This window comes from Pleuronectes platessa, chromosome 5 (genome assembly GCF_947347685.1).
Source record: "Pleuronectes platessa chromosome 5, fPlePla1.1, whole genome shotgun sequence".
In the NCBI taxonomy this organism is placed as follows: domain Eukaryota; kingdom Metazoa; phylum Chordata; class Actinopteri; order Pleuronectiformes; family Pleuronectidae; genus Pleuronectes; species Pleuronectes platessa.
The window spans coordinates 29,420,825-29,543,985 of record NC_070630.1 but is presented as its reverse complement, the minus strand read 5'-3'; the positions used below and the strand labels follow the sequence as shown (position 1 = coordinate 29,543,985).

General features: G+C 41.0%; 1 protein-coding gene and 1 long non-coding RNA gene across 7 annotated transcripts in view; both read right to left on the bottom strand.

The window, feature by feature from the left end:
* The window catches only part of LOC128440294 (uncharacterized), a 21,359-nt gene extending 7,596 nt beyond the window's left edge, over positions 1-13,763 (bottom strand). The window contains exon 1 of the long non-coding RNA XR_008338503.1: positions 13,460-13,763. This is a non-coding gene — a long non-coding RNA (uncharacterized LOC128440294). The remainder of the gene's footprint in view (positions 1-13,459) is intronic.
* A 49,928-nt stretch (positions 13,764-63,691) lies between these two features.
* nlrx1 (NLR family member X1) lies at positions 63,692-122,535 on the bottom strand. Of its 6 annotated transcripts, none has more exons than XM_053423628.1 (16): positions 122,313-122,528; positions 111,299-111,348; positions 101,405-101,517; positions 91,494-91,884; positions 88,451-88,682; positions 84,965-86,132; positions 83,478-83,499; positions 82,322-82,417; positions 78,481-78,567; positions 74,881-75,132; positions 73,587-73,794; positions 64,757-69,958; positions 64,487-64,536; positions 64,311-64,401; positions 64,074-64,197; positions 63,692-63,987 (listed from the first exon to the last, which is right to left on the bottom strand). In XM_053423628.1, the coding sequence occupies exons 2-12, from the start codon at positions 111,313-111,315 to the stop codon at positions 69,809-69,811; spliced, it is 2,736 nt and encodes a 911-aa protein (XP_053279603.1). In that variant the 5' UTR covers positions 111,316-111,348; positions 122,313-122,528; the 3' UTR covers positions 63,692-63,987; positions 64,074-64,197; positions 64,311-64,401; positions 64,487-64,536; positions 64,757-69,808. The 6 variants fall into 6 exon arrangements, with proteins under 6 accessions (XP_053279603.1, XP_053279599.1, XP_053279601.1 ...); XM_053423624.1 differs by lacking the exon at positions 83,478-83,499 and adding an exon at positions 84,297-84,480 and having other exon boundaries at positions 64,307-64,401; positions 122,313-122,523; XM_053423626.1 differs by lacking the exon at positions 83,478-83,499 and adding an exon at positions 84,297-84,480 and having other exon boundaries at positions 64,080-64,197; positions 64,307-64,401; positions 122,313-122,523.
* Positions 122,536-123,161: the final 626 nt, after the last annotated feature.

The window sequence follows — 123,161 nt, the reverse complement described above, 5'->3', positions numbered from 1 at the left end:
ACCCAGTGATTAAATAATTACAAAACAAGGATTTGGATAATTCTTTAGAATTTTGCCAAGCTCTAATACGTTAGTCACTTATCTTTTAAGAGTTTGCATGAGGGCACGCAGGCCTGGGCTGTGTCATGGTTGGGGTCAATGTACGAAGATGAATCTAATCAAAGTGTAAGATATGCAAAAAAAAGGCATTTCCTTATGCCACCAGGGGATGCTGTAATTTTAAGTAATGTATACTGTGTAGATGTCATCGGGCCAGGACTCTTGTCTAACATTTCCAGTATGGAGCTGATTGGACCATGTATGTCCAAGACACAACAACATTGTTTTTGGATGGCGAGTAATCAGAATTTGGCGCCATGCCACCTTCACAGCTTTTAACAACCACTGATTTTGCTGATCTGATGAAAGCTCTACGAGGAGTACGATGGTGTAGCCCGTGTGAACATTTACATTTTTTAACCAAAATGTCTGACTTCCTGTTGGGTGTGGCTAAGAGTGTCAGGAGGATTTTATTTGCTTCCTGGCATGACACACTGTGTGCCAATTTTCTTTACTCTATATGAAAGTAAAGGATTAGGATGACCCTCGTTGAAAAATTGTAGGGGGCGCTATCGAAACATTTCTGGACGAATGTTCCTGACCACATTAAAGTATATACATTTTCACCAGACCAGATGTTTATGCAAATGAAAATAAACTCCTCAGGGCGGGTTCCTTATCACAAATATACCGTTTGACATTAATTGGAGCAAAAACATGGAAGTTACAGCTACTTGAAAGTTCTTGGTGACACATCAAGATTCGCCACAATGCGCCTGATGAAAACTCACAAGTTTTGATGGCATCATCAACTCCTTCAGGCTCTCCTGACAACAATTTCACATGAATCGGGTGAAAGGGATGGCTGCAGGACACTTAAAAGTAAAACATGATATTTGATAATAGGGCCCTATTATCAAATATATCATATGGAGCTGTTCAGTGCGGGACCTTTGATGTACATAAATGTTGTATCTTTCTTTAAGCAAAAAGTCCATGATATTAGAAACAACATTGCACTAGCGACCACCATCGAATACCGCAGAGTACCATGCCCATTCTACTAGAGCTGCAACGAATAGTAGACAAAATCGACGACGTAGATTGTGAAAAATTGTCGACATGGATTTGTATTGTCGACACGTCATATATTATAAAAAGATTCAGCGCTACCGGTAATTTTCATTCGGCACTGCAATGCACTACAGGAAGTGCTGGGAGCAGTATCGCTTCCATAGTCTATATGCACCAAGGCATAGAAGAAGAACGTTTTGGATCATGGCGGAACAGAGAATGGGAGTTTAAACAAGCTAGACAGCAAACAAAATAAAAAAGTACAATGCAGCATCTGCAAAACGGAATTAGCATTTCATAGCAGCACCACAGCAATGCATGAACATTTGAGACGGAGGCATCCTGGAGCCAACACGTCTTCTCCTGATGGGTAAGTTTAAGTTAACTTCTTAAGTAACTTTAGCCTTGTTAACTTATCATAAGGTTTACGCTTACATGTTGGAAAACAGAACGTCTCATGGAGGATGCTTTCTAACGCTATTTCAGTTATGTTAAGTGCAATGTAGTAAATCAGAGAATTATCAGAGTAGCCTGTCTTTTCGTTCGTTCTGAATATCCTGGAATATTCAAAGTCAGATTCATGAACAGCTGGAAATGTGTTCTTAAACCACCAAAGTGTTCTTAGCTGTGCACTGATTCTTAAATTGAACGCATTTTCTCGTACTCCTGAATTTGCATATATAAACGCCCTGCCAGCTTCTTATAAGGGCTTGCAACTATAAAGACATTAGCAGAATACACAGAATCCACAGGCAACGCGAAAGCAACTTCAGACTGATCAAAATCATGTCAAAGCGTAAAGCGTACACCATGTAGTGCATTTTAAAATACTACTCTCACACGGCAGGCGTGGGTTTTGCTCGAACTTTACATGAGCGACTTTCAACATGTAACCATCACGTCTACAGCCCGTATGTCTAGTGCATTATGGGTAATGCAGTTCACTTAATCTGCACATAACACACGGTCCAGTAAACGCGGACCTAACTTCACCAGTGCAGAGGTGGAGGTTCTGTTGCAGAATGTAGATGTGTGCATTCTATTCCACTATGGCTATATCCACTCGATTGAGTTTAGTCCTTATTTATTTATTCACTGCCATTTGCAATGTTCGTGTAGTGCTTTGATTTATTTTAGGATCAATCAATTTTTTCTCACGATTTTCAAAATTGCCGAGCTTAACTTCCCATGGAAAGTTTCTGGAAATTTACCGGAAATTGTACGCCCCTGTGCAACCCTAGTTCTGAATAGTTAACCTCCTCCACTTAGCATTCTTCAAACAAAAGATTGTGGAAACAAATAATTTCATATCACCACAATTATGAGAGATCTGCTCTAGCATAACACAAAACTATGATACTATAACCTACAACGTGATATTAAAGCTTTGTGTTTTTCCCTTTCTCTTTTATTACTAAGCAAAGGCGTGTGGACAAGTGTGTCCTGAAGAGAGGCTCATGCACCCCTCAGATGGCAGGAGTCTTGACAGAGAGCATCCTCAACATGCTTATCAATTAGGGATGGGCGTTCGATTAAATTGTCTTCGTCGATCGTCGGAAGAGTTAATGACGAATTTTCGATTAATCATTAATTTTTTCAAGTTAAAAATTCACTATTTATAAGCTACATTAAAATGCAGAAATACAAAAAAAGCGTGTTTCCTCATTGAGATATTTATTACAAGATGAACAAAATATGCGCTGCCGTAATCTTAAGCAGCGGAGCCGACAGCTAGAAGCCGGTGCTACTAAACACAACTGACCCTCGTTTTTTTTCTCTCCAAAATAAAATAATAATAATTAAAAAAACAATGTTAAACAACAACTACAAATATATAATAATTAGGTCTGACAGGTTTTGCCAAATGTAACTCAAAACTATCAAACAAGTTACCGAGTCGAGAAAGCTTCATAAAAATAACCAGTAACTCACATACAACTTCAGCATCAGCCCACGGATTTGTGTTGAGAAAGATGAGCATGATAACATGCTCTGGGGTCAGACGCGAACGCAGACTGGTGACCGTCAGTCCAGCCGCAGAAAAACCCGCTCTGAGGGGACTGACGTCACCCTGATACACAGGTAGCTCCGTGCTAACTTGGCTAGCCTGGCCGCGGCTCCGGTGTTTGCGCTCCCCTCGTCCGTGTCAGACAACGCAGGCTCCTCGTCTCCCCCAGCCTCTGGGATAGCTTTGCAGTGTTGGCAGTGAATCAAGTCATTTTTTAACTCAAAATGGTCCCATGCAACACTTCGCCGTGCCCTCTTCATGTTTACTTTGGAAATGGAACTACACGGTAACTCGCAGCCAGTCGCAGGTAACTGAGTAGGACTGTGGCGTTTTTTTCAAACACTGCCCCCCGTGGTCAAATGTGTAATTAGCGAATTTCTCGATGAAAAAATTATTTCATCAACGAAATTCTTAATGATCAATTAATCGATCGTCGATTAATTATGCCCATCCCTATTGTCAATGACATGAGACTTCTATCAATGGTTGAGGATGATGGCTTTAAGATGATGGTCAACACATTCCATCCAGGCTACACCTTACCTTCCAGAACTCATTTTACAAAGCTCATGGAGCAAGAGTATGAAGCTACCCTTGTCAGGGTTAAAGATGCTCTGAAAGCAACTGAGAACAGGATTGCCCTCACAACTGATGCTTGGACCAGTGTAGCAACAGAGGAATATCTTGGCATCACATGTCACTTTATAAGTAATGACAGGGAGCTCACTAGCTTCTGCCTCACAACCATGCCACTTGAAGAGAGACACACTGGAGCAAACATTGCTGCATGGATTGAGCAGGCTGTGGCAAGATTTGAGATCCCTACAAGCAGAATCGTGGCAGTTGTTCATGACAATGGTTTGAACGTTGTGCTGGCTGCAAACATCTTGAAAGAAGAACATGGGTGGGTGTCTGTCCGCTGCGCAGGCCACACTTTGCAGTTACTTATAAATCATGCGCTGAAAAACCCTCAGGTCAGCAAAGCACTTGGAGCTGCAAGGTGTCTCGTTGAGCACTTTAAAAGAAGTGAACTGGCTGCAAGCAAGATGAAAATTAAGCAGAAACAAATGGGGACTCCTGAACACAATGTTGTACAAGATGTCAGTACCAAGTGGAACAGCACCTATCGTATGATTAGTCGCCTACTGGAACAAAGGGTTGCACCCTTTCTGACCCAGCAGTAACACAGATAGGGAAAGGGCTTCTGAAGTCCCCCCACACTGTTTATGATACAACTCCTGTGCAGGCCTTCCAGGCAGCTGCTTCAGATGAAACCACTGAACGGTGGTCAGGAGAGGTCACTTTCACAGAAGATATCCAAAGCAAACAGATCATTGCAGCTGCACTTGACACACGATTTTGAAAACTAAAATTCCTGACACCAGAGGAGAGGTTCAGTGTTCAGAATAAAGTACAAGCTCTGGCACTTAAGCCCATGGATTGGAGTACTGTGAACCAGCTCACCAGTGGGAACCAAGATGCCACAGCATCAGCTGAAAAGGGAACTCCAAATAGGAGGACTGTTTCAGTACTGGATTCACTGCTTGGATCAGACTCAGTGGACAGTGACAATGACAACAATGAAGAGGACGCGCACAAACAAATGATCAGTAATGAAGAGCTGATGTACTTTGGAGAGCAGCCTCTCTCAAAAACAGAAAGTCCCCTGTCTTGGTGGAAGTTGAATGAGGCAAGGTTTCCAGCTCTTGCATCACTAGCCAAATCATTGGCTAGTGATGCAACGATTAATTTTTGTCAGCGATTAGTCGATGTCGTCGACAAAAATCGCTGACAAAAATTGTTGCCGACGAATTTACTCGTCGATGATTCGTTGGTCACGTGTTCATACCCCGTGTTTTTCGTCCTGTGCAGCTGAACTAAACGTTGTTTTACCGGAGGTGCTGATGGAAGTAGCTGTAGAGTGAGCCATCTCGCTTGCTTCCTATCTCTGAAAGTCGTGCATGTGCAATAGCGACAAAACATGGACCAATGGCGGTGTCTGTTGCTACAGCATCGCGTCCCAGGAAGTCAAAAGTTCGGGAGAACTTCACCCTTACCATAGCCCGAAAAACGGCAATATCTGGACGGCGGACCGGCTCTACATGGAAGCAGGACACGCACATTTGAGGATGAGGCACGTTTGACATCGTAACAATTACGATGCGGACTCGCCTCGGTAAGATGTTAAACTAAACTATAAACTGGTGCTGTCATTTAAACGCGTTATTAACGACTTTAACGCAAACCCGTTTTAACGACGTCAATTTTTTTCTCGCAAGATTAATGCAGAGCTGACAACTCTCACGCTTTTGCCGTGTGACACACGCATTTGCATGCTTTCACACGCACCCACGCCACACATCCAATTTATCACGCCAAAAAAAAAAAAAGATCTTTGAATATGAAAACTATGACTAAATCTATTTTAACTTTCGTTGACGAGACGAGACGAAAATGAGTGGGCGAGTGTGTGTGCTCCCAGATAGCGCCAGGTCCGGGGGCTCCAGTGATTCACAGAGACAGAGACACAGTGAGATCAGAGCTTGTTAACGTGAAGCAGCCGCTCAGAGACTGACTGCTTTTTAACTATGGAAACGGTGAGTTTCTCTGGTCTCAGCTGCTCAGAGATCAGCGCCTCAGCTTCTTGATCAGAGCAGGAGCTGCAGTTGGTTTGTGCCGAGCTTCAGTATCTGTGTTCTCCTCCAGTCTGACCCTCGCTTTTTGTTTTAATATTTCGCCAACTAAAAATATATTTTTAAGCTATTAGGCTGCAGCTATATGTTTTTATTTATTTCAAAATAGGTTACTTCTTATTTCATACATTTTCCACAAATTTAGGGAGGACTCAAATAGCCCTACAAAGTTCTGTGTTTAATTTATTTTAAAGTAGGCCGACACTTGCCTGTGTATTTTGTTTGTTTGTTATTTTGTTGCTTGTCTGTTTGAGTAGCTGGCTGAAAGCAAAGAGGTAGTAGGCTTACCTTTTATTGGTAACCTAACTTTTACGGTTCATTGTTTCTGAAATAAGAGGCCTGACTGCTATGTTCACAGCAAACTTGAAAAAAAGAAAATATTAAGCCATGGTTTAACTGCACTATAGGCTGAGTCCTTGTTTACCTGAAATGTGCACTTTATAATTTTATTTTGTACCGCCCTGTTTGGCAATGTTGTTTTTCAATCAAATAAAGCATTTGCATAAAACAAGCCAATCCACTTTTCCATGTTGATAAGAGCATTAAAATGTAAAACAAATCTGGAAAAAAAATAAAGGAAGGGACATTTAGAATAGATAAAAATGTGTGATTAATTGTGATTAATTTTGAGTTAACTATGACATAAATGCGATTAATAGAGATTAAATATATTAATCGTTTAAAAGCACTAATATAAACATATATATCTGTGTGCAGGATTCTAGAATCCATTACAAAAATATGGTTTAAACTTTTTTTTAACGAGTTTAAAAGCGTAATGTTATCCTATTGCCTGACCAACGTCTTTTTTAAATCACAATTTGTTGATACTTTCCCTGTCCTTTTTGTTAACAGGAAAAATGGATACTTGATTTTATTTATTTTTAGTATCAGCACTTGGCCTGTTCTTGGTTCACAGGAAAAAGGGAAACTTGAATTTAAATTAATTTTTTGTTATTAGCACTTTGCCTTTCCTTGGTTTTAAATGGACAAAAACTTGATTTTTCTTTGCTTTTGTGTCAACAGTATGCTTATATGCAGCAAAGTTTATTAAAAGACATGCTACATTTGAATGAAGTTTCGATCTTTATTGTCTTCATTTTCAGTCATCACATGCCTCAAACAACCTCAAGCTAAATTTAAAAGCTGTTGGCTAGATAAGAGCAATTGAGAATTTGTATCATTCATAATCCGATTAGTCGATTAATTTTTTCAACAATCGATGATTAATCAACTATAAGAATAGTTGTTAGTTGCAGCCCTATTCCCGGTGCTTAGGGGAGAGCGGGGTAATGTACATTTACATTTGCTCCCCTCTAGGCAAGCTAAAATGATATATCAGTAAAATTTACTTATTTCCCATTAATTCAGGATGTTTTCTATAAATGGAAATGATCAGAATGTCTTCAGGACAAAGGGCAGTGAAAATATGACTGTTTTAAAAAAAGTGGTCTTGTGTCCCACTTTACCCCAGCTACGGGGTAAAGTGGTCCACTTTAAAACTAACATAACAACACATGTTGTAATAGTTAAAATCCCGACAGCTAGATTGACAACCACTAATATCAGACTAGTTACAGAATCATGGGGATTGGTCAATTAAGCACATTAATGATTATTATGATTCATGTGATCTCTTGCACACCCTAGCTTACCGGCACATTGTTTCTCTGTCCAATTGGCAGGGACAGGGATATTGTTTTTCTCTGTGTATTAAAATGCCAGTTCACAGCACTTAACTGGAGCAAGGCCATGGAACTGGTCCGCTAGTTGTTTCAAGTGTTTGGCAAGCTCCTCCTCCATCTTATCTGTGAATATTCTGTTTACCTGAGCTAGTGCACCCCAGGCTACTGATTTTACTTTCCCTTTCTCTTTTTTCTTTATGAATCTTTTGAGGGATGTCTCATCAATATGTCTATCCTTTCCAGCTTTTCTTAAGGACTTCTTTCCTTGCATGACCTCAGCGGCTGCACTCTCCATCTCTGCGAGGGGTGTTTGGCCCCAGGTTGTCTTCCTGATGTATAGTTTCTTGGCATTATGGCTTTTCTACAATGTTTATGACATTAAAAATAAAACATATATAATGTAATATAACACTAGAATATGTTTAATACTAAACTTAACTTGTGCTTCATGGTGGGGTAAAGTGAGACACTGTCTCACTTTACCCCACAGCATTTGTCCCACTTTACCCCACAGCCACCGTTTTGAAAAAACAACATCTCTTAGCAATTCAGGCTAATCTTCAGCTAGCATCGATCACATGGTTTTATATGTTGGAAGTTCACCATCATGTATGATATAAGTTTTTCTACCTGATTCAATTTGTTTTGACATATCAGTTGATTAAGTTCAAAGCAAGAAAATTAACTTTTACATGCAGAAAACACATTTTTGTGAAAAAAAAACTACTTTCCACTAGCCTGACGTTGTCATATGCACAATTCTAGTCAGAATGTGAGTCTGATACCACTCCATTGGGCTGTGATTATGGGGCGTGTTTCAACCGAACCAGGAAATAAAATTCCTCTTCGCTCAATTGGATAGACCTACAACCAATCTGAGCAACGTAGTATGTGATGTATGTAAAGCGGCGCATAGTTGTTGTCAACAGAACCCAACTGCACGCACGCCGGAAGAAGTAGAAGAAGATCAGTCAAAACGATTTTTGCCGGGGTTGTAAAAATAATTGAAGGATACACGGAGAGCTTACCAACACGATCACCATTTTTGAGATAAACAGTTAATGTAAAAGCCCCCCCCCCGAACATGACGCAGAGTTTCTCTCCTGATGGCACACGGCTCTTTATTGTTCACTTCATTGTAGCCGTAAATACACCGTAAAACTGGAATGACATTAAGTATACGATATTTTAATCCATAAAACCAAACACAAACGTTAAAATACAATAAACAAGCAAATCACCACGAGACAAGTCTGATGCGTTAACGTGACAGCGACTCCCGTTCCGCGCTACCTGCAGCAAAGTAAATGGGACCAGCTTCCTTACCTCGTTCCGCTGGCGAGGGGTGTTAAACTCTAGTTTTTGAGAAATGCCGCACAGCCGGCGTCCGGCCGTTGTTCCTGCTCCTATCCTTGTGCCGGCGCTGTACGGCAGGTGTCTTATTGCACTGGTCCGCAAGCGACGGATCTGGTGTGTCTATTAAAATGGTCCGCTCCTTAAACTGCAGGTATTTATGCGAGGGAAGTCGCTACGTGTAAAACAAAATAAGTCCAACACAAAATAACAGAATAAAACAGTATGCATAAAGTGGCAGGTGTAGCAGTGAGTTACAGTAAAGGTGAATGCACGTACGAACAAGCTCTCCGTTTAGGATTACAGCTCCACAACACATCAAACAAATCGAATCGCATTTGTCGGTCCTGTAAGAACTTAATCACACGGTTGGAACGCGACATTCCCGTGTCCCATCTTCTTCGCGACCATCGGGGCCAGCTGATAGATTCAACTTTTTCCGAATCCTGTAGGAAGGACGGCAAAAACCTATTTTCGATCTACAAATGCCTTGATCGCGGTTCTCTTTTCCTCTTTCAAAATGAATGCGCTGTCAATGTCTCCTAAAACAGACTCAATGGCAGCATCTGCACATCTCAGCTCTCCAGCGGCAGGCATGTTTGCGGAAAACAAAGTCAACCCAAGTGCTCCTTGATGAAGTAGTTGATTACGTTACCGTTGATCATCTGTCCATCATCGTATAAAGCCCGCCCTGACATTCTGATTGGTCCGGTCGATTTCGAACCGGGCATAATTTCTCCCCAACGGAGCGACCCCAGACCGAACTTCCCGACCTCATGTTGTGGGCGGGGCTAAGTTCGTCTGGCATCCAGGCTAACTTTCCACAGCACCAGCACCAACTTCTCCTTCATGGCACGGGGGGAATGGGAGGGGCTTGTAAACATAATGGTCAAATGACCACAAATGTGTTCCGTTGCCTAGATACAGGGGGTATCTCAAATCACCCGATGTCCCACATTACCCTGCTCTTTTCTACAGCCCTGGCACACACACCTTGTGTATACAGTCATTTCGCCCATTTCATGAAATCTGTCACTGAAAACCAGGTTTCTGAAATTCTGTCAGGGGGGGGGTGGGGTGAAAGCCAGACATCGCAACGATCAGCATGAATATTTTTCTCGATCCTAGCCATCACTGTTTCCTTCCTAGTAAAACAAGTCATATTTTCAATCCACAGGATGAGGCCCTGGGACCTCACACCATTGAATTGATTAATTTGTAACCCCCAGCAGGAGCTCCTCTAACCCTGTGTGGGTTCTAAGTTTTAATCTGTGCTGTAACACCAGGCAGGGGGTTACATTTGCTTTCCTGCAGGGTCATTTCGACCCAACGCTGATTCCTATTGTATTCTCAGGGGGTTAATAAGAACCCCAGAGAATACGTAGTGTTTCTCCGTGTGCTTTTCTCCCTGACCATGACACAATGTCACCAGAGAACAGGTTCTCGAACAGCTATTCTCCCAGCAACAATCCTCTGATACCGATGTGGACTCGCAAGAGCAGGACCCAGAAACGAACGGAGAAGCAGACCCAGAGAAGGAAGGAGAAGCAGACCAACAAACGGACAGAGAAGCAGACCGAGAAGACAGAGACGACCACTAAGACGACAACGACAATGAAGACTACGACCAGTGTTGCCACAGTTACTTTGAAAAAGTAACTTAGTTACTTTACGGATTACTTGATTTTAAAAGTAACTAAGTTAGATTACAAGTTACTTTATTAGTAACATTCAGTATCTGCTGACAATTTTTAAGGCACTTGACAAAGATAACGTCATTGAAAAGATGGTAGAGTGCAGTGAGTTACTGTGCCCCCTACTGGTTTACTAGTGCAAAAGAGACTGGACAGAGAGAGTGTGCAAGCAGCGAGGGCTGTACACTAAGGAGATGGAGAGCAGGGGTCGGGGGCCAGGCAACAGTAAGAAGAGGCAATGCCAAAGTGAGGTTGTTCTCTGAACTGTCATGTAATTCTCAGGAAACAATGCTATTGAATTTGACAAAATGAGTAAACCACAATTCAAATGTGTGTAAATGCTGTTTAGTAGATAGACTGGAGAATGTGAGATGGGATGGGGTCAAGGGGGCAGGTGGTGGGACGGGCGGAGGTTACCAAGGTAAGAACTTGATTAGGAGATTGGGGGGTGAAAAAGGAAAGTGCAGGGGATGAAAATGAAGTTGATGGAAATGTAGTTAGAGAATGAGGATTAGAAAATGAGGAGCGTATGCAGCGTTGGAAAAACACGAGGGCAAAGGGCAAATCTCCCCCTAGGAAATATAATTTTGCCCCTGACATCCCTAGGAGAGGGGCAAAAAATGCCCCCATAATTTCTGTAGCAGATCCCCCGAAAGATGGACAAGACTTAACTGATGTTCTGGTGGTTTATTTGAGCCGTCCTTATACAAAACTGTACAAAACCTTAAACACCTTAAAACACTTTAAAACAACCGTAAGAACTTGTGCCTCTTCGGAGGGTCGCTAAAAACATCAGACGTTTGTCTGTAGCGAAGCCAGCGTCATAACAGGAAGTCCGTATCTCTACCAGAACCATTTCAAAATAAAAGCATGTAACATTTCACAAAAAAATTACAGAGAGACACTTCTGGCGATATTAACAATAACATATGTTGGGTTATTTACAATTTCCTCTAATAATAATGATAATTTACTGAACTTGTCAGAAAACATTGTAGCCTATATGACCTAGTCCAGTTGCCATGGAATATTTTTGATTTTTGCCTTGACTGATGCTGCGTTTGCATGAAAAACCCAACGTTCTAAAAAATATTTAAAAAATGGAGCGTTTCTTAATAAAACCTGTGACTGCTGCAGGTGTGAGGAGAAATGATGAGGATCAGCAAACACAGTCTCCATCATCATATTATTTTTCTCCAATGTACATATAACTTAATATGTACTTTTGAATTTTCTGAAATTACATTTTGCCCTCACCTCTGCTGAGCTTTTCGTTTGTAAATTTAATTTAATGAATGTATGTTGAGCCTTTTTATTGTGTGTTGTTTTTGTTCTTTGTTTTGTCTGTCCTTCCGTAGTTCCTGTACTAGGTAGGTACAACATGATTAAAGGTATCAAAAAAATCTATAAATTTAATAAGTTATAATTATAAAAAAAGAAAGAAAAAAATTATAACTGTTAATAATTGTTTAAAAAATGCAATAATACCAATAAATAACCACAAAGAAATAAGAATACAATTTAATATGATAGTCTGATATATGTTTTCTGTTTGTTTTTTGTTCAAAAAAGAAAACACTTTGAATCTGTAGACTACTGCTTAATAGTCTTATTATTGCCATTTGATGGCAATTTCTCATATACCATATGCCTAAATAAGTATATTTCATATTTTGAACAAAGGTTAAATGTTATTTCACAAGTTTCAAAAAGCGCCCCCAAGTTTTTTCAAATACCCATGGATTTCAGTCAGTGGGGGCAAAATCTTGCCCACTAAAAAATATGAAAATGTCCTACCCTACATCTATCTTTTTTGTAAAGTAGGTGACAAAGTGGCTTAGTAGAAGGGAGGAAGGAGGAGGGGGACTGGGGGGTCAAGGAGGTTGGAGAAGATGGAGAAGATTTTTTGGGGTTAGAAAATGAGGATTGAATTGTAGTTTGGTAAAAAGGGCTTTTGGCTGTGGAAATAGAGGCAGAGAAAGAGGAGAGAGGATAAGTTCAGTAACATTGCTGCTATAAGCTGATTGAATCAAGGACATTGTGTATCTTCAAAGATATTAATTCCTCTGTCGAGATCACGTTTTTGTTTACAGCACATCAACACTGGCATCAGTTCTTATTACCCAAAATACTTTTGAGTCTTTTGAATATAAGTACATGCACTTTTTCATACAGATATATTTGTTTTATTCTTATTTATTTTTTCATTTTTAGGTCTTATGTATTTTCAGACATGACCTGATGGTAAGGTCTGGACCCAATTCTCCAGACAGACATTTGGAGGTCATGACTGTGAAGAGCTTTGCGATGATATGGTAACCATTGCTCTATGGCCTAAATTAAGGGGGATATGACCCGTCAAATGGTAAAACTATCATTTGACTTTCAGTATTCCAAACTGAATATGCAGTGAAAACTTGTACAGCCAAAATAGTAAAGGTTATGATTGATATGCTACAGCAATTGCAAATCCACAACCAGCAATATCTTTTCAGAAATGTCAAACACAATGTCAAATAACATGTAGACAACTTGAAATGAGGATTAGTTTAAGTGTCCCCAGATAAACATTATAAATATTTTGTGATCCTACAGAGTGAGAAACCAATAGCAGCTCAGCTACCAGCAGCAACACGACACAATCTGAACACATTTAGTCAGCAGGATCCTTCGTGTTTAAAAAAAAAAGATGACTAATAGCAGCTGAAATCTATATAGCCACTCGCCTAGTCTCGTCAACAACAGCTTCAAGTGAGCTCTAACTTTACCCCCCCCCCCCCCCCCCCTTCCCCCCCAACCCCCCACACACACACACGAACACACACACACACGGTAGTGACTTTACCAGCCGCAGTTACAGATTCAGTACACAGTAATTCTGAGCTGCAACTTCTCCTCAAGCCTTACACTAACCTGCTCAGGATGTCTGTGAACATTAAGCTGCCGATTCCAGTGGCTCTTCGTGATAGATAGAATAAGTTTGTGAAGATGAGCTGCAGCAAAGACAAAGCACTGCTGACGGTTCAATAAGTGAGAACGGTATGGAAAGTTCTCTTACAGTTGAAGTCAGAGGGACACGGAGTTAGTTTGGACCAACTGGTCTCCCACAAAGGTCCTATCAAATCAAGGCTCAAGTTACTTTAGAAACCCGCTCGTCCTTCATAGTTCTACGTGGCAGGGGACGAGCTGCTGGAAAACCAATGACAAGTATACTATGACGTCACGAAACAAATACTTCCGACAGTCCCCTTCAAAATAAAACCAACCATAACGTCTCTGCAGCCCAACTCTGAGCCATATCGACATCAACAACAATAATGATAATAATTAAGCTGTAAGATGTAGTTTAGGACAAGCTGTAGGGAATGGCTAATTAATGATTTATATTGTATGGCTTAGTTATAAGCCATTCGTGAGAACAACTTTGAAATTTATGAATGTTGTATTAATTAAGCCCAAAATCAGACTATTTGTGCCTATGTGACATCACTGTTAACATTTTCTGATGTATAGCAGATATAAAATGACCATGAAAACACCCATTTTCTCAAGAACTCAAGGTAAAACATGGAAGCCTTCTGAAATGTACCACAGGCCCATGCATAATTCCCCCCAGTCATATAAATTTCCACGTTGCCAGAGAATTCGGGCGAGGAGGTGGAGTTGCTGCTATTTTTAACAGTCTATCAATTAATCCTAAACCTAAACTCAGCAATAACTTTACATTACATGTCATTTGGCTGACGCTTTTGTCCAAAGCGACTTACAATTAGTACACTCAACATTTATGAGGGGCCATTTAGGGGTTCAGTATCTTGCCAAGGACACTTCGGCATGCAGATGGGGAAGAGTGGGGATTGAACCGGCAACCTCTTGTTAGAGAACGACCACTTTACCCCCTAGGCCACACCCCCGTAGTCTTCCACGGCAATCCAGGAAACACCAACAGCCAATCATATTTGCTGTAGTTTACCGTGCTCCGGGGGCTTATACCGAATTTTTTACGGAATTCCCTTAGTTTTTATCAAACCTAGTCCTAAATACCAATAAAATGATTATTGTTGGTGACTTTAATATTCATGTTGACAATAATAAAGACAGCCTTAGTATAGCATTTATTTCGATACTAGATTCAATTGGTTTCAGTCAGTGTGTACACCAATCTACTCATTGTTGTAACTACACACTTGACCTTGTATTCTCGTACGGTGTCGGAATTGAACATTTAACAGTACTTCCGCGACATCCAGTTCTATCAGACCATAATTTAATAACCTTTGATTTTTCAATAACTGAATATATGCCACTAATAAAAAACAAATTTTCTAGATGTCTACCTGAAAGTGATGTAGCTAAATCTAAGGAAATATTTCGAATTACATTCAACCCATATTATCCGTCGATATAAACAACAAATTCTTTAAGAACCCGAGCCTCGTCGATAGCTCTGCAGACTCAATACGATTAACATTAGACTCAATAGCGCCTCTAAAAAAGAAAAATGTCAAACATAGTAAATTAGCTCCGTGGTATAATTTCCAGACAAACGAGTAAAAACAATTATCAAGAAAACTAGAAAGGAAGTGGCGCTCCAGCAACCGTGTTGAAAATCTCATAGACTGGAAGAATAGTGTTAAAGAATATAAAAAAGGCTCTTCACAAAGCAAGAGCTGCCTACTATTCAAAACTAATAGAAGAAAACAAAAACAACCCCAGGTTTCTCTTCAGCACTATAGCCAGGCTGACAGAGAGGCACACCTCCACCGTACACAGTATTCCGCGATCCCTAAATAGCAATATCTTTATGACCTTTTTCAATGATAAAATTCTAACTATTATAAATAAAATCAACCATCTCCTGCCCTCATTTGGCACTAATACCCTACCAACAACAGAAATCTCAGAAACGGCTGAGAATCCTATCCATTATTTAGACAGTTTCTCTCTGATCACCCGTGATCAGTTTACCAAAATAATCTCAGGTTCTAAACCAACAACCTGTATCTTAGATCCGATTCCGACAAAATTACTTCTGCCCCTAATTGATAGTTTGTTACTTAATACAATCAATCTGTCATTATCATCAGGTTATGTACCACAGTCTTTTAAAATAGCTGTAATCAAACCCCTTCTCAAAAAACCCACCCTAGACCCAGAGGTTTTAGCCAATTACAAAACAATATCCAATCTCCCCTTCATGTCTAAAATGTTGCAGCCCATCAGCTGTGTGAGTTTCTCCAGGAAAATAATATATATGAAGACTTTCAGTCTGGGTTCATAGCTGGTGGTCTTAGACCTGCTCTTAGATATGCTGCTATAGGTCTAGAAGTTTGATAGCATCCACTGGCGCTATGCATTAATTAGTGCGGCAGAACTTAACTTGTCTTATGTTATAAAATAGGAGGCGTTTAGTTTACAAAGCATAGAGGTATTGATGTCTGATCTACTGAGTGGGCCACATCGTTTTCATCTAATATCATACAAGACATGACACACAGAGCTTCTCTTTCCTCTTCTCCATCGTTATCACATCAAAGTAATTCATATCGCATCAATCAGGTTTCTGACTTGACCCCTTCCCCAGAGTCCCTGTGCCTTATCGCCTGCAGATCCAGGGCCACAGCTGTGGCCACATCATCATGGATTGTGATTTGTGGATCGCGTGTCGGAGGTCGCGGTGGTGGTTCCAGTGTGTTGGATTCTATGTCGTGCTGGCTGATTGTAGTGGGAATGACGGATCCTTTGTCATGTTGGAGTGAGATAGGGGAGAGGCGGTGGACTAGTGGCAGAAACTTGGACTATGGGCAGAAAAGGTCTCTGGTTCGTCTCTGGTTCGACTCCACGGAGAAACTACAAAAAGACGAACCTGGATTGATCTGTCCAAAAATCCAAGAGGACATGGTCGCTCACTGCTCTGTGTCTCCTGCACCAGATAGGTCAAATGCAGAGGTTAAATTTCCCTACCTGCATGAGTGTGCCTGTGCATGTCTGTGCATGTGTTTTATGGAGGACCATACATGACTTAAGTATAAATAAATAAATGTATAAATAAATAAATAAATAAAAAAGGAAATTAATTAATTAATACAGAAATAAATAAATACCTTAATAACAACAGAAATGTCAAAATAAATTTTGCGCATTATTTGCACATTTATTTATTCCCTGATACATTTCCTTTTCATTTGCAGTGTCGTTATGCTAATGAGAAAGGCGGGCCTAACCGCAGTCTCATGCAGGATTGGTCACAGGAGTGTAATGATCCAGCCCTACTACTTCTGCCTCTCAATGCTGACTGGTGTCCAGTAGCTGTTTGCAGCCTTTAGCCAGTTCACACTTAAAATGAACTAGTTCAAGTTCAGAGGGTTAGTTAAGGTTATTTTTTATTGGGATGATTTAGGTGTCAGTAGTCCTGACTGTGAGCGTCACGTGTTCTACTGAGCACAAGGAGCGAGCCGAGAGGAGGAGGAGGAAACAGAAACTCCAGCTCGGTACAAACCCCCTGCAGCTTCTGCTCTGATCATGAAGCAGCTGATCTCTGATCAGATGTGACCAGAGAAACTCTGTGTTTTCACTGTTTCCACTGTTCTACAAAGTCACTAACCGGCTGTTTCACGGTGAAGAGCTCAAGTCTCAGTCACTGCCCGTGTCTCTGAGCGAGTGTGTGGCGGAGCCCTGGGGCCTGTGTGTGTGTGTGTGTGTACTGAAAATGAAAAGGAAATATATCAAGGAATAAATAAAAGTTGGAATAAATGTGGAAATAAATAAATAAATGTGGAAATAAGTTTAAGACATTGATTCATTTAATCCTGCATTTATTTCCACATTTATTTATTTATTTCCACATTTATTCCAACTTTTATTTTTCGATTTCAGTGTCCTTATGCTAATGAGAAAGGCGGGCCTAACCTCAGTCTCGAGCAAGATTGGTCAACTGAGCTACACACACACACAGGCCCCGGGGCTCCGCTCCCCACACCACCACACACTTGCTCAGAGACACGGGCAGTGACTGAGACTTGAACTTTTCACCGTGAAACAGCCGGTCAGTGACTTTGTAGAACAGTGGAAACGAAGAGTTTCTCTGGTCACATCTGATCAGAGATCAGCGGCTTCATGATCAGAGCAGAAGCTACAGGTAGTTTGTACCGAGCTGGAGTTTCTGTTTCCTCCTTCTCCTCTCGGCTTGCTCCTTGTGCTCAGTAGAACACGTGACGCCTACAGTCAGGACTACTGACACCTAAATCATCCCAAAAAAAATAACCTTAACTAACCCTCTGAACTTGAACTATTTCATTTTAAGTGTGAACTGGCTCAACGCTGCAAACAGCTACTGGACACCAGTCAGCATTGAGAGGCAGAAGTAGGGCTGGATCACTACAATCCTGTGACCGATCCTGCATGAGACTGCGGTTAGGCCCGCCTTTCTCATTAGCATAAGGACACTGCAAATGAAAAGGAAATGTATCAGGGAATAAATAAATGTGTAAATATATTTATTTATTTTGACATTTCTGTTGTTATTAACGTATTTATTTCTGTATTAATTTATTTATTTCCTTTTTTATTTATTTATTTATTTATACATTTATTTATTTTTACTTAAGTCATGTATGGTCCTCCATAGTGTTTGGAACAAATAAATGCATCTTAATCTAAATCTTATTCTTAATCTTAATGGTGGTGGACCATGACCGAGGTGGCAGCTGATGATGGATCCTATGGACAATGACTGTGGACTATAGTGGATCCGATCTTGATGATGGATCATGATCTTGCTGGCTGCTGACCATAGACTATGATTGCAGCAGGACTGCTTGATATATAGTATTGAAGTTATCCTTCAAAATGTTTACCCTCATCAATGCTGCTAAAAACTTTAATCTTGATGATGTTTACCTACACTTGACATCTATTGCAGGTCTGTCTGTCCTGGGACCTCTCCCAGTGATCCCTAACATGTGGCTCTCTCTGAGGTTCTACATATTTTTACCCTGTTAAAAGGGTTTTTAGTAGTTTTTCCTTACTCTTGCTGAGGGTTAAGGACGGAGGATGTCTCATGTTAAAGCCCTATGAGACAAATTGTGATTTGTGAATATGGGCTATACAAATAAAATTTGAGTGATTGATTGATTGATTGATATCAACAGGTGATGATTTACCTGAGTTGGAGGACTCTAACAACGAAAGTATGCTGGTTCTGGATGATCAGGCATCCTACATGAAAGTCAAAACACCCAAGGAGGATGCTTTCAATGTTTTGTGTTAGTGGAGGGAGCATGCTAAAATCAAACAGAATGTACTCGCCATCCCGACATTTAGTGCAGCCATCAAAAGACAATTTTCCTTGGCTGGATTTGTGATTTAAGAACGCAGAACACAGCTTCAACCAGGGAGTGTTGATGATTTTCTGTTTTAACATTGGTATTTTATTCTGCCAAAGAGTCTAATATAGTTTTGCATTACATGCTCCATTGGCACAGGTAAACAAACAGACTATTCAACTTTGCACAGCAACCTTAGTTTCAAGAGCAGCGACATGTCAGCATGAGAGCAATGAATGCAAAAAATTTTACACATTTAACACATTTGAAATCGTTGTATTTCTGTATCTTTAAATTTCACAAGTAAAAAAAAAGGTCTTGAAGAGAGTAACAGTCTTTCTTATCACGAGTGAGTTACGAGTCCGGAATTGACTTGGAGATAACTTCACGTAACAGGTCGGCTCTGGTACTGAACTCTGCAGGTGCGGGGTATGCAAAACTGGACCCATGCAGGACTCTGGACAGGCAGCACGATGAAATGTTAATGCAATATTTAATGGATGACTACTGGTTAGCAAAAAATAGTTGTTTTCCTTGTTAACCGCTGTGGGTGCTGGCTAGATAGCACCCCTGCCACCTGAAAAGCCTCTGTAGGCGCAGGTTGAGAGAGGAATCTAAACACAGACGACTGATTTACATATGTTTCTTTTGGAGATAAGAAGCCATACATTCAGTTCTTTCGAGAGTAAATAAAATAATTTTTGTTGCATGTGAAATTGAATTGAATAATATTATCAATTTAAAATCAAGCAATGGGAACTTAGATACGGACAGACTAGTAAATTAACCAAAAAATCCAGAGATACCAGCCATTACGACCATATTTGACTGTAGCTGTGCATTCACACCACGTTAGCTGGGGTCAGTTCACTGAGTTTAATTCTCAGCAATGATTGTAACACATATAATATCACTTCCACGACAAATATACAACTCCATAGTGTTTCTGTTACTGATGGATTGCTTTTGTAAGTTTGGTGACTGGGTATGATCTCCTGTGAAGAAATGTGAGACAGACAGACAGACAGACAGAGTGAGTCACTTACCAGCGGTTAGAGAGGCAGCACGATCAGCGCGCCGTCAGCGTAAAGCTGGACGGAACAAACCGGACACAACTTCCTGTTTGTTTAAATAGTTTCTGGTTGAGTTTTTCTAAAGATGTTTAATAAGGGTTGTACGGGTTATGGTTGATACCATTTGGTTTATCAAAGTCATGTGATTTGTTTAAAGATGATTTATCTGATGACATGTGTCGTGGCAATTTCTACAATCCCACCTTTAGCAAGGAGGAAACGAGACACAATTCTCTTACAGTATTGTCACACATTTAATGCTCGAGCATGGTACATACAACAGAGTTGAGTTTGTCATATGCACCCAGACAGAAGACAGTGGTTGGTATTTATACATTTGGCTAACCCCACCCATTCGGGAGGGGGTTGTTAAACAGTTAATGACACAGGAGAAGCAGCACTTCAAACATCTTCAAGCTCCTCCTAGAGAGGAACAAACTTATTGATCAGCCTCTTTGATATAAAGGAAATAGGTGACGGGTATCCTGTCCCCTGCTCTCAGACCCCTGGAGTGTAACATCTGTCTCCAAGATCCCTTCTTAGTGTCTACAACCACCACAAATCCCCCGTGCTGTAAGGTCTTTGTTAGGTGAGTTTGTGTAAGGAACATCAAAGTAGTTCCTTACATCAATCATAATGCCTGAATAGCTAATTACTATCACACTGTGTCCGGACTAATTAGATTACTGTGACTGGAGTAATCAGGCCAACACTCACTCAGTTCTACAGGAAACAGCAACATCAAAGTTAAATTTGTTAGAGATTCAATGATGATCAATCCAAGTATACATAAACATGATTATATTATGGTCACATGTTACATTTCCCTTACACATGTAAGGAGGTCATGAAAACTCTTAATTTTTGTTCTAAGCACTGGTTTTATAGATAAATGTGTCTGAATTGGTAATTAAGCCCGGGGGAGGGGTTTAAGATTTAAAAGGGCAGCTCAAAGCCCTTGAGGGGGAGTCTGAACCCAGTTACAGAGGAGGTAACATCAGAGCTCAGGAGAGCATGGGACATGAGTTTTTTTCCTGTCGATTTGATTTAAAAGTATTTTGTTTGTGAGTATTTTTTTGTAAATGTCCACGAGAGCACCTTGGAGAGCCGACTGAAATAAATTGGAAACAACATTTTCGACTACGCCTGTGTTTTCACACTCTTTGAGGAGTTGTTAAGAGAGACCCCGTCACAAATATATAATATCACCTAATATTTAACCACTGGTTGTTGGTTAGTCCTTGCATGAGTAACATATTTTGTATTTTTAAGGTGCTGATTGATAAAAAGTTGTCACTACTTACCTCAAAAGACATGGTCACTATACACAATAGGTTTTATTCTTAGATGAAAGAAAAATCTCAGTCTACTTGGTTGTTTAGTTTTTGGTGTCTAAAAACACGCGGATTTCCTAAACATACTTAAATCTGCAACAAAAAACAACAACAATGTGAGATCGGTCGGTTTTCTTGTCTCACTGATGCGTTCTGATTGAGCTGCTCTTTACTGGAGCTATGCGCTCATGATTGGCTCCTGCCCATGTTCATGCCACAGCAGCTGTCAAAGCCCTGAACCTACAACAACAACTGCAGCAGCATTTAGACATCGAGCCTGACAGGCCATTCGGCTATGGAGTGTTTGGGGTGGCCTGGTAAGTGCACTGCTCTGCTTTTCCCATGTAAAGCAGAGTTGATCGTGTTCGTTTGGCTACAAATCAAAAAGATGTCTGCTATATTGTCTTAGCTTTGGACAGTAAAACAATGTTTAATGGTAATCCAGGCAATACTCTTAAAACTGCTGCTTGGCTTAGTGATAATGTCTACAGATTATTAATTATTCATATTGATATATCATTATTATTATTAATTTAGCCTGATTGACAACAGTCAACAGTAATTTACTGGTGATGCTTACAGTTGACTGTTGTGATTGTTGAGTGGCCCAGGTTAAACCCTTTGAATGTGATATAAACTTAACTTCAGCATACTAAAGACAATATGTAGGCCACATGTTGCAATAGCTTTTTAGGATTGCTCTCAATGTCAAGGCTAATGTCAGTTTTTTTTACAAAGATGAGCATTTGTGCTCTCTGTCCTCTAAGCCTGTTTCTCATTGATGGATGAAATGTACATTCATAAGAAAACAGAGTTCGGTGGAGACAACATTTATGGCTATGTTGACATCAGTGCTGATGAGATGGAACATGTTGTGACAACACAAAAATTGGTTCTTATGGTTGTTGCAATCAATGAGTCCTGGAAGATTCCCATTGCTTACTTCCTTATCAACAACATGACAGGAGCAGAGAGAGCAAACGTCATCCGAGAGAGACTTTTGACTCCATGAAATAGGAGTTAGGGTTGTGTCCTTGACATGTGATGGTCTCTCTCAAAACTTCACAATGATCAGGGAGCTTGGTGACAACCTAGACATCATTTACATGAGATCTTACTTTATCCATCTTCAGGATCACATTCAAGAAATCTTTCTGCTGTTGGATCCATGTCACATGCTCAAACTTCTTCGAAATGTTTCGTCAAGAGTTGAGGTTATGGTTAGGGAAGATGTTGCAGAAGTGTCATGGACATCTACGAAGACCTGGTAGAGCAGCTAGCTGCCCCATGCTGATACATTCTGACCACAAACTCAATCATGACCACTTGGAGCTGCTCTTCTCTTCTATCAGAGCACGTGGAAGTTACAACAACAACCCCAAAGTAAGACAGTTCCAAGGGGCATTTAAGCGCCTTCTTGTGAGGCACCAGGTGAAAAGGGGCACAGTTAATTTCCCCTTCTTGACAATACCACCATCCTTGAGTCAACACCTGCAACTGTTAATATTGCACGCAGGGTGGATGTGGAGCCTGTGGAAGTGCTTGCACCTGAGAATGATGTGATCTCTCACCTTCCAGATGTTGACAATCTGTCTGAGTACAAGGAGGCCGCCATCGCTTACATCACAGTTTTCATCATGAAAAAGATGAAACAGAGGGTCACCTGTATGCCTCACTCAGAAGCACTCACCTCAGAGGATTCAGTGCATCAATTTGTGACTATGAAGAACAGAGGTGGCTTAAAGAAACCTTCACCAGGCGTAACTGCAGTTTGTCAAGCTAGGGAAAGTTCTCTTTCAACATTCGTTTCGGTGTCTCACTATGGGACACGCCCTGCGCACTGTCCCCCAGAAGCAATTTTACACTCTGCCAGTCCTTACAGGTAGACGTGACGTCTGTCCAAAGAGGAGGGACTTCCTCTCTCTATATAAGACCGGATGTCAAGTAATCGCCTTCAGTCTACAACCTCTTGTCGCTCCTAGAAGCATTATCTCACACAGAGCGCGTGTCCCATAGCGAGATACCTCACTCATGTTTCAGAGAACCGGGGTTAATTACTTAACCCAGGGGTGCCCAATACGTCGATCGCGATCTACCGGTCAATCGCAAAGGTAGTGTGGGTAGATTGCATCATGCATGTGTAGCATGTATTAAAAGTATTATTTAATACCGCCAGAAATCCTTCTGTTTTTGTTAATTAATGATTTTGTACTGTGTGTTTCACATGTGTTTGGCGCCCTCTGTTGGTCGCGAGTGGCTATTGTATTTATCCTCCCGGTTTTCACCAGAATGTTCTAGATCTGGCTGAGACCGGTACGTATCGTTTACAGCGCGACACTAATGTGTAAAGTTTGTAATTTAAGTAATCTGTAAGTTATTTAAAATGTGTCCTGTGTTTCATACGATCATAGTAGTCGAGTTGCTTAATTCTTTTATGGTTTATTTTCATTTTTGAGGTAGTTCAGAGTGTTACAGCAAGCTAGCAAACATGTATTAAGTTTGCTAGCTTGCTTGTGTAAGTGCGTAGGTGTCCGTAATTTTGTGTCCTGAAGAATGCCTTCTGAACTGTGTATTTTTTTTGTTAGGCATGTGACCAAATGATGAATGTTTTCTGTTCTTTTGCTGAACCTCTGAACAGGTATGTTTTGTTGCATAAGACTCATGTTGATTTTGTAAATAGAAGATTTGATTATTTTAATGATGTGTTTGATTGAATGTGAGACATTCAAAGGTAATTGTAAATTCCAGTTTTGTTATTTATTTTTATGAATTCTTTGAGTATTTTGGAACTTTTTTTTTTTTTCCACATTATTATGCAAATTGGATTTAAGGGTCATAAACATTCATTTTTTAGTTTTTGAATTAAACTCATGGATGGTATTGTGTCTCAGGGCTATTTGGATGATTGAAATCAATCTCAGACACCTGTGATAATTAGTTTTCCAGGTGAGCCCAATCAAAGGAAAACTGCTTAAGAAGGATGTTCCACATTATTAAGCAAGCTACATGTTTCAGGCAAAATGGGGAAGAAAAAGGATCTCTCTGCTGCTGAAAAGCAGCAAATAGTGCACTACCTTGGTCAAGGTATCACAACATTGGATATTTCCAAAATAATTGCGCGTGATCATCGGACGGTGAAGAAATTTGTCACTGATTCACAGCACAAGCGGGTTCGTTCAGACAAAGGCAAAATAAGGAAGATTTCTGCCAAACAAATGCGTAGGGTTAAGAGAGCAGCCACTAAAATGCCATTGAATAGCAGCAAACAGGTGTTTGAAGCCGCTGGTGCCTCTGGAGTCTCGCGAACTTCAAGATGTAGGATGCTCAAGAGGTTTGCAAGTGTCCTTAAACCTGTTATTCGGCCACCCCTAAACCAAGCTCACAAGCAAAAAAGGTTGCAGTGGGCTCAGGACTACATGAAGACTAACTTCCAAACTGTTTTGTTTACGGATGAGTGCCGTGCAACCCTTGATGGTCCTGATGGATGGAGTAGAGGATGGTTGGTGAATGGCCACCATGTCCCAACAAGGCTGAGACGTCAACAAGGAGGTGGCGGAGTCATGTTTTGGGCCGGAATCATGGGGAGAGAGCTGGTAGGCCCCTTCAGGGTCCCTGACGGTGTGAAAATGACCTCGGCAAAGTACGTAGAGTTTCTGACTGACCACTTTCTTCCGTGGTACAAAAAGAAGAACCGTGCCTTCCCAAGCAAAATCATATTCATGCATGACAATGCACCATGTCATGCTGCAAAGAATACCTCTGGTGCATTGGCTGCTATGGGCATAAAAGGAAAGAAACTCATGGTGTGGCCCCCATCTTCCCCTGACCTTAACCCTATTGAGAACTTTTGGAGCATTATCAAGCAAAATATCTATGTGGGTGGAAGGCAGTTCACATCCAAGCAGGTGCTCTGGGAGGCTATTATGGCATCCTGCAAAGACATTAAAGCAGAAACTATCAAAGAACTCACAAGTTCAATGGATGCAAGAATTGTGAAGGTGATATCAAAGAAGGGGTCCTATGTTAACATGTAACTTGACCTGTTAAGATGTTTTTGATTAAAACTTTTTTTGATTTCAGTCAATATGACCTCTTAATGCTGCAAATTCAACAAATGACAATTTTTAGTTCTTTACAACCTATAAAATATCTTGAAACTTTGAAACTCAGAAACTCTGTATAATAATTTGGAACACTGCATTTTGAGTTTTTTATTTTTGAAAAAAATACTGTTATCATTGGGAGGTTTGTTCAATAAAATTTGAATTATACTCGGACAGTTGATGACTTGAAAGTTATACTGACTGGCTGTGCATTACTATTTAGGAAAATCTGAGCAAAGTGTAATTTGCATAATAATGTGGAACACGGTGTAGGTCTTTTTGTTTTTATTAGACATTAGAATGTTCTAGATCTGGCTGAGACCGGCATGTGACCAAATGATTGTTTCTGTTCCTTTGCTGAACCTCTGAACAGAAATAAAAGTCCTGTGTCAAGAAAAGAACAAGTCCTGGTCATCCATTTTTAGACACAACGCAGAGAAAATCACCACCAGAGAGAGATCGGTTACACATGCACAATTCAAAAAGAGGCAGTCACGTGGACTCTCCGGCGCTCTCAGAGCTAATTTACGAACGCGCCCATTGACGTACTCACCCTTAAAACCACACTTACAAGTGCTGTCTACAGTCCCGTACCCCTGCAGACATTCAAACTCCAGCAAGGTACCCCCTCGTTTTTCTTACCGCCGCCACGCCCCCCGCCCTGGACGGCACTAATTGCCAGAAATTAGGCTAGTTCCTAGAGGTTTCCAGAGGTTTCCATGGCGGAAATTCGGCTTTTCGTCTAGTGGCTGTTGTGCTGGCTTTGATCATGCTGGACACAATTGCAGCGGAAAAATTAAAGACTGTGCCTATGTCAAATGACTCTGTGTGCCGCAGAGCAGATAAATGGGAACAGACATTGTCCAGCAATGTAGTGGCCGTTTCACTTCGTTCCACATTACAAAGGCCACTTATATTATGTCTGCGGAGTGTTTATTGAGTCTGACTCGTGTCCAACATATAGATCTTGCCTTGTTGTGAAAACCCAATGTCGACACAATTCCAGGAGGCAGGTAAAACTTGAAAAAAGGTTTATTTTCCGTTCCAGCACAATTTAGAGACACACCTTTTATCAATCCTTTAACGAACTGGCGATGCCGTCTTGTCACAAGGTCACGCTGTCACACTATGAGGCTATCACGGTCAAAAACGTATTTCGTTCCACTCCTCAGACTCCGCACTCACCACGATGTTCATGCGCTCAATAACAACAACGCATGAACTACGTTACGGAATCCTCAACTGTCACAAACAACAAACCGCAAGCAGCGCCCAAAAGAGAATAAAACTAAATACGGCAGATACGCTATATAAAATATATTTTAACTGTATAAAACTAAAACTATAAACCTGGATAATTTAAAAACATATAAAACCAACATTAATATGTATCTACACACACGGAGGCTGCATGGTGGCTCTTACAAGCAAGTTTGGGGAAAACTTAGCGACTCTTTTTCACTCTAGCTGGATGAATTCGCAGATATCAGTGGAAATGCCTAACTTGTAATGACTGGCAGCACGAGAGAACTCATAGCGCTCATTCAAAAAGAAAAACCCCTACGTGAGGTTGACTCACTGTGTCATAAACAGAGAAGCACCGTCCAAGAAAATGAGCCCTGTGTGACATGACGTTTCGAACGACAGCATCAAAGTGATCATCTTCATAAAGTCAAGGCCACATAATGCACGCCTGTTTCGCTGGCTTGCAAATCTGTGCTATCTGGCAGATATATTCAGCAAACTGAACAAACTGAATATGTCTCTGCAGGGCAAGGACACCAGCATTTTAAACCTGTATGACAAGGTGGGTGGCTTCCTGAAGAAAGCAGAGCTGTGGAGAAGGGCCTCTGCACAGAGGGATTTCACCTGCTTTCCTCAGGTGGATGATTTTCTTTCTAATGACGATTTGGACAGAGCTCCAGTCAAGTCGGTCATAGTGGGGTCTATGACTGACTTGATTCAAGATTTTCCTTCCTACTTTCATCTGCACAGCTGGATTGGGTGAGAAACGCATTTCTATTGTCCGAAGCAAACAGAAGCAGGTTACCTGTCACTTATCAGGAAAAACTCATGGAAGTGTCATCTGAATGTGGCCTCCAGATGAAGTTTACCACATCCACAATCACACAGTTTTGGTTGTGTGTGATTGAGGAGCACCCTGACCTGGGACATAAAGCTTTGGAGCAGCTACTACCCTTTGCCTCCACATATTTATGTGAGGCCTCCCTCTCTGCAATGACTGTGATCAAAACAAAGCAGAGAAACAGACTGTGCCTGGAGAAGAGCTTGATCACAGAAGTTGCCTCTCTGCCACAGTGACTAACAAAGATCCTCAGTGAAGCACAAACAAGTTTCTCACTAAAATTTTAATGCAAAACCACTCAGTTCAATGCAATAATGCATCTTCAGTGTTGACAGTTTGTAAATTTAAGACGAGTCTTCTTTTTTATCCTTGAAGATATGTTATGTCTGAATTTTTTATTTTTGAGTAAATCTTTTATTTAAAATTAAGTTAATGATTTCTTTATTGTGAAGATGTTTTTACTTATCTATAATTAAGTTCATGAGTTCAGTTTGAGAATATGCCTTTATTATGATCCCAAAAGAGGGAGTTTGAGGTTGATAATCTTTAACAAATATTTGTCTTGCACCAATTGGTGAGCTGTGATGTTGCCCAAATAGACTGAGAAAAGGAACACTCAAAACCATCTCCAAAAACAGTCTCTATTACTTGTATTACCACCTGCCAGTATGGCTGAATGGCTGGGCAGCTCCAAAATATATGGAAATGATCTGCCGCATTTCTTCCAACAAAGACTTGTTCCTGCCTAACCTGTTTGTGCATATTTTAATTTGGCGGTTTTGAAATATCTAAACAGTAATCCCTCCAAAGTCCCGAGCTGGTACAGATTATTTCTCCCATTTTAATCTGACCTTATCTGTTGAGTGTTTTCTACTTGATTGCATACTTGAGTATAATTTTGAAACAGGTTTCCTGTTGTCCATATTTTTATACATCTCAATAAATATGTAAATTAAGTTGGCACCACATTTCTCCTTGGATTTAATCTCATTATTAAAGTAGGACCTGGTTTGTAAATAAGAAAAAAAATCCAGTTTTTCTAAACTATACATCTCTGACATTTTCTGAAAACTATCCAGTTCTCCCTTTGATGAAATTGAACAGTAAGAAATGATGCCAAAGTTATAAAGATCACCTTTTAATAATAATAATATATGTGAAGAGATCACGTCAATGTTAATTACTCACAATAATTATTAACAATGATTTCCACAACAATGATGGTAGGAAACAGATATATTAAAACATGCAACATTTATTTCTGTTAATCTTTTTCAACTTTGCTTAAATTCAACTTAATTTAAGTACTTTTGGTGACATTTGTCACTACATTCCTCCATCATTCTGTACTTTTTCAAAAATAGAGAAAAAAATTATTAAATTATAATCACCTTGTTACAACGATGATAAAGCTCAACCAAAAATAAAACATGCATGTGACTGGGTTGTAATGTTTCTAAGTGTCTTATTAATTGTTGGGTCTCATACTGTCAGCTGCCAGAGTTTCAGACGTAAAATACAAACTGGTCTCTCCTCATGTCCTCCTTCATTCACTGTGAACCCAAGAGCTAGAAGGGCCTCATCGTATTTTCTTTTCAACTTGGTTTTTGAACACTGTGTCTTGTTGGTCCCTGACCGGCTACTTCACGGGAACGAGCTCTGATCTCATGTGTGTGTCTCTGAGCGAGTGAGTGGGGGCGGAGCCCCGGGGCCTGTGTGTGTGTGTGCTGACTGGAGACACACTCACACACAGTTTCCGCTCCTGGTATTTCATGCTGGCCTGATACGATGATGATTTAACAAATAAACTTTTTTTTTTATTTAAAAAAAAAAAGAAAAAAAAAGCAGGCCATATGTTTGACACCCTTGGTCTAGAACGTCTTTCAAATAGTGGTGATCTACATTCCTTAAACCAGATTCTAAGAGGAACTTTAGTCCATTGATTTAAACTTTTAACATGCTGCTCATACAAGATTTTTGTAACGGTATATCTAGCTGTGAAGTTTCCAAATCTTTCCATTTTGCTATAACACTGGGCTACAGCAGCATACTAGTGGTCCTAATTGCGCCGCCTTGTAATAATCTGTTAAACATGTTAATGATCTACTCCCTTTTTCTTTAGAAAGTTGCAGTGTTTTGAATTGAATTCTTGGTCTTCTACCCCCCCATATGAATCTTGATATCCACTTATCACATTCATTAAATTGTTGCAGTTGTACTACAGCCGGCAAGGATTGAAAGAGATACAAGAGTCGTGGGAGTACATTCATTTTTATCGTTTCTATTCTATTATGCATATCTAAGGGAAGTTGGGACCACCTGTTGATATCTGCCTTGATGTTTTTACTTATGGGGACATAATTGCTATCATATATTTTGAAATGTCTTTATGCATTTGAATTCCCAGATACTTAATGTCTGATGAGGTCCATTTGAAACCAAATCTATTTAGCTAGTCTTTCTGAGGGGTGTAGTTATAACTTAGAATTTGCGTTTTTTGAACATTTAATTTATATCCAGAGTAAGTTCCAAAATCTCTTAGCGAGGACATTAGTCTCGGAATGCGGACATCTGGTGTCGTAATAAAGAGCAAAAAATCTCCTGCATATAGACAAATCTTATAAATCTGTCCATTAATCTTTATTCTGGCATTTGGTGAGCGGTATAGAGTTCTGATACAGTTAATAAAATAATCTTTAAAGCCAAATCTTCTCAACACCAAGTACAGATATTTCCAGCGAACCGAATCGAACGCCTTTTCCGCATCTAAGCTAATAACTGTGGCTCCAATATTCCGCTTATTCACATGATCGATAATGTGTAGCACCCGCTAATATTATCTTGTGTCTGTCTTTCATGCACAAAGCCAGTTTGGTCTTGATCCACTAGTTCTACTATTATATGCTCCAACCTTTTTACTAATATTGACGCATACAACTAGTTGTCTATATTGAGTACAGAAATTGGTCTATATGTGCTACATTCTTTTCTGTCTTTTCCCTCCTTAGGAATAACCAAAAGGATTGCCTCCCTCCATGTACCTGGTTGTTCACCTTTTTTAAGTGTATAGTTAAAGCAATCAAAAAGCATAGGCACTATTTGATCTTTAAAGGCCTTGTACCACTCGGCTGGGAAGCCGTCCGTACCCGACGCTTTATTCGCTTTTAATCTAGAGATTGCTTTCCCTTTTTCCTCCTCTGACATCAGGGCTTTATTCTGTTCTTCACCTACACCTCATCCAATGACTCCAGAAATGAATTTATTTCCTGAGGGCTAGTTGTATTTGTTTCCTTATATAAGTCTCTATAGTAATTTTCAAAAATATGTTCAATATCCTCTAACTTATGACATACTTTTTTAGTTTCAGGGTCCCTGATTTCATATATGGAGCTGTCTGCTTGTTGTTTCCTTAACCTCCATCACAGAAGCTTCAGGGCCCTTGGTCCATTCTCATAATATCTCTGCTTTGCAAATTTGGGTTTTTTCTTTAATTCTTCCTCACATAGTTTGTTTATTTCTTTTCTGACATTTCTTATTTGATCTAGAATATAAGGTTCTTTACTTTCAATGTGTTCCCTCTCTAAAACTTTAAGATTCTCTTCTAAATCAGACAGATTTTTATCAGATATCTTTTTATCTTTCCTTTTTTCTGTGTGAGGTCAATGCTATAAGCCTTCCTCTGATCACTGCTTTTGCAGCGTCCCACAAAACACTTGGCGATACTTTTTCCATTATTATTATTGTCCATATAATCTAAGTTCCTTCTGCACATATTCCTTGCATGTCCTGTCATTCAAGATGCTTGTATTAAGTCGCCAAAGCATGTTTTTCTTTTTATTATCCAGATGCAGAGTTAAATAAACAGCAGAGTGGTCAGATATGTCTCTGACCCCTATTCTACAATCTTTAAGTCTGTGTCTGTCTGAGTTGTAAGTAAAAAAATGTAAATTCTATAATTCCGGCGCTAGCTCATCGCTGCCTACAAGAACCACGAGACAGAGACCACCAGGTGATCCTGACCAACCTTCCCCCACACGAAGTGAAAGCCCAGGTATGGCCACTGAAAGAATGAAAGCGGATATCTTATCTTCCTTAAAGGGAGAGATTTCCAAAATTATAAGAGAGGATATTTAAAGTGCGCTAGCGGAACATTTCCATGCCCGGAAGTCCGAGTTACAAGAGTTGCGGTCCGAAAATGCGAATAACATGACCGCCATGCAGGCAGAAGTTGACCACATGAAAACCGAAATAAAAGACATTAAGGGCGGCTTATCAACATGGTCCGACGAGGTGGCGACACAACAAGCTATGGTAACCAGCCTCCAAAGACAGGTGACAACTCTATCAGACCGATGCGAGGACATGGGAGGGGAGAATGAGACGGTTTAACATCCGTATAGCCGGCATTCAAGAACAACCGGACTCCAGCTCCCCCATAACAGTTGCTAAAGTTATCAGAGAAGTCTTGCAGATGGACCGGGATATAAAGATTGACCGATCGCACCGCACATTCTCCACCAGGAAACCAGGAGACCGGGAGAAGCCACGAGTTATCATTGCTAAACTACACAATGACGGAGATGCTGTAGAGATCCTGAGGAGAGCCCGAGACAGAGCACCGCTGGTGTACAACGGGAACCGGATGGCTATCTTCCCAGACTACACACCGAGCGTCGCCAAAGCCAGAGCCACATTCACAGACATACGGAAGGCCCTACGAGGATGAAAGGGAGTCCGCTACGGTCTACTGTATCCAGCCAGGCTCTGGATTTCACACAAAAAGGAAGACGAGGAGTTTCTGGATTCCAGCAAAGCCATGGAGTATGTACAGAAGAAAGTTATTCCATCTGCTGAGGCTGCTGACTAAATGTATCCTTACCAAAACTGTTATCACAGTAAGGACTGCCCAGTGAGTTTTGCACTCTCACATGTCCCACCAGACTGTTGTTGATGTTAGTTAACAGCAGTCACAACTGTTGTGCTCCCCTTGTTCTGATCCCACTGTTCCCATGGGATCCTATGTTGGATATAAGTACAACAAGGTCATTATTATTTTTCTTAAATATCCTTGTTTAACCCACCCCTTTTGGTTTCATTATGTAGTCCAAATCCTCACTCTCCACATAATAAGATCCATGGCCCATGTGCTCACTGCTTACTTCCGCTTCACATTCCCTGCACGAACTCCCAAAATATGCAAATTACATATAATACGTTATGTACCCGCTAACTGATAAGTTATAATGTCAAAAGGTCTCCATAGCCCTGTTAAGAGAAAGAAAATTCTGCATCAGATGAAACAAAACAACTGTCACATTGCATTCCTACAGGAAACCCACTTATATGATGCGGAACAACAAAAGTTGAAAAGATCCTGGGCAGATAAAGAATATTAGTCGTCACACCCGGTCAGGGAGAAAAAAGGGAGTATCCATACTTATACACAGACAAATTAACTTCACACAAACACTGGTACATAAAGATACAGAGGGGAGACATATTATAGTTAATGGTTTAATTGATGGCATAGAAGTGTCCCTCATAAATGTATATGCACCAAATGAAGACGAGCCCGGCTTTATCAGTTCAATAAGTATTTACAATATAGTTCAGGGCTGCTACTGATGGGAGGAGACCTGAATTGCGTAATGTCACAAGTAATCAACCGACAACCTGCGTCTAAAGCTCCACTCTCTAGAATGAGCAGAATGCTCAAATACCAATCCCTGGAAGCAGGCCTAGTAGATATATGGAGAAGCAACTTTCCGAGAAGCAGGGATTTCAACTTCTATTCAAGCAGACATGCATCCTACTCAAGGATTAATTATTTCTTTATCACCAAAGCAGAGCTACATAGGATAGTGCAGTGATTTTCAACCAGTGTGCTGCGGCACACTAGTGTGCCGTGAGAGATCGCCAGGTGTGCCGTGGGAAATTATCTAATATCTAGTGTTGCACCGATGTATCGGCCGAACATCGGTAGCGGCCGATATTCACCTTGTTTACCGATGTTCATTGGTATTTGTGGTTAAACCGCTGGGCACGTGCCGCGGCTGGGGGAGCAGTCGCCCCGTCTCCCTCCTCTCCACGCCGCCAGAGGCTTGATGTGCGGCTCGCCTCGAAGTTTGTTTTTTTTTTGGGGGGGGGGGGGGGGGGTCCTCGCTGGTGCGGGGCCTTTCTTTCTCTTGGGCCGCGGGGCGGTGTCCGTCGCCGGTGTGGAAGGCAGGGACCGGTTGGAGGGGAACTGGTACGGCGGTGTTGTGCAATAGTAGTAGTAGATTTGACGTTGGCTAATTATTAATAATCATGAGAAATGATTATTAAAATAGAAATTATTTATTAAAAAAAATTATAAAGCTATTAATTAAGAATAGTAAAATAATTAATTAGAAATGATACGGTTATCCATTAATAATGGTTAAATAATCAATGAAAACAATAAAATTATCAATTAAGAATAATACAATCTGTAATCATTACTTATCGTAGCGGGGCACCACCCTGGTTACAGGGACCAACAAGTCAATCTTTAAATATCAGTCTCAAGTGATATAAGTTAAATTAAATCTGTTATTTCAATGATTCTTCATTTAACAAACTCCAATATTTCAAAGATGGCAACAGCAGCAGCAGCACTTATCACAATGGTCACACATGTAATACTGAGTATCTACTGGTGTGTGTGTGTGGTCGTGTGTGTCTGCCTGTCTGTGTCTCTATGTGTGTGTGTGGGTGTGTGTGTCTAAAGAGAAAGGGGAGTGGCTATGGCGTAATGACGAGATCACGTGGTGACGTAGTCTGGCCAGGATCAAGATGTTACGTTCACGTACTTTCAGAATGGAGGTTTATGACCCCGGTGACGACATGAGGTCGAAGACAAGATGGCTGTCGGTCGCCTGTTACACAAAGGAACTTTAGACAAAGAGATTTCTTATCTCCTGGTTCTGGCGCCGAATGGCGTCGAGATGTATTAAGGCTCTTTAAATCTAGAATTTTCTATGCTACATGAAATATGTAAGTGTAGGTCGGGACGTGTGTAAAAACAGGTTTAGGAGAAAAGAGAGAGAGAGGGAGAGATAGAGAGAGATCAGGAAAGCTCTCAAAACATCGTCAGAGACAAACTTCCGGCGAAGCGGGCAGTTCAGTTACGTGAGATTTATCTTTTAACAGATGTAAATCTCCGCACGATATCTCTGACGGTAACACGTAAAAAAGGAAGTGCCGGCTTGTTACGCGCGCTTCTCAGAACATAGTAAACAAAGGAACCGGATGTGACGTCTCCAGTTCCCCGCGCGTTACACGGCTAAAAACAGATCAGCGATCTACAAACAAACACACTCAAATAACATGACACGCTAAGTATTTAAATTATTCTCTGCCCAGACAATAAAGCCTCTTACTGTGACCTTCCCGGTGTTGCTTGCGCGTGGCACGCGGATTTTCCGGAAGTCCAGTGAATCTCGTTGTTAAACCTCAGGATGCGTGCACGAACGGCGAGTTCCTGGAAAACAGATGAGTGAAGTCCTGGCCTCTTAAGCGGGCTCCGGTGGGTCTCGTGTTTCCAACGGAGGTTAGCGCTGGGCCGAATAGGGCAGCTTCTCTTGCTCTTGCAACGGAATTCGGCCTCGTCTCTTCTGCAGGGATGATCAGCTGTGGCGCAGTTGTGGGGATCGTGAAAAAGAACGTCTGTGATCTCGGCCTGCGAGTGGACTTCCTGTGGCGATCTCTTTCAAGTTAAAATAACAAAAAGTCCTATCAAAGTAAGACGTCGACTGATTAAAGAAATAAAGCAAAATGATAATAAAACAAACGTTTGTAATTGCTCCCTCAAAATACCTCCGGATCAACTAACTGGAAAGGTCAGCTCTATCTTCAGGGAATTGGGAATGGGCAGCGATTATTGATGAGCAGCCCCTCTTATTAACCTGTGGAGGCCCAGCCTCCTTGAGGTGTGGTCATGGGATGATGCTGGCTTTTAGCCAATTGAGTGTCAGAGGTCAGATCAGAGTGGGAACGGCCAGGAGCAGAGCAGGGGTTTCTGGGGGAACCCCAGGGATTAAGTTACCACCAGAAGAGATACTATCTCCATGCTTGATCTTGGATGGAAACTTTAGAGCTGGTTTCATCTTGGCTCACAGGCCTTACTTTTACGACTCATTGTGTGGATCCCACCACATGGTCAGTTCAGCAGGGACTCTTGCCCAACAGCGGTAAGCGGCAGCGACTCTGGACGCGTGTCACGCCCTTTTCGCGGATCACCTCAGCTACGGCCCCGCTGGGGGAACCCACCGTTCGCGCGGGGGCCCCCCTCCGGCGGTGCGCCTCGGCTGGCGCCTAGCAGCTGACTTAGAACTGGTGTGGACCAGGGGAATCCGACTATTTAATTAAAACAAAGCATCGCGAAGGCCCACGGTGGGTGTTGACGCGATGTGATTTCTGCCCAGTGCTCTGAATGTCAAAGTGAAGAAATTCAATGAAGCGCGGGTATACGGCGGGAGTAACTATTGGCACTCAAAACAGGTCACTCTGAGGAGGGCTGTTTTTGACAGTGTAAAAAGGTCCTTGTGGTATTTTAACCAAAATATTTTACAGACATTTCATTAAGATCCCATGGAACCATATCAACTGTAATAAAATGGGCATAATGTTAAGATCCTTCTTTTAAGCGGACCCAAAAAGAGTGCAGACCAGGAACACGGCAGATTGAAGGCAGAAAAAAGGTTTATTTGGGAAGTCCAAAAAGTTAGGCAGGCAGGAATGCAGGAAAACAGGCAGGCAGGCAGGCGTAACTCAGTAGTAGGAGACAAACCAGGAAGGTGTGCAGCATAATCACACTGGTGAACGGACGATCTGGCAAAGACAGGGTGAATGAGCTGAGGTTTTATGGAGTGGAGGTGGAATTGATGAGATGAGTCTCAGCTGTGAAGGTCTCCCCCAGGAGGCCCCTCCCAGCTCCAGGTTGAGCCATCTGTGGGAGGAGCACAGTGGGAGAAGGGAAGACAAGAGGTGGAGAGCCTGGTCCTGACAGTACCCCCCCCTTAACGGACGCCTCCAGGCGACCCCCCGGTTTGTCAGGATGGGCACGATGGAAGGCCCTGATCATTGGGGGGTCCAGAATGAATGACCGGGGCACCCAGGAGCGTTCTTCGGGAGCATGACCCTCCCAGTCGACCAGATATTGCAGTCCTCTGCCACGCCGACGGACGTCCAGAAGGCGGCGCACGGAGAAAGCTGGGTGATCGTCAATTACCCGGGCGGGTGGAGGGGGTTTGGCTGGAGGGCAGAGAGGACTAGAAGAAACTAGTTTTAACTGTGAAACGTGAAAAGTGGGATGTACTCTCAAGGTATTGGGCAGCTTCAATCTGACCGCAGAGGGATTGATTACCCTTTCAATTACAAAAGGTCCTAAGAAACGAGGGGCTAACTTCTTTGATACTGACTTTAATGGAATGTTTCTGGAAGAAAGCCACACGGACTGACCTGGTTTATAAGCTGGAGCAGGAATCCTGTGTTTGTCAGCGATGCGTTTGTTGGTCTCCACAGAGCGAAGGAGCGCTGAGCGAGTGTCGTTCCAGACCTTCCTACAGCGACGAAGGTGATGCTGAACGGAGGGGACTGCCAAATCGCTCTCCTGGGAGGGAAACAGAGGTGGTTGATAGCCAAGAGAAGCCTCAAAAGGGGACATACCTGTGGCCGCGTTGGTTAATGAGATATGGGCATATTCGATCCAGGTCAGATGAGAGCTCCAGGTTGAATGATTGAGTTCAGAGATGCAGCGCAGGGCAGAGCCCAGGTCCTGATTAGCCCTTTCTGCTTGTCCATTGGTCTGTGGGTGGAATCCAGACGATAGGCTGACCTTGGCGCCAAGTGCTTGGCAAAAAGCCTTCCACACATGAGAGGTGAACTGGGGGCCCCTGTCAGAAACGATGTCAACTGGTATGCCGTGTAGCCGGAAAACATGGTCAGTTAATAGTTTCGCAGTCTCCTGAGCAGATGGTAACTTGGGTAGGGCAAGAAAATGAACAGTCTTTGAAAATCTATCCACAATGGTGAGAATAACTGTGTTACCTTGTGAGGGCGGCAACCCAGTAACGAAGTCCAAGGCAATGTGTGACCAGGGACGGTTAGGAACAGAAAGTGGATGCAGAAGGCCGGCTGGAGGACGATGGGACGCCTTGCTCCTCGCACACACAGAACAGGCATCAACATAAGAGCGTGTATCAGCATCCATTGTGGACCACCAGAAGTGTCTCTTCAGGAGAGAGAGAGTGCGGCTAATTCCAGGGTGGCATGCAAACCTCAAGGTGTGAGCCCACTGTAGGACCTGGGAACGAACAGAATCTGGAACGAAAAGACGGTTAGGTGGGCCTGTACCTGGATCAGGATGGTTCTGTTGTGCCCGTCTTATCTCCTCTTCAATCTCCCATGTGACTGCTGCCACAACGCAGGAGGGAGGCAAGATGGTTTCAGAACTTGTATCGGACATCTCACCCATATGCTGACGGGAGAGGGCATCCGGCTTGATGTTACACTTACCTGGGCGGTAAGTTAATACAAAATTGAAACGACAGAAAAACAAATCCCACCGTGCTTGTCTGGAATTAAGCCTTTTAGCTGACTGAATGTATTGTAAGTTCTTGTGATCAGTCCAGACTACGAAAGGTTGCTCCGCCCCCTCCAACCAATGTCTCCACTCTTCTAAAGCTAACTTGACCGCTAATAACTCCCTGTTCCCAACATCGTAATTCCTCTCAGCAGGTGACAAGCGACGTGAATAATAAGCACATGGGTGAAGCTTGTGATCTGGACCAGAACGTTGAGATAGGACTGCTCCTACACCAGTATCCGAGGCATCCACCTCTACTACAAACTGCAGAGAGGGATCTGGTTGAATTAACACCGGAGCTGAGATGAAGAGATTCTTGAGCTTGCAAAAGGCTGCCTCTGCCTCCGGTGTCCAGAAAAACTGAATAGAGGAAGAGGTCAGTTTACAGAGAGGGGCTGCCACTTGACTGAAGCCTTTGATGAATTTGCGATAGAAGTTAGCAAAACCAAGAAAACTCTGCAATCTCTTGCGAGTAGTGGGTGTGGGCCATTCCGATACAGCTTTAATCTTTTCAGGGTCCGTCTTCACCTGCCCACCCTCGATGATGTACCCCAGGAAACTGACAGAGCTGGTGTGAAACTCGCACTTCTCCGCTTTGACAAAAAGCTTATTCTCTAGTAGTCTCTGGAGAACTAGCCGGACATGGGACACATGTTCACTGAGGTCCTTGGAAAAAATCAGGATGTCATCTAAGTAAACAAAAACAAAACGGTTAAGGAAGTCACGAAGGACATCATTCACCAGTCCCTGAAAAACTGCTGGAGCGTTGGTCAACCCAAAAGGCATAACGAGATATTCAAAATGACCTAGGGGTGTGTTAAAAGCCGTCTTCCATTCATCCCCATCCCGAATCCGCACAAGATGGTAGGCATTGCGGAGGTCCAGTTTGGAGAACACAGAGGCTCCCTGAAGAGGTTCAAAAGCAGAGCTGATTAGCGGAAGGGGGTATCTGTTCTTGATAGTGATGTTATTTAGACCACGGTAGTCAATACAGGGTCGGAGAGTCTTATCCTTCTTCCCAACAAAGAAAAACCCAGCACCAAGAGGGGAAGAGGATGGGCGGATTATCCCAGCAGCTAAGGATTCTTTAATATAATTCTCCATGGACTCTCGTTCAGGGCGGGAGATATTATATAACCGGCTTGCAGGCATTGTTGAACCAAGGAGCAGGTCAATAGCACAATCATAGGGTCTATGGGGGGGTAGTGAAAGTGCTCGTTCCTTGCTAAAAACCTCTCCTAAATCATGGTACTCCTGAGGAATGGCTGACAAGTCTGGTGGTTTAGGCTGAGGGCCACCTGATGCGTCGGCTCCATCTGCTGGGGACAAAGCTGACTGCAGGCATGTAGAGTGACAAAAACTGCTCCAACCTACGATTCTCCCCCCTGCCCAATCTATGTGGGGGTTGTGTCCACTCAACCAAGGGTGACCAAGAACCAGAGGTGAATTTGGAGATGACATTATTTTGAGGCAAATGGTCTCACGGTGGTTCCCAGAGAGGACGAGGATGAGGGGAGTAGTCTGATGGGTGATCTTGGCTAAAAACCTCCCATCCAGAGCGTTAGCATTCAAGGGAGTCTTTAAAGGCTCGAGGACTAAAGCTAGCTGTTTAGCTACATTGTAGTCAAGGAAATTATCCTCTGCACCCGAGTCGAAAAGAGCTAGGAGGGGCAGAGACAACTGATTGGAGCAAATCGTAGCTGAAACTTGTAACTGGGATCTAGGTGTTGTGTCTGCTGGGTCCATGTTGGCCAGATCGTTCTGTTAAGATCCTTCTTTTAAGCAGACCCAAAAAGAGTGCAGACCAGGAACACGGCAGATTGAAGGCAGAAAAAAGGTTTATTTGGGAAGTCCAAAAAGTTAGGCAGGCAGGAAGGCAGGAAAACAGGCAGGCAGACAGGCAGGCAGGCAGGCAGGCAGGCAGGCAGGCAGGCAGGCAGAACTCAGTGGTAGGAGACAAACCAGGAAGGTGTGCAGCATAATCACACTGGTGAACGGACGATCTGGCAAAGACAGGGTGAATGAGCTGAGGTTTTATGGAGTGGAGGTGGAATTGATGAGATGAGTCTCAGCTGTGGAGGTCTCCCACAGGAGGCCCCTCCCAGCTCCAGGTTGAGCCATCTGTGGGAGGAGCACAGTGGGGGAAGGGAAGACAAGAGGTGGAGAGCCTGGTCCTGACACATAATATGTCTCCGTTAAATAAAGTTTTTGTTAAATCAAAGATTGTTTCATAAAACTGATTCAATTTGTGTTCATTAATAGATAAGAGTAATAAAGGGCTGAAATAATTTAAAATAGTGCTTTTTAATACATTTAGAAACTATATTACTAACTATATGTATTATATGTACTGTGTTATGCCATAGAGTGTCATTTTGGTTGGTGGTGTGCCCCAGGATTTAGTAAATGTAAAAAATGTGCCGCGGCTCAAAAAAGGTTGAAAATCACTGGGATAGTGGACATTGAGATTCTGCTTATAACTATATCTGATCACGCACCTGTGGCATTAAAATGGGACATATGCCAAAGACCAACATCTAAACACTGGCGACTTAATGCATCTCTCCTTAATGATAAAGAATTGACCTCCTTTGTCACAGCAGAACTCAAGGAATACTTGGATAATAATACCTCGGCTGAAACGACTCCTTTTATATTGTGGGACTGTGCCAAAGCATACATCAGAGGCCATATTATCTCATTAAGATGTGCTAGGAGAAGAGGTAAGGAGGCTAGGAGAGAACTCAACAGCCTACTATCAGATAAAATTGAGCGAAGTTTAAGACTCACAAACCAAAGATACTATGAACACGGTAACAATGCAGGCAGATTATTAGCATTCAGATTAAGAAAACAGCAATCATCTAATACAGTACAGAAAATAGAATCAAAAGAAAGGTTTGTTACAAAACCAGATAAAATAGCAGAATCCTTTGCTGAGCTTTATGAAACTTTACACAAAAATACAGATACCTGCTCTGATGATGCAACACTTACAGAGTTCCTAAACCCTATAAAATTAACTGAACTGACAGAACCAGCAGCTAAGGAATTAGATGAGCCTATTGAGGAATGGGAGATCAAGCAAGTGATCTCAACGCTAAAAAATAATGAAGCCCAGGACCAGACAGATATATTAATGAATTTTATAAAACCTTTAAGGATATGTTATCACCACTGTTGCAGTGTTAATTTCGTTGACGAAAACTATGACGAAAAATATTCGTTAACGATCTTTTTACCATGTGTTATGTCCAGCCCTGATTATTAAGTTAAGTTGGCTGGATATTTATAAGTTATTCTTATGTTATGTGTTGTTATTGTTTACTCACCTCTCCTCTCGTTTCAGACTCCTCACTCCCTCCCTCGTGTGTGTGTTCCACCTGGGTGATTGTCAGCTCCTCCCTGATTGTTTACACCTGGTCCTCATCACCCGGTGTATTTAGTCTGTGTGTTCCTGTGTTGCGTTGCCAGTTCGTCTTTGTTTCTCCATGTTCTTAGCGTTCCAGCATTTACTCCTGATAGCTTTCCTGTTACCGATCACTGCCTGCTTAACGAGTTACGTCTCTGCCTTTTCCCTGCCGGATACTCTGCTTTGTGATCGACTGCCTGCCCGTGTACCGACCTTGGACCGAAACTATTACGAACTCTGCCGGTGTCTGCTCCTTGCTGGATTAACGGATTACAAACTCTGCCGCTGCCTGCCTCCTGTTGGATTCTTGTACCCATGTTTGGACTGCCTTAACGTGTACCGCCATTCAACAGTAAAGTTGGTTAACTGCACCTTCTTGTGTCTCTGAGTTGTGCTATTGGATCCACACACCTGTCTGCACTCCTTACACCATGACTAAGACGAGACAAAGACGTAACGAAAAAGGAACTCATCTCACAGTATGGATACTACTCAGGACACAAGGTAAATGTGGAAAAAACAGAGGCTATAGATGTCAATAGTAACATCTCAAGAACTTTAAAACTCAAAAGTGGATTTAAGTGGACAAAAGATGGTATATAATACCTTGGCATATACTCCCCCCAGCCTTACAGAATTTGTACGAGGCCAATTATAGTAAAATAATTTGATGCATTAAATAGTGACCTGGAACGATGGTCTACGCTCCCTCTATTCCTGCTCGGTCGTGTTGAAAGTATTCGCATGAATGTTCTGCCAAGAATTCTCTACTTATTTCAGAAGCTACCTATAGAAATTCCAAAATCCGTTTTTGATAACCTGGATAAAATCATTTCCAAATTTATCTGGCAAAAAAAGCATCCTAGAATTAGACTTAAAACCTTCTAACTATCTAAGGTAAACGGAGGCCTCAAACTTCCAAACTTAAAAATATTACTTCTGGGCAGCACAAATGAAACCTTTGATAGCGTGGCTTCAGAATTGGACATACAATCGCTGGCTTAATATTGAGAAAAACCTATACCCAGAGCTCTTACAAAACTTGCCAGTTTTAGATGCACCCATAAAAGAACTGGCAGAGTGGACTAAGATCACTCTTAAAATCTGGAACAAAATACAGACAGCTTTTGGGTTTCCAAAGTTAATTTCATCACTAACAAGTATTGGATCTATGAAGACCTTCACATCTAACAATCTAGACACAGGCTTTAGAAAGTGGTCAGATACGGGATTGGTTTACCTGCATTAGCTATTTAAGTAGGACAACCTCAAGACATTTGAGCAGCTGAAAAGGTATTTTGATCTCCCCAAAACAGATTTCCTCAGATATCTGCAATTGAGAACTTTTCTAACAACACACAGTGGGGAAAGTTTTTAAAACGTATCCCTTTAGAGGAGTTCTTAATAGAAATACAGAATGGGAATAAAGATAAGAAAACAATAAGTAAACTCTATAGCATATTTCTATCTATGAATCTGCATTATTCCCTACAGATAAAGCAGAGATGGGAGGCAGAAATGAACACGGTCATACCACAGAATACCTGGGAGGGGATGTGCACAGAGGCACACCTAGCTACAAATTCAAACACCTGGAGGGAATTTAAATGGAAAATAATTAGCAGATTCTTCAGAACACCAGAAATATTAGCCAAGATGGGCCCGACGCATTCCAACTTGTGTTGGCGGAACTGTGGAACAAGTGAAATATTCCATTTACATAAGTATTCATACCCTTTGTTATGACACTTGCAACTGAGCTCAGGTGCAATCCTGCTTCTATCAATGGTCCTTGAGATGCTTCTACAGCTTGATTGGAGTCCCCCTGTGCCTAATTGAATTCCTTTGACACATTTTAAGCCGAGTCTGAAACATAACAAAACGTGGAAAACTTGAAAGGGTCTGAAAACTTTCCGGATGCACTGAAACTACTTTTTGTGATGGAGTTCTGCTGGCAGAGGCACAATTAGATAATATGGGTTATGTGAAGTTAAATCATTGCTTTGTTTAATGTTCCTCTACTCTCCTGACTACTTTTATTCTCATCCATTAGACACTAACAAAGCAAAAAAAAAAGGCTTTTTTGCAGTGTTCCATTACATTTTAAAATACATTTGGCTGATTTGTTTGATAAAGAAAAAATAAATAATAAGACAGAAATAATGGCTTTTGTGTAGCTCAATTTTTGAAAAGTTGCAGTGTGACACATACTGTCCCTGTATCAGGTCCTCATCACTACTCTATCTGTACATAATTGGACCAATATGTCAGTTTTGATACTATATATCTATTTAGCTAAAATATAATTTGAGATAGAATACTACATATATATGAAATATATATTGAGCACTTTATTATTACTAGTCTTTGTGTGTGTGGTCTCCAGTTAAAGAGGATTTCAGGAAATGATGCCCTGACTCACCCATACCTGGATGAGGGTCGACTGCGCTACCGCATGTGCAAGTGCTGCTACACCACATCCTCTGGTTGTGTTTACACCAGTGACTTTGAGTCACTAATTTCAAGTATGACGATGGCTTTGAGAAGAATCTGAGCTCTGTGAGACAGGTGTTACCTTTCTGGCACAGTATCTCGGCTCCTTCAACCATGGTTGGGAGCTCACTGTTCTTCTAGCTCGTTGTCTTGCCGGTAACCAGCCGTCCGATCAGTTTATCAAGGAGGAGGAGACGTTTTGGGAGTTCAACACAGCCCTTTCTTTATTTCGCTGGAGTCACACACACTTAACAAGCTCGGTGCTCCATCACTTCTCGTTTTCCATACAACCTGTAGCGCCCTACCCACAATCCTCAGGTGCACTACGTCACACACACAACAACATCTCTTAAAGGGGCAGGCCATACCTGCAACACTGGTCAAAGGTATGTGTCACTGTTGATGAACTTTCGTTATCTGATTGCAAGACATTTGAACATTGACAAAGGTTAAAGTCGTTGACCCTTATGATTCTCACAGTCATACAAATGGCACAGCTAACTTTGAAGAGATAAAAGAAAACACTTACGAACCGAGTCTTGGATTTGATCAACAGTACTGATTGATCCTAACTCAAGGCTTAAAGTATTCCGGCACTGTGCAGGATCTCCGGCATAAGGCTGTGAGGGAAAGAGTTAAAAATGTGAAGTCAATACACTAAGCGCACACACGGGCCTCGGGGCTCCGCCCCGCCCCCACGCTCAGAGACACACACATGAGATCAGAGCTAGTTCACGTGAAGCAGCCAGTCAGGGACAAACAAGAGACAGTGTTCAAAAACGAAGTTGAAAAGAAAGTAGGATGAGGCCTATCTTGCTCTTGGGTTCACAGTCAATGTGGTAGGACATGAGGAGAGACCAGTGTGTATTTTTTGTCTGAAACTCCATGAGACCCAACAAATTAAGAAGAAACTTAGAAACATTACACCCCAGTCACATGCATGTGTTCTTTGTGTTTGAGCTTTATCATCTTAGTAACAAAGTGATTATAATTGAATTTATTTTTCTCAATTATTGAAAAAGTACAGACTGATGGAGGAATGTAGTGATAAATGTCACCTAAATTACTTCAATTAAGTTAAATTTATGCAAAGTTATGGCACTATTTTTTGGAAAAGTGACAAATGTCATGAGTTAATGTTAATGTGTATGTTATGTAAATACACATGTTAAACTTGGCCCATTTTGTCATAATTTTGTTGGGGAAGGGGAACGGGTAGGGCATACAAAATGTTCAAGCTCCAAAGTGGGGCATGAGTGAAAAAGTTTTGCTGCTGGCAAAGGCAGGAAGGGAAGTATTAAATCTGCTACCAAGAGCACATGATTATGTTTACAGCACCCTAGTAGTCCAGAGGTAACAATAGCATGTAGTAGTTTCTCAGCATCCTTATGAGACGAAATTAGTTTATCAGGTTCCTTATCTTGAGCAGGTGGAAGCAAGCTGTCCTAGAGACTTGTTTTATCTGCGGTTCAAATGACATGTCCTGGGGTCTCATTCATAACCGTGCGTACGCCACTTCTCACGCAAACGATTTATAAAAACAAACTTGACGGGATCATTTTCGTATTTCCACGCAAACTATGACCCATGCGTACGAATGTTTTGGAGATGGGAAAGTGGCGATACAGACGTGAAGTGGTGAACTGAAGCAGATTATTGATCAACTTCCTCATTTACATTAAAACCAACAGCTTTAGTTGTGCTTGCGCGACTTATCTGTTTCACACAAACCTTTTCATTGAAATATATATAAAACAACTTACAGTAAATAACGTTCCAATTCCATTAAACAGTTTAGTTACAGAGCCGAGTCATTAATAGGTTTTAATAATATCTTCTAATACTGTGCAAGTATTAAATTGCTGCAGTGAAAGTGACTGTGCCATCAGGCGCACAGAGCGCACTGGAGATCACTTACAAGAAATGAAGAAACTTTCCAAATTTATGTTTGAAAGTGAGTTTTTGGAGGGCGGACTTGAAGGCAGATCCAGGTACGAATGTTTCCAACGTGAACATTGTGTTCCGGTGTGCGTGCGCACGGTTTTATAATATTGGAATTTTCTTTTGCGTACATCATTTCAGGCTTTTGTGCGCACGTACACTTTCAGTATGAATCCCATGCACTGTTTTATAAATGAGACCCCTAGTCAAACATAACTCCAAAGTTCCTCTCAGTGGAGCTAGGGGCTAAACTAATACCCTCCAAGGTGATTATCTGGTAAGACAGTGTTTCTTTGAGATGTTTAGGGCCAATTACAATGATTTGATTGTTATACACAAGTGGTTGGTTTAGAGGAAGAAACTAGTGAGGTCAATTTAGAAAGATCTATTAAGGGAAAGTGGTCCAAAAGTAAATGTGGTGCTACAGATGGTTCTATGGTTTCTGCACTAGACAATGTATCTGTGCTATTCAGGGGGAGGTGGTTCTGCAGACATTTAAAGACCTGAGCCTCCTTAGAAAAAGTATTTGTGTTTCTAGACCCCTTATCCCTTGATCGTGACTGGGTTCAAAGTAGTACTTTGCTTCCTAAAGTCCAACACTTACTCCTTAGTCTTTGCAACATTGAGTTGCAGGGGTTTAGCCCACAATGGCAGTGAAGTCGGAGGTGTAGAGAGAGAACAAGAAGGGAGACAGAACTGTCCCCTGACTTGCCCCCGTGCTGCTCACTATGGTGTCCAACCTGATGTTCTGTACCCTCACACACTGGCTGGTCAGTGAGGTATCTGGTAATCTTGGCCACTGTTGAAGCTTTCACTTTCACATCAACTTGGTTGTTGCTTGGAAAGGCAGGCCAGATGGTGTCAAAAGCACTGGAAAGTCCAAATACATGACCTTCACAGTGCTGCCTGCCTTCTCCAGGTGAGTATAAGCTATGTGCAGCAGAAAGATGATGGTGTCCTCCACTCAAATATGGTTCTGGTAGGTGAACTGCAGAGAGTCCCGTGATGGCTTGACTACTCAGGGAAAATGCTTCAGGACCAGCCGCCAGAGTCTTCATAACTTGAGAGGTTGGAGAAGCTAGTCTGTAGTCACTATGCATGCTGGAGGGTTTTCTCTTGGGCACAATAACCAGAAAATAGGTTTTCCACAGGGCAGGGACAACCCTCACGCTCAGGTTGAATTTGTGCTGAAATATCACACACAGTTGAAAAGCGCATCCATTGCGCAGTCTGGGGCTGAGGCCATCAGGACCTGGAGCCTTGCCCGGGCATCGACGACCGAACTCTCTTCTCACCTCCTCTGCTGTGATTACCATTGGAGAGATCTAAGAGCTGTTCGGGAGCCCTGATGGGGGCTGGCAGTGGGCTGTGATGGTGCTGGGGGAGGGGGCTCTGAACCTGTTACATCTGCCCCTGGGACCATGCCCTCTACCTCTAGTTCTGGGTACCCCTAACCTGCTGCCACTTCCTGAGTGGTTCTCCGTGTGTGTGTGTGTGTGTGTGTGTGTGTTTGTGTGCGTGTGCGTGTGCGTGCGTGCGATTGCCAGCAGCTGCACCTCATCTATCATCAAGCCTCTATATATTCTCAGCCTGACCACATCCACGCTGCCGCTACCACTCCTTCTGCTCTGGCTCACCTGGATACTAACCTGCTGTCCTGGAACCCAGCATTACCCACCTCACCTTGGATAACCTCTTGACCTGTCACCTTTACCCCCATCACTCCTGCCTTAGACTAAAGCTCCCGGCTTCCCATTACCAGCTCCAGCTCTCCCTAAACTGCAGCCTGACAATAAATAAGCCTTCATCTACTCCTGTCTCCATGTCTGTGTTTGCACCTGGGTTCACCTGTCCAACTAACCCACTTAACAATACCTCCTTCATGTTGTTTTCTAAAGTTTACTGTCCAGCTTTCTCATGTAGCATTCCTTGATTTGTGCAATATTTCCCCTCTGTTAAATCTGAACAGCAGAGATGTCATTAATAAAGAAAATACACTGATACACTGCTGCTACTGATGATAGTACAGTGGTTGAGAGTGAGGAGGACAAAAAGAGCTGACTCTGATATAAATAAAAAATGTACCTCCACTCTGGGATATTATTTGGAAATAAAAGTTTCGAATAGTTTTTACTTAACTTTTTGTGACACTCATCCTTGATTATACACACAGTATTCGAAAAAGGCCGGGTTGTCTTGAAACGGGCGGGTCTTTAACCAATATGTTATTTTAAGCATGCAATTGATATGGGTTGATCAGAAATTGTTATATTTATTGCTGATTAGAAAAGTATTAAAGGACAGCATCAGCATTGAGTTTCAGATCAATGATTTTGATCACAATAGCAAACGAACTATTTACAGAACAAAAAAAAGAGAGAGAGAGAGAGAGAGAGAGAGAGAGAGAGAGAGAGAGAGAGAGAGAGAACTCAATGCGTGAAGTAAAAAAAACAAAGAGAACGCTCTTATTGTCGCACTTACGGTAGCACTATTGCCTGTTTGTTAGAGGTGTTACGGTTTCTGTTTTGTATCACGTGTGTTGTCAGCTGGTCCCCTTGTTACCTGTGCATTTAACGGATGAACAGAGCCGGTGTACAGAGAATAAAGTATTTTTGAAACAGACGCTCTGCTCATACTTTTTACGCCAAGTGAGTAAGGATAACTTAACAAACTGTTTAAAAAAAAAAAAAAAAAAAAAAATCTCCGACAGGCAGAGATGCAACGCGAGTCGCTTTCTACCAGCACCACGTCTGGACGAACCCACGTTCAGCAGAACTCTACTGGTTAATAAGTAAGTACAAACTGAAATAAAAACAAACTTCAAGCTGAAGAAACCCTAAACGTTAACGGAAAAGACCTGCGAACCTGAGTGACTGAGAGACAGAGAGCTGTTCTGTGAGTGAGTGAGCAGAGCGGTGTGTGAAGGGGAGGAGCGCTGTGACGCTGTGTGAGGATTTTCATTCAGTCCGAGCACAGATATTGACTCGTATTACTCGTATAATACTCGTGCTCGGCAAAAGTGCTTCATCCGTACCGGATACTCGTTTCAGCCGAGTATCCGGCTCATCTCTAATAGTTAATATCCCCAGAGATAGCTATGAAGGCACTAGGGTGCAGGGTCTGGTGTCTCGCGGCTACTGAGTTGATGTCAGAGGCCCACAACATGTCAGTCACCTATATGAGGGATGTAAACAACAATAATGATGGCCTTGGAAAGTTCTCGGCAATTAATATTGATGGAGACTCACCACTATCAGTTAAATGTCTGGGCTGCATTCACGTTCTTTCACTGGGATATGTCCAGGGCTGCACCACCCTAAACACAGCTCCCCCGCCTTATTTTTTCCGCTCTGCCTGCAACTCCTGTCCGCAAGCACTATCCACTGACCAAGGAATAGCTGGACAGTATTGGGCCCTGAGATGATCCACACTTACTGGATAAAAACATTTACTTCATTCCATGAATGCCTGGCAGCCAAATGAACGAGCTGGGACAAGGCATAATAAAGGACCCCAAAAAGGAATCAGTCTCATCCAAGTAGGCTAATAAATTGGCTAAAATGAGTTTGAACATGACTCAATACATGAGCGGGGCCCAGAAAGGAATTGGTAGTAACACCAAAGTAACCAAGAAACAAACAACAACAACAACCAAAAAAAAGGCTACAACTCAATGAACATGGATACTGGAATACTTGGAACTGTGCAACATCAAAATGACACTAAAAGCTAACTGCTCAAGTTACCAAGTGCAGAATATACCATGGAGATGATCTGTCCCCACTGAGTATGAGTGTGTGTGTATATATATATATATATATATATATATACATACACTCACACACGGTATACTCGGTCCACAGGGCAGACAGAATAAGTTGGAAGAGCAGAGGAGGAGGGGTATCTGTTTATGTGAACAACTGGTGCACAGCTTTTTTAGTGCACAGCTTGTTTACAAACAATGCTTTCCAGACAATGAGCCCTGCACTGTAAGGTGCAAGACCATTCTTTTTTCCAAAGGATATCATAATAATAACAATGATATGGCAGTATACATTCCCCCACAAGCTCAGGCTCGGGAAGAGCTTGAAAAGTTTCATGACATCATTATATTATATATATATTATTATACAAATGTCTATTCAAACATTCCAAGAGTATTCAAAGCAGCACCAAATTCACACCTTGGACAATATAATATAAAGACCATATTTACTTAGCTCTAATCAACCACAGATCTCAGGACAAAACCAACTATTAGGACAGTACAAGCGGGGGCTTAGGAAGCCACCTTAATGCTGCAAGGACAGCGCCTACAGACAAAATAAACAAAGAGTAACTCAAAACCAAACAAGAACAACCTTCTCACCACGCAAATCAAACGCAACCTTCTCATACATTTTGAATTTGTAAATATAGCTGGTAAACTCTTGGCTCATCAATGGAAAATACAAACTTTATTACTCCAAACAGTAAACCAATATACCCCACCTATAGATGCAGATGCATTTTCTGGCCCCTTCTTTCAACATAATTTTTCAAAATGATCTCAGAAATTCTTCTCAATTTTCAAAATCCCCCACCATATACCTAAACCAAACAAAGAAAAAAATCTAAATCATTGAGAATTAGCAAATAGACTTGAATCTGTAATACCATCTCTTGTGTACTCTGATAGACTGGCTAGACATTCCTAAGAAAACATAAACATTTTGTTTAGTATATTCAATCTATAAAACCAAAACAGGTCCATTTCTTTTCACCTCCTTAATTAGATTGGTTTCAGCCAGTGTGGATATTGGCAGCTATTTTTGATTTAGTCTTAGTCTTAGGACGAGAATGCATATTAGTTTTAGTCACATTTAGTAATTTTTATCCTTCTTACTTTTAGTCTAGTTTTTATTTTCAAAGATCTGTTTGCTGCGTCTTTGTCTCGTTTTAGTCATGGGAAAAGGTCGTTAACGAATATTTTTCATCATAGTTTTCGTCAACGAAATTAACAATGGTTTCAGCACAAACTTCATCTGAAATCACTAATGGACAGATATCTAGAGCATTCAACTGAATAGAGGTAAATGTTCTGTATTTATATAGCGTTTTTTTTTATTCTTGAAGACAGGCATGTCCATACAGGGTGGCACTTTGGCAAGGGCAGAGAAATGGGAATTGCTGAGGAACACAACCTCCCGCCCCCAGCTCTCAAGAGCCAGTGGTCGATTCAATTTAATTTCACACTCATACGTAGGTCCAGAGATTTTCTTTAAGAAAAAAAAAATCCATTGAGAGGATACTACAGCTTGTCGAAACACTCAAGTTTTTTTAAGTCATCACTGATAGGCCATAACCTAACCCTTACATAGTAAGGTCGAGACCTTAAAAATTGGGGAGATTTGGTTGATATCTGTCCAGTAGTTTTTGTGTAACAAATAATTGAATGATTAAAAATAATAAGTTTCATCAAAAGAAAAAGTTAATCATATCAGAGCAAAGCTGATTTTCAATGCCACATGGGAATTTTATAAGGTTTCAAAGTTGTTTCCCAACGTTTTGTCAACACCATCAGAGAGTCATTAAAATGTATTAAAATCAGTCAATACAAGGGGCAGCAGTCACTATCAATGATTCATTTTCACGTTCCACCTATGAGTGGCTGACAGGGGCAAATACATTTTATAGTTTTAAAGTATTTAAAATCTTAATGTTTGTATTTCCTGTGTCACAACCATGATTTGTCAACAAAGTCTTCCAATTTCTGAGGCAATTGTTTAGAATGTTTAGATCATATTATTATCCTGAGGTAGGTTATGTTAGCATCTAGTACCAAGATAAAAAAAAAATGGCTGCTACATCAACTCTGTTTTATGTCAACGCCATCAGTTTGAGTTGACATCAAATGAAAAAGCATGATAATACATTTTTTGGAGTAATATGAGTCAAATACAGCTTTTGTGAACTGATATAAACTTGATCAGGGTTTAGTTGAGGGAACATAGTGCTTACAATGGTGAAGGTACATAGACACACTCCCTCTCTAGTACAGTAAAAGATGCATTTTTTGATAAGGCAACATGTGTCACTGGAGGAACATAGCAGGAAGAACAGATAGTATCAAAAAAGCAGACAGAGAAAATCATTACACAGCCTGAAATAATTTCTAAGACGGAGAGACAGATGGAGACGAAGAGTTAGTTTAAAAGGAAAGATAAAGCAAATAAAGATTTAACTAAAAGAGAACAGAGGAAAAGGATATACAATTGTAAGCATAGCCAAAGAGAATAAAGACAGCTATGAAAAGAGAGGGGGTCAAAACAAGGCAGATACCTTCAAGAGAAATGTAAAATATAAAAAGAACTCAGAAATGCCCAAATTAAGAAAGCAGACATGGCATACAAAACAGAAAACACAGAAGAGCATGTGCATCACCAATAACCACAACAGAGAGAATGCAGCGTAGTATAAATGCCAGCTCTCAATCAGTTAAGAAAACACTTCTGTTACACAATGTTCTAATGAAAGAATTCAGTGAATGAAATCAAAGTGCAGAACCAATTCATGGATCGTGTGCAAAATCAAAGAACCTTCTATCTTCAGGGAAGATTCTTTTATTTATTTTTGTATGTTTATTGAGCATCGACGATATATAATGAGAACATAAAAAAGATATTGTATATTGCTCATATTTCTACTCGATCTCAGGCTCTGCTCTCTCCCTGCTCTCATCCTACATCCACGACCGTACTTACCGCGTAACTTGGAGAGGATCTGTGTCCGTACCTTGTCCTTTCACTAATGGGGTCCCTCAAGGTTCCGTACTGGGTCCCCTCCTCTTCTCTCTGTACACCAACTATCTGTGCTCTGTCAAATCCTCACATGGCTTTTACTACCACAGCTATGCTGATGACACCAGGCTAATCCCCTCTTTTCCCCAATCTGAAACACAGGAGGCAGCACGAATCTCGGCATTGAACATCTCTCAGAGGATGTCTGCACACCAGAGGAAAATCAACCTTGACAAGACCGAACTACTTTTCCTCCCAGGGAAAGACTCTCCAAGCCATGACCTGACTATTACCTTGGACAACTCTGTGTTAAGGCCTCAGTATGCTTCTCCGAGTCCGTTGCGGACTGACGGACGGACGGATCGGACGGACCCTTTTTGATTTATAGTTCTACGAGCCTTTTTGTTGTGAAAACAATTCACCGCCAGAACAGTAGATGGCGCAACTGAAGTCGAGCATAGAGAAGCCTACCTCATGAGGTATATAGAAGAAGTCCACGCTGGTTTATTTACGTCCTCCCGGCTCCTCACACACAGTGAACGATGGCAACTAACAGAAAAAGGATGTTGATGACGCGACAGTTTTTGCTGAATAAAGTGACACCCAGCGGGTCAAAATGCTTTTGTTATCGTGTCTTAGCGCAGCGGTTCCCCGGTCTTGTTTCCAAACTGCGTTGCTAATTCAACAGCTGCAACAGCTTGAAGCTACACGGAGGCAGCTAGCTTAGTGTGACCAGACGTCCCCGATTTCCGGGGACAGTCCCCGTTTTCGGTGATCTGTCCCCGGTCAAAGCTGTCCCCGGAAATGTCCCCGATTTTGACACTGAATGGGGGAAAAATCGGCGCAGACTCAAACACCAGTTATTACTGTAGTCATTTAACGCATCACCAGAGAAGACGTCGTATGACGTACAGACGTTATCAAGACGCACGACCAGACGCAGCAGCGTCAACAACAACAATCTAGAGGCGGCAAAAAGGAAAAAGAGAAGATCAGCGGTCATAAATGGTATGTTGTGTATGAACTTATTTATTTTGTGTGAATTGGCAGTAGACTTGGCTGTGTGTGTGTGTGTGTGTGTGTGTGTGTGTGTGTGTGTGTGTGTGTGTGAGAGAAGTGATGTAACGTTAAAATAAGTATGATTGTTTATCTGAACTGAAGACCTAACGTAACGTTATAAAAGTCAGTGAACGTTAACATTATGACAATGTTTTCATATCTGTCATAAGTGAAGCTGTAATGGTAACGTTAGCATGAGATTACCAGGTGATGACATTGTATGTGGCTCTGTTTTGGAAGAGGGGGAGGTGGAACTGCTTTGTTAGCATATAATTTTCCTGTAGGCATAGTGACCTGAGACTGTTAAAATAATAATAATGATGATATTATTAATTAATAATTAATTAATTAATAATAAGTCAATGGTTGATAGTTGTGTGTGTTAGGCTGCTGTTTTGTTTCGCGCTGTGTGGGTAATCAATGACTGTAGTAGTTATAAATGCAGACCATTTGATTAGCTGATGCCCTGAGTCACTGTTTTATATGTCACTGTTTTTAATAAAGGTGAAATAAAGAAGTAAACAACAGAGTGAAGGAGAGAAGAGGAAAAGAGCAGGAGAATAGTGTGGAAAGGCAGAAATAAAGAAGTAAACAACAGAGGGAAGCTAAGGAGAGAAGAAAGAAGGGTGAAGAAAAGAAAAGCATTGAAGGAGAAGAGAACAGACGAGAGGCAAAAAGAGTAGAGGAGAAGATGGCTCTTTCAAAGAAGCGCAAATGCCATTTTACAGAACAAATCCAGAAAGAATTTCCATTTATACACCCCTGTCGCCCAGGCCAAGACGACACAGTGGTCCACTGCACCCTTTGCCAGTCTTCTTTTTCAATTGCCAGTGGGGGGAGATATTCTGTGGTGGAGCATCAGCAGACAAAAAAACATAAAAAAGGTCTGACTGCCAATGCTCTTACGCCCACTATCACCACATTCTATAAGAAGACAGAGCCTTCCCAAAAGGAGTTCGAGTTAGCTGTGCAGGAGGGCATCTTGGCGTACCACACTATGAAACACAATCATAGTTACCGATCTATGGACTGCACAGCACAACTGACAAAGAAGCTTTATGAGCCAAAGTTTTCCTGTGGCCGGACCAAAGGTGAAGCCATAGTGAATAACGTCTTCGCACCATGGGCAACCAATATGGTAAGACAGGACCTAGAGCAGGTTGAATTTGTTTCCCTGTCCATTGATTCATCCAATCATGGACATTTGAAGCTGCTGCCATTAATCGTCAGGTATTTCAAAGCAAATGATGGCAGCATGTCCATAGAAACAAAATTGCTTGATTTTGTTGAACTTAAAGGAGAAAAGGCAGAGGAACTTGCAGCTGAGATCATGGTGGTGATTGAAAAATTCTCCCTGGAAAATAAAGTAGTGGCATTCTCTGCCGACAAAACAAACACCAACTTTGGCAGGCTGAATAGGGTGGGGAGAATCAACGTCCACACCAAAGTGAAAAATGCACTGCAGCGGGAGGTGATTGGCCTGGGTCGTCCTGCCCACATCATCCATAATGCAACCAGAACAGCTATGGATACCCTTCCCATCGATGTAGAGTACCTGCTCACAAAGATATTCGGGTATTTTCATATTTACACTGTTAGAGTGGAAAGATTGAAGAGCTTTTGTGAATTTGTTGGCCAAGAGTATCAAAAAATCTTAGGACACAGCAACGTTCGCTGGCTGTCCATGCTCCCTGCTCTAGAAAGAGTGCTTAAAATGTATGCACCACTTAAAGCCTTTTTTCTTTCTGAAGAGAAATGCCCTGTTGTCTTGCGAAGAATGTTTGAAGATCCACTGACTGAACTGTGGCTTGCCTTTGCCCATGGAAACCTGGCCATATTTAGTGAAACAATCAAGAAGCTTGAAGGCCAGGACCGCTGTGCTGTGGAGTCAGCTGCAATCCTGAGAGAGGTGGAGATAAAATTGACAGCAAGACGTGACGACAGCTTCATTCCAGTACTGGCCAGAGGACTACTGGGAGAGCTCGTGGAAAATGCAACAATTACTAGAGAAAACTTTCTCAATACAACTCAGTCTTTCTTCACAACGGCTGTGAACTACTTGCAAGCTTGGGGAAAGCATACAGACAATTTAAATGACTTGCACTGTCTCCTTTTAAAAAAGAAACCTCTGCGCGAAGAGATCCAGAAGGCAACAGCCACACTGCAGGAAAAGTGCCCCAATGTGAAAATCAAAGAAGATGATTTGTTTGATGAGGTTTCTGCCCTGCAAGAGTTCCTAAAGGGGGAATCACTCTTGAAATGGAGAGAGATTGAGACACCACTCAGTCAGAGATGGAGCACAGTATTTACTCATTTCAAAGAAAATGACATCCCGCACACTAACCTGGCAAGATTAGTGTCTGTTGTCATGTGCTTACCCGGCAGTAATGCACCAGTAGAGAGGGTGTTCTCTCAAATGAATGACATATGGACAGACAGCAGAAATAGGTTCACTGTTCCTTCCATCAAGGCCATACTTATTGTAAAGACAAACATCAACCTCCCTTGTGATAAGTTTATGGAGATGCTGGCCAAAGACAGAGCCATCCAGAAGAAAATACATTCTTCTGAGAAATATGCAAATCAGGTAAGGAGAGGGAGGGAGAGAAAGTGGGAATGAGGGAGAGTGAGAGACAGAGAGACAAAGTGAGAGAGGAGAGGAGATAGGTGGAGAAACAGATAATATATGAGCCCAATTTCTATACTGGAACTGTCCCCCTGATGAGTGACTTTTGTGGGTGCACTTTATAAATGTAGGTTTTGATTTTAATACAGTAGCCTATTACTATTGGCTCTGTTCTTGCAGTTTTTCTTATGTTCTCTGCTCTTATTCTACCCAGGCTCCTGAGGCGGAGGTGGATGAATGAGGGACCCACCATCACACACAGGCAACGCCAACCATGTGCAGTTTCTGTAACCACACCTCTACCTGTGAAGGCTTCAATTATCTTATAGTCCAACTAACTTTACAATATCTACTGACACTGAGCTGTGATAATATAACACTGTGAAGACATACAGGAAACATTCTGCATACTGATAAAGTGTTTGTTTAATTATAAATTTGATTTTCTATTAAAGTCCATTAATGATGTTTTTTTATTAACATAACTAATGTTCTAATATTTTTTCAGGGCCCCTGTCAGTCACGGCCACGGGCCCTCAGAATTTTCCTAACTTTTTGCCCCCTAATGGCACCTCTGACCTTTTGTGTAATAAAAGCTGGTTAAAATACATGAAAAAGTACTTGTCCCCATTTATTATTTCATAATGATAATATGTAATGATTTTTCACCGCCGCATTGAAAATGTCCCCGATTTTCATTTCAGAAATCTGGTCACCTTAAGCTAGCTCCCCCCAGCTTCCACACACAGTCAGCACGGACACCCGATACTAGCTACTACCAAGTGTTTGCTTCTAACCTGACGGTGTTTGAGAAACAGTGTCATGAGAGCCGTGGGATTAAAGTCAGCGGGTTTTTGCGCTGTTCCCACCGCAGTTAGCATGGTGGCTAGCCCGCTAGCCCCGTTATCAAAGTTCGTTATAACCGTATGTGACCGTACACACATGCTGTAAGTGCTCTAACCAGCCACCGTCAGCCGGACAACGCCGCTGGCTTAACACACTTGTCACATTAATCATAGAGTCGTAGTTGTGATTTTGGTTTATTGTGATGTAGGGAATGGAACAGGAAGTTTCCATTCCGAAATGCTGGCGTTAGCGGACCAATCACAGCCAAGTGCTATCCGTGAGCTGTCCGTCATTTCGACGTGTAGTTAGAAAAATGAGAGCTGCACGAAAAGCTCTCCGAGGAGCCTCGGAGAGGGCGTTCCACGTTGGAGAGGGCGGTCCTATCTGTCCGTGTCCGTCAAAACGGAGAAGCATACATTGGCCTTTAGCCCCCACTCAGACTGCTAGGAACCTGGTTGTGACACTTGACAGTCAACTCTCCTTTACTGCCAAAATTACTTCAGCAATCCCTTCCTGTTGATCAGTGGTTCTCAAACTTTTTTTAAATTTACATAACATACACATGAACATTAAATCCACATTACTTTCAGAAATGTCTTGCAAAAAATGCTTTTTCAAACCATTTTTTGTGACACTTTAAAAAAAAAATATTGCAATAACTTTGCTTAAATCCAACTAATTGAAGTGACATTCATCACTACATTCCAACATCAGTCTGTACTTTTCCAATAAAAAAAAAAAAATTAATTCAATTATAATCACTTTGTTACAAAGATGATAAAGCTCAACCAAAAATTACACACGCAAGTCACTTGGGTGTAATGTTTCTAAGAGTCTTCTTAATGTGTTGGGTCTCATAGAGTTTTCAGACATAAAATACACACTGGTCTCTCCTCATGGCCTACCGCATTGACTGTGAACCCAAGAGCAAGACAGGCTTCATCGTACTTTCTTTTCAACTTGGTTTTTGAACACTGTCTCTTGTTTGTCCCTGACCGGCGGCTTCACGTGAACGAGCTCTGATCTCACTATGTGTGTCTCTGAGCAAGTCAGTGGGGCGGGGGGCGGAGCCCTGAGGCCTGTGTGTGCGCTGTCCGTTCACAAAAAATATGCGCGACAGGCACAACACTGTTCAGGGAGCCACTGCAGGCGGGCTGAAGAGCCACCCGCAGCTTCAAAGCCTCGGGTTGCCGACCCCTGGCTACGGCGAAAGAGCGATTTGTTTACGCTCCGCCGATAAAGAGATGAGGAAGTTAAAACATTGGTTCGGCTCTAATATTAGTTCCGCCTCATATTTCCCCCTCCCGGTCGCGAGCCCCATCTGTTATGCCTCCGCGCCCCACACAGTTTGAGAATCCCTGCTGTAGATACATGCTGCACAACATCAGGATAATACGTCCCATTCTCATTTAGAAGGCGACGCAGGTTCTGGTCCAGGCTCTGGTCATCTCTATGACTATAGTAACTCCCTTCTGGCTAATCTACCTAATAGTGTCATCAAACCTCTGCAGCTCATACAGATTGCAGGAGCTCGACTGGACTTTAACCTACCTAAATTCACTCACACTACTCCACTAATCCGCCCCCTTCACTGGTTACCAGTAGCTGCCCACATACGTTTCAAAACACAAGTACTTACATACCGTGCTGTTAACGAATCGGGGCGAGTTTACATTCAGGACATGGTAAAACCTTACACCCCAGCCCATTCACTCTGCTCTGCATCTACCAATCGGCTTGTTGCTCCCTCACTGTGAGCTAAACACTCATCAAAATCAAGACTGCTTGCTGTCCTGGCTCCTAAACGGTGAAACGAACGTTGTAGTTTGGTTTACTTGAAAAAAATTTGCTTTCTTGACTCTTGTTGTTCTGAGTTTCTACCCTCATGGTTGGATGCGCTTATGGTAAGTCGCTTTGGATAAAAGTGTCAGATAAATGAAATGAAATGTAATGCGTAAAGAAAATTAGAATTAAATAGTTTGTACTTACACTTATTAACTATTTACAATTCCTAAATAACTGGTATTTAATTGATATTATATCTAATTTAGAAAAGGTTATTAAATAATTTAAAAAGTAATAAATTAAAATCATTAAATGCATTTTAGATGAAGTTAAAAGCCCCTCACTCTCTAAGTGGCAGGTAAAGATATGTCTGTGTTTATTTTACTTGCGTTAAGTCTTGTAGGCAGTTCCCTAAGTTAATTTTTTTTACTCTTTGCACACAGTTTAATTTGTGCTCTTGTACACATAAAAGCTGTTGTACAAGTTACACAATCACTATACAGTTGAAATGTGAAATGCTGAAACCTGATTGACAAACGCTTCACGGTGTGTCTGCCGCACTTTCTCTGTATTGTACAGATTTTCCATTCCTTGGCCCCGTAACATAAATAAGCTATTACACTTTAGATTAGGGTATGCAGAGAGGTGTGTTATCTATATGTTAACACATCATTTGAAACAGGTGAGGAATACTTCATGATTTGTTCTGTAGAGCTTCTATGTGCTGGCTGCTTCTGCAGCTATCTTCTCTGAGACATGGAGCCTCCTAGTCACTTGCAGGAGCTTCACCTGTGGATCGTAACTGTTTCAGAGGTTCACATTAACGTCCGATCTCACACACTCCACACAGAGCTCCAATCTCTGTAGCAAGGGAATTTAAACATTGACCCACCTGGATCCCCTGACTGTTAATCGTTTATAATAATATTATAACTTTATTTCTATAGTACTTATCTAAATGAGGTTAGAAATTGCTTCGCACAAAAGTACATGGCAAAATGAGGATTCGATTGTAATAAAAGATATTCTGTTCAGTCCAATCTAACAGCCAAATCGTCACATAATAAGGACAAGACCTTAAATTTATTGAGAAACCCTACAGGTCCCACAATGAGCAAGCACTGTGGAGAGAAAAAAAATGACAGGAAATGCTTTCCTATAAAAATACGTTTTGAGCAGTGATTTAAAGATAGGTAGTGAGTTGGCGAGCCTAATCTCATCAGGCAGGGAGTTCACTGGGCCTCAGAGCCCTGACAGAGATAGCCCAGATCTAGGGACAGCCAACAGGGACAGGCTAGCCAATCTCAGGTTACGACTGGGATTATAGGGAGTCAAGAGCAGCGAAATGTATGTGGGGGCCAGCCCATGTTGATTTAAAAAAGTTATTAAAAGAATCTTAAAATCAATCCTGAATTTAATTGGTAACCAGTGAAGAGTTGCAATAATTGGTGTGATATGATTAAGATAATTATCGCAAAAAAACCATTCGATGTTTTGGCAGACAACACAAACAGCCAATGATAAAGAAAATAGCGCTGCGCCGAACCAATCATGTCGCATACAGCACAGAGTGTAGGAGTAGCAGCCTGCAGAAGCGGACGTGCTAATGTTTAGGCTACTGCAGCTTTGCACACCAGTATATCAGGAGTAATTGCGAGATATAAAGAAAAAATTATAAATTAAACTTGAGTGACAGCATGCCAAAGAAGACACCCCACCAGACACAGTCCAAGGCTCTATAGACTAGGATATTGTTGAGGTTCAGAGGAATTCGGTAGTGTGGAGATATTTTAGCTTTTTAAATTCCGACAAGAAGCAGAGTTGCGTGCACTGTAAAATGTGTCACAAGCATGTTCCCACAAAGACAGGTAATACCACTAATCTTTTTTACTATCTTAAGCAGTAATGAAATAAGTAGTGCGTATCCCACTTCTGACGCAAACGTTGGCATTTATAAAAACAAACTTGACGGGAAAATCAGAGTATATCTACACAAACTCTGACCCATGCGTACGGACGTTTTGGAGACGGGAAAGTGGCGACGCAGACGTGAGGTGGGGAACTGAAGCAGATTATTGATCCAATTCATCATTTACATTAAAACCAACATCTTAGTTTTGCTCGCGCGGCATATCTGCTCCACACGAGCCCAATTAATACAAATATATAAAACAATTTAAAGCAAATTACGTTCATATTCGATTTAACAGCCGAGTTACGGAGCGGAGTCATTAATCGTTTTTAATACACTGTGCGTGTATCATCAAATCACTGCAGTGAAAATGACTGTGCCATCAGGCGCAGAGCGCACAGGACATCACTTACAAGAAATGAAAAAACTTGCCAAATAATATCACAGAGTGGAGGAAAGGATCCACTGATGTGAGGGAATCGGTCCGATGCTATATATAAATAAATACTGCCGTGACAGTGGTGCGGGGTTCGGTTTGATGTGTGCATGCGAATGGAAGGACGAGGAGGAAGCGAGGGTTCAGCGATTTGACATGTCAGTGTCAGAAAGTTTCACTTCCTCCTTCTCATTGCTTTATGCCGTTACTCCGTCAGGACTCACGGGAGAAACCCATTGGTCAGCAGCAAGGGTTGCCAACCGTCCCTTGAAAAACGGAATCGTCCCATATTTAGAAACAAAAGCACCTGTCCCGTATTGAGCTGAAAAGGGACGCACTTTGTCCCGTATTACTGGGAGATTTATAAAATGGTCAGTAAATGGCCAATGGAAAATGAATAACAGGGCGCTTTATATGAACATTTACAGTAAACTTGTTCCCAGGCAATGTCCTGCTCTGGGATCAGTGAGCTGACAGCATATTCACACACGAGTACGATGATACAGAATACGCTCATCCCATTGGTCGAGAAGGTACTGTTGCTCGCGGAGAAAATAGTGGAAGATAAGTAAGTATAAGGAGAAGATAGTGGAAGACAACAAAACAGCATGGGTGACAGGGACACAGACGCCGACACTGCTTTACGGAGCTGTACAGCTTCGAGCAGCAATACGACTAGTACTCCTCCGAGAAAAGCAGAAAAGGATGCAAAAATACCAGGAGGAATGGGAAAAAGCAAACACCAGGGTGGAAAATGTGCGCGAAAGTATCTATAAAGCGCACTGCACGGTGTGCCGGTGCACTTTTTCTGTTGCCCATGGTGGGCTGAGTCACCCCACCACGTTCTGTTTGCACTTTTGTTATTGCACTAAAAATATGCACTATTTCAGGACGGATGTTCTGCTTTCTATCTATTGTTTTATATTAATGTATACTGTTTTAAGTTAAGCAAGACAGGTTTCTGTTTAAGAAAGATTCATACTTTATTCAGTTAATTTTGCTTATTATTAAAGGGAATTGCTGGATAATAATTTGTTTCCCATGTGTTCATGTAACTCAAAAATATGCATCTAAATCAATTCAGGATCAAATAGTTAAAAAATTGTTTCACTGACAAAAAAGGGGGCTAAAAAAATTCAGCACGCCCAGAAGGGTGAAGGCAATCGGGTCTGCCAGCCCTACCAATGAGGTGTCCATTATTTATTTTTCAGAGAGTTGGCAACCCAATCAGCAGCATCATTTGATATTCCTGCCATGCTTTGCATTAACCATTTATGGTTGAAAGTAGGCGTGTGGAGGGCGGATTTGGAGGCACATCCACGTACGAACGTTTCCAGGTGATTTATAAAGCGAACATTGCTTTCAGGTTTTGTACGTGCGTACACTCGTACATGAATCCTACGCACTCTTTTATAAATGCGACCCCTGGTCCGAACCAGGAACGGTCCACATGTGGTAGAGAATTCAATAAGGAATTCATAATATTATTGACTTGCATGTTTTGTATAAGCCACACCAGTTGTGGCTGTAGTTACTGAAGTATGCACAGCAGTTGTACGACAGGCTGACCGAAAGGGATTGTTGTTGTAGTTATGTACTAACAATAAAGTTAACTGTGTGAAATTACGGTCTACGAGCCATTACACTAGGCGAAAAGCAGAATTAGTGTCGGCGGAGGCATAAAAGCTGGGGCGCGCGACCGGGAGGGGAAAATGCGAGGCGGAACTAATATTATAGCCGAACTAATGTGTTGACGTCCGCATCTCTTTAATGGTGGGGCACACTAGGCGAAAAGCAGAATTAGTGTCATGGGAAATCTTATGGAAGTTACCTGATCCCCTGAAGTTAGTGCCTATTTACAGCACGTCAGCACCGCGTTCTTCCGCAACATTAACCTAAGGGAAGCGGAGTAAACGTACCTCGGAGAGGGAGTCTGGAGAACAAAGGGGGAGAGCGGGGGGGGTCGCAAAGCGAAGGTGTTATCTAATTAGCATATGACTCAGGGCGAAGCCGCTGCTGAGCCTCTCTCGATTCCCCATTGGAGGAAACCAACCCGGAAAGTCACTCGTGATTGGCTGGTAGAAGTGTTGCCATTGGTCACCCTGGGTCATTGCAGCACACAAGTGGGGTAAACCCCTCCCACACAATATTAATTAAAAAAATTAATATATAGTTGTTACTAGTAATATATATATAATAAATCATTATTTATTAATAAGCCTTTACCAAAAGCAATGCAGTTAATTAAGACTATACATTCATTCATGTGATGCTTGATGTTATAAGTGAACATATTGTACAGGGAAGAAAAAACATGAACGAGGTATATGTTGAGTCAAAGGTTTATTTACATACAGCACAAATATTGTACATACACAACTAGCCTAGCCAGTGAAAAGCTAATCAGGTGAAGCTTGAAATGTCTCTTTAGAGCCTCTGGGTCATATGTTCTTTGTGGGACTCTGTCCGAATCTGCCCCAGTGTGTAGACTTCTGTGGTGTGTAGACGTCTGTGGTGTGTAGCTGTGAGATCCAGTGTAGCCTCTAGTCTTATTTGAAGTGTGGCACACAGGTCGGTGAGCTCCTGGCTGTGGAAGGATGGATCCATGTCATCTGTCTTCAATCAGCTGTAAACACAATCAGTACAATTAGCACAGTTCAATGACAACATGCACCTACACATGTATCTGAAAAATGATTTAATGAATCTAACCTTAACCTCTTTCTTCTCTGCCAACTCCTGAACTCTTGAATGCTGATGCAAGGTCCGTATGGATGAACTGGAAGCTCCTTCATACTGGCTCATAGTGGGTCTTAGTAAGTCATAGTACAGGCAGCTGGAAAACAACATGAGTAACATGAGTTTATTATTAATAAACGGAGATAGCCTCGCTGCATCACCGTTGGAGGATCCACAGCAAAATTCCTTAAAAAATCCTGACTTACGTACAATGGCGTTGTTAGCCCGCACTGCAAATTTTGACTTTCAGCGAGTCTCTGCGTAATGTGCAGTGACTGCGTCCTTGTGTGCGGGAATCAGGCTGTGAAATCACAACGATGAAAAAGATCAGATAAAGTAAAGCTGGAGGATGTATTTTAAACAGCACAGCACATCTTTAGTCATACCCTCGCTCCGCCGGCCATTATCAACAGAGCTGTGAAGAGACGGAAACTTCCTACAAAAATAAAAAAAAGAGAAAAGTTACGTTTATGAAAAAACTAACCGAAAACAAACCGTTCGATTTAATTAGTTCATACCTAATTAAACATGCACTAACCCCGCTAAAGCACTCAATGCTTTATTCTACTTTTAGCAACTGTCGCGCTAATCCCACAGTGGTTCACACGTTTTTCAAATCTGAGTTAGCTTAGCAGTTAGCAATAGCTTCGCCTCACCTTAATTCAGGGACTGTGCGCCTGTCTTCTCCGCCTCGACTCCTCCACACCGGGCCCGCGGCTTTGCTTTCCCACGCACTCATCTTCTCCTCCAGGGAAACAGTGTCGTGTCGACTTCAGCAAGTTATTTATCCCGAAAACAGAGTCACTCATACGGAACAGACTTAACATGATCCTCTCATGTCTGCGGCAGACAGACTCTGCATTCACGAGGCTGTGATTGGACAATCCCATCAGGTGATGACGCAAACAACTGACGTCACTTCTTCAGAGTAAAGCTTCACAACTGTCCTTCTCATCTTAAAGCAGCGGTTAAAACAGCTTTTAAATTTAAATTTTACATGGGATGAGTATGTGACTGAGGACCCGTTTATTCTTTCTGGTTTTAAGTTATTGTACTTACATGATTTTTGCTGTTCTGTGTTTGTACCCTCATAGTTGAATGCACATATTGTAGTCGCTTTGGATAAAAGTGTTTAGTGTTTAATGGAATACTGAGAAAGTTTAATAAGAAGTTCAAATTATGAGGGAATTTCCAGTATTTTGGGAGGACAGATATTTTTATGGAAAGCCAGTAGAAGTTTGGAGCTTTTGGGGCACAGACAAATCATATCCAACATCATTTCTGCCTGTTGAGCGGATTGCTGGTAGATGTGTGGTTAACACATCCACTGTGCATTTAACCAGCACATTTGAAAAAGTGACTGTAATCATGCCACTCTGAGATTTAGGATTGTGTTTTGGATAATAATAAAATGATGAAATAATGTGCATTGTTTCAATTTTTTTTCATAGCATTGATTTTGCTCGTGGTATACAATGTAATTAATTTTAGCACACTTACCTAAGAATAATTTACAATTTCAGGTTTTATATTTATTTTAAGCCTGGTGTACTTTCGCCAGATAATTTAGAAAAAGGTGTTATCTGCTCCGAGGGAAACTATCCTGATTTGCATTTGTAAAGCGCAGAGCATTGGCATTTGCATGTGAAAGCCTCCCCTAGGCTTAGGAGCAAGGGGTCACCTTCCAACATTCTCAGGCTTGTAAAACTGCAAGAAACGCTTAACCGAAATTTCTCCATGAATTTCCTACGACACGTACTGGCACAAACTCTTCTTTTCATGCAGTGTAACCACTCAACAGTTGCAAACATCTTTTCTCTGTGTTCCCACAGGTTAAAATAAAACAACTGTAAATTTGAGATGTTATTTACAGGTTACACAGGTTAAATAGAAATGGTTTGTCAGAATCTGAAAAACAGGTCGTTGACCGTGGTCAACCTATCGGGGACCTATGGTAGGTGATCGTGGGCGATTTTTTCCCGCTTCAGCTTGCTCTTACGATGAGTCCATGCTTTGACTGTGTGCAGTCTCCTTCCTTACGACGCACGTTTCACAAGTTGACGCAATTACGTAATCGATCGTTCAATCCTAGGTCCCATTCTATTTTCCAACTACATGCTCCCCCTTAGCAACAAAATCATCAGCAAACATAATGTCCATTTTCACTACTACACTTATGAAACACAGCTCTACATTCCAATCAGTCCTAATGACCAATCAAACATTGCAACTCTCCACAAGTGCATCTTTCTCCAGAAAGCGCCTCGAAAAAATGGGCGCCTCCTTTCCATGCTAATCCATGTAAATCAATCGGCCCAGAAAGCACACTGAAAATCGATTTTAAACGATAAAAGTGAATATTATATATTATATACAGTGGTTACGGAAAGTATTCAGACCTCTTTACATTTTTCACTCTTTGTTTCATTGCAGCCATTTGCTAAAATCAAAAAAGTTCATTTTATTTCTGATTAATGTACACTCAGCACCTCATCTTGACAGAAAAATGTCAGGCCTGGACTGAAATGAGGACTCAGATGCAGAGGATTACACGTACCAGCACACTTTATTGAATTCTGATCCTCTAAGAAGAGTGACAAACAATCGGGCTATGAAAAAACTCACTTAATATTAACAAAACACTCACTAGACAAAGAAAGAGGTATACAACATAAATCGCTCCCGAAGGAGGACAAACAAAAGGCTAGAGCAAGAAATCAAAAGCGCTCCCGAAGGAGGAAAACCAAACTACTATGAAACGGTACAAAAGAAAAGGCTCACCTAAACAGGAGGCTCATCAAGCTAACTAAAGCTCTCTAAACATAAAACTTTTTTGATTTTAGCAAATGGCTGCAATGATACAAAGAGTGAAACATTTAAAGGGGTCTGAATACTTTCCGTACCCACTGTAAATGATGAAATTAGCATCCCATACTTTCGATTCCCCCGCTGTTCTCCTGGAGTTTCAATTTCCCAGAATTTTGGCCCCACATGATGACATTTCCCCATCATTCATTATGAACTTCTTGACTATGTACTATCTGAAATCTCACCTAGGGCTCCAACATGGCCAGGGCCGGCCCTGTGTTAAAGTTATGTGATTTGTGAATATGGGCTAAACCAGGGGTCGGCAAGCTTTACTGTCAAAGGAGCCATTTTGCCCCCTGTTGTACTAAATAAAATTTGTCTGGAGCCAGAATACATATTTGATAGCACAGCTGAAAAAGTTATATTTATAGTTTTACTCAGTGTTATGCCAGTTCTCACTTAAAATTAACTAGTTCAAAGATTAGTTCATGCAGATGAAAATAAACTAGTTCACGTTCATAGTATATTCTAAGATTATTTTAATTTAAAAGTTCACAGTTCCAAAAATGTATCCCAAGGCTCCAAACCCCTGGGCTATACAAATCAAATTGATTGATTGATTGATTGAAAGTTATGATGGTTAAAAAGGTTAATTTAACCAATATTAAGATGACGGTTTGTTTTGTTTTTGCCATATAAAGGATGTGAGCTGCATTAATGTGAGTTACTAAAAGTCCATGAGCTTGACCTGATGGTTCAGCTTGACATAATGTTTAGGTAACTTCTTATATGTGGTTAAACAGTAGCATTAACTTTCAGTGTATTGTTGTCATAACTGTTATTTAAAGGTAAACTTAAACAGGTGAAAAGCTATGTGTATTTCTAAGTAGATCCATTCTTCAGGATGTGGGGGAGAGACTGGATAACAACATTTTTAATTCTTTAATGAGTGTTGATGTCAATAAAACACCTTCAGTTTCCTCTGAGATGACAGACCCCCAGAAATTTGTGTTTGATTATCTATATTCTCAAGTTCAGTTTCTTACATTTTACTTAATTTCTGCTGTTTTAGAGTTGGTAGTAACAAATCATAGTTGGAGCTGGCTCTTTTGTCCATCCTGGAAGAGGGATCCCTCACATGTAAGGGCAGAGGATATTGCACCTTATTAAGCCCAATAAGACAAATAGTGAGATTTTGTTGAAAATATTTATTTGTTAATGCACATTTCATATTTATACAGTCAGCTGAATATTCCCACAGACTACTGTAGCACAATCATAACTTCAACATTACATTATGTCTGGTTCTTGTTGCCTTGTAAGAATTATGACTTCTACTGAATCTGTGAAGCTTGCCACTCATCCAACTCTTCAGGAGTTATATATGTATAAATGGTAAAGACTTGCAGTTGCTTTTCTATGTTCACCTCTAATCCAAGGTGTTTCTACCTGACTGGTGGGGTTCTAGGGATTTCATCTCTGTGGGTCATAGCCAATCTTGAGATTCATTATGTTAACAAGATTAACTTGTTTTTAAACCGTTAAGCATATCAGTCAGCTATAATTAAAATTGTGCTTATAAAGCCCAATCTTGACCAAGATATTTAGTTAATTATAGACCCAAATCAAACCTTCCCTTCATTTTCAAAATCCTTGACAAATCTGTTTCTAACAGTTATGCAAGAACTTGCACAATTGTGGTTTGTTTGAGGACTTTCAATTATCACAGCACTGTTAAAATTAACCAATGACATATTCATGGCCTCAGATAATGGACTGTCTCTATAGTAGTTCTGTTGGATCTTATTGCCACATTTGAGACCATCGACTTCAAAGCCTGGATGACCAAAAACCAGTGGTGGAGTGCAGGTTATACATAGGTATATGTCATATAGCCACTTATTTTTCAATCAGCATAGCATGTACCCATTTCTAAATCGCCTGTGGCGCACATCAATCAGTAGTGTGTTCTAAAGTGCCTTGAGATAATGTATATCATGATTTGGCACTAAAACAATTTAATTGAATTCAATAGTGTCCTGCAAACCTTTTTTCCCCCCTAGCTTAACAAAAGCATCACATTGCTTGTTGCTTTTGTTGGTTGGGTATGTTGGTTTAGGTGTGATTGGTATGAGTGGTGATTGGTTATTTAGGATACGTATATCAGAGTAAGCCAATCATAGGCAGAGTAGGGCAGATCATGTCTGTGTTTGTCTTCCTGGGAAAATACATCAGCTCCTCTTAATATTTATTGCTGTTTCCTGATTAACCAAAATAATTAAAAAAGGACACATCCTTACCATGTGAGGTGCCTTGAGGTAATGTGATGTTATGATTTGGCGCTATACAAATAAAATTGAATTTAAAAGGGATAGTTTCATAAATAAATAATGAACAGATAACAGATAAATTCACTCATTATCTACTCTATGCCGATGGAGTGTTGGGTGTTTGAGTCCAAATACCACTTAAGCGATCTCAGGAATAAAAACTGTTGAAGCCAAATACAATACAATTTAAGTAACAAAAAAAAATATGCCTCCATACTGCTCTTGTGGTGTCATCCAAGCCCTGACATTCAAATTCAACTCAAAACTGTGATATTTTTTTTTTGTTGCCTAAATGTCCTCCAATGTCTTCCTTTGGAGCCGTGGTCACATTTGCACGCACCTACTGGAAACACCCACACTGCACACAAGCTCCCAACCAATGGCATGTTCGCATCGCTACATCTGCTAGCATCGCCCCTCCTGACTTCTAGGATTAGAACATGGTGTAAATGACACAGGTCCAGTAAAATATGAATGCCGAGGCTTGCGGTCAATTTGTAAATACGTTTAAATGTACAATGCTGCTGAGGATTTGTATTGCCCTTTCACCTCTATTTGTTTTTTTACTGATTATTTGTTGTATCCAGTAGATTTACGTATGGTGTCCTTCTCTAGCATTTGCAGGGTCTGTCGGACCCCCTTCTCCACTCTACGGAAATGTAACCTCTTCCAGAAGCTCTGCTGCTGCTGACGCCCCCACTCAAGATCCCTGAGGAAGACCTGCACAGAAAGAGACCAGGAGACCATCTCATATTGATCATTGAATCAATTCAAATATATTGTATTGATGGACATTTTTCTGGAGCAAAGTGCTACCGCAGCTGAGGAAAAGTACGTTGTACAACAAACAACAAAAAACAGTACACAAGAACATATCGTGTAAGACCCATAATAATAATGCAGAATAAAAGTGAGTTGAAAATTGCACCTGCCCTAAAAAAACTTAGAAAAATAAAACACTTAATGGATATTATGCATAAAAGATAAAAATCAAAACTGGCATTGAAACCTGAGTGTAAAATGTGCCAGACAAAGTGCAAAGGTTATTGACATACATGTCTGAGTAAACATGTTTCGTTAATGAGTAGTGTGATGGACGCTGGGATGAATGATAGCTTGAGGCGTTTGGTCTTACACTTATGGGCTTTGTAACTTTTGCCTGAAGGTAACCGGTCAAATTTCGAGAACATAAGGTGTGACGGGCAATAAGGATCCTCAGTGCTTGTCTGACCACAGAACCTTTGTAGATGGTCTGAGGGAAAGGATTGTTCTTTATGCCCATCACCTTCATAGTAATTTTTACCATGTTCTCAATTTTAGCTGGACAGTGAGAGTGCCGAACCATGCTGCCATTCTAATCTAATTATGCTTTCTAGCACAGCAGTGTAATATATCGATATGACATCAGTGCTCACACCAAACATTCAAAGTCTCCGTAATGAGTGCAGCCTTTGAGCTAGCTCAACACAGGAAGTCTACATGGCCACTCCATTTCAAATTGCAGTCCAGCTTTATGCCCAGATATTTAAAAGTGCTCACCTGCTCGATAACAGTATTAGTGATTATAACCTGGTTATGGTCTGTCACCTGTCTGGGGTTGAATATCATCTCAGTGGGGCCTTTCTGACGTTAAAAATGAGATGACGACTGTCACAGCACTCTTTAAAAGGTGTCAATTTGATGATGTAATTATTTGTGGTACACCAGTGCTACAGTATTTGACCCTGTCACCTGTTAGTTAAAACAGAATAAAACCATTAAAGAATGGATCTTGTGTAGGAACAGGTGTTCCATGTCAGAATCACCAAACTCTCTTAACTGCACAACTTGCATAATGGATAAACATCACTTGTTCTTAAACAGTGTGCAAAGATCAACATAGATTTTTAATGAATTACTTAATCTAAATACAGCTGCCAAAAATGTGCCAACCGAGTTGACCTGTACTGTGACACACAGAATGACAAATGGCTTGGTATCGAATCAGATCCTTCTATCCGACTCTTGTTTATTGAGAGAAGTGAGCTCTAGCTTGTCCTATCAGGATTTTATATACAGTGGATCTAAAAAGTTTACACACCCCTGTTAAATTTCAAGGTTTTTGTGATGTAATCAAATGAGACAAAGATAAATACTGTCCAAACTTTTTCCACCTTTAATGTAAGTAAGAAAGTACAATAACCTGGTTGCATAAGTGTGCACACCCTAGCCTAATACTTTGTCGAAGCACCTTTTGAATTTATTACAGAACTCAGTCTTTTGGGGTAGGAGTCTAATAGCATGGCACATCTTGACTTGGCAATATTTGCCCACTCTTACTGCAAAAGGGCTCCAAATCTGTCAGATTGCGAGGGCATCTCCTGTGTACAGCCCTCTTCAGATCATCCCGTGTTCAATTGGAATCAGGTCTGGGTCATTCCAAAACATGAATATTCTTCTGGTGAAGCCATGCTTTTGTTGATTTGGATGTATGCTTTGGGTCATTATCATGCTGATAAGTGAAATTCCTCATCATCTTCAGCTTTCTAACGGAAGCCGGAAGGTTTTGTGCCAAAACTGACTGGTATTATTTAACTGTTCATAATTCCCTCCACCTTGACTAAGGCCCTGTTCCAGCTGAAGTTAAACAGCCCCAAAGCATGATGCTGCCACCACCATGCTTCACTGTGGGTATGGTGTTCTTTGGGTGAATGTGCAGTGTTGTTTTTGCACCAAACATACCTTTTGGAATTATGGCCAAAAAGTTCAGCCTTGGTTTCACCAGACCATAAAACATTTCCCCACATGCTTTTTGGAGACTTCATGTATGTTTTTGCAAAATTTAGCAGGGCTTGGATGTTTTTCTTGGTAAGAAAAGGCTACTGTCTTGCCACCCTGCCCCATAGCCAAAACATACGAAGAATACGGAAGATTGTTGTCACATGTAGTACACAGCCAGTCCTTGCCAGAAATTCCTGCAAATCCTTTAATGTTGCTGTAGGCCTCTCGGAAGTCTCCCTGACCAGTTTTCTTCTAGTCTTTTCATCAATTTTGCAGGGATGTCCAGTTCTTGGTAATGTCATTATTGTGCCATATTTTCTCCACTTGATGATGGCTGTCTTCGCTTTGTTCACTGTTCCAACTGAATTGTTCACGTTAAAGGTCACATTAAAGGTGGAAAAAGTTCAGACAGGATTTATCTTTGTCTCATTTGTTTACATCACAAAAACCTTGCATTTTAACAGGGGTGTGTAGACTTTTATATATCCACTGTAACTAGAATGGTGGTGTTGTTTCAAATATTGCTGCTTTAAACAATCACCAAAGTCTAATAACACATGAGACATAGTGTTGTTGATGTGCCCATTGAAAGAATGAACATGTGTCTGTTCTGTCTTCTCACTTCACATTTTTGATTGTTTATTATGTGAGATGATCAGCAACACTTTTCCTGAAGGCTAAAAAAGGTGGGTCTGTCAAAAACTGAAGAAGAAATGTCACACTTCTCAATAATGAATTGCTGGGGTCAGGTGAAGGGGGTAGGATTGTAATGATTCTCAAAAGATCAAATGTTGTTGATTTAATAAACCCCTGAAAAAAAGATTTGAGCTTTTCCTCGGTTCAGATTACGCAGGGCAGTGGTATGGGGTTTCGATTGAATTATTGAATGATTGCAGTTGTGTCCCTAGAAACATGATTGAAATATTTGATATTTGGGCGGTGACATGATCCAACAGTGGTTGCTACAGGTGTAATGTGCAATATTTGCAAACTTTAAATACAATAATACTTTTGTGCTATAAATTTCATGTTTCATTATAGTGTTATTTGTGAAAAGAACGATACATTATCTTACATTAGTAAAGTAATGAGAGTTCAACAGGTTTTGCTTATTGCTGTGGCAGCATGTGGGGTTGGGCAGGGAGAAGTGTTACGATTCCAGGAGACGGAACTGTGGACAAGTGTTACAACCCTATTAAAGGACCAGTATGTAGGATCTAGGTGAAAGGGATCTATTTAATATAAAATAATCCCGGAGACATTTTTGTACGAGTGCGTTTCATCTAAACTATACAAATTGTCATTTTATTTACCTTAAAATCTGACTTTTACATTAACATAATCAGGTGAGTCCTTTCTATGAAGGCCGCCATGTTTGTAGTAGTAGCCCAGACTGGACAAACTAAACACCGTTTGAGTTTTTATGAAACTGAAGGTTACCACAGGTTCTCCTTCATGTTTGGAAGGGGAGGATGAGGTGAGGGGTGTTCAGCTGCAACCTGCAACTTCAGTACTTTATGTCACTAAATTGTACACACTGCAACTTTAAGGGGCTTGATGGGTTCTGTTTGTGACTGTGAATGAGTACCTGGAGCTGCTGCTTGACACGTTGGCGGTCCCAGGATGAGGTGTTCTTTCGTATCACACTGAGGATGGGGTGCCAGTCCTCGGAAATATCTGAGCCTTCAGTGACTGAAGCTAGGACCTTGACTTTCCGGCCACTTCCGCTGTGACTTGGAACACCTCTGACATACAAGGACTGCTTCCCCGCATCACTGAGGGAGTTCAGATACACACTACACAAAGACAAATACTAGACAAGTATTACTTGTGTGACGGCTAATATGCAACCGTGAACTTTGTAGTCTGTCTGTGTGTGTTTTACATAAACTGGATCTTTTAAACAATACAATTATTATTTATATCAAGTGTGAATATGTGATGGATTGGCACAGCTAACTGATTTTAAAATACTATGGGTGATGTTCAAGGCTAATGGAGGCCCTGCTCCTAACTATGTTCAGAAAATGTTTAATATGTATATAGTATAGTAAAGTTTTATGTAGCTGCATATACACACAAACCATCTTCAAATTTACAAAATACATGTGTTAACACAATGTTTATCGAAAATATATCCAAATTTAAGATTACAAAGTACAAAAGAGAAAATATGAGGCATTTATGCTCATTTCCCTTCTGCTTATCTAACTTATACAGCCATTTTGGTAGGAAAGGCAGTTATATACTCAGATCTACATTTAACTGCTAGGTCATGACAATTATCCATCCATGCATGGATACAGGAGGAAGCCATTCTACCCAAAAAAAAAAACATGAAGACAGGGAGAACATGCACACTCTGTCCAGAAAGACAGCAGAATTAAAGGGATGTATACATATTCAGTGATGTGTGTTGACAGATCATTCTACCATATACCCTGCTGTAAGTGACCAAATATGAGCCAGCAGTACATAGGTATTGGACTAAGTATTTTAGTTTTTGCACTATATATCAAGATTTCACCTCTAGACATTCAGATCGAGTACAACTGCCTTTAGTTAAGTTGGGACAATTGATTTAGATGTTGGTATTTCAATTAAAATAGTATTTTTTTGGTTTTCAATATTTGTTATGTCCCAAAATTGTCCTCTGCAGGAGCAAAGTATTGCCTTATAAGATAGATGAAGAGAACCATGTTATGTATTATGTGTATGAAAAGGGCATTTCAATATACCTATTATGATTTATAATGTGAACTTACTTCCTCTTGTTCAACAACTTTCAAAATGTGGTGACATTGACATTAAGAGCAAGAGACCATGAGTTTGTCTGAATGAAATAACATGAATATATACAGCTGATGTGCAGAGCTGCTCACTGTAAAGTGTGAATGCTGGGGTGCTCCCTGCAGGCATCAGCCAGAGCCAGCGCAGCATTGTCTCCAATGTTGTTATAGGCAACATTTAGCTCCTGGAGGACCTTATGCTCCCGGAGCCTCTCAGCCAGCTCCAGGGCCCCCTGGTCCCCCAGCCCAGTATGCATCAGGGACAGGTGTGTCAGGGAATGGTTTTCTGGCAGGGCCTCCAGCAGGATGCAGGCTCCAGATTCCACCAGAGGGTTGCCACACAGTCTGAATAAAACATTTGACTAATGAGTAATTTCTGTCTTCTTCTCAGAACACAGTGTACATGCAAGTGATGTCACAACTTTATTATTAGGTCCCGAGCACAACAGTGCAAGGACCAATTGTTTTTGCTTTGATTATTATTAAGTCCCGAGCAAGACAGTGCAAGGCTCCTATTGTTTTGCTCCGACTTTTATTAGGGCATGAGCACTAACAATGTGAAGGCCCTATTGCCTTTTGTTTGATTATTCAGGCATTTTTGACGGCTTGAACATACTTGAAAACCCACCAAACATTGATGTTGTCAGGCCTCATGAAAATGCACGTATTCTGGAGTAAAGGGAACTGGTTGTGGCAAAATGACACAACATCGACCCCTACAACGCATCAATTTGTGTCTGGTTTAACCATTCTTCGCAAAATTCGGTATATACTTTTATACAGACAGACATGAAAAGAGTCCCTGCCACCAATTTGATTAACGCAACAGGAAGTCAGTTAATTTTGGATTTAGTGGCCATTTTAACATACTCCTCCCAGAGCTTTAATCAGATCAACTTCAAATTCACTGAGTGTCATCTTAATAAGATGGAGATCAAAATGACTTAAAATTTTGAGTTTTAAAGACTGTCGGGTGGCGTCAAATTTTGACGACTCGCCATCAAAATACAAGGTGGTTGTATCTCAGTCATACATGGTCCAATTGATTCCCGGCCTGATGTCACCTAAACAGAAATCATGACACAGCGCCCCCTGGTGGCAACAGGAAATGTTTTTGCACTTCTGACGTTTTGATTTACTCCCCGCAACCATGGCAAACTTTGTGAGAAGGCCCTTTGATGATGAAGTCTTATGGAAACTGAGTTTTTGTCGAACACCATGTTAGCTATGGCGTCAATTGTCGTAGCTAACACTCACCAAAAAAGAGGGTATATTATAACTCCTCTGTTTATAATTCCTCTTGTCCAATCAGCCACAAACCTCTTGCACAAGACCACAGTCATGGCCTGATTATATACATATCTAATATTAACTCATGATCACAGGAACAGGAAGTGACATGTTTTATACTTTGATGTACTGCTTCTGGCTGCTATACAATGTCGAGCTCAAATTAGCCCAGACCAATCAAATTTTCTTGTGAATTAGTGTGCCGTATCAACATTATTTTATATTAAATTTTATCATTGAACCTCATTTCCAGCAGAAAGGGTTCTATATACAGTGCCTTGCATAAGTATTCACCCCCTTTGGACTTTTCTACATTTTGTCATGGTATAACCACAGATTAAAATTTATTTCATCGTGAGTTTATGTAATGGACCAACACAAAATAGTGCATCATTTGGAAGTGGGGGGAAATATTACATGGATTTCACAATTATTTACAAATAAAAATCTGAAAAGTGTTGAGTGCATATGTATTCACCCCCTTTACTGTGAAACCCCTAACAAAGATCTGGTGCGACCAATTGCATTCACAAGTCACATTTGCAAGTCACATAATTAGTAAATAGGGTCCACCTGTCTGCAATTTAATCTCAGTATAAATACACCTGTTCTGTGACGGACTCAGAGTTTGTTGGAGATCATTACTGAACAAACAGCATCATGAAGACCAAGGAGCTCACCAAACAGGTCAGGGATAAAGTTGTGGAGAAATATGAAGCAGGGTTAGGTTATAAAAAAATATCCAGAGCTTTGAACATCTCTCTGAGCACCATAAAATCCATCATAAGAAAATGGAAAGAATATGGCACAACCGCAAACCTACCAAGAGGAGGCCGTCCACCCAAACTGAAGAGTCGGACAAGGAGAAAATTAATCAGAGAAGCAACCAGGAGGCCCATGGTTACTCTGGAGGAGTTGCAGAGATCCACAGCTGAGGTGGGAGAATCTGTCCACAGGACAACTATTAGTCGTCTACTCCACAAATCTGGCCTTTATGGAAGAGTGGCAAGAAGAAAGCCATTGTTGAAAGGGATCCATAAAAAATCCCGTTTGGAGTTTGCCAGAAGCCATGTGGGAGACACAGCAAACATGTGGAAGAAGGTGCTCTGGTCAGATGAGACCAAAATTGAACTTTTTGGCCTCAATGCAAAACGCTATGTGTGGCGAAAACCCAACAGTGAAACATGGTGGTGGTAGCATCATGCTGTGGGGATGCTTCTCTTCAGCAGGTACAGGGAAACTGGTCAGAATAGAGGGTAAGATGGATGGAGCCAAATACAGGGAAATCCTTGAAGAAAATCTGATGCAGTCTGCAAAAGACTTGAGACTGGGGCGGAGGTTCATCTTCCAGCAGGACAATGACCCTAAACATACAGCCAGAGCTACAAAGGAATGGTTTGGATTAAAGAATGTTAATGTCTTAAAATGGCCCAGTCAAAGCCCAGACCTCAATCCAATAGAGAATCTATGGCAAGACTTGAAGATTGCGGTTCACAGACGTCTCCATCCAATCTGACTGAGCTTCATCTTTTTTGCCAAGAAGAATGGACAAACCTTTCCATTTCTAGATGTGCAAAGCTGGTAGAGACATACCCCAAAAGACTTGCAGCTGTAATTGCAGCGAAAGGGGGTTCTACCAAGTATTGACACAGGGGGGTGAATACTTATGCACCCAACAGATGTCAACTTTTTTGTTCTCATTATTGTTTGTGTCACAATAAAATTTATTTTGCACCTCCAAAGTACTATGCATGTTTTGTTGATCAAACGGGAAAAAGTTTATTTAAGTCTATTTGAATTCCAGTTAATAACAGTCCATAATGGGAAAAAGTCCAAGGGGGGTGAATACTTATGCAAGGCACTGTGTATAGAACCCTTTAAATAAACATGTTTACCTCATTATGATTGCAATAATACGTTTGTCATTAACCCCACCAACCACACTCATATTCCGAATTGCAGAAGCTTGCTTCAAAGAGTTTGAGAGAGTTGGTTTACTTCCCATACCTGGACACTGCACGTTTGATTATTTGATGCAATATTTATTTAATACGGCTAAAAAAAATGGCGGCATATTCCCCCATGTTCTTTCATAATGGGCAAATCTGCGTCTGAGCCTGTGCGTGTGTCCTCGCCATCCTCTTTGCTTTTTAAAAGTGATGGCTTGTGTAACTTTGTTTATTGAAACTTTGTTGCAGTGTTTCAGTCCACAGACAACAGAACAAATCTGGTGTGACACATCAGGCCATATTGCATGGAATCCACAAAAGTTTTGTTACTTTGCATAATTAAATGAAATAGGAATTTTCCCCTTAAAATATGTAATGGAAGCACAGTAAAGAGATTCCTTTGCACAACTATATTCTAAAAAAGATAAAGACATTAATTAATGTGTACTCTTACTGTAGAGATCTTATAGAGCTCTTTGGATCTCGTAGCAGATCTCTCAAGACGATGCAGGATTCAGGACCCAGGCTGTTAAACTGCAGACTGAGGACAGAGACAGGCAGTCACAACACACAGCATTCACATGCTAGAAGACTATGACAATCATCTAACCAATCAAAAATGAATTTCAAAACCTGTGCAACAGAGCGAATGTGTGAGTGAGATAGAAAGAGAGTGACATCAGTTGTCGAGCTAGTTACAGAGTGAAGGAAGAGGGTGAGCGGCTTAAGCTGGAACAAAGCAATGATTTAGAGAAACTGACACACAAACACATCCACACAACTATGCAGGAAGGTGTCATGTAGCCAGATTTGTTGTGAATTCAGTCACAGTGCACACTTCATATGTGAACGTGCCCCAGAGGAGGCAATAAGAGGACGTTTAGATAAAAAAAATTGTGTAAATTACCTAATTTTGACTCAAAAAATATGAATGTCCGGGCTTGCGGACACTTCGATGACACCACACAAGTAGAATGGAGACATGTTGTGTATTTTTCTGTTTTATTATGTCTAAAGAAGAGGTCACCTTGGGTGAAACTTTGTTTTACAGCTGAGACTCTTAAAGTCATATGTGGACGCAAACAATTGGTCAGCACAGCTGAGTTAGGTATATATCCCAGTTCCAAAAAGGCAGAACTTTAGTGTGCATTGGACTTCTGGGGTTTCAAGCTACCAGACTACTTGGGTTTAGGCTAAGTATATTCTTTAAATAACCTTCTCTACTAGAATACTATTGTATCTGCTAGGTTGTACCGTTTGTCTCACCTGTTGCTCTCTCATCTTCCTTTATCTTTCATCCACACACCAACTGGTAGGGGTGGTGGTACAGGTTTACTCATCATCCCCCTAATGGAGTGTTTTTCTCTACCCGCTGCCACATTTGACCCCACTGTCATTTTAATTTCATGCTGTAACAGTTACTTATCCGGTACAATTAACCATTTTTGTTCCATACCGTCCATCAGGTCCTTTGGGAGATTTATTGGAAGAATCAGACGTCCTCCTAACTAACATCAAAGAAAAGGCCCTCCACTTTTCCACCTGGGTGACTTTAACATCCATACAGAGAAGTCGTCTGACCTATTAATTTTACTGTCTTCCTCTGCTCTCTCACTCAGTCCTTCCCCTCCTTCTCACAAAGCTGATAACCACCTTGACTATATTTTCACCAGAAACTGCTCTACATCTTACCTCTCTGTAAACCCACTTCATGTCTCTGACCACTTCTTTATCTCTTACTTTCTCCCACATCAACGGTACCTGTCCGTCCCAACATTCACTCCCTCTCTCCCTCCTCTCTGGCCTCATGTGCCTCTCTTCATCTGACTCTCTCTCACTCATGCATCCTAACTCTGCCCCAGACATGCTCCTTTCTTGTCTACTTCTGTCCTTCTCTCTGTTCTCTTACATCACAACAGCTCTGCAAGTCATCCCCAGCTCCGTGGCTCTCTGAATCAGTGCACGCTGACAGAGCCACTATGAAAGCTTCAGAAAGGAAATGCCTAAAATCTAAACACCCTGATGACCTGCTCACTTATCAATCTCTTCTCTCCTCTTTCTCTGCCTGTATTACTGCTGCAAAAAGCTCTTTTTACCAAACTAGAATTCAATCCTCATTTTCAACCTCCTTGACCCCCCAGTCCCCCTCCTCCTTCCACTTTTCTACCAAGCCACTTTGTCAATTATTTCACAAAAAAGATAGATAACATTCGCTCCTCTCCCCTTTGCTTTCCTCTTTCACCCCCGTCTCCCAATCAGGTTCTTACCTTGGTAACCTCCGCCCGCACAACCACCTGCCCCCTTGACCCCATCCCATTTCAATTCTCCAGTCTATTGCTCCCGACCTTCCTTTTCACACCCATCTTATCAACACTTCCCTGAAAGAGGCAAGAGTAAACCCTCTCCGGAAGAATCCCACCCTCAACCTGACTGAAGTTAACAACTACAAACCCATCTCTCTTCTTCCCTTTCTTTCCAAACTCTTGAACGAGTTATCTTTAATCAAACCCCTCCTATCTTCACCATAACAGCCTTCTTGATCCTCACCAGTCTGGCTTCAGGCAGGCCACTCAGCTGAGACTGCCCTCCTTGCTGTCTCTGAGCAACTTCACACTGCTAGAGCAGCCTCTCTTTCCTCTGTTCTCATCCTACTTCAACGACCACACTTACCGGGTAACTTGGAGAGAATCTCTGTCTGAACCTTGTCCTCTCACTACAACACGTTCCTGTAGACACATGCTGCACAACATCAGGAGAATATGTCCCCTTCTAACTTAGAAGGCGGCGCATGTTCTGGTCCAGGCTCTGGTCATCTCACGCTAAGACGGATCGGGCCCAGTCTACAATCAAGACATGGTCAAACCTTACACCCCAGCCCATCAAATCCGCTCTGCATCTGCCATTCGGCTTACTGCTCCCTCATTGCAAGCTGGCCACTTAACAAAATCACGTTTCTTGATGTCTTGGCTCCTAGGTGGCGGAACAAGCTCCCCATTGACATCAGGACAGTAGAAAGTCGACACATCTTCTGTCGCAGGCTTAAGACACAGCTCTCTCCACTATACACACATATATATATATATATATACATATATATATATTAAAAAAATAAAAAATACACTATATTTATATTTAGTAGCACTTATATGGCACTTACAGATAGCACTTTGTAGTTTGGCTTTCTTGAAGCAAATTATAATTAGATTCTTGCTGTTCTGGGTTTGTACCCTCATGGTTGGTATCCCTTATTGTAAGTCGCTTGGGATAAAGCATCAGCTGAAAGAAATGAAATGTAACGAGCACATTTCTCACTAGAAAAGTGATCAAAAAGTATTGTTTTCGTAGACGGGAACTTGAGTCTCATGACATGGGCAGGGGAGCTGTTTGCCACAATGTTAAGGAACTGAAAAGAAGGCCAGTGCTTGCTGCTACACCCCAGTCTGCTGGAGAAGTGCTTAAAACTAAACTATCTGAAAATATCGGAAAAGGTCATTGAATCTGGTTGCAGCAACAACATTCCAATATTCTAAAGAAGTTACAACATTTTTTTTTTTTTTACATGTCCTCAAGCTATACATTCATTTACTAAGTTTTCAAAGTCTGTTTTTACTCAGACTTAGTATATACACTGATCACACTGTTCTTGTGTGTAAGGGAGAGAGAGAGAGAGAGAGAGAGAGAGAGAGAGAGAGAGAGAGAGAGAGAGAGAGAGAGAGAGAGAGAGAGAGAGAGAGAGAGAGAGAGAGAGAGAGGAAAAAAGCGAGCCTGATTGCTGATAGACTCTTTAACCTAGAATGCCCCTTTATAGTATAATGCGTTATATTTACATCGGGAGCGGGTCATTGCAACATTTAGCAAAACAACAACAAAAAAGGGTGTAGGACTCCTACACTATGTACCTTAATTATACCCATGATATACTCCATGGCTTTCAAAATAATAAGGCAAAGCATGGATCACACCATTTTAAACTTGACAGTAGTGTTTACAGTCTCTATGACTTAGTCAGATTGGAAATGGACAAAATGGGTCATGTCCAGACTAGTTAAAACCTGATTTACTGCTCACAACTATTCACTCAGTAGCAGGTCCCTTTCAAGTGTGAATATCAACAGTTTGCAAGTTTAGATTCTGATCTTAGAGTATTTACTTTGTTATGGTGTAAAATCCGAAATGTGATGGGATATTGAAACATTTCACTTCTTATAATTGGAGCAGAGGTAGTACAAGTGCAAAGTTCAGCATATGAGATGCTCCTTCGTCATTCTATGAGTAAAGTAAAGTGTTTGTCTCACTTGAGATTATGGGTGTGTCTGAAGGCAGGCCACAGCATCTGAAGCATGTCTTGAGTGAGTAGACAGGAGGACAGGTCCAGCTCTTCAAGGTGATAACTGCAAGAGGACAGCATGACATATCTGCTGCAATATTCATTCCTTGCTTTTAACATACACAGACACTAGCCAACTCAAAGCTTGCAACAAACAAGTTATACATCTGTATAAACTGTACAATCTGTATATAAATGATATCAGTGGCAAAGTTACACAGAGATGCTTAATACAGGGAAGTGGTGTTGTAATTGATGTACAGGTACAATCTAAAAGTTCCCAAACTCTGTGCGGCTCTCAAGTTACAGGTGGGGTGGTATTTAGTACCTGCCAATACATATACCTCAAATGATCTACATTAATTTTCAAACTTTAAAATCAATCTGAGCATAGTGGTTCCATTCCATCCAGGATTGCAGAAGAGCCTGCCATATCATCAGGTCTAGTGCAAGGATGAAGTTATGATGCATGAGGGGGCTGTTAAAAATGGCAAGGGGGACATTCTTTTCAGGAAACTAAAACCATAGACAACCTCCACCAAGGACAATCAGTGTTTATTTTTTATTTTGTATGATTAAACAGAAACTTTTGAACCAATAGTTCAAATTTTGTGCCGGGACATGTGGCATAGCCCAAAATTATCCATTGAATTTAGGAAAGGATCTGACAAAATGTGGAGATCCAGGATTTCTTTTTCTTTTTTTACCTGCCGTATTTACCGCATAATTAATTCAATCTGACAGATGTGGGGGTGCAAGTGCACGGACACTGAGCTCGCTCTCTCATGCAAGAGATGTTCTTGCATGAGAGAGAGAGGACTGCACTTGCGGTCAAATGCTCAACTGCAGCTGAGGGTTCGTCACTCTTTAACCCACTAATCTTTTATTTACGGTCTTAAAATGTTTTGCATCAAAAAAGACAGAAATGGCAGAGCCTATAAAGAATTCCAGCTCATCTGGTGCGGTCGCGAGGTCAAATGCATGCATTGTTGACTTGGATGCTACTGCAGACAATGGGCCTCATTTACTAACAGTAAGTACGCACAAATCTGTGATTAAACCGTGCGTAATTTGTTCGTACTCTGCGAACAAGTTTAGAACATCCTCAGACCATGCATACTCACAAATGATGAAGGCCCAGCTGTCCTAGAAAAGGAAAGCACAGCCTATTAACTAAATGCATAGTTTATTAAAACTCCATTTATTTAAATAAAAATGGTATATAGACAGCAATAATTCAATTGACTAATGCATTGACCAAGTGTATTAAAAACTATGAAATTGACGCCCTTTCATCTTCATCATCACTATAAAAACCTGCTGGATTCATATTAATGTTTCTGGATAAACGGGGCGTTGCTTCTTCTGCAACAATGATGTTAAAACACAGCGTTAAGTCGTAATCTGCGGGAGGAGCTCTTCGGTCTACAGGAGTGTGTACCACAACACCTTCACTCCGGATGACACGCTACAGAAAAGTGTGTCTTTTGCACTTCCACCTCCGACGCCTTCAATTTCTTGGATAAATGACTCGATATGGATGACAAAAATCTGGCATGTTTAGGGGACTGACATATATTTGTGTGTGCATTTCCCAGACATAGTAAATAGACAAAATATATACTGAATGTAAATTAGTTACTATTATTATGGGACTATTTGGCCTTGGTGGAAGTACAGACTCTTCTGAGTGCCATTCTAGTTTAACCATGTAATACCAGTTAATACCACTCATCAATCTACTTTATCTTTCCAAACCTGAGCCAAGGATGAAGGTAATGGAACCACCTGCCTTATGAGATGTCTCTATTTGACAGTTTTCCTAAGTTTGATTTACAACTACAAATTAGAATTGCATATTTCTAATTCCAGAACAGTAAATATTGACTTCACCATTCTGCTGTGGTGGCTGCAGCCTGATCCCAATTTTTCACATAAATTACCTTGCAGGGGTGCATGATATAACAGAGCTCAGTATGAAGCATTTGAGTGACGTCATATGAATGTTGGCGAGGCGGATGGTTCTGATTGAGGCCAGAATCTCTGCTGTTAGTCTGGGGTTTTGAAACTCATACAGAAGAACGAGCAGATCCATCAATTCCTCTGGTGGCTGTGGTTTGCTGAGCTCTGGCAATAAATAAAGAAAGTATAGAGCAGCATTTTAATAAGTGCAGCTGCAAAAGAGAAATTCACTATTATAGATCTGCTCTCACAAATAACACCTTTCTTGTACAGTCTTGGAGTCGCAACTAGCCCTCTTATTGAATACTTATTGATGACCTTAATCTACAATGGCTGCCATTTTTGCAGTAAGAGAAGAAAAGGTGAGACTGAGCTACCATTTAAGCTATGTACCAGCGGGAGCACATGGAACTGTATCTTGTTTTGGTATCAGTCTGTTCAATGGTAACTACATGAATTTAACATGGTGGTTCTGAATTGATTGGAAATCTATGGAATTCAAGCTAATCTAAAGGGTATTTCGAGACATTTTATGTTTGAAATGCACTTGACTTAAGAGTACAATACTTACAATTAAAGTACTATTCTATTCTTAAAAATGAAAACTACGCATAGCATAAAAGAGAGTGAAAAAAAACATATATGTTACCCTTCACAAGGTGCTTCCTAAGGGCATTTGTGATCTGGACCACAGTGGAGCTCTGGATACTGCAGCCAAGTTGCTGGAGAAGGACACGGTTACCATAATGCAAAAGTCCACCCATGAAGATGGGGTAGAGTTCAAAAGGCTGGCCTTCACTTTGCTGCTGTGGCTGAGGGCCATGGACTCCTAAAAGACTTTGCTCCATCTGATCCAGGACATCCTCATTGCAGCTGTCCTCGGTGCGGAACATCTCAGCTGCCATGGTTCTGGCTATGCTGCCTTTGTTGTGGCTGCTGATTTTCTCATAAAACTTTGGAAAAAGCTTGAGGAGATTGAACACAGCAAATATTCTAATAGGAATGAATTTAGAGACGATGTTGAAGATGGCGCTGACGTCCTCGCTTGCCTGTCCAATTGTCAGAGACATCTGCCTGGTCAGCCTCTCCAGAGCTGATTTGTTTTCTCCTAAAACAACATAGAGAGCGGCCAGGTACTCCTGCATGGCTGGGACAGCGAATACATACCAACTTTGATCATCTTCACTTGAAGCTTCATGTAAATGCCTAGATCTTTTTACACAAGGAGCCAAGAAGAAGTCAAGCACATCAGTCCGGAACATGGCCAACTGATGTAGCTCCTCATCCGTTTTGGTCTTCCCTCCTATCCACTGCTCTAGTTCATTCTCTGAGAATGATGTTCGTTTGTACGTCACACCGTCAAATGCGAGTTTACCAACTGTACGGACCACATACAACATCAAAGAGTTGTGGTGTTCCTGAATAGTCACATTTGTCTTTGTCCCTGTGCCCAGCACCTCACCCCCAAAGTTGAGTCTGAGGAAACTGGTGTATATGCCAGTCAGTGTGCGGATTGGTGCCTTGGCATCTGTAAAATGGAGGAAGTGCATGGTAGCACATGTAAGCCAGCAATAAGAGGGCAAAAAGCAGGCTGCAGCCAACTGGCTCTCTCTCTGGAGGTTGAGGTACAGCAGCTCTAAAAGAGCGTGGGCCTCATCATCACGTGCAGTCTTGCCACTCTGCTGCAGTAGGCGGCTGGTGAAGTATGCCCGCTGACGGTCTGGGTCACTGAAGCCACAAATCTGTGCATACCGACTCACATACTTCTGAGGGATACGGTCAAGGGCAGACAGTCTGGTGGTCGCCAATATGCTGGCCTAGGATCATTAAACAGACAAATTCCTCACCATCAATGACAAAAATTCAATTTAACACAATTTAGAAACAAACATTGGGCCTTGTGCAAGAACATTTCAATATTTGTATCTTTTCATTATTTGTTAGTATGGTGAGTTCATCTGAACACGACTTAGGTCTCAGATTTAAGAAATGCTTCCAACTTCAGAAAAGTGTGTAAATGAACTGCAAAAACATGATGAATGCTACCTGTGAGTATTTGAGCCAATATGCACAAGGATAGCAAATTAGCACAATTAATGCCTAAATAATAACATAGGGCTGCACTTCCTGCCCCATATGTCATCCATCCACGCAGTAATGTTAAAACTGTGTAAGCCATGAGTACCACTTAAATAAAGAAAACAAATATTTGATATGAATATTGTTAGACATTTTTCTGCTGGTGCTTCATCAGGCAATGGTACACCTCCATTGATTGCATTATGCATGCTCCCCTGGTCATATAATTTAATACACATTTAACGGAATAAATGTATGACTTGATTATAATTCAAATTGCAAAGTTTAACACTATAATGTCAATATAATTTTGTTCAAAAGGGCTTGGCAGCATAAGTAGAGCCCTCTCTCAACAAAAAGGATAAAAATGCCCTCTTGTAGGAGTAATACAAGTTCTGAATAACGTTTGTGGCATTCAGCCCAGAGTAAAGCTAAGAACAACGAGGAGCAGCAAGACGAGGATGCTAGCCCCCGCAAGGAGAGCCACGCCAGCAACAGTATGGATGGTGAAAACGAGTCTGCGAACCTGACCCTGATCCTCAGAGAGTAGGCGAAGTCAGGCAAGATAAAAAAAAACAACTTAAGGACATTAAAGGAGAAATCAAAAAAAAAACTTGAGGTTGAACAAAGTCGAAGCGAGGATTGGAGGCAATGAGGGGAGGCTGCAAAACACGGATGAGGTAATAGCACAAATGTTACAACTTCAGCAGCAGCTCCAGTCAAAGCTGAAAATGTGAGGATATACGGCATACCCGAGGGTGTCAAAGGCGGCCATAGGTCGGTAATACCATTCATCGAAAAAATTCTTAAATACAATCTGGATATACCTGACACGAAGGATCTACAGATAGAAAAGACAACCTGGCATTAGCACCACCACCTCCTGCGAACTCCCAAATCGATATTAGTTTAACTCCCCACTTGCAGAATGAAGGAAGAAGTGCTATAACTGGCATGGTAAAAGAAAGGCTGCACGTTGAAAAACTGTAAAGTAAACCTTGATCATTACTATGCACCGGGAATCCTTGCCAGGCGTAGATAATACGCGGAGGCGAGGAGGGTCCCGAAGGAAAACAACATCAGATTTCAGACTCAGTATCCAGCTCGCCTGAGGGTCTTCTATGAAGAAAAGACATAAATCTATGATACAGTGGAGTAAGCCAAATCAGATCTAGCGGCCCAGGGAAAGTAATCACAGAACTGGCATTGCTTATCGAAAGTAATCTCTAAAGGCTGTCTGAAACAAATGACATTTCAGGTAACAGTGTAATGTAATTGCTGCTCAAGTAAAGGTCGAACATTTGAAATAGACGACAAAATGTAAATCATAGTAACACGGTCGAGACGAAGAGAAGACATTCTATGACTGTGATCGCAGCAGAAGGCCCTCTAAACCAATTAGGAAACAGATGTTAACCCTCAGAATTGAGTCTCTTCACCCACAGTGAAGAGACTTTACTGTTGGAAGTCTGAAAAAAGTTTCAAATGTTTAATGATCAAAATATCTTTGTTATTGTTCTGTTTCTTGTATTTTGTTGTGAAGGGAGCAAGATAATTGGGAAGAATGATTACTCGATGCAAGGTGGTGTTGTGAATATATCTCTTTCAATGTTAACGGGGTTCTGAATCCAATAAAGAGGAGTAAGATCTTGTCAAAATTGAATAATGAAAAGGCACAGATCGCTTTCCTCCAAGAAAGTGTTTGTCGATCACAGTGGACATTTTACAAGTAATGATGAGTCGGTTCAATGTCAATAAAGCTTTTTTTTTCATGTTTAGGGTTAGATTAAGTGAAGTGCACTTGAAGCAGTGCTGGTTGGCAAGTTATGTAATCGGTGTATCCTCAAACACTGAATACCACGAGTAACCTCTGGCTTTTTGATACCCTTCCATTATTAATTTTCATCTTGAGCATTTTTTTTACAGTTTTATTGGATTACAAATCTAAATCTAAATTGCCATTTAAGTAACCCCCCTTATTAACAATTTCGGCATTACGATTACCAAACAACAAATGACAGTGTGCATTGAGAGTGTACAAATTACATTCCCTGACCTCAGGCAGGAGGTACTTCCGCAGCAGGTTCACCACCACTACATCTGCAGACAGCACCTCATTAGGATCACTGCAGAGCTCTGTGGATCCAATCCGGAAGTCTAAGTCCATCTTCTCCATCCCATTGAAGAGGAAGAGAACATCCTTGGCCTGATTTCCCTCCCCACTAAGCAAGGGGTGTTTTCTCAGGTGGAGGTACTTCCTGCTCACCAGATCCCTTAAGGAAGCAACCCTGTATGGGAGGAGGGTTGTGTTTAATTATCAGTCAAATTAATCATACTATAAATATAACAAAATACTATTACCTACTTGTTTTGTTCAGAAAAAATTGTGATCTTGGGGATCAGACATGATCAGAGAAAACACAAATTTTCCCATTGAATATATGTATTATTCATTTTAGTAGCATTATTTGCTACTAATATTCTTTTAAATTAGCCATTCTCTAGTTTCACTTCATTATCTCCCAAATACAACATTTCTGATAACAACACACACACATAAAAAAAACTATAACTGCACTGTATAGGTGCCCTGTTGAAACAGAAATGGAGCATTGGGATAAGAGACAGATCGAGCATATCAGTTTCTTCGTCTGTTTGCTTTACTTCATTTGTTATAAAAATGTAGGTCCTAATTCAAAGTCAATGCCCAATCAATGAGAGAGAGAGAGAGATTATCATATGTGTATTATTAACATATTAATATTTCATTTTCATAATGTAATGATTATTGTTTATACCCATATATCATGTCACCCCTATTGTAAACTCAGTGATTTGACAACAACCACATCAACCACCGGAACAAAACATGTAAAAACCTGCAGGTTTTTACAATGTGAAAATGTTATCGCAGGTAATGCCTTAAAGATGTGATGTATGAAAGGTCTGATAATACAGCAGTGAATACTATATGATTACTATTTACCTTTATCACAGCTATAATTCAGTTTATATTTTGAATTCTAAATACTTTAAATACCTTTACTCCTCTGCCTACTTTAACAGAAGTGGTTCATGTAAAAAATGTACTGCTGAGCACAAGGCGAGAAATCCTCAGCTCTGAGGGCAGCCCGTTTGTTAGATCCCTGAAAACGACACAACTCCCAACAAAGGTTTAAAACGAGGCTTGTTTCCTTTTGCCAGCAGGTGGCGCTATGTCTATCCCCACATACAGACTCATAGGTCTGTTGAGGTCGGGGCAATTTGGGGCCAATTAGACAATGTACAGTCAAGTTACAACAAATTTTCAAGCTGATCAGTAGGTGGCGCCAACACTATAAGTACATACGGTATAATAAATCTGTTCAGGCCAGGCCCTATGATCTTGTGAGATTTTGGTGCTGATTGGACAATGCAAAGTGGAATTAAAAAAAACGTCCTGTTTCACTGTGAGTTGGTGGCACTACGACCCTCAGTTAATATTGACATATTGAGCTGTTCAGACCTGGACTCTGATCAATTGACATAATTTTGGGGCTGATTAATACTGGTCCGCTCGTCGGACCCGCGTACAGCCGGGGCCGGACGAGCAGGATGGCGGACACGCGCATTTGAGGAGGAGGAGGTTTGACATCGTAACGTAAACGATGCAGACTCGCCTTGGTAAAATAGCCTGTTAGCTAGCTTGCTACATAAAGGTATACCTGTGCGCAGGATTCTAGAATCCATTACAAAAAATATGGTTTAAACTTTTTTTTTTACGAGTTTAAAAGCGTAATGTTATCCTAGTGCCTGACAAACGTCTTTTTTAATTACAATTATTTAGTCCAAAGAAGACTACTACTTTCCCTGTCCTTTTTGTTAACAAGAAAATTAGATTTTTGAAATTTAATATATTTTTAGTATCAGCACTTTTCCTGTTCTTGGTTCACAGAAAAAGGGAAACCAAATTAGATTTTTTTTGTTGCTATTATCACTTTGCCTGTCCTTGGTTTTAAATGGACAAAAACTATATCTTTCTTTGCTTTTGTGTCAACAGTACACTAATGTGCAGCAAAGTTTAATAAAATACTTTTTTTTTGCATGAAGTATCGATCTTAATTGTCTTTATTTTCAGTCATCACATGCGTCTAACAACCTCAAGCTAAATTTAAAAGCTGTTGGCTAAATAAGAGCAATTGAGAATTTGTGTCATTCATAATCCGATTAGTCGATTAATCATTTCAATAATCGATGACTAATCGACTATTAGAATAGTCGTTACTTGCAGCCCTAGTCGCCAGCAGGTGACATTGTCATTATTGACATAAGGACCTGATCAGGTAGGGACTGTGATTGTGTGAATGAGGTTAAGGCTGATTGGACAATGCACAGATGAATTATAATAAGTCTCTCTTTTTTGGCGAATCCTCAACCTTTGACGCCACCCCATCTTCATGTGATGAAAACTCAAACTTTTAATCTCTTTGTAGATAAGATAACATTCACTGATTTTGAAGTTGATCTGATGAAAGCTCTCGAAGGAGTACGGTTTTGTAACACGTGTTAAAACGCCCAAAATCAAGCCAAATTGCATGTTCAATAAAAAATGGCAGACTTTCTGTTGGGTGGGGCCAAGGGTAGCTAGAGGATTCTTTGAAGGCTTGGGAATGATACGGATGTTTGCCGATTTTCATAACTCTAGGCAAAAGGAAAGGAGAGGAAGGCCCTTGTTGAAAAATTCTAGGGTACGCTACTGAGCCTTTTTTTAGAGTGTTTCTGTAAACATTAAAATATGGCCATGATGTTCTAGGTAGATTTGGTGAGGTTTTGAGGATGTGCAGTGATGCTCAAACCACCTCCTGTTTATTGGCGTTCTGTTGAAGTGCATGTCAAAGTCATTCAACGTAGAGGCTGAAGTTCTGAAACAATACAACAAAGCAAGATAATTAAATGTGGACAAGCAAACGTAAAACGCTGTCATCAAAGGCTGTTTTAGTTCAATAATTAGACTCAAATCACAATATTGATTTGTTGTCCCTCAACGACATGTGGCTGCATCCTGAAGAATATGTCTAAATAAGACTAACAACCCACTAAATTACATTATAATATCTTACTTTGACAGTTGGCTGAGGTCCTCACAAGAAAAAGGCACCAGCAGCTTGAAGTGGGTCAGGGTATTCCCTCTGCACCAATCCAGAACCAGCTTTCGGATCACTGTACTTTTACCTGTTCCCACAGCCCCGTACAGTAGCACATTGACCCCATTACCATCACTCCAGGCATCAGTGGGCTCAAATAGCTGTTCAACTGTCACAGAGTGACTAGTGATTTTCAGGGTTGGGGGAGGGGTGCTTAGTAGTCTTGTCCTCTCCTCGTCTTTTCTTTCGAGGATTAGTGGATCCACATGCATGGTCTCTGGACTGAAGTAGCCTCCAAACTGTTTTTCCTCCTGAGGAAGGTGGCTGAACCACAGGAAGAGTTTCCTCTTGTGGATCTGGATAGGGTCTACAGTAAAAGAGAAAAAAAGAGAAGGTTAGTTAAACTATATTTGTCACAATAAAAGATTTTCAAATAGTGATTATAGTGGCCAAAAACAATTCACAATAGCAATATTATTAAACGCTTAACTTCCTGCATCCATCACGCAACGCCAAATATTCACACATTAAAGTTCACGGCATACGCCATGCACGTTAAAATGTAATGTTAATCAATTTAAGTTCTAAAAGGAGGCTTACTTACTGTTGACAATAGGTGGCGCTATCACTATGACTACATTAAGACTACTCGATCTGTTCAGGTTGGGGCTCTGATAAAGCTTGAGCAATTTGCGGCCGATTGGACAATGTAAAGAGGAGATACAAAAACTTAATTTTCACACTGATCAGTAGGTGGTGCTTTGACCCGGAGATCATTTTGACACATCAAGCGGTTCAGGTCAGAATTTTGGTGCCGATTGGACAATGCAGTGAAGTGGAAAAAAATTCCTGTTTCATTGCGAATCAGTCGCTGGAACTATGACCGTGAGTTTATAAAGACCTATGGAGCTTTTCAGGCTTAGACTCTGATCATGTGACAGAATTTTGGTGCTGATTGGACAATGAATCGAGGAGTCTTGACAACTTTGTCTCCTTCGGCCTAGGGTGATCCTTTGCCGCACCTCAAGGTTTATGGTTTAGGCAATGTCATAATTCTGGCCATGGTCTTATGAGGTATCTGAGCTCATTTGAGCTGTATATTGTAAACCAGCCAGCAGCAGTCACTAGACAAAAAGCAGAATTTCCGTTAAAGCAAATCTCTCGGAACTCACCTAATCCTTTGCAGTTAGTGACTGTCTACAGGACGTGACTTTTGAGTTCTTCCGCGACGATAACCGTAGGGAAGCGGAGTAAACAAACCTGTTTTCTCCTGTTTCTGTTTGTATGTGGGCAGCATTAGAATGGAGCAGTTATCTGCTTTGCAAAAAGCATGGCCGGAATATAGCAATCAAATCCATCAACCAATCAAATTTATTGGTATAGTAGCCATATTCACAAATCACAATTTGTCTCATAGGGCTTTAACAAAGTGTGACATCATCCTTAACCCTCAACAAGAGCAAGTAAAAATAAAAACAAAAAAAAACTTTTCACAAGGTAAAAAGAACGTAGAAGCCTCAGAAGCTCATCCTGCTGCTGACCGCGGTGCGGGCGGCGGACCTGAAAATCGCTCCCCGGAAAAGCAAGCCGTGCTCCGGGGCGGCGGGGCTCCAGAGCCCCCCGGTCACCTACATGCACATCTGCGAGACGGAGGTGTTCAGCATGGGGGTGTTCCTGCTGAGGCCCGGCGCCTCCATACCGCTGCACGACCACCCGGACATGAACGGGAATCTACGGAGCTGCTGATCCGCAAGCTGCCCTTCCAGCGCATCCAGCTGGCCCGCCGCATCCGGAGCTTAACACACAGAGCTCAAACTGCTGCTGCTTCACTGACTATAACAACGCCGCATTCCAACCCTTATAAAATACAATTCAATGTGGAAGTATTCCAAGTATTCAGAATACGTTACTCAGATTAGTTAATGTAACGGAATACGTTACAGATTACGTTTTTGGGCATGTATTCTATATTCTGTAACGGAATACGTTTTGAAAGTATCCTTCCCAACACTGGAAATGTTACTGACTTGGGAGCAGTAAGACTATAATTTAAAAAATGTTTTTCTCAAGATGGTAAATTTGGACACAGGTTATAAAAAGTGCATGCCTTATGTTTATACTTACAATGACTTTTATTAAATTACTTAAATGCACACTGATTTGTTGTTCTTGTTTCTGTAATGAGCCGTTAAATTAAAATGTGGGAAAGAATATTGTACAGTAAATGTATCTAATATTGTGTTGGTCATATTTAAATCATTCATTCTGGTTTTTTTGGGGGGAAAAAGAATCGCATATTAAATCTCAATTGCAATATTTGGGAAAAAAATCTCAATTAGATTATTTTCCCCAATCGTTCAGCCCTACTGGTGGCAGCAGGAAATGTCTTGTTTTTGGTATGTGTTACACTTGGATGTATTTCTCCTCAGCCACTTTGCGAAACCATGTCAAACTGTGTCAAATGGGTCTCAAGACATTGATAATGAAGACATAAGATTACTGTGACTTTTCGTCAAACGCCATTAATGGCGTGGCATCAAAGTTCATCAACTCGCCGTGAAACACAAAATTGCTGTAACTTCAGTGTTCATGGTTCTATCTGACTCAAATTACATGTGTTTAACAACATCCCCCCCCCCGAAGATATTCATATGGTTTTAAGGAATGGGCGTGGCAATAAAACTGACTAGCGCCCCCTAACGGCCAGCCCCGGCACTATGATTGGCCGACATGTACAAAAATCGATTTGGGCGTGTGTCTTTTCATAACAAACAAATAAGTCTCCAGGATAGATATGCTAGACCAAACAGGAAGCCCGCCATTTTGTGCCATATTCCACATTTTTACTTTGATGTACTTGTCCAAGGGCTTTCATCAGATTAACTTCAAATTAAGATCAGTTTCATCACAACAAGATGGAGATAAAATCTTATTTAGAGATTGATTTTTCGTCACACCGTGTGGCCGTGGCATGGCGTCAAACTTTGATTAAACGCCATCAAAACACGAGCTTCTGTATCTTGGACATATTTGATCCAATCGAGTCCAAACTAGACATGTAAGACAAGAGTCTCTTGAAGAAATCTATAAAGAAATTGTGACTTAAAATCACAGCGCCCCCTGGTGGCAGCAGGAAATGTCTTGTTTTTGGTACGTCTTACACTTGGATGTAATTCTTCTCATCCACTTTGCGAAACCATGTCAAACTGTGTCAAATGGGTCTCAAGACATTGTTAATGTAGCCATAAGATTACTGTGACTTTCCATCATGCAGATTATTAATGGCGTGGCATCAAAGTTCATCAGCTCGCCATGACACACGAAATCCCTATAACTTCGGTGTTCAAGGTTCAACCTCCCTCAAACTACATGTGTGTATCAACAGCCCCCTCCCTGAAGATATTCAGATGATTTTTAGGAATGGGCATGGCAAAATAACTGACTAGGGCAGCCCCGGCACTACGATGGTCTACATCTACAAAAATCGATAGGAACTAGGGGTGCAACGATTAGTCAACGTCGTCGACAAAAATCGATGACGAAAGTAGTCGACGACGGATTTACTCGTCGATGAGTCGTTGGTTACGTCATAGTTGTTCGTGCCGTGCCGATGAACTAAACGTTGTTTTATCGGAGGTGCTGATGGAAACGGCTGAGGAGTGAGCCATCTCGCTTCCTTCCAATCTCTGAAAGTCACGCATGTGACGTAGTGACAACACATTGGCCAATGGCGGCGTGCGCTGCAGCAGCATCGCGCAACAGGAAGTCCATAGTTCGGGAGAACTTCACCCTCAACATGGCCCGAAAAAAAACTACCTGCATTATGTGTACGGCAGACCCGCTGTACACTGGTCCGCTCGTCGGACCCGCGTACAGCTGGGCCGGACGAGCGGGATGGCGGACACGCGCATTTGAGGAGGAGTAGGTTTGACATCGTAACGTAAACGATGCAGACTCGCCTTGGTAAAATAGCCTGTTAGCTAGCTTGCTACATAAAGGTATATACCTGTGCGCAGGATTCTAGAATCCATTACAAAAAATATGGTTTAAACTTTTTTATTTACGAGTTTAAAAGCGTAATGTTATCCTAGTGCCTGACAAACGCCTTTTTTAATTACAATAATTTAGTCCAAAGAAGACTGTAGTTTCGTTTGTTGATGCTACTTTCCCTGTCCTTTTTGTTAACAAGAAAATTGGATTTTTGAAATTTTATATATTTTTAGTATCAGCACTTTTCCTGTTCTTGGTTCACAGAAAAAGGAAAACTTAAATTAGATTTTTTTTGTTGCTATTATCACTTTGCCTGTCCTTGGTTTTAAATGGACAAAAACTATATTTTTCTTTGCTTTTGTGTCAACAGTACACTAATGTGCAGCAAAGTTTATTAAAATACTTTTTTTTGCATGAAGTATCGATCTTAATTGTCTTTATTTTCAGTCATCACATGCGTCTAACAACCTCAAGCTAAATTTAAAAGCTGTTGGCTAAATAAGAGCAATTGAGAATTTGTGTCATTCATAATCCGATTAGTCGATTCATCGTTTCAATAATCGATGACTATTCGACTATTAGAATAGTCGTTAGTTGCAGCCCTAATAGGGACATGTGTCTTTTAATGACAAAGAAATAAGTCTCTTGGACAGATATGCTAGACCACACAGGAAGCCCACCATTTGTGATTTGGTGGCCATTTTGGCGATATTCCACACTTTTACTTTGATGCACTTGTCGTAGAGCTTTCATCAGATCAACGTAAAATGTAGATCATCACAGCAAGATGCAGATGAAAACTGATTTAGAGATCGATTTTTCGTCACACCGTGTGACCGTCGCGTGGCGTCAAAGTTTGATTAAACGCCATCAAAACACGAGGTTCTGTATCTCGGACATACATTTTTTAATCGAGTCCAAACTAGACATGTAAGACAAAAGTCCTGGCCTGATGACATCTACAGAGGAATTATGACTTGAAATCACAGCGTCCCCTGGTGGCAACAGGAAGTGACATGTTTTATACTTTGATGAATGCTCCTGGCTGCTTTACAATATACAGCTCAAAAGAGCTCATTCAAGTCATTGGATCATGGTCAGAATTGTGACATCTCCTCAAACCTTTTAAACATTGATGTGCAGCGAAGGATGGTCCTTCGCCAAAGGACACGATGTTGTCACAACTCCACTGTGCATTGTCCTATCACTACCAAACTTCTGTCACATGATAAGAATACAAGCCTGAACAGCTCTATGTGTCAATATTTCCTCAGTGTCATAGCGCCACCTACTGATTCGCCATGAAACAGGAAATACTTTGTAAATCCACTCTGCATTATCCATCCGGCTCCGAACTACTGACCTATGATCACAATCCTGGCCTGAACAGCTCTATATAAAAATATTAGTTCAGGGTCATAGCGCCACCTACAGATCAGTGTGAAAATTAAGTTGTGGTAACATTGTCCAATTGACACAAAATTGCTCACGCTACATCAGAGCACCTACTTGAACAGATCTATATGTCTGTGCATAATAATAGTGAAGGTGCCACCTACAGGCAACAGGAAGTAAGCTTTGTTTTACAACTATCATTCGATTTACATAAAATGTTCCCAGTGTGATGTGCAATTGATTGCGTGGACCATAATGAGCAATTAGCAGGCAAGGATCGACATCGCGTGACGGACACAGAAACTGAAGCGTGAATCCTCGCCGCAGAGTGCAAAACGCATGCAACGCGGAGACGTGCGCTTGGTCATCGATCGTTTTCTCCACCGACCACAACAGGCTTCAACGTGCGGGTGCTCGGGCTTGCCAGTGCTACAACGTAGCCCTAGTTAGATAATGTATCTCTAAGGTGTTTGGGGCCAATTATCGAAACCTCTGTTTTATCTGAGTTTAATAAGAGAAAAATTGCAGGTCAACCAGGCTTTTATGTTCTTGATACATGCCTGGATTTTAGTCAATTGATCACACTGTTCAGGTTATGTTGACAAGTATAACTGGATGAAATTTGCATAGCAGTGGAAATTTACAGAGTGTGTACTGATAATGTTTCTTAGTTGAAGCATATATAATGAGAATAAAATTGGGCCTAGCAAAGAGCCCTGTGGAATACCGTGATTAACTTTGGTGGGCACAGATGACTCATCATTAATTTGCATGAATTGGAAGCAAACATTAGTGAGCAGGATACTGGGCAAGAGAGTATTCCTGACGACTTTTTATGACATGTTAAAAATTTATAAAAAGATAAATCTGACTGGCTACTAGCTTGTATGGCAGTACTATGAAAGCAATGTGGCCTGCTCAGTAGATGAGACATAATTTCCTCTATGCCATTTTAAACTAAAAACATACTGTCATAGGCAACAGTGTTAAAAGCTGTCCTATTTAAGAAAATACATACAATTTAGATGCAAGAAAAAGTATGATGAAAAACAGTAGCACCAGAATTACAAATCACAAGTTAATAATGCTTTCCTTTAAAAATACATGAATTTAGCTAACGGAAGATTAAGATTAAGATGCATTTATTTGTCCCAAACACATGCACAGACATGCAAAGGCACACTCATGCAGGTAGGGAAATTTAATCTCTGCTTTTGACCCATCTGATGCAGGACACACAGAGCAGGTAGCGACCATGTACGGCGCTCGGGGAGCAGATGTTGGGGGAGTAAGGTGCCTTGTTCAGGGGCACTAGACAGGGTAGGGAGACTCTTGGATTTTTGGACAGATGAATCCAGGTTCGTCTTTTGTTGTCTCTCCGTGGAGTCTAACCAGAGACGAACCAGAGACCTTCTCTGCCCATAGTCCAAGTTTCTGCCACTAGACCACCGCATCCATTCCTTAATGGTAATTTAGCACTTTGTTCTGACAGTCAGTCGGCTGACATTGTCTGGCTTAAAAGACTAGTAATTTTGGTGGTAATTGTCGTAGAAATGACAGGATATCCAATTAAAATGGTTGATGACATTTTCTAATGGCTGCATGTACAGGGAAAATTAGATGGCACCATGAATAGAACCCTGTGACACCCCGCACATCAGTGTAGCCCTGAAATAATGTTTCATCAGAGGATGAAACATTATTTCCAATGTAAACAGAAATGTATCTGTCTGAGAGATAAAACTTGAACCATCCAAGAACAATTCCGTATATATACCGGCACACTGTATTAGTCTACTGATGAGAATGTTATGATAATTGGTGTCAAATGTTAGCCTGACGTTGTCATACTCACAACTCTAGTCAGAATGTGAGTCTGATACCGCTCCATTGGGCTGTGAGGGGCGTGTTTCAACCGAACCAGAAAAAAAAATGCCTCGTCTCAATTGGATAGACCTATAACCAATCAGAGCAACGTAGTATGTTACGCATGTTAAGCGACGCATTGTAAATTATTTACTAATCCCGGGTTCACACCGGAAGCTGAAGCGATGCCAAAGCGACGCTTAAGCGCAGCGCCAAGCCTTAAATAACAGCTGGCTCCCATCCACTCCCATGTTAAACCTTTGTGCGGATCACACCGGAGGCTGAAGTGCCGCGCTGCGCAGAGGCTGCCTAGCGCAGTGCAGCGATCGTTTCGGCGTTGAGTCTATTTTTTGCGCTTGACACAAGCGTATCGCACCAGGATACACACTGAAAATTGATATTGATGACATATTTTAAATGATATAAATGATCAAATATGCATCCCATACTTGGAATTCCCCTTCTGATGTCCTGGAGTTTTAATTTTACCAATGACATTATTAAATGTCCCCCTCTGCCCATCCACTACAGCCACACAAGCAGTGATAAAGATAAAAAGAGAGAGGGGGGGGGGGGCTACGTATTCTCCACATAGGCTGTAGTGGAGAATACGTAATTTACCCTCGACACCCGACATTTAACGGAGCAAACTGCGGAGAAGTTCTTCAACATGGATGACATTAAATTAATAATTGAAGTGGAGAAGTACAGTGATTTGTATGATCCTCGGAACATGTTGTATAAAGACAACACCAAAAAAGACAAATGATGGGACGTTGTTGCTTAATTTTTAGAGCAACAAGTAAGTATATGCTTGAATACTACTGGATCAACGGGTGATATTATTAGCGCTGCCCGGCGGTTCAGCGTCGCTTCAGCGTATGTGTGAACAGCCAAGCGCCGGCGCGATAGGGATTAGCGCAGCGCTTTGGCGTCGCCTCCGCCTTCCCTCTTCCTCTTTCAAAATGAATGCGCTGTCGATGTCTTCTAAAACAGACTCAATGGCAGCATCTACACATCTCAGCTCTCCAGTGGCAGGCATGTTTGTTGAAAACAAATTCAACCCAAGCGCACTTTGATGACGTGGTTGATTACGTTAATGTTGATCATCTAGCCATCATCGTATAAAGCCCGCCCTGACAATCTGATTGGTCCGAACAGTTTCTGTTTGGGCATAATTTCTACCCAACGGAGCGACTCCAGACTGAACTGCCCGACCTCAAATGTTGTGGGCGGGGCTAAGTTCGTCTGGCATCCAGGCTAGTCAAATGTGGCACTGAGTTCAAGGAGCATTAAGCAATCAGCAGCTTTGGCAGACATCAATAAATCATTTGTAATTTTAAGGAGAGCTTACACTGCTCTGTGTGGTTTATGAAAACCATACCATATCACCAGCGGCTTCACTCCGATTCATAAGCTAATTAGAGCGCACCTTCGCTCTGCGCCCTCCCCTGCGGCTCTCCCCCTTTCTTCTCCAGAACTTTTTTTCAAGTTTAATTTGTATCTTGAGAATGAACCAAATCCATCAGAGTTGACTTAATCACAGGAAGGTATGTCAGTGGGCCAATCACATATAGCAAAAGATTGTCTGTATACAGTGACTCTCATTGTCCATCCCAACCCGCCATTATCCCTGCAGAAGTGTAGACGCTTTCAGTGCAATGAATAGGTGTTATATTGCTATTGCAAAGAGTAAGGGTGACAGTTGGCATCCTTTCTGTGTGCCTCTTGATCGTGAAAAATATTGAAAGAATAGTGAGTTGGTGGTAACACATGCTTGCGGAGATGAATAAAGGAGTCTAACGCAGGTGCTGAATTCATCACCAAGGACGAAAATCTTTATGACCGCAGATAAGTCCTCCTCCTCCATGCGGTGAAAGGCCTTCTCGGCAGCCAATGAAATGACTGCCTCAGGGACCAACGTAGAGTGTGAAGTATGAAATATATTGAGAAGCCTGCGAATGTTGGAAAAGGATTGACATTCATTTGTAAAACCATTTTGGTCTTCTGAAATAATAAAAAGGTTGGCAATCTAGCAGTTTTGGATTGATTTTTGCATCTAGGTTAAGCAGGGAAATTGGTTGGTAGGGTCCGCAATCAGTAAGATCTTTGTATTTTTTAAGCAGAAGTGTAATGGTTGCTTGTGAAAGAGTGGGGGGAGGGTACCCTGCGGATTTCTTACCAGGTTTCCCTGATTATCTTTCATTTCAGGGATCAGTCTTGAGGCAGGTTGTTGCTTTAACTGATGTACTAACAGCCGAGTGTTTTTGTCCTTGTCCTTGTATGTCAGGCCACAGGAATACAAACAGTTGCTGTTTGGCTTTTTGTAGATACTACATTTACTCTAATTGCAGTTTCCCCCTTTTATTTTTGAGTTCTGGTCAGGGATTGGAAACACATAGCTTATCGAGGTTGTAAATTGATTCAGTTAAATACGGTTGTCACTGCTTCTCCATTTTGTTTGAATAAGACAAATACAATTATTGCCCCTCACAAAAATGCTTTAAGACTTTCCCACAGAAGGGAATATGATACAGTATTAGATGCATTTGTCTTGATCATTGGAATTGTATTCATGAAAGCCGAAAGTTTATGGTGATTGTCAAACAGCTCTAACTTCAAACTAAGCTGTATACCTGGTCCTGAAGCGGTTGAGCAGAAGGTCCTGAAGTTAAAGCCAGGGACTTGGTAAAGGGAAACATCCAGCCTCCTCCTCCAGCTCCATACTGCCAGCATCTGGCTCAGTTGTCTGGAAGACAGCAAATCACACAAACTGGTTTAGTCAGCATTCTTTAGTAATTTAGTAAAACAAGATGGAAAGGCTTTAATCCTCCAGTCCAATTTCATAACAATGATTTGTCTCAGATGGTCATTGGGAAACAGCCGCGATTTAACCCTATGCAGGCTGCAGCAGGTATAATGACAACTAGAAAATTCCTCCTGCCGAGAAATTTCGAATGGGTGCCTTCTGCGTCCGGGTCAAAAAGAGACTTTCAGTTTTTTTGGGAAGAGAGACAGAGACCCAGAGAGAGAGAGAGAGAGAGAGACTGGCTGGTTTAAGAGAGAGAGAGAGACTGGGTGGTTGAAGAGAGTGAGGCCGAATTGATCAGTAGGTGGCGCTATCACTAACATTGCATACACACTCATAGATCTCTGGATCATGACCTGACCTCACTACGGTAAGCGTGCTGCGTCATTTCCTGTTTTCTTGCTGCTGGTGGTAGTCGCTCTGTGAATTAGCTCCGCTGCTAAACACAGCTGTTTCTCTGTAGCACTATGGCTAAAATCACCGGTCTGTAGTAAAACTCCCACACATAACAACCCATACTCTATCGTGCTTAGTGATTCTGTGTTCTGTCTGAGCTCACCCTCGTAGCTCTATAGCAGCGATGTCTTCTCTCTCTCCCTGTTGCTCTACTGCTCTCTCTTGCTCCGAGTGTCTTATGTTTACTTACTCCTCTAACTCCCTTAATAGTAGAGGTACTTGTAATAAATGTAGTGTGTTGGTAGCGATGGAGGCGAGGCTTAGCGACTTAGAAGCTCGGCTTAGCAGCTTAGAAACTCCGTTAGCTGTAGTTAGCCGGCTCCCGCTAGCCGCGGAGCCACCTAGCTTATCACGTAGCTTAGCCTTAACTAGCAGCCCCCTGACTAGTCCCGTGCAGCAGGGAGCCCAGGGCAGCTGGGTGACGACCCGGAGGGGGCATAGTGCTAGACTTAAAAAGCCCACGATTAAAGAGCCACCAGCTCACGTTTCAAATAGATTCGCTCCACTCAGCGAGGCACCCGCTGATAAACAAACTATGATTATTGGCGACTCGGTTCTGAGAAACGTCAGGTTAGCGACACCAGCGACTATAGTTAATTGTATCCCAGGGGCCAGAGCCGGCGACATCGAATCTAAACTTAAGTTAATGGCTAAAACTAAAAAAGGTAATTACAATAAAATCATAATTCAGGTCGGCAGCAACGACTCCCGGCTTCGTATGTCGGAGATCACTAAAGTGAATGTTGAGTCCGTGTGTGCTTTTACTAAAACGATTTCGGACAAAGTAGTTTTCTCTGGCCCACTCCCTAATACAACAGGTGACGACATGTTTAGCCGCATGTTATCTTTTAACCGCTGGCTGTCGAGGTGGTGTCCTGTAAACGGTGTGGGCTTTATAGATAATTGGCTAACTTTTTTGAGAAAACCTGGTCTTGTTAAGAGAGACGGCGTTCATCCCACTTGGGATGGATCAGCTCTCTTATCTAGGAATATTACTCAGTCTATAACATGACAACCCATAGTTGGGACCAGGAAGCAGTGCTAAACACTTCTCTGCGCTCCCTCTGGATCAGTCACACAACCCCATAGAGATTGTGTCTGTTCACCGTCCGATTAAATTATTGAAATTAAACAAAAACAGAGCAAGAACTCCACACAAAAATCTAATACAAATTAAAACAACCTCTGAAACAACACAGGAAACCCAGACTTTTAAATGTGGTCTATTAAACATTAGATCACTGTCAAAAAAGGCTCTTTTAGTTAATGAAATAGTCTCAGATTACAACATAGATTTATTGTCCCTTACTGAGACGTGGCTGCATCCTGATGAATATGTCAGTCTAAATGAATCTACTCCCCCCAGTCATATAAATTCACAGGTTCCCAGAGAAATTGGGCGAGGAGGTGGAGTTGCTGCCATTTTTAACTCCAGTCTATCAATTAATCCTAAACCTAAACTCAGCTACAAATCATTTGAATGTCTGGTTCTTAGTCTTCCACGCCAATCTAGGAACCACCAACAGCCAATCATATTTGCTGTAGTTTACCGTGCTCCGGTGGCTTATTCTGAGTTTTTATCAAACTTAGTCCTAAAGACCGATAAAATTATTATTGTTGGTGACTTTAATATTCATGTTGACAATAATAAAGATTGCCTTAGCGTAGCATTTATTTCAATACTAGACTCTATTGGTTTCAGTCAGTGTGTGCACAAACCTACTCATTGTTGTAACCACACACTTGACTTGGTATTATCGTACGGTGTCGGAATTGAAAATTTAACAGTACTTCCGCGCAATCCAGTTCTATCAGACCATAATTTAATAACCTTTGATTTTTCAATATCTGAATATATGCCACTAATAAAAAATTCATTTTCTAGATGTCTACCTGATAGTGCTGTAGCTAAATTTAAGGAAATAATTCCAATTACATTTAAACCCGTATTAGCAGTAGATATAAACAACAAATTCTTTAAAAACCTGAGCTCCATTGAGATCGACCACCTCGTTGATAGCTCTGCAGACTCACTACAATTAAGATTAGACTCAATAGCGCCTCTAAAAAAGAAAAATGTCAAACATAGTAAATTAGCTCCGTGGTATAACTCCCAGACAAATGAGTTATTGAAAATCTAATAGACTGGAAGAATAGTGTTAAAGAATATAAAAAGGCTCTCCACAAAGCAAGAGCCGCCTACTATTCAAAACTAATAGAAGAGAATAGAAACAACCCCAGGTTTCTCTTCAGCACTGTAGCCAGGCTGACAGAGAGTCACACCTCCACCGAACCCAGTATTCCTCGATCCCTAAATAGCAATATCTTTATGACTTTTTTTTTTTTTCTTTCAACATTAATATTCTTTATTTATTTGACAGTTGTATACAAAAATTTACATCAGCCCAAGGGCAATTTTCTTTCTTCTGCTGTCAACCTATTTCAGAATTAGGTAACTTTGTACATTCTGGGAGAGGTACAGTGCGCACATGTAGACAATAATCACAGATCAATAGAGAAAAACAAATAAATGAATAAAAACAAGCCGAATAAAAAACAACAACACGTTAGAGGGTGACTTGAGAGAGAATGGGATAGAGATCTGTGAGGCTCACTAAATCAAGACAACATTACAGGGTCATTCATTCAATACTTCCACAAAGTCTGGTCTTAGGGGTTTTACATATCTCACCCATTTGCTCCATAATTGGATGAACACAGTTTTCCGAAGACGAAGGGAGAAAGTAATCCTTTCCATAGCATAAATGTCATTTACTATATCTATCCATTCCTCTATGGTTGGGGGCTCAGGAAGCAGCCAGTGCCTTGTGAGCGCTTTTTTACAGGCGGTTATTAGAATGCCAATCATATATTTATCTGGGCGCCTTGTTTGAAAATCAACATTTCCCAAAAATAATGTTCTAAATTGCAGGGGCAGGTCAGTATTAAGAATGCTTTTTAATGCTTTGTGAATCTCTGCCCAGAAATGTTTAATCGCTGGACAGTCCCAGAATATATGCCAGTGATTTGCTTCCCGAGACCCACATTGTCTCCAACATGTGCTCTCCCCTCCAGCAAAGCGTGCTTTCTGCTTTGGTGTAATAAAGAAACGAATAACACATTTCTACCCAAATTCCCGCCACACGTTAGAGTTGGTGCATTCCCACTGGAATTTGCATACCTCCAACCAGTCCTCATTTGATATTGGGAGGCCACCTTCTCTCTCCCATTTTTCTTTAACATATTCAGCAGTGTGTTTTTTTTTTGTCATGAGGCCTTTGTAGAATCTAGAGATAACTCCTTTATTTGAATCATTTTGGTAGGCACCGAGAAATATTCTCAGTATTGGGTCTGCAAGGTCTGTTCTGTTTCTAATATTATGTTCAAAATAACTGCGTATCTGGAGGTACCTGTAAAAGTCAGATTTTTCAAGACAGTATTTTTTCCTCAGGCTTTCAAAGCCCTTTAATTGCCCCTTTTCTGTAAGGGAATAAAATGTTGTTATATCCTTTCGAATCCAAAATTTAAATCTATTGTCAATTTCATTTGGTTTGAACCCAGGATCATGAGCGCACCACTGAAGTATTTGCAGTTTATGATCTAGCTTGTATTCTCCTTTAATTGTATTCCAGATTTTTAATTGGAATTTGATCCATGGATTTTCCACATTGTCTATGAGTTTTCCCAAATTTGTATGTGCCAATACTGCGTGAATTGGAGGATCTCTCATGAGGGAGAGTTCAATGTCTTTCCATCTGGAACAAAAATTTGGGGTACATATGTTAATCAGGGGTTTCATTTGAGCAACGTAGTAATAATCCTTAAAATTAGGTAGACCCATTCCTCCTTGCTCCTTTGGGAGTTGAAGAGTTTTAAATTTAACCCTAGGTTTTTTGCCTTGCCAGATAAATCTTGAAATTATTTTATTCATTTCGGAAAATTGTATTGAGGGAATTTCTGCTGGAAGTGCTTGAAATAGGAAGAGATATCGTGGGAGAATGTTCATTTTTACAGAATCAATTCTATGGCTGAGACTGAGGAAAGAAATAGAGTTCCATCTGTGTATGTCATCTTTAATTTTTGCTAGGAGGGGTGCATAGTTTATCGCTGCCAGTGTTGAGATATTCTTCGGTAAATGTATTCCTAAGTATTTCAATGAACTCTGATCCCAGTTAAAATTGAATCTGTCTAATACTTTTTGGAGGCGTAGAATTAAAAGTCAATATTTGTGTTTTTTGCAGATTTAGTTTATATCCTGCATATCTACCAAAGCTTTCTAGTAAGTTCATTAATTCTGAAAAAGAGTTTGAGGGGGTACTTAAATAAATAAGGATATCATCGGCATATAATGCTACCTTGTGGTCCTCTCCATTTATGCCGATGCCTTTAATACTTTCCGTCTGTCTTATCCACTGTGCGAGAGGTTCTATATAGAGTGCGAACAGTAATGGGGAAATTGGGCACCCCTGTCTTGTTCCACGCTCCAATATAATGGTATCTGACAGATACCCGTTTATTTTTATACAGGCTGATGGTTTAGCATATAGCGTACGAATGCCCTTGATGAAATTGTTATGCATGCCAAATCTCTCAAGGACTTTATATAAGAAAGGCCAGCTAACTGAGTCAAAGGCTTTCTCAGCATTCAAACTAATTAGGTAAGCTTCAAGATTGTTCTGTTGGATATGACTTAATATGTGCAACGATCGCCTAATGTTATCATGGGTTTGTCTTTGTGTGATAAATCCAGTTTGGTCATTGTGTATAAGTTGAGGGAGGATGTTTTCCAGTCTTTTAGCAAGTATGGTTGTGTATAATTTATAGTCAACGTTTAACACCGAGATTGGTCTATAAGATCCACATTCCAGTTTGTCCTTTCCTTCTTTGTGGATAACGGAGATCACTGCCTCGTTCCAAGATGAGGGCATTTTGGCCTCTGTTAAGGTTGTGTTGCAGGCCCTAAGAAGACTTGGCGTTAACTCAAATCGAAATGTCTTATACCACTCTGAAGGAAGGCCATCTGGACCGGGTGATTTATTAGTTTTAAGCTTAGATATACAGTGCCTTGCATAAGTATTCACCCCCTTTGGACTTTTCTACATTTTGTCATGGTATAACCGAAGATTCAAATTTATTTCATCGTGAGTTTATGTAATGGACCAACACAAAATAGTGCATCATTTGGAAGTGGGGGGAAATATTACATGGATTTCACAATTATTTACAAATAAAAATCTGAAAAGTGTTGAGTGCATATGTATTCACCCCCTTTACTGTGAAACCCCTAACAAAGATCTGGTGCGACCAATTGCATTCACAAGTCACATTTGCAAGTCACATAATTAGTAAATAGGGTCCACCTGTCTGCAATTTAATCTCAGTATAAATACACCTGTTCTGTGACGGACTCAGAGTTTGTTGGAGATCATTACTGAACAAACAGCATCATGAAGACCAAGGAGCTCACCAAACAGGTCAGGGATAAAGTTGTGGAGAAATATGAAGCAGGGTTAGGTTATAAAAAAATATCCAGAGCTTTGAACATCTCTCTGAGCACCATAAAATCCATCATAAGAAAATGGAAAGAATATGGCACAACCGCAAACCTACCAAGAGGAGGCCGTCCACCCAAACTGAAGAGTCGGACAAGGAGAAAATTAATCAGAGAAGCAACCAGGAGGCCCATGGTTACTCTGGAGGAGTTGCAGAGATCCACAGCTGAGGTGGGAGAATCTGTCCACAGGACAACTATTAGTCGTCTACTCCACAAATCTGGCCTTTATGGAAGAGTGGCAAGAAGAAAGCCATTGTTGAAAGGGATCCATAAAAAATCCCGTTTGGAGTTTGCCAGAAGCCATGTGGGAGACACAGCAAACATGTGGAAGAAGGTGCTCTGGTCAGATGAGACCAAAATGGAACTTTTTGGCCTCAATGCAAAACGCTATGTGTGGCGAAAACCCAACACTGTCCATCACCCTGAGCACACCATCCCAACAGTGAAACATGGTGGTGGTAGCATCATGCTGTGGGGATGCTTCTCTTCAGCAGGTACAGGGAAACTGGTCAGAATAGAGGGAAAGATGGATGGAGCCAAATACAGGGAAATCCTTGAAGAAAATCTGATGCAGTCTGCAAAAGACTTGAGACTGGGGCGGAGGTTCATCTTCCAGCAGGACAATGACCCTAAACATACAGCCAGAGCTACAAAGGAATGGTTTGGATTAAAGAATGTTAATGTCTTAAAATGGCCCAGTCAAAGCCCAGACCTCAATCCAATAGAGAATCTATGGCAAGACTTGAAGATTGCGGTTCACAGACGGTCTCCATCCAATCTGACTGAGCTTCATCTTTTTTGCCAAGAAGAATGGACAAACCTTTCCATCTCTAGATGTGCAAAGCTGGTAGAGACATACCCCAAAAGACTTGCAGCTGTAATTGCAGCGAAAGGGGGTTCTACCAAGTATTGACACAGGGGGGTGAATACTTATGCACCCAACAGATGTCAACTTTTTTGTTCTCATTATTGTTTGTGTCACAATAAAATTTATTTTGCACCTCCAAAGTACTATGCATGTTTTGTTGATCAAACGGGAAAAAGTTTATTTAAGTCTATTTGAATTCCAGTTAGTAACAGTACATAATGGGAAAAAGTCCAAGGGGGGTGAATACTTATGCAAGGCACTGTACATACATACATACATAAAAAAAATTAAAAATACACTATTTATATTTAGTAGCACTTATATGGCACTTACAGATAGCACTTTGTAGTTTGGCTTTCTTGAAGCAAATTATAATTAGATTCTTGCTGTTCTGGGTTTGTACCCTCATGGTTGGTATCCCTTATTGTAAGTCGCTTGGGATAAAAGCATCAGCTAAATGAAATGAAATGTAACGAGCACATTTCTCACTAGAAAAGTGATCAAAAAGTATTGTTTTCGTAGACGGGAACTTGAGTCCCATGACATGGGCAGGGGAGCTGTTTGCCACAATGTTAAGGAACTGAAAAGAAGGCCAGTGCTTGCTGCTACACCCCAGTCTGCTGGAGAAGTGCTTAAAACTAAAATATCTGAAAATATCGGAAAAGGTCATTGAATCTGGTTACAGCAACAACATTCCAATATTCTAAAGAAGTTACAAAATTTTTTTTTTTTACATGTCCTCCAGCTATACATTAATTTACTAAGTTTTCAAAGTCTGTTTTTACTCAGACTTAGTATATACACTGATCACACTGTTCTTGTGTGTGTGGGAGAGGGAGAGAGAGATGCTTAAACTTCATTTTCACAGCGACCGCTAGGTGGCGCTTTCACTATCATGAATACACACTAATATATTTGTTCAGGTCAGGAGTCTGATGAAGTGTGTAAAATTTCGGACTGATTGCTCAAACTTCATTTTCACACTGACTACCATGTGGCGCTATCACTATTAGTGTGTATGCAGTTATAGTCTTGACTTCATCAGGACTTGACTCTGATCATGTGACAGAATTTTGGGGTTGATTGCTAAAACTTCATTTTCACACTGACCACTAGGTGGGGCTATCACTTCATACACACTAATACAGGAATCTGATGAAGAGCCAATCACATTGTCTTTCAAAATCATTGACAGTTTTTTATTTCAAGAGTTCAACAGTTCCCCCCTGAAAGACAAAGAAAAAATCTGTTTAAGTACTGTCCACAATGGGACAGTACTGACTGCACCACCTATAGTATTTATTAACACCTGTGAAGTAGCTTATAAATAGATCTCACTGTCCCCTTTTCGCCCTGTGGCCCCCCTCCCTCTGCGTGTGTGACTCACTGATTACGGCAGGTGCGACGTGAGAGAGGGAGACATCAGCCCTCTGGAGAACGTCCCGAACAAAATGCTCTAATTCAAAATCTATAACTCCTATCTGTGAAATGATAACACCATGATAATCAAGAGACTTGGACGAACAAGAACATATCTATATTATTGTTTAGAGCCAAAAATGAGGCCGTACGAGCAGTTTAGAAATGTCGTTTTCATTCAGAAGATTGTCCTCCGAAAATGTACATTGATTTCCACACTCTAGCTCTCTGCTCAAACAAATACTTGTTACTCAAAAACTATAAGTCCTATCTGGAAAATGAACACATTTTGAGAATCCCAAGAGTTTACACTACAACCATATATATATATATTTTTTTTTTTATCCGTGAGAGCTAAGAAATGGAGCCGTGGGAGCGATTTACGTTTAATTTTTTTGTTTTAATCTTTTCAGAAATATCTTCAAAAATAACAAGGGTCTCCAATGAGAGAAGGATCCGTAAATAATTCCCTCATTTCTCGTGGTGGATATAAGCACAGGTCCAAGAGATTTGAGAGTGACATGTCTGCGAAGGAAACAACCTCACCACCTAAAATATCTAAAAATCAGGTCTGAGGACCTCCGTTTGGGGATTTGAGAGCAGTTTTAGTGCACCCGGGGAACCTTAAAACGCCTATTTTTCGCACTGTCGCTCTTTTGGTATAGCGAGCTTGACTCCCATTCGCCCTGCTAGCGTTGCCTAGAGGTGCCAGCCAATAGGCGGCACCCATAATAACATGCAACACAGACAATTATGCTCCGTTACCAAACTGGGACTTATCTAATGCTGTACTGGGAAGTTCACACTGTGCCAACTTCTCCCCCTGGTTACTTTAAACTAGGGGTGGGCAACTTATCAAATATACTCTATTAATATCGCAGCCTATTCCAAGTGATATGTATTAAATGAGTATATCGCGACCATCAAGGACAAATTGTCCTGTGAATGTTTTAAGCTGCATGAATTCTCATGGAGTTTCGCTTCTCTCTTATCTCACAGAAAACAGCTCACTCCCCACCCATCCAGAAAACTCTCCTGCGCGCATGCATATTTTTGTATCAGGAGAGGAGGGGAGAGACTCAGAGAACATAGAGAGAGCGAAAGAAGGTGAAGAGTCCCAGAGATTTCACTCAAGTTCAGAGACGAATACACAGGTTTGTTCATACTCATTGTGAACGCTGAACCAATCGAACGTGAACGGTATTCACTCCAGCGAGACTACACAGCGTTATGTGGTAATCGGCGGATAGACCTCCACTTCGCTTAGCCTGTGTGTATGTCTGCTCGTCTCTGTCACTCTTCTAAGCGGTCAGCGGTGTTGTTTTTTTTTGGATAGTTTTGTTACAAAGGCCCAACAATTGATTATTGTTTCAAATCAGCTACATCAATACATCATAGTTGTGAAGGACCATTTTATCACCAACCTGCATAGTGAGCTCATCCTTCTGTTCTGCTCTGTCAGTCCGGGAGCAATCTGTGAAGAGAAGTTAGCAAACCAAGTCAGGCAACTAGTACAAATGGGATCTTATGGTATCCTGTGGCTGATTTAACCACTAGTAGTTAAGATTTGGTTTCAGCATTGGGTCTCTGTTTTGTTTTAGTCTCACGGTTGTATAGGGCCGGGGTTCTCAACCTTTTTTCAGTGATGTACCCCCGTTACCAGCGCAAAGCATTTTTGGTTGAAAGAAAGTTGTAATACACAGTGCTGTGCCATTAGTGTCTGATTTAATAAACTTTGTAACAATACACTTTCAAATTTAAAAATCCATCTATGTCCATATTATTGCTCATTCGTAGGGGTCTCTCAAACTATTTGGATATAAAAATATAATAAAATAACTAAAGACTTATTGAAAAATAAATAATTATCTCAATTATAAATAAAGATTTACGTACATAAAAATAATTATCAACTTAAAGTGACCTCTTTTGGGATCATTATAAAGATATGTTCTCAAACTGAACTCGTTAACTTAATTATACATAAACACTTCTTCATAAAAAATAAATCATTAACTTAATTTGATGACCTGAAAGTTTCATCTTAAAAAACTCAGGTGGCTTACCAACATTACTTTCATGTTTTATCTGAAAAAACACAAAGTGTAAATAACCCAATCTATGTTATTGTTAATATTGTTGATGTGTCTTTGTTATTTTATTGTGAAATATTCTCTCTTTTTACGGTCAGACAATTTCATTTCCGTTTTTGTGTTACATGCTTTTATTTTGAAAGTCTTCCGGTAGAGACGCAGACTTCCTGTTATGAATCTGTTACTTCACAATGGAAAGTTTTATGTTTTAGCGACCCTCCGAAGAGGCAAAAGCTCTCAAGGCTCAAATAAACATGAAAACATCAGTTAAAGTCTTGACCATCTTTCGGGGGATATGCTACACAAAGCCTTGGGTGGGTGGCAACTCGTGGAAGTAAATCCCATTAAAACATATTCTTGTGAATACTGACGGAATTTTGCCGGCTCTGGTTTCGCCTTCTTTGACACTTGTTCGTTCGTGTTTTCAACAGCATTGCTGCTACGCTTCCAACCGCGACTCCATTGTTTGAGTTTTCCAGGCGGCAGTGATGACAGGTGGCATGTGCCACAGTGTTAATTTCGTTGACGAAAACTATGACAAAAAATATTCGTTAACAAGCTTTTTTCCATGACGCAGATGAGACGAAGACGTAACGAAAACGGATCTTTGAAAATAAAAACTATGACTAAATCTATTTCAACTTTCGTTGACGAGACGAGACGAAAATGTTGGTGGTTGACTAAGTCACAATAATTTTTTTAAACATCGTCGTATCAGGCCGTCATGAAGTATCAGGAGCGGGCGAGTGAGTGTGTGTGTCTGTGTGTGTGTGTTTGTGTGCACCCCAGATAGCGCACCGGTCCCGAGGCTCCACCCCCCGCCCCGCTCACTCGCTCAGAGACAAGATGAGAGCTCGTTCAAGTGAAGAAGCCGCTCACTGACTCACCGGCTGCTTCTTAACTATGGAAACAGTGAAAACACAGAGTTTCTCTGGTCTCAGCTGCTCAGAGATCAGCGCCGCAGCTTCTTGATCAGAGCAGAAGCTGCAGTTGGTTTGTACCGAGCCTCCGTTTCTGTGTCCGCCTCCAGTCTGACCTGCTCTCACGTTTTGTTTTCACATTTAAAACTAAATATATATTTTAAGCTATTAGGCTGCAGCTATATGTTTTTATTTATTTCAAAATAGGGTACTTCTTATTTCATACATTTCCCACAAATACGAGGAGGGCTCAAATAGCCCTACAAAGTTCTGTGTTTAATTTATTTCAAAGTAGCCCGACACTTGACTGTGTATTTTCTTCTCTTCATAAGCGTTCTGTGTTTTCCTTTGTTGTAACAGGTACAAATAGCAATAAAATGTCAAGAGTTTTCTTTATTGTCGTTCTATAATTTCGAAAAAGCAACAAACTATAGTTTAGTATAGTATAACTTTATATTAAACTTTATTAGCTTTGTTATCAAACATGTTTTGCGGCTTCAGACAAATTTTATTTGGGGGAAGAGGGGGCAAAATTACTCTTTTGCAAGTAAAGGTTGCCGACCCCTGCTATAGACGTATGCTGGTAGGGATATCTAATGGACAACTTAAGTACCGTAAGCTAGACTATTATGCAGTTTTAGACACAACACAGGGTCCCTGGGCCTGAGAAGGGAAGAAAAGGAGTTAAATGTGGCTACTAAATGTGACTAAAACTAGACTAAAATGTTACAGACACTCATCAAGACCCCAATGAACCATATCAACTTGTGGTAAAATGGGCATAATATGTCCCCTTTAAGTATCTAACCAACATGAAGGCTCATGAAGGAAATTGTGAAGAGATCGTGGCAGTTTTTATTTTACAATTTTACAAGCAGATCATTGAGAACATGATTCAGTTTGTGGATGGCTTATTCCATCAGATCTCTGATTATCCAACGATTTGGTTGAGATAACAATTTGTCAGCAACTACTAGATAGAAGGTGATGTGAATTACTATATTTCCAGGAGATGATTTCAATTTCCTCAAGAGCACCACTGAATTAAGAGTTCATGGTGACCCAAAAATCTCCCAGGCTGGTATCGAGCTAAGGACAGGACGGAAGTAGAGAGCAACAGAGGGTATGGATGAAGCCAAGCCATTTTAAGAGACAATTGTTTGTACAATTTGGATGATTACACACAAGTGAAAACATCAGTAGGCTTATTTTAATTCAATTCCTGCCAATAGATTGCTTTCACCTAAATCTTTCTTTAAAATATCACACGAACCAAGATGTTATTAGGATTATCACCAGAAGTGGCTAAGCTAGCGGACATTAGCATTTCTGACGGTCCCTGAATGCACCTCATCGGAAGATATCAGTAGATATTAAGGCTTTAAAACACAGTATGAATAACGCGTTTTGGGTCAAATATAAATGCCGGGGCTTGCGGACACTTGGATGACACTTCAGGAGCAGAATGGAGACATTTTTTATAATTTTTTCACGTCTGAATATAATTGCCCAATATCTCCAGATGCATTGACATTTGGCTGCAACACTGCTGCAACTCCAGCAGTGTTTTGTGAACTCAAACACTTCACCCACCCCTCCATCGGCATATTGGAGAGTAGAAAATGAGTGAATTGTAATTTTTGGTCGAACTATATCTTTAAGCTGAAAGCTCTGGCTCCGACTCTACCTTTATAGACTTTGGGAATGATAAGTAAGCATGAATTTTGGGAGCGCAGTTCTCTAGTGGGGTGCTATGGAACTATGAGCTCTTTAAGGTATGATGGTGTCCTATTATTAAGGGCCATGTAGGGAGAATATTACATCATATTCTGAATTTAACAGGGGAACCAGTGCAGTGAAGCTAATACAGGTGAAATGTGATCTCTTTTCCTGGTTCTTTTCAGGACATGTATTGCAGCATTTTTGACAAGCTGCTGAGTTTTTAACGACTTACTGCTGAAGCCTGATAATAAGAAAGTACAATAATCAAGTCTGGATGTAACAAATGCGTGGACTAGTATTTCTGCATCTTTTTGAGAAAGGACATGTCGGATTTTTGAGATGTTACGCAAGTGAAAGAAGGCGTCCTAGAAATTTGTTTTAAGTGAGAATCAAAGGACAAATCAGGAGCAAAGATAACTCCCAAATTCTTAAAGGTTTCACTGAAAGCAAGTGCAATGTCATCTAGAATGCCTAAATATACATAATGTATCTCCAAAGGTGTTTAGGGAAAAGTATTTGGACCTCTGTTTTATCTGATATTAGTAAGACCTAATTGCGTGTCCTCCAGGTTTTGATGTCCTCGAAACAAGTTTAGTTAATTGATTAAATTGTTCTGGTTTTATTCAGAATTAAAACATGCTCACTCGGGAGCACAGTTAACTACAGCTAATTGGATTTGCTATTGTGTTTTCCTGGGTGGGTGTGGCAAACTAAGAGCAAGACTTTCAAATGAGTTATAGCTAGACTTGATAGATGGATAGACTGGAGTTAAAAAAAGAAGCAACTCCACCTCCTCGGCCAAAGTCTGTGGGATGTAGATTAAGTTTAGGCTGACATATTCTTCAGGATGCCGCCAGGTCTCAGTGAGGGACAATAAATAAATCAATACTGTGATCCGAGACTAATTCAATTAAAAAAAACATTTAAATATCCACATTTAATTATCTTGCTTTGTTGTTGCAAAGGTAGTTAATTATTCATTTATAGGGGACATATTATGCCCATTTTACCAGTTGATATGGTTCCTTGGGGTCTTAATGAAATGTCTGTAACATATTATGGTCAAAATACCACAAGGAAAACTTTAAACAGCACCTTTTTACCCTGTCTAAAACAGCCCTCCTCAAATTGACCTGTTTTGAGTACCTCACCAGCGTACGAACGTTTTGTAGCTGGGAAAGTTGCGACGCAGACGTGAGGTGGCGAACTGAAGCAGATTATTTAACCACTTCATCATTAACATTAAAACCAACAGCTTAGTTTTGCTTGTGCGACATATCTGTTCCACGAGCTTTTTAATCAAAAAATATATAAAACAACTTACAGCAAATTACGTTCAGATTCGATTTAACAGCGGAGTTACAGAGCAGAGTCATTAATAGTTTTTAATAATATCTTATAACACTGTGCGTGTATCATCAAATCGCTGCAGTGAACGTGACTGTGCCATCAGGCGCACAGAGTGTACAGAGCGCACAGGAGATCACTTACAAGGAATTAAGAAAACTTTCCGAATAATATCCCAGAGTGGAGGTAAGGATCCACAGATGTGAGGGAATCTGTATACCTGTTTATTTATTTATTTGTTTATTTAGAAGGATCCCCATTAGCTCTACCCTAAGACAGAGCTACTTTTAGTGGGGTCCACATTTAAGACATACATACAGATATCAAACATTTTAAAACAAACATTAAATACCAATATCAAACATTAAATACCAATATCAATTAGGGATTGGCGTTCGATTGAATTGTCTTCGTCGATCGTCGGGAGAGTTAATGACGAATTTTCGATTAATCATTAATATATTTCAAGTTCAAAAATTCACTATTTATAAGCTATATTAAAATGCAGTGAAAAAAAAAGCGTGTTTCCTCATTGAGATCTTTATTACAAGATGAACAAAATATGCGCTGCCGTAATCTTAAGCAGCGGAGCCGACAGCTAGAAGCCGGTGCTACTAAACACAACTGACCCTCGTTTTTTTTTCCTCCAAAATAAAATAATAATATAAAAAAACATAATGTTAAACAACAATTACAAATATATAATACTTAGGTCTGACAGGTTTTGCCAAATGTAACTCAAAACTATCAAACAAGGTACCGAGTCGAGAAAGCTTCATAAAAATAACCAGTAACTCACATACAACTTCAGCACCAGCCTATGGATTTGTGTTGAGAAAGATGAGCATGATAACATGCTCTGGGGTCAGACGCGAACGCAGCCTGGTGACCGTCAGTCCAGCCGCCGAAAAAACCCGCTCTGAGGGGACTGACGTCGCCCTGATTCACAGGTAGCTCCGTGCTAACTTCGCTAGCCTGGCCGCGGCTCCGGTGTTTGCGCTCCCCTCGTCCGTGTCAGAAAACGCAGGCTCCTCGTCTCCCCCAGTCTCTGGGATAGCTTCGCAGTATTGGCAGTGAACCAAGTCATTTTTTAACTCAAAATGGTCCCACGCAACACTTCGCCGTGACCTCTTCATGTTTACTTTGGAAATGGAACTACACGGTAACTCGCAGCCAGTCGCAGGTAACTGAGTAGGACTGTGGCGTTTTTTTCAAACACTGCCCCCCGTGGTCAAATGTTTAATTAGCGAATTTATCGATGAAAAAATAATTTCATCGACGAAATTCTTAATGATCAATTAATCGATCGTCGATTAATTATGCCCATCCCTAATATCAATACAATAAACTGCCGTGACAGTGGTGCGGGGTTCTGCGTGATGTGTGCATTTGAATTCAATGATGAGGAAGATCAGAGGGTTCAGCGATGTCTGATCTCACACAGTGTGTTATCCACAGCAGCAGCAGAGTATCAGTGTATTTTCTGTATTAGTGACATCACTGCTGTCCCATAAAATCGTTCTCCACCTCACTAACAAATACCTCTATGTCAGTGTCAGGAAATTTTGCTTCCTCCTTCTCATCGCTTGATGCCGAGACTCCATCAGGACTCACGGTGGAAACCCATTGGTCAGCTGCATAATTTAATATTCATGCCTAGGGTCTCTGAATTCTAAAACATTGAATAGTCACTTCAGCTGGTGTCCTGTCCCCTGTCACCAGACCCTGAAACAGCACCACAGGAGCTGCATTTGGAACTGATAGATCTTCAGTCTGACTCCGTCCTAAAGGAGAAGTTCAACTCTGTTAAACTGAATGACTTTTATGCTTCACTTAACACAGCCAAGTTTCAAAACCTCCGGAGGACTGCACTGAAGATGCTGACTTTGTTTGGCTCGACTTATGTGTGTGAGCAGACATTCAGGGTCATGAACGACAACAAAACCTGTCAAAGATCATAGTTAACGGATCAGCACCTCAGATCTATCCTGAGAATTGCTAAATAACTCCAGACTTGGATGCACTGGCAAAAATGGGAGATCAACAACACTGTTCCCACTGAAACTGAAAGTGATGATGTTTTGCTGCAAAGAGGTTGGAGCCAAATCTCCGACACACAGCCCCCTGCTTTAACCTGTTAATGTAGATAATAAAGAAGTTCAAGTGAGGTAATTGGTTTGGGCACAGGCCTCAGATGTTTTCATGATGTTTGATCAGTCACGTTACGACATGTTTTTGAATTGTTCATGTTCGTGAAATTTGTTTAATGACCTTGCAAATAAATACTTTGCTACCTGTAAAGGCCAAATCCTTTCATGTAATGATTTTTACATGCCATTAATATTAGTTCACACAAACACTCCATCCATCTGTTCCTGGACGGCCCCTCTGTCAAATTTTAGAACCCATTGTGGCCCGCAAGTCAAAAAATTTGCCCACCCCTGCCATAGACTTTATACGTGACACGCACAACCAGGACATCAGGGTTAAAGTGACGGAACGATCCGCATGTCAAATCAGTGTGGAGAGCACTGACCACTGTCATTCACCAGTGTTGTAGACTGATTTTTTAATTAAAAACCTTATTGTATAATTTACGGCACACTTGTAATACCAGCAACAGCCTATAATACTTTTAAAGCACTTGCTAGATAAAAACGGAGTTCCTGTTTTTCTGACAGATTTTATTAATTGATGAAAAAGCAGCTATGTCCAACAATATAGAAAAATGTGGATGTGATACATTGAAATTGTGAATTAAATACTGCTGAATCGTAATCAAATTGTGAGGTTAGTGAAGATGCACACCTCTAGGCACAATCATACCTTAAGTGACTCATAATACCATATCACACCACTTGAGTGAAAGAATTCAGGCTAACTTGTTGTCCCTAAAGTCTCTGAACATGGATTAGGAGCTATCTATCAAGCTCCTCTCCTGTGGAATCATTTCCCAGTTTCTCCTTTTTGTTTTTTGGGGGTAGTGTTTCCTTTCTCTTGCTGAGGGATTAGGGCAGAGGATGTGACACATTGTTAAGCCCTATGAGATTAATTGTAATATCTGAATATGGGCTACACAAATAAAATTTGATTGATTGGAAAGACCCTGAGTTCAAAGAGCCATTTACAATGTCTAGAATGTGAGGACCAATGGTGAGGAGAACCTCCTTCAAAAGGTGGAGTCTACAAAATGTCCAAGGGGCAGGCAGAGGTTTTCCTGCCATAGATTAATGCAATTTGAGTGTTGTGGGGAAATTTGGATGAAAACTGAGAAATAACCAATGTATGGGCTTTGGATAGGTTTAACTATTCTCCTAGACCAGGGGTCGGCAACCCGCGGCTCTTCAGCCCCTCTGCAGTGGCTCCCTGTAAAGTGTTGTGCATATTTTTCGCGAACAGTGAACTTAATGAATCATATGATTAAAGTGAGTGAACGTCACGTTCACGTTCATTTTTTAAATCATCATCGTATCAGGCCGTCATGAAATACCAGGAGCGGGCAAATATATGTGTGTGTGTGTGTGTGTGTGTGTCCGCTGTCTGGGATCACACACGCTCCCCACCCCACTCACACGCTTAGAGACACAGTGAGATTAGAGCTTGTTCACATGAAGCAGCCGCTTAGTGAATGACTGGCTGCTTCTTAACAGTGGAAACAGTGAAAACACAGAGTTTCTCTGGTCACAGCTGCTCAGAGATCAGCGCCGCAGCTTCTTGATCAGAGCAGAAGCTGCAGGTGGTTTGTACCGAGCTTCAGTTTCTGTGTCCACCTCCAGTCTGACCTGCTCTCACGTTTTGTTTTAATTTTTCTTCAACTAAAATATGCGTCACATCCTATTACGTCCCGGCACTTTTCCCTGCAGGTCAGACCCCCGGCCTCGGTAAACTAACCATGGATAAATCCCCAAAAAGAAAAGTCTGGGAGGAAAATAGAGAGTTTAATTCTGCGCGGACAAATTAATTTGCTTTCACTGCCAACGATGCTGGCTTACATGTATGCTTGATATGTGGCGAGGAATTAGCAAACAATTTTTTTTTTAATGTTTAAAGACATTTCCAGAGCAAGCACACAGCATCTGTTGAAAAGTACCAAGCTGGAGATGAGCCAAAAAAGCATTGTTCTGTGTTTCATTTATTTCAAAGTAGGCCTACACATGTATTTTTTTCTCCTCTTCATAAGAGTTGGATTTTTTCATATTTTGTAACAGGCAATTTTTTTTTACCTGTTACAGTTTTTTTTATTGATGTTCTATAATTTAATAAATGCTTATAATTAGTTTTTATATATATTGTATAACTATATATATAACTTTATAACCTGTGTTATCAAATATGTTTTGCGGCTCCAGACAGATTTAATTTGGGGGAAGAGGGGGCAAAATGGCTCTTTCGATAGTATAGGTTGCCTACCCCTGTCCTAGACATAGGAGGTCCCACGAGAGATTAGCTGTTAATCGATGATCTAATGGAATTGAGTTCTAAGGGGCACCAACAATAAGGTTGATAGTTCTAAACAGATTCCTAGAGTTGTGGTAGAGGTCAAAGTGGAGAAATAGTTTGCTCTTGCAATCCTTAACTATGGAATTGTAATTTCTCATGCAATTACTCTTATGCATTTTATTTTTTTGGGCTGCAACACTGTTTACCCCTAAAACTCTAAAAGTGTTTAGCGGACTCAAAGTCTTCACCCACCGCTCCATCATCATAGTGGTGAGTAGATAATTGGTGAATTTTCATTTTTGGGTTAACTATCCTTTCAAGCCAGACCCACCCCTAAATTTGGACTGCGCCCGTATTCAGACCTTAATGGTAAATGTTGAGGCGGCCCAGAGCAGCTGACAAGAGTGACTTTATTGATAATTTTTTCACCCTCTAAAGACAAGTGTTCCAGTATCAGAGACCTACCTGAGTAGAGGATATCAGTCTTTACAAACCCTCTTGTTTGTCTAAATTTGATTGAGAATAAAAATAGCTTCTTCCATAATTAGTATAGACCCCAAATCTCCAGGCTGTGACCATTTAGTCCTCTTTCCGAATATTTTTTGAGACACTGCGACTAAATTTTAAAGGTAGGAGCACGAGTGCTTGGATTTGACAGAGCCGCCTCACAATTCTCTGTTCTTGACAATGATTAATTTACAGAAAAACGGTTACTGATCCGGACATTTTAAATGTATTATCTAGGGGCAGCAGTGCTCCATCGGATTCACCAAATATATTGACCTGCTGAGCACGAATGCATGGCACACCATTTATTTTAGTTCAAGCTGTCTTTTGCGTAGACATATCGCACATGTTGATGGCGATACATTGGTGCAGCACTAGTGTTCATTGTTTAAATGTAGAATGAGGGCAGGAGTGTGAGGAGGACACCAAGATTCGGGACTCAGACACGTTACAAACCAACCGCTACTTCTGCTCTGATCCTGAATGGGTGCTGCTAAACCTTTATTGGATGGTCTGTCATTTCCTGCCTCTTTCACAATAGCAAACGATCCTCTCTCATCTCTGTGTCACTGTCTGTTTGTTGACTGTGTGTATGAGTTTAAACTCACTTTGACCTCACTCCTTAACACAGACACACCACCTTAATGTTAGGCCGTTGCGACCAAGGAGTATATTAATTTTTATGGAAGAAATAGTACTAATGGAAGATTTTTATTATAAATTATTTTTATTTCCAATCAAAGTTAGAAAAATAGGATTGATTTTTGTTTTGGGCAGTAGAATATTCCATAACCACACAGTTTAAGCACTTCATTGTGTTTGTATGAGTACTTTATGATCAAGCTTCTTTGATGACAGCGATTTTCATGCTTTTTGTATACAAGTATAGTTTAAAATATATGAATTGCAAAACTACAAAGTTAATAAACTACTTATGGAAGAAGGTTACTATCCGAGTAGATAATATCAGACTCCTCAAAGGTTTAGTGAGAATTCTATTTATGACATTTTATGACTTTTTCTCTGCGAAAACAATCCAATCTTTTTTCATAAGATGCATTTTGCATCAACCGGAAGTAGTCCTTTTCTTATTCTATCTCTAAATCCGACTCATAGTTCATTGAAATTTCGGGGATCGGGGAACGATTTCATATCGCCATATAAGGGAGGTATCGGATACTGGAACACTTGTCTTTAAAGGATGTGCCAATTACCTTTAAAGTCGCTCTTGTCAACTGCCCTAAACCGCGTATACCATAAAGGTCTGAATACGGTGGCACTCCAAATTCAGAGGCTGCTGGCTTGACTGGGCCACAACTGCAGTTGTGGCCCGGGTACTAACAAACCACGACTCGTTTGTCCATGCAGCGTGTAACAGTGTCAGTGTAAACAATGTGAAAAGGTCTTACCGTGCTATGCCCACGTTTCAGTCAGGTAAACGCACTGTGTGCTGCCTGCACTATAGCTCCTAAAGTTGTTTGTGAACCCACTGTGAGCGCAGTGTGCAATACACAGCCCTCTCTTCTATTTTTATTCGCTGTTTCAGAGGAAGGAAACTCACGGGCGAAGCTTTCAGAATAAAATCGTTTTCAAACATGTCCTGACGGTGTATCCTATGTGTGTGACATCGCCTTTCATCTGGAGATGTTTGTTATCCTATAGTTTCATTTTTGTGTCTGTCCTGTGTTAGAGGCGTCATCACCCCCCACTCACACTCCTGCTGTGCGCTCACATCGGATTATTTCTTTTAATCTGAAATGGGTAGGCGACAGGAAGTGTTTTACATATGTATGTTTGGTGAAAGATAATTTGCTGAGAACAGCGTGCGGAGCACATAGAAAATCCGCAGTTTAACCCCAGCTGGTGTGGGCGCCCACATCTGTTAACATGTGCGCGGAAATGAAAAGCATCCGTTCCTTGGCACATTCCCTTTCATTAGTAAGTCTCTATAGTTGCAGTGAAAAAGTCAAAAATATTATCCTTCCCTAACCACTATAACTTGACCAACGGAAAATGTCACAAAATCAATGAAAGATTTGAGGGAGATGCTGGAAGATGTCTTCCATTAAATTCGACAATATGAAAACATTTTTTTAATAAATTTATTAACTTATTAACTATTAAGATAATGCAACTGCAATATGATTCAATATTAGTGGTACAGATAATATTTGCATCCCAATTAAATTTTTTACTGGAAAAACTATTAAAATCATGCAATTTTGATATTGCACCTGGCCAAGTTGCACTTTTGCTAA

What these genes read in the sequence shown, in the direction of transcription:
- nlrx1 (XM_053423624.1), bottom strand. An exon ending in GACCTCAGCCAACTGTCAAA is followed by an intron (nt 88,683 to 91,493) that starts GTAAGATATTAT and finishes CCTCCCATACAG; the next exon opens with GGTTGCTTCCTTAAGGGATC. An exon ending in ATATCATGCACCCCTGCAAG is followed by an intron (nt 82,418 to 84,296) that starts GTAATTTATGTG and finishes GTCCTCTTGCAG; the next exon opens with TTATCACCTTGAAGAGCTGG.